General features: G+C 42.1%; 2 protein-coding genes across 8 annotated transcripts; one reads left to right on the forward strand and one right to left on the reverse strand.

The window, feature by feature from the left end:
• The first annotated feature begins 667 nt into the window (after positions 1-667).
• SP100 (SP100 nuclear antigen) lies at positions 668-77,737 on the forward strand. Of its 7 annotated transcripts, XM_081052127.1 has the most exons (29): positions 668-809; positions 21,378-21,540; positions 21,725-21,893; positions 24,720-24,803; positions 26,130-26,183; positions 28,861-29,010; positions 29,569-29,652; positions 32,129-32,275; positions 32,950-33,024; positions 34,650-34,733; positions 35,770-35,823; positions 36,480-36,572; positions 37,656-37,709; positions 38,332-38,415; positions 41,148-41,204; positions 42,194-42,247; positions 51,607-51,651; positions 55,449-55,508; positions 58,939-58,986; positions 60,262-60,366; positions 62,043-62,185; positions 64,416-64,454; positions 66,886-66,912; positions 67,310-67,351; positions 71,449-71,564; positions 73,304-73,424; positions 73,719-73,790; positions 74,344-74,487; positions 77,439-77,737. In XM_081052127.1, exons 1-29 carry the CDS (start codon positions 778-780, stop codon positions 77,541-77,543), a joined length of 2,505 nt encoding a protein of 834 aa, XP_080908253.1. In that variant the 5' UTR covers positions 668-777; the 3' UTR covers positions 77,544-77,737. The 7 variants fall into 7 exon arrangements, with proteins under 7 accessions (XP_080908253.1, XP_080908254.1, XP_080908255.1 ...); XM_081052128.1 differs by lacking the exon at positions 66,886-66,912; XM_081052129.1 differs by lacking the exons at positions 41,148-41,204; positions 66,886-66,912.
• On the reverse strand, positions 76,358-91,671 carry LOC308499175 (nuclear body protein SP140-like protein). Its single transcript, XM_081052139.1, has 6 exons — positions 91,494-91,671; positions 82,278-82,434; positions 81,189-81,357; positions 80,459-80,542; positions 78,884-79,033; positions 76,358-78,243 (listed from the first exon to the last, which is right to left on the reverse strand). The coding sequence occupies exons 2-6, from the start codon at positions 82,431-82,433 to the stop codon at positions 78,197-78,199; spliced, it is 606 nt and encodes a 201-aa protein (XP_080908265.1). The 5' UTR covers position 82,434; positions 91,494-91,671; the 3' UTR covers positions 76,358-78,196.
• Between the last annotated feature and the right edge of the window lie 52,508 nt (positions 91,672-144,179).

Below are 144,179 nucleotides of genomic sequence, written 5' to 3' on the forward strand. Positions count from 1 at the left end.
AATCTGGCAGCCTCCCCAGAAAAAAGGGAGGAAGCAGGGGGACCTGGTGGTGATTAATGGGCTAGCTCCTAGAAAGGGACATTGTGAGGACCTGAGTTTCCCAATGAGGTCCCAGGTGCCTGCTCCCTCTCCATTTCTGCATCCACAGAGGTGCTGAGGGTTTCCATCCTCTGGCCCAGTGGCCAGTATTGCTGCATTAAATGCTCAAGTCTGGGACTCTACTGCCTCATCTCAGGGACAAACCTCTGTCCCCGCAGGGTCTTCCAGGTTGGAGACTCGGCCCCACTACTGAGGTTTGAATGAGGCTGCTCCTGGTGGAGCTTTGGACACCGGTCCCCTTGGTGTGTCCTCCACCACATGTCCCTTCTCACTTGCTGCCTCTCCTGCTTCCCAGGTTTCCAGGCCCAGTAGCCCAGCTTGCTTCCCTGTTTGTGGTGCCTGCGCAAACAAGGGGACTCCTGGGAGCTGGCCCTGCTCCTCCTCTGGGTCTTCCTCCTCCGGCCTCCAGGCTCTGACTGTCACTCTTTGTCCTCCATTCCTGCTGCCACATCTCATAATGGCTGAGAACCACCCAGGGGCTGCAGGAGGAGGGAGACATGTCTGACAGCCCACGGAAAGTTACTTTCGCTTTTCTTTTCCTCATTTGGGTGGAGCCATTTCTGAGTTAGAGGGTTCAGACTTCCTGCTCAGGACTCGGGCCGCACTGGACCCAGGCAGGGGAGACTGGAGGGATCAGAGGCCCAGGCTCCAGGCCTGGGCAGGGCCCAGGGCGGGAAGATGGCCAGCGGGGGCAGCGACCTCAGCACCAGGTCAGTCTATCTCCCCTCCTTTAACTTTCTCTCTGGCCACTTTGCTCTTTTAGGGGCTGTTATTAGACACTCATGTGAACCTTAACCTTAGATGAGAACACTCACATGCAGTGTCATGAAATGCAGGAATATGTAATGAGAAATCTGGTTTTTAAACTGTCGCGGGACAGCTGCTGGTGTGAGTCGAGCTTTCCACACCCACTTGACTCTTGTTTTCCAACTACTGGTCAGCTGACAGCATCGTATAGAGTCTGCTGTCCAGCCTTATGCTTTGAGGCTTTTGAGGCAGCGATTGTCATTTTCTTGTGACCTCTGAACCTTCTCATTTCCTCTGGCCTCCTGCTCCTTCACCTAGGTTGTTTCAAAGAAGGTACTTTAGAAAATGTAAAATTCAGGGTAAACACATGACTTGTTTGCAAACACTGAGTGCTGTGGTCTCGTACGTGACCTGGGGATGGGTGAGCTCTGGGCCCAGTCCCATCTCTGGCCGTGGGTCGGGGTTCTTCCTCCACTGATCTTGATCAAAGGGAGTAAAAGAAAGTTTAAGGACCAAGACATGAAAGACTAATGCAAGCTGACTGTTTTTATTTTTACTTTGATTTTCTTTTCTGGGTTGTACCTCTGACAAGAGGAAAAGGGTAGAAATCCTTTTTCTCTAGTAAAATGACTCAGAAATAACATTGCTTAATATGCTTAATTTAAAAAGTATTTTTAATACAAAGAATTACATTTTACGTTCTTGTTCATGAAATTTCAAACAACATGAAGTATATAAAGGGAAAAAGTCCCACTCAGCACCCTTCCCTGTAGCTTCAAGTCCTGGTCCTGTAGAGGGTCGCAGGCATAGCCTTCCTTAACTTTTTCTATGCATTTACACATATAACTTATTTTCCTAAATACACAATTTGCATCTTCTTTTTTAAAAAAATGGGATTGTATTCTATATGTCATTTGTATTTTTACTTATTTTAATGGTAAAAATATTAGAGGTCTTTTCATTTTAATAAACATAGATCTTCTGCATTCTTTTTAACAGCTGCATGCTACTCCATGGAATCGATATACCATAATTTTCAAACCATTCTCTCTCATTGACAGACAGTTCATTTTCTATTGTTCACTTTTACCAAAAAGCTGTGATAACAACATTTATGTATTTCTCTCTCTTTAGCATATATACAAGTATTTGTCTATGTCACTAACCAAAAAAGCGAAATCGCTGAGGCAAAGAGTACTGATACTTGTTTGTAAATCCTGCCAAGCTGCCTTTCTGAGCAGCCGAACCAATATATTCTTCTAACAATGAGATGAACCATCTCCCAATACCCATTTTTGCAAAGGTGCGGGATAAAAGGATTCACTTAGTTAATTTAAATTGTCTGATTACATGGGAGGAGAACAGTTTTTTGTGTTTATTGGCCATTTAAATTGCCTCTTCTATGAATTGTTTGCTGGTTTATTTTTAGCCAGTGTTATCAGTTGAGGTGACTGTCCTTTCTAGAAGATAAGTGAGAGTTTGCTAAATATTCTGAAAGTTATAGATATACTTTCCTTGTCTCTTAACTTTGTTTGTGGTGACTTTTTTTTTATTAAAGCTTGAAACTTAGAGTATAGATTAATGATAGCATTGATTTTATAATACACGTACCCTTGTGTAATGACGAGCGGGCAAAAGAAGTAGAGACACACACTAGAATGGGGCTAATTAATTTATTTAGCAATATCTAATCAATTTATTTAGTAATAGGTGATAGCAAAAGACAAAGGCAATAGAATACGTTAATGTGAGAAAGTACAGGTGGTTAAGACTAAACTGCATACATTGATAACAATGTCATGTCAAAGGAGTACACATACATATAAGTTTAAGAGATCTCAACATATGTTTACTATTGATCAAGAATCACTTGGCCAAATACACAAATAACATCAGTAAGGAGTATCCAAGAGCAGTAATAAGCTCTAGAGGATAATAACTATTACAGTAGATGTCAAAAGCTCACCAAACTGGGGGAGAACAGCACTGAAAAAGTCATAAATCAAAACTTTGCCAGGTCTGTAGCTGAGAGAAACTCAGGCATTTTCCACACCACTGTTTGCTAGTTCCCAAGAATGTTGCTGCTGCTGCTGCTGTTGTTGTTGCTGTTGTTAGAAGTTAGGACGTCTTCTGATGTTTAAGCTGCAGGCTGCATACAAGTTTTCTAGATGCTAACAAGTTCTCAAGAAGGCTAAGCATGGGGAACAACACTGGAGAGGCCGGGAACCAGCCAGCCTTCACCAGGATGGAGGCTGGAAGTCAGAACATCCCCTGGTGTTGTAAGCTGCATGTTGCTGGAAGTCTTCAAAATGATGAAAAATCACCAATGGCAAATAACCAAATGACAAAATGATAATAATAATGACACTGCCAACTGAGGCCTGTCTTCTATAGTTTCTCAGATGTACCTTAGAGCCAAGTTTCTTGTTCCTGCCTCCCCCTCTCAAGGAATGGCCAGTTCCAGGAGGGTCCGGCAGTTACGGATATGAGTGTTGCCCATCTGGCCGATTCATCCAGATAAGCAACAAGGCCTGGCAAGTGTCTGTCCTCCTGACATAACTTAGCTACGTCTTCACTTCATCTGCTGATGTGGGCAAAACAGACAGAACATAGAGGGAATTCTCTCAACCCCTGATCAAGAATTGCTTTAACCCTAAGCTAACAGTCACCTCACAACACAGACAGAACAACAAACATCATCTCATATCTCCCCTGCTCGAGAGATGAGACCAAACAGAAAACCTCATCTCATGTCTCCCCTTGTTGGGAGAATGAGACCAAAGGGGGATAGAAAAGCAACCTCATACCATATCTCCCTTTCTTGGGAGAATGATACCTAGAAAGCAACATCATCTCATATCTCTCTGCTCGGGAGAATGAGACCAAAGGGGGAATTTACTCAACCCCTGATCACAGCACAGAAATTACCTCACATACAGAAACAAGTCAAAGCAAAGAGACAAAAGCTCACATCAACCAATGAAGGCAAATTTTCTTTAACACCATCCCTACACCTTGTTATTATGAATAATTAAAATAATGCTGCAAGTTACCTGTGAATTCCATGCACTGTCTTTAACCATAGTCCTGTGTTTTTAAGGTGGCAGATTCAATTCCATCTTCACTTCAGGGAAAGTTTCTTCTTCAATATCTTCAAAAACGCATTATTTTTTAATTTGGGGTCAAAACTATTTTTCCACTGGAGCAACTTTAGCCTTCACAGCTTTATCTGTACCTAATGCTTTCATCTCTTTAGCTTTTTGCTTTCTGTTCACAATAGTTGTCGCAAACCTTTCTTCTACGATAATTGTTTAATTTTTAGTAGTTTTTGGTATCTTCTTATTTCCAATTTTTTTTACGTTGATTGAATTTATTTTTGAGGGGAGGGCCTTAATTTGTTTCGACAGCTCTGCAAGCTCGACTTTAACCCACGTTTTGTTATTATATTAATCTTCTGCACACTGTCGCTTTATTTATTTAGGTTTTACTGCGATGTAAGTGCTTTGGGGATTTCTTCTTCTGGATTTAATCCTCTGGGTTATTCCTTTAGATTGATTCTCTCTGCAGTTTGGTTTCTGTGTTGCTTTACTTTTTCACATGGTTTTACTGCCCATTTTGCTCATGCTTGACCTGGGCAGCTCTCCCTTCACCTCTACTTTGCACAGTCTTCATCTGAGTGAATTATGTTTCACATTTTCTGTCTTATCTGACCCTGAATTGCTTCTCATCTACAGTTTGATCTATCTTTATTCTTATCAGTTTTTCTGAGGGCACCATTGTCTGGTTAACCATGATTTTCCCTACTGATTTGCAGTGCCACCCTTTTCATTATCCAAGTGGGCATATAGGCAAGGTCTGTTTCTGTGCTCTCTCTTCTCTGCCACTGACCTATGAGAGCCTCTCCTTGTGTCATACCACACTGTCATAGAGACAGTGGCTTCATATGAACTCTTGATATCAAGTAGAGTAAATCTTCCCATCCTCTTTTCTTTATCAAAGTGTCTTGGCCCTTTGCATCTCCACATCAGCTTGTCAAAATCTTGTTGGGATTTTGTTTGGGATTCCACTCAATCTATAGATAAATTTGAAGAAAACTGACATCTTTATAATATTGTGTCTTCTATCTCATTAATATGGTATGTGTATGTTATTAATTTAAAATATTTTCTAGTAAAATTTCTATTTTCCTCCTTAGAGGTTATATACTTCTGCTAGATTTTTTTCATGGATACTTGATATCTTTATGTAATTAAATCTACATAATTTGAAATCACTTTCTAGCTACTTGTTACTAAGATATAAACATAAATCAAAACTTTGCCAAATTAAAAAAAAATTCTAACGACTTATATGAAGATATACATGTATACATATATTAATTTACATCATGTATACATAACGAGAGTTTTGTTTCTTTACATCTAATCCTTACATTTATTATTTCTTTTTCTTGCCTTACTGCGTTGGCCAGGATTTCCTGTATTATGACGAATACAAATAGTGACGGTAATCGTCTGTGTCTTGAGCCCAATCCCACAGGGGAAGCTCCTCTCATTGTACAGTGTTAGATGATGTTTCCTGTAGGTTTCCTTTCTTAACAAAAACTTACACATATTAAAGAGGTTTTATAGTGATATTTTCAACGTAGGAGGTGTTCCTGATCCTGTTTTCTATTGTTTCTACTATTTTCACTATCAAAGTTTTTTTAAAATAAACTACTATTTTTGGAATAATTTTATATTTACAGAAAAGTTGCAAAGATAGTACAGAAGTTTCTATAACTACATACCCTGTGTCACTTCCTATAACGTTATCCTCTTACACAATTGTAGGACATTTATCAAACGTAAAAATCCAACATTGGTACATCACTGTTCACTAAACCACCCACACTTTGAACTTCACCAGTTCTTCCACTGAAGTCCTCACTCTATTCCAGGATTCAGTCAGAGTATCACATTGCCTTCAGTCATCCTGTCCCCTATTCTATCTGGTCTGTGACAGCTTCTCACTCTTTCCTTGTTTTCCATGACCTCGACAACATGAAGAGTACTGGTCAGGCATCTGACCAGTTGTAGAGCATCTTTCAATTTGGGTCCATCTTGATGTTTTTCTCCTAATTTGACTGGGGTTATGGGTTTTATGAAAGAATACCACAGAGGTGAAGAGCCTCTCTCATTCCATCACATCAGGGAGAGATGTCCACCTGACTTGTAACCATGTCCTGCAGCATTTGGTTAAAGTGGTGTTTGTAGGCTTCTCCACTGTAAAATCACTATGTTTCCCTTTCCACACTCTGTTTACAAAGGTTATTTTGCTGGGAGTATTTTTGTTTATTTCTTTGTTCTGTTTTTTTGGTTTTTTTACTGTGTACTCACTTGTATTTGAGAAACATTATTTAGAGGTGAAATTAGACCTGTGATGAAGGCACTAGCTTTTGGCAAGGATTTCTGGTTAAAAAGTCAAGGTGCTTGAGGGCACTACCCATCAGGGAACACTCTAAAACACGGTCAGGGTCTGAGGGAATCGGAGCCACTCAAGTGGTTTACTGGGAATGTGATTCCTGGCCAGCGAGGTCCCCTCTCCTTTACTCTCACTGTGAAGATATGGTGGTGATGGTCTGGAATCCCGTTAGAAACTCTACCGTGTGGACTCCAGACTTTGTTTCCAGCCCTCTCACACCTTGAGGTTGCCAAAACTGAGGATCAGCAAATGCCCTGAAGTTGAAAGTGATTTCCGTACTGTCAGAAATCCCCGGTTTCTCTTTCCCCTTTACTTTTTCACAATAAACCCTTTACAGTGTTTTCATCTCTTCAGTGATTGATAACACTTAAGTGTTTTTTCCCAACTTTTAAGTTTCTTCAACAGAAAGCAATATTGCATGTAGGGGTTGAAAGTATTGAGATTTTTTAAAAATTCTGCTTCACCACACCAGAAACTTAGGATGATTGATTTTTGATTAACTGTCATTTTTATCGAAGTTTATGCCTTGAGGTTTGGTTGCAGCTCTGACTGCTTCTAATATTTTTCTGTTAGCTGTTATGCTGTAATGAGTCCAGATTTTCGTTTGTTTTGCTGCTGGGATTTTCAGAGTTTTTTGAATTTGTAAGTTGATGTCTTTTATCCATTTTGTAAAATGCTTAGCCTTTATCTCCTCAAATATTTCTTCTGCCATCCCCCAAATAAGACCTTTTGGCTGTTTCTCACATTCCTTATATGCTTTTCTGGATTTTTCCATTTTTAAAATTTCTGTACTTGGATATTTTCTACAGATCTATGTGTCTTGTCGGTAGCCAATTCATGAATTTTGTCTCTTTTCTGTTTCCAATCTTCTGCTAAATCTTTTCACTGAGTTTAAATTAAGAAATTGTAATTTTCAGGTCTAAAAATGTCAATTTGATTATTTTTTGTGGTTTTCAATTCTCTTGTGGAGTTGCTCAACTTTCTATTGTTTTTTTTCCATCTTTTCATCCATTTTCTTGTGCATTATAATCATACTTTTTCTGTGGTCAGTCCAAGCTCTGGATCATCTGTGTATCTGCATGTATTATGTGTTTTTTTCCCTTGGTGTCATCCTACAGTCCAATCCTTTCACATTATTTTTGATTGAATGCCAGGAATTGTTTACACAAGACACAGAGCCTCCTGATGTTTTCATCTTCCACATGAGAGTATCCCCCTTTCCTCTGTTAGGCACATAAAGTAGTGAAGTGGATTACCTGAAGCAAATTGGGGCATAAAATGACTCACGATGTGTTTGCATTTTCTGATAAGATGTAATATACCTCTGGTTTGTCCTGATCCCAAATGAGGATATCCAGGGCTTTCAACTGAGAGACTGCATTCAAGTTTTCCCTGCTTTTCAAAAATTTTGTCACATTTTTAGCTTCTTGCTTCATGCAGCTTTAGAACTAAGAAAAGTTCTTGAGAAAACCAACCAAGTTTTTTTTATTTCCTTGAAGTGTCTAATTTTTGCCCTCCAACCACACATGACTGTCAAAAGTTCTGTTAGTTCCTTGTCCTCTAGTCATAGCCCTCTCCCTCTGCCAAGTCCAGATTCTCAGCCTCTAGTTGTGTCCAGAATTAAAAAGTGCTGTCAGGGGACAAAATGACTCCAGATTCTATAGCCGTAATTATCATTACCATTTCTGAATGGTGAGCCTACAGGTAATTCCGCTCTGCTTTCAGAGGCCTTTGACATGGTTTCTCTAGCTTCTTGGCCTGGCAAACTTCACCAAATATCTTGACGGGGAAAGTGACTGTGTGTTGGGGCCCCTCGTCTCCAGCCTGGCATGACCATCACAAGCTCTTCTGTCTTCCTCGATCCCAGCGGAATTCCTTGGCCTTGACAAAGCCCAGAGTCTCAGTTTCTGCTCCCAGAATCGGCAGATACCCCCAGAAAAAAGAACAACTATAGCTCCTCAGCTCCCAAAGTTCTCCTGTCTAAAGCATCTTAAGTCTTTGGAGTTTATGTTTCTTCTGTAACTCTAATCCCTTCTCAAGTAGTGTTTTTGGTATCCTGTCCAGCAAGTCTAATTGTTACAGACTGGACTTCTGGACTGCCTCAGACTATCCAGCCCAACCTCTGACGAATTGTGGATAGATGACTTCTATAGGTTCTAAGCATGGTTAATCTTCAGTCGTTTCACTTTTCCATTTTACTCAAAAATCACATTTTAAACAAATTTTATGTACTCCACTTTACTAATGCTATCCTCCTTGTGTCTTGTTTAAGAATGCCTTTCAGATGCTCAGAATTCTAACTATATTCTCCAATATATTATTCTCAAACTTTACTCAGTAATTCCCAAATATTTCCCGACATCATGTGCCCAGTCCTTGATTAGGGTCAGGAATATAATGTTAAGACAAGCAGACTAAGTCCCCTGTCCTAGTAGAGATGACGCTCTATGAGAAAAGCACACAATAAACAAATGGATAAATAAATACATAATTTAATGGCTGACCATGGTAAGCATATGAAGAAACAGAAAACTTATGGGGTCTATGGATAAGAGTGCAATGGGAGTGAGTACTGTTTTAGATAGGAGGTCCCAGCGGGGTTTTCTAAGAGTCTAATATTTAATGAGATTCCTGAAAATCAATGGAGAATGCAAATATCTGAAGACACATTCTAAGCAGAGGACACAGCCAATGAAAGGTCCGGAATAACAACCGGCCTGGAATGTCTGAAGACAGCTAGAAGATTAAGGTACCAAAGGGCAGTGGTCTACAACAAACTTTCTGTCTCTGTGCTTTCTTGGTAATCTTGCATATTTTTTTCTTTTGAATCTATTATCTATGGAATTTGCTCAGATCATTCATTTCTCCTAGCGATTTTTAAATTTCTGCCATCATAGTTTTAATTTCTAAAAACTCTTTTTAAAAGTTGCTTCTTTTTTATACCATCCTTATTTTTTTTAATGAATCCAATATTTTCTCTCTAGTGTGGAAGATGATAATTTTTTAAATTCCATGTGTTTCTTCCAATGTTCTTTTAAGAATTAGTTTCCCCCCAGCTCCTGCCCCAGTATTTGTTTAGTTCTCAAGGGTTCCATCCGGCAACCGCTTGGTGGCCAGACCCATTTAGGAATGAAACATGAGCATCAGATGAGGGCTCTGTGGAAGGGGTGCCGCTAGCTGACTGGCGAACTTCATTTTGCCAGTTTGTTTTTCACCTCCCAACCTGTCTCCTGAAAAGTACTAATGGTTTCTCTGATTCCTGAACCCTTTCACAATTCAGAAACCTAACTGGACTTGCCTCTTGCTAGTTTCCCCCCATGTAAGTAATTATATTTTTTAAGATTTATTGAGATATAATTGATATACAAAAAAATTGTACACATTTAAAGTGTACATCTTCCCAGGTTTGGGAATATCCATACAGCCACAATGCCATCACCACAACCACGGTACTAACCAGAACCATCACCTCCCAAAACTTTTTCATGTTTGTTAACTATAAGTGCTATGGTTTACAGATCTCTAGAACTTATTCATCTTTCATAACTGAAACTTTACACCCATTGAAAAGCAATTCCCCATTTCCCCGTCCCCAAGCCCCAGCAACCACCGTTCTTTTCTCTACTTCTATAAGTTTGACTATTTCTGATACTTCATGTAAGTGGAATCATGCGTTATTTATCCTTCTGTGGCTCATTTGTTTGACTTAGCAGTGTCCTCTAGATTCATCCATGTTGTTGCAAATGCCAAAATGTCTTTCTTTTTTTTAACACTGAATAATTTCATTGTAAGTATATTCTACATTTTCTTTATCCATTCATTTGTCAATGAACATTTGGGTTGTTTCCATATTTGGGCAATTGTTTTAATGCTGAACTGAACATGGAACTGCAGGCATTTCTTCCAGATTCTGATCTCAATTCTTATAATGAAATATCCTGAAGTGGGAATGTTGTATCATATAGTAGTTCTATCTTTAATATTTTCAGGAATCTTCATACTGTTTGTCATAGTACTGCACTTCTTTTTCCCTCTAAAACGGTACAAGGATTCCAATTTCTCCACATCCTTGCCAACACTTGTTATATAGAGAGATTTTTTTTTTTTATGAAAGCCTCCCTAACAAGTGTGAGGTGATACCTCATTGTCATTTTGATCTGCATTTTTCTCATGATTAGTGACGTTAAGCACCTTTTCATATACCTGGTAGCAATGTGTATGTCTTCTTTGAGAAATGTCTATTCAAGTCCTTTGCCCATTTTTTTAAATTAAGTTTTCGTATTCTTTTTCTTTCTTTTCTTCTTCTTTTTTTTCTGTTGAGTTGTAGGAGATTCCTATATATTTTGGACATTAACTCCTTATCAGATAGATGCTTTGCAAATATTTTCTCCCATTCCATAAGATGCCTTTTCAGTCTGTTGACAGTTTCCTTTGCTGTGCAGAAGAAGCTTTTTAATTTGATATAGTCTTACCCGTCTATTTTTGTTTTTGTTGTGCTTTTGGTGTCAAATCCAAGGAATGAATTATTACCAAGAACAATGTCAAGAAGTTTTACTGTGTCAGGTTGTTCCTTTTTTTTTTTTTAACATGTTTGAAATAAACTTTACATTTTAGAGCAGTTTAGGTTCACAGCAAACTTGGGTAGAAAGCAGACACTTCCCCTATATTTTCTCCCCCAAACATGCACAGCCCACTCCACTGTCAACAGCCCCCACCAGAATGGTGCATGTGTTACAATTATGAGCCTACACCGATACATCGTTATTGCCCACATTTCCCAGACTGCATTAGGGTTCAGTCTTGTACATTCTGTGGGTTTGGACAAATATTTAATGACATGTAGCAGTTATAGTATCATACAAAGTAGTTTTTCTGCTCTAAAAAATCCTCTGTGTTGCGCCTATTCATCCCTCCTCCTAACCCCTGGCAACCACCGGTCCTTTTCCTGTCTCCATAGTGTTGCTTTTCCTAGAATGTCGTTTGGTTGGAATCAAACAGTATGCAACCTTTTCAGATGGGCTTCTTTCACTTAGTCGTATGCACATAAGTTTCCTCCATGTATTTTCATGGCTTGGTAGCTCATTTCTTTTGGGCACTGAATAATGTTCCATTGTCTGAATGTACCGCAGTTTATTTATTCATTCACCTTTTAGAAGACGTCTTGGTTGTTTCCAAGTTTTGACTTGAATAAAGCTGCTATAAACACCCATGCCCAGGTGTTTGTGTGAACATAATTTTTCAGTTCCTTTTGGTAAATACCAAAGAGCACAATCCCTGGGTTGTATGGTAAGAGTATATTTAACTTTTTTTAATTTACAGATTTTTAAATTTAGATATAATTGACATGTAACATATCAGTTTCAGATGTACACCATCAAAATTTACATTATTGATGTAATGCAAAATGATCACCACAATGAATAGTTAACATCCATCACCATAATAATTATAAAAAAAATTTTTCCTGTGATGAAACCTTTTAAGATCTACTCTCATAGCTGCTTTCAAATACACAATATAATGTTATTTGCTCTAGTTTTCATGCCATACATAGCATTAAAGTTTCAGTAATTACATTTAGTCCTTACTCCATTTTGAGTTGATTTTTGTATACACTGTAAGACAGGGGGTCCAATCAGATTTCTTATTCCTGCAATCTGTGAAATTGGCTATCACTTAAAAATCCATATCTCATCTTTGGAAATGTTTGCTGAACATCTGGTGTTTGATGTCCTTTTCTTTTCTGTTCTCTCATCCTTGCTGGTTTTTGCAATAACTCTCTAATGGGATTTATTGAGGTCTCAGAGGGAACACTGACCACTGTGGATGTGTGTTCAACCTTCCTGGTTTAACCAAAAGCATAGATTTTCTAACATGACTTTTTGTGGAATTCTTGAGATGCTTGGTCATAAACATTACTTTTTCATCCATTCTTGGACTGGGCTCACTAATATTTTATTAGAGAATTTAACCTCATGTATTTATAAGTAACATTAGTGTACGGTTTTCATTACTCCTGTATCTATCTGGTTTTGATAGCAGAAATATAGTAGCCTTATGATGATTTGAGGTGATTTGAAAAATTTTTTAAATAAATTGGAATGCTTATTTAATACAAACATTTTCTGTTCCTTGAAGGATTGCTGGAAGTTGTCTATAAAACTGTTTGAAATTGGTATTTGTGGGTGTGGAGAGAGAGCAGGGTTAGAGTAGGGCTGGAAGTACATTACATATTTCTTCTATTACTTTTAGTTCTATTTAGTTCTTCTGTTGACTCTCAGTTTTGATCATACATATTTTCCTAAAAACCAGTCATTTTTCCTAGATTGTCATACTTATTGGTAGAAAATTATATTTTTCCTAAGAGGACATGCAAGGATTTCTCTTATAAAGTTTTAATCTTCTCCTTAACTGGAGACATATCCTTTTCCTTATCCCTAGTATTATTCATTTATGTCTTTTCTTCTGTTCTCTTGATCAAACTTTCCATTTTGTTGTTCTCTTCAAAGAACCATCTTTTGGTTGTACTGATTCATTACTCTTATTTTTTGTTTGAGATTTAATTATATCCTGCTTTTCTTCATTACGTTTGTGCTCGTTTGTTTTTTTTCTTTCCTAAATCTTGTCTTCATCTTCCTTAGAATGAGGGGATTACCTTGATTTCTTTTTTTGACAGCTTGATTTAAAACAATTTAATTTTCAAGGCTTCTTGTTTTCTAGTAAATGAATTTAGGCCATGAATGTTCACCTCTGTGCCACTTTGGGTATGTTTATTGTTTTTATATGCAATGTTTTATTGGGGTTTATTTCTTAATCATCTGTAATTTCTATTTTGATTTGCTCTTTAAACTAACGACTGTTTAGAAAAAGCTCTGAAAACTTCTCAGTAGATAGATTGGGGAGGTCTTCCTTTGTCCTGGTTCTTTGTTCTGATCTCATCACATATGGTTGGAAAATGTTTTCCTTAAGTCTTTTTATTTGAGGGTCTGTTGTTATTTATCGTATGGCCTAATGCATGTCATTTTTGAGGCTTCTTCATGTTTGAAAGGCAATATAATGTAGTGATTAATAGTGTGCTATCTAAAGCCAGTTGAGAGGGAGGGGAGGAGGTGAGGGAATAGGTGGAAAGGTTGGTGAGGGGGTTCTGAACCCCAGCTCTGCTACTGCATAGCTGTAAAATATTTCCCTTTAATATTTTAAAGATATTTTCGTATAGATCATGACTTCTGCCATGCAATCTGGTAGAGGATACATTTTATCGGTATGAAATAAACTTCTGAGGTCTTTGTAATACTGTTCAACCTAAATTCTATTTGTTTCTGATGTTAGTTTTGCTACAGGGCACTCTTTACTTTGCATTTGTTTAGTACGTCTTTTCCAGTCTCTTTATTTTCAGTCTTGTTGAGCTGTTTTATTTTTGATATGTCCCTTATAAGTAGAATACATATAGTGAAATTTTGTTTCCTAGCCAATATACATATTTCCATATTTTGTAAGCTTATTTCATTAAAATTTATTTTGATCACTAGTATATTTGTATTTATCCTTGTTATCTTAGTTCTTACTTAATATTTACAAGAATTTCTTGTTCTCCCACCGTCTTTCTTACCTGTTTTTGAATTGGGTGCCTTTCTTTTGCTCCATATTTTTTCATTCAATACAACTGGGAATAATACCTTGGTTTTTTTTTGTTTTTGTTTTTTTCAGTTGAAACTGAATTTTTTAATAAACATACCTAGGCTTGTATTGTTCTCTCAGTGTCTGGAGTCATTTGTTATCTTTCCCTAAGCTAAAACTGGTACTTGATTTTATTTCTTTCCTGCCTCTTTCTATTCCCTCCATAAACTATTTGAGTCCTTGTGGTCTAAAAATATTTTTATTTCGTTTTCATACATGAATGAATATGTGGGTGTGTTTACAATTAAGGTTCAAAATGATTTTGCACTTAAGGTTTTGAAAATTTTTTTCATTGTCTTCCTGCATGCATTGTCACATATAAAAATTCCAGTTTCCATCAGGTTTTCATTCCTTGTAGGTAGTGGCTTTTATTCTCTGGAAACTTTATACTTTGTTTGTAATCTTTGATGTTCTAGCCTTTCACAGTAATATATCTAGGTGTGGGTTTTAAATACTCACTCTTCACACATGATGGGCCTTTTTAATCAAAGGTACTAGTTTCCATTCTAAGAAATGTTTTTCCTCCTTTTATTTGATTTCTTTGTTCTCATTCTTTCTCTTCTCTCCTTCTGGAATTCCCTTTGGCAGAATATTGAAACATCAGATTATGCAGTATACCTTAATTTTTAAAAATGTTTTCCATATATTCTTTTTTCTTGCATTCCAGAAAGAAATGTGGCTATCTTTTCTTCAACTGAGTCTATTCAGCTATTAACATGTCTATCTTTATTGTTTAATGTTTTTAGTGCAGTGTAATTTGCACAAGCTCACCTGTTGTAGGTGTGCCATTCAATGACTTTGAATAAATTTATAGAGTGCTGCAACCATCACCATAATTCAAGTTTAGAACACTATCATCACCCCCAAAAATTCACTCATGGCTACTTGTAGTCAATCCCTATTTCTATCCCCCAGCCCCAGTTAACCACTAGCCTACTTTCTTTCTTTGTAGATTTCCTTTTATCTGGAAATTTCATATCAATGGAATCATACATTATGCTGTCTTTTGAACCTAGATCCTTTCAATGAGCATCATATGTTTGAGGTTCATTCATGTTGTAGCACGTATTAGTATTTCATTCCTTTTTAATTGCTAAGTACTACTACATTAGATGAATCTACCACATTTTACTTATTCATTTACTTGTTGATGGACTTTTGAATTGTTTCCGCTTTTTGGCTATTATGAAAAATGCTGCCATGAATATTTTCATACAGGTCTTTTGTGGACGTGTTTTTATTTCTCTGTGGATGCCTAGGAATGAAGTCATTGGGTCATGTGGTAACATTATGTTGAACGTTTTAAGAAACTATCTTACAGTGTTTCCAAAGGACCATTTTCTGTCCCCAGCAGCGTGTATAAAGGTTCCAGTTTTTCCTCAGTCTTGCTAAAACTTGTTATTTTATGTCTTTGATTTTAGCCAATGCACTGGGTATGCATTGGTATCTTGTTTTGGTTTTAATTTGTTTTTTTCCTAATGACTACTGATGTTCAGCATCTTTTCATGTGTTTATTACCTTCCATAAATCTCTTTGGAGAAATAGCTATTAAAATCAGCCCATCTTTTAATTGGATTATTTGTCTAATTACTGAGTTGTAAGAATTCTTTACATATCTGTATATAAGTCATTCGTTAGAAATATTAGTGGCTAATAGTCTCTCCCAGACTGGGACTAATCTTGTTTTGTTTTTTTTTTTAATTTATTGGGGTGACGATCGTTAATGAAATTACATCATTTCAGGAAAAAATTGTATTTTTTTAATGGTGACTTTTGAAGCAAAAAAGATTTCAATTTTGTTAAATTCCAATTTATCCTTTTACGGATCATGCTTTTGGGGTTGTGGCTACCTTTTTTGTCTAACCCCAGGTCACAACGATTTTCTGCTATATAGTCTTTGAAAAGTTTTATCGTTTTTCACTCTTACACAGGATGCTACATAATTTGTGGAAACCCATAAAAAATGAAAGTGGGGGAAGTCCTGTTCACAAATCATTAAGAATTTCAAAACCACAAAAGCAGCACAGTAAAGCAAGCACAGGGTCTCTGACTGCATGGGATAAGGATCCACAGTCCTGAAGCTGACCTGGCTCTTACATTTAGGTCTACGATCCCTTTTGAGTTGAGTTCGGTGTGTGGTGTGAGGTAAGGGTATAAATTAATATTTTTGCATGTGGCTATCCAAATATCCTTCTTGAAAGACTACCTTTTCCTCATTAAATTTCCTTGGCAATTTTGTTGAAAATCCATTGACCAATAACATCATGGTTTATGTCTTCCCCTCTCTAGTCTGTTTCATTGATCTGTATATCTATTTTTATGCCAGTATTATAACTGTCTTGATGAATGTAGTTTTACAGTAAATATTGAAATCAGGGAGTATAACTTGGTTCCTCAAGGTTGTTTTGGCTATTCTGTGTCCTTTGTATTTCCACATAAAATTTGAAGTCATCTCCTCAATTTCTGCAAAAAGGCCTGGGATTTCGATAAGAACTGCACTGAATCTATAGATCAATTAGGGGAGAATTGCCATCTTAAATATATTGTCTTCCAATCCACGAACATGGAATGTTTCTGTTTATTTAGAGCTTTAATTTTTCTTAGCAATATTTTATCATTTTGCTGAAAATTTGCATTCCATTTGTTAAATTTATTCCTAAATATTTTATTCTTTTGCCTACCTTTATTTTTTAATTTGAAAGCTCTGCTTTTAAATTTCTAAATTTCCCAGTTAATTGTTTTATAGAAACAATATTATCTCATAAGCTGTGGGGATATTAAATATATTTACTCTAAAGTCTTGTTCTGTTGGCTCTATTATTTCTATTTCTGATGTTATCAAAAATGATAAAAGAAAGATCTGAAGGGACCTACGTGAAACCCTAACACTCTTCACTAAGCCAGTGTTAACAGCCTGATATGTAGCATTCCATGCCCTTCCCAACATTTGTTCCAAATTTTACACACATAAAAAATATTGTTGTACTTTGATTTGTATAAAAATGGGATGATAACATATTAATCTGAGACTGCTGTTTTTATCAATCAATAAAACTATGTCCTACCATCCAAATTTCTAGAAATAAATAGCTATGTACTATGCCATCAGTATAGATTTGCCATAATTTACTCAACCATTCAGCCAAATGCACAATCAGATTGTTTTCAGGTTTGGAGGTCAGTGTTATTTATTACTGTTATATTTTTCTACAAAAAAAATGCTTATGGCCATATAGCCAACAAATATTTATTATTGCCTTGTGTGTATCAGATACTCAAGATAAATCAAGGGACAAAACAAAATCCCTTTGCTGTGGCATATATATTTTTGAGAAAAGAGAGACAATGAATAGGACAATAAACAAAATAGGACACTAAATAAAATACATAAACGATTAATTTGGTATGTTAGGGAGTAATAAGGGCATGGTAAAAAGTGAAAGGGCTAGATTAGGAGGTAGGGAGTACATGAACAGAGTGGGGGGCTGTGGCTTTGATTTCAAGTAGGTTGGTCAACTCATTGAGAAGGTGAAATGGAAGAAGGACCTTAATGGATGAGGGTGTTAGTTCACCACATGGATATCTGGACAAAGAACACACTACACAGAGGAGACAGCCAGCACCAAGTTTCTAGGGCTGAAGTGTGCTTGGTGTGGTCAAGAAACAACAAAGAGGCAGTTTGACCAATGAGAAGTGAGCTGGGGGAGAAGAGAGAAGGGCTGGATTATTTTGCGCCCTGAACACTGTAAGGACTGCGTTTTCCTCTGAGGGAATTGGAAAGGCGCTGAAAGTTCTGGAGCTCTAATTTCTATAAGATGCTTATTGTTGTTTTTATTTCCATAAGACAGGTTCTAAAAGTGGGCCTGACTGTTAGGCCAATAGTAGTGTATCTTAAAATTTAGTAGATATGACCAGATCTGTTGTATGAAAGCTACAGAAATTCATGTTCCCACTAGCAATGAATGACCGTTTCTCTGATCTGCCGCGATGCAGTGTCCCTTATGAAGTTGTTTGCCAATCTAATGTGTGAACAATGGTTTCTCATTGATGTTTTAGTTTGTGTATATTCATATGGTTATTGGACATTTCAATTTTCTCTAAGTGCCCAGTTAGTTCTGTTTTCTTTGCGGTTGTTTGTTATATTTTATTAATAGGCTATAGTTTTTCTATATCAGATAAATTAAGCCTTTGTTTTAAGGGCTGAAAATATTTTTCTACATTGTCTCTTAATACCGTATTGCTGTTTTTTTAACATTTAAATCTATTAAATCTTCCTCTACCTACTTAAAAAAATGTTTGAGTGGACTCAGATATTTATTCTGTCATATAAGTTTTTATATTACTTTATCCAGTCTCAGTGGGATTACAAGTAGCAAGTGGACCACGCTTTCAGAATAATTTCAGAAAGATTGTGTTTAAATTCTTATGCTTTTCTAATTGGGGGCACCTTATATATCTCCATTCATTTAGATTTTATTTAATTTCCTTCAGTAAGATTTTTATAGCTTTCTTCATATAGGTCCATACCTTTCAGATATTTATAAATATATGTGCATGTGTTTGCTATTGTGTCTGAAGTATTATTTTGTTTCTTTTCAATTTATATTGTTCCAAATAAAATCTGTAAGTTTTATATATTTGTTTTTTTATTTATGCATGTTGGCAAATTGTTTTTCTAGTTCTTATAGATTTTAGTTAGGTCTCTCTAGAGTTTCTATGTATATAATTGTAGGACATATAATGTATCTTATTTTAGTGTTTGTATCAATGACTTCATTTTCTCATCCTATTGCGTTAGCTAAAACTTCTAAAAACATATATAAAACAATGATGGTAATGATAGGCATCCCTGTCGTTTTTCTTTAAATGACTATCATTTCAAAGTTTAATATAATATTTGTCAAAGTTTAATACAAGACTATGTTGTATTAGCTTCTATGTATTTCATAGAGTTTTTTATTATTTCATAGAGTTTTTATAAAAATAGCTGCTAAGTCTCATCAAATTCCCTTTTAAAACCATTTAGTGATATATTTATACACTTTTTTCCTGCTTTTGTTTGTTAATGTGATAAATTATATAAAGAGATTTCCTAATATTGAACCATCTCTACTCTTTTTTATTTCATTATTTTTCTTTTTTGTCCCCTTTTCCTTCAAATAGCCTCTAACCACAAATCTCATTTTATCTTTGACCCAACACAATATTTTTTTTGTTTTGTTTTTAAAGTCTCTGGGTGATTTGTTCTCTTTAACGTGCAACCTATTTAGCTTCTATTGATTATAATTTACTGAAACTTTTTTGTGGCCAAGTTTATATCATATTGATATACATTTCAAGGACATTGAAAAAAATGCTATGTTCGTTTTTTTAGGTCATAAGATTAAATAATAAATAATTCTTGCTCATTTTTCCAGAGCCTGTATATTTTTTTTATGTGAAGGGTCAAAAACTAGAGGTGAATTGTTTTTCAAACTCTATAAAACATTTGTACCATTATTTGTTTCTTGAATTTTGCTTTGATATGGAAATGAATACCCTTATTTTTGGTTTTGTTTATTTGAATACCTTAACTTGCCTACTATTGATTTTTGAAAATTTTGTGTCACTTCATCTGTCTTGTATCTCCTCTTGAATTCCACTTTTGATCCCGTGCCTACCAATGTCATCATGTTTTAATTTTCATTTAGTGTTTTAAATAATATATTTTTCATACTGCTTTTTTGTCTGTCTTAATGTTTAGAACTCCTATTGTTTTCCTTACTTTTTTCTCTCTGAAAATGCAAGCTATGTTTTCTTTTCATTTTATTTTTTATTGTTTCATAGTTTCATAGTCTCATTTCACTCACCCATTGATTACTTCCAATTTTCCACGATTTTTAATCTATATTTCTGCATTTTTAGTACTGAATTTGAAATCATATTGTTCCATTTTTTTTGTTATTTAAAGAAATCATTTAACCCAAATGTTCTTTACCACTCAGCTCAACACTGTAAAAAGTCAGTTTCAGAAAACATGTGCATAACTTGTATATTGAAATCTTTAAACAGTTCTAGGCACAATTAAGGAAAACCAAAGAAACGGAGAGCTATACAATGTTAACAGACTAGAGCTCAATATTGTTAAGATGTCATTTCTCACCAAAGTTGTCTATAGGTTTAATGCTAAAGGCTACAAAAATCCAAAAGGCTTTTTTGTAGAAAGTCACAGATTGATTTTAAAAGATACATGGAAAACCACAAGACTTAGAAAAGTCAAGACACTCTTTTCCTAACTGACTTCAAGACTTTCTGTAATAGATAGTATTCAAGCCGATACGCTATTGGCATAAAGATAGACAAAGAGATCAGTGGTTCAGTATAGAAAATCCAGAAATATACTAATGCTTATACTATAAATGGTGTTTTGAATATTTTTTTTAACTTTTTAAAATTTATTTTTAAGTGTGTTTTTCCAGGACTCATCAGCTCCAAGTCAAGTAGTTGTTTCAATCTAGTTGTGGAGGGTTCATCTCACACTGACCCGTGTGGGGATCAAACCAGCAACCCTGGTGTTATGAGCATTGTGCTCTGACCAACTGAGCTAACCAGCCGCCCCAGTGTTTTGAATATTTCCATTACTAGGAAATATTTGCCTACTCAAAGATATTACCTTTGAGTAGGCAAAGATTTCCTAGTACACTAAAGTTATTAACTGAAAAAAAAATAGACTTAGTTTCATCAAAATTAAAAATTTTTATCAACAGAAAGGTTAAGAAAATGAAAGGCAAACCACAGACTGGGAGAAAATGTTTCTAATCATAGATCAAACAAAACACTTCTTTCCATAATATATAACAAACTCCTACACATCAATAAGTAGTAGAAGACAACTCAATAATCTAGTTGTTAATTTAGATGCATGTTCAAGGTTTGATTCTACTTTTAGTCCATGCTTTTTTATAGCTCTGTGATTGACCTATTTACTCCATCTCAATTTTGTACAAATTAAAAATTTTTAATTAAAATAAACTCCAGATATGTAAAGATATTTTTACAATGGCTTTAATTGGGCCATCTTTCCTAACTTCTACAATTTCTTCCATTAAATCTTTTTTTTTTTGGGGGGGGGGGGTTTGAATATCTGTAATTTATCAGAAATGTTTATTTTTTTTCTTCAGGTATTTTTTTTTTAATTTATTGGGGTGACAATTGTTAGTAAATTTACATAGATTTCAGGTCATTAAATCTTTGTTTATTGTTTCAATTCCATTTATTCCACTTTCTGCTCAGGAACCACTTATATTGTATATGTTGATTCTACACAGCCTATCCTTTATCTATAGAATCTTACAGCCTCCACAAAGATCTCAGAATCTTGATGACCATTTTCACATATCTTTCCTCCCTAGGATATCCATAGAAGAGCAGAACATAGACGACAGGCTAGTCTATGAGACTGTATTCAATCACTTCAAAAGACATAAGACGGAGATTTCACATACAATAAAAAAGGCATTTCCTTTCCTTGAGATTCTTCGTGACCGTGAACTCATCACCAATAAAATGTATGAAGTAAGTGAGGTTTATTATGTCACAATCACTTACTAGCCATACAAATATATAGACCTTCTAGAACTTTACATGAGAAGATACCTATGTAGGGAATTGTAATACATTGACAATAAAATCACTTTCTAGGGCTCTTGTGTAACTTGGAAGTCTGCATTTACAATTTCTCCGTTCAATATTTTTTAAGGATTGTCAAGAATCTTGTAGAAACCTGGTCCCCGTACAAAGAGTGGTATACAATGTTCTCTGTGAACTGGAGAAGACATTTGACCTGCCAGTTCTGGAAGCAATATTCAGCGAAGTCAACATGCAGGAATATCCTGACTTAAGTCACATTTATAAAAGCTTCGAAAATGGTAATTGGGTTTATTATCTACCACTGGGTGAACTGGGCCAATTTTTTTGACAAGTATGTATTTAGCTCCTTCCTATCATGTATCTGACATGGTACCAGGGAGTGGGGATACAGCAGTTAAGAAAACATACATATCCTGAGCCCTCTTGAAGCTTATGATACGATGGCTATTGGCACAACACCCACCCAGAGTTCTGCTTAACTAGGCATTTAGACTCACAGGACAACCAGACCCACAGTGGCATCACATTTACTTAGAAGGACAAATGACAGGACACACAGCCTCCCAGTAAGGCAGCATCAGTTGCTCCTCCTCTGTGGGCCCCCTTGCAGCGATCCACACAGCAGCCCACCAAGTTGACTGCCATCGTCCTTGAGTGACAGCTTAGCTGTGGGTGCAGGATCCACCCTGGCTCAGCAGCACCATGCCCATGGGAATCAAAGTCTCATGTAACAACTCTGTAGTCATAAGTTCCAGGAGCCCCACGAGGGACAGCCAAGTTACAAGCGTCCCCACACTGAAGGAAGACCGAAAGTGGCTGATAGTTCACACACAGTCCCTCCCAGGCCACATGCAAGTTATCTACCAACAGTCACAGGTCACTTTTCACCCTAAAGCCAGTGTTGGCCTAGAAACACCAAGGAGAGGCTGCCTTTATCAGGTTTCCAGAGTAATGGGCAAGAAAGTTAACCCCAGGTCAAATTTGCCCTTAAAGAAGGTAGTTGCATTGGCCCTTTCCCCACAAGGGGTGAAACAAAAATTAATCAAATAATCACAAAAGCTATTGCTCTGCCAGGGGCTATTTTTGATAAAACTAAAGGTGTGATGCTCTACTTTTTCCTGAAAACGCGTAATTTGTACTTTTTAATGGTGCCCAGTTAAGACAATGCTCTACTATATCTAATCTATATTTATATCTAATAGATAGATAGGTGATGGATAATTAGATAGATAGATAGATAGATAGATAGATAGATAGATAGATAGATAATTTACTTGCCTAAGCAAACTTTTTATTCCAATGGAATCTCAGAAGAATTCTCCAAATAAGGAATAGAGACATCACAAGAAAAATGGTCACATGTACTGATCACATGCTATGTGATCAGACCTAGAGTGTGAAAGGGACAAGTATATCTTCAAAACAAGGACAAATTTGGTATGGCCCAATCAGAGAGTAAGAAGAAGACTGTAGGAGCGGATTCAAGAGAAATACACTTGAAGATGATTTCAGACAGGCTAATATATAAGCTAAGCAATTTAAAGTTCATTGCTAGGCAATAAAGAGATAATAACAGGTTTACAAACAAGGAAAAAATTTAAAGCTGGTATAAAACGGTGGCTTATTGATTTGTGTCCATAGTAACCCTTTCGAATTAAGAACAAAATCATTTCCACAGCGAGTCATTCGGTCAGAAAAAGAATAAAGGAACTCAAATACTTAGTCACAACTATCAAGTGATTATATTTGTTACCAGGGGGTCCCAAAGCATATGTAAGAAGGGAAAGGCAATTACCTCTACTATCCTCATTTAAGGGCTCTGATCCTCTCCATGTACTGTGGGGACCCTCCTACCTGAGCCCCAGCACACGAATCACAGTTAAGTTTCTGGGGCTCCCTGTGCTGGGGTGAAGGACACCTACACCCTCTGCCACCAACCTGTCCCTGAGGAAGGTCGCAGTTGCTGCCTCTGGAACCCTGTTGTCCATGCGAGCTGTGTGGCAACAGCACAAACTCAAGCAGCTGAGGACTGTGGTCTGGGGCATGACACTCTCTCCTGCTGCCTGGAACCCACCTTCATCCTGTGTGCAGATCCCTCTGACCGCCAGAGGAACACCTGCACACAGTTCCACTTCACCTGTCTGGGCAGCAGGCCCTTTGTTCTTCTCGTAACTTTCACCTGATTTTGCTGGGATTTGTAGCCATGTCAAAGCATCCGTGGTTCCCAGACTCCTGTCCGTCTACCAACCGAAGGGCATTGTCCCAGGAGAAGCTCCCACCATCAGCCCTGGGACGGTGCCAGCCCACTTCTTGCCATGGTATCTCCTCCTCTTTGGACTCCCCACAGACACCCAGTCCCAGCTTTCTTTGATTCTTTCTCCTTACATTTTCTGGGTTATCTACATGCAGGCGCCCTGGGCTGGTGCCCTGCCTGCCCTCTCTGGCAGCCTCCTGGGTCCCTGGTCCAAGCATCTCTGGACGTCCCCCAACACCGCAATGTGCTCTCCTGCTTTCAGCTTCAGAGAGTGTCCTTCCTTTGTTCCTGGGATCAGGGCCTCCGGGAGGCCTGTCTAGTTCCTCTGGTTTGTCCTCTGATGTCCCTTTGGGAAGCGCTCACCCTCCGTGACCCAACTAAGTCCAACCTCCCTCTTGTCCAGCCCCATCTGTAAAGCTGTTGGGCTTCCTCTTTTATACACGCGAACTCTCTCTAGGATCCTAATCCTTCTACCAAGGAAATCCCTCTGTTTCTTCCTTACAGTTTGAACAGGTCAGGATACCCAGTATTTCACTTCCAGTATTTATTTTGATATGTACTTTCCCAGCCATCTGAATTTTTTTTACATGAGTAACAGGCTCATGGTGTTTCCATGACTCCTTTATCCTGACATTTGAGTGGCTCCCCTCTGTGTAGGGGACATAAAGGCTCCCTTGTCGGGGGTTCTCCTTTCTGTCTCAGGGATGAGGGGAGATCTTTACTATGAGGATTGGGACTCACTGAGCTCTGAGTGACCTGAGGGCTGGAAATTCCTAAATCTGTAGATTTGAGATGTTGTCCCTTGTCTCTGATGCAGATTTCTAATTGTTTTCTCTCTCCCTTTCTTCAGCGATCAAAGAGAAAATTTGTCCCCAAGACAGTGATGAAGGACCATGTGAGGACAGGACTAATATCCCACTCAGCATTGAACAAGGTGATTGTGACCAGATAAAAAGCAATTCTCATCTGATAAGAGGAAAGGAGAAAGGGAGGTGGGGTCCTGTCCTGAGTGGAGATTGGGGATCAGGGAAGAAACACTGAGGAGCATGGAGAAGGCAGGGAGGGGTGTTTGTATGAGCCTGTGACCAGAGGCTGATCCTGCAGGAGTGGCTATGACAAGCCACTGTTGACCCAATGACCAATTCAACTAAACAGAAACCCAGGGTGTGAGTCAGGAAACCAGATTTAAAGAGAATGATGACCTGGAAGCAATTGTGATTTACAAGGGCCCTTAGGAGAAGATCAGCACGAAACTGTGAAGGGCTAAGAACTATGGACCCAAGGTCAACTCAAAGAGGAGACCCTTGATGATCATAGAAGAAGAAACTGATTTAAATGTGGGGGATGATGTGCAAGAGCAGGAATATTTAAGGAGAAAGGCAGTCATCTAGAGAAAGATGACAGGAAGTTGTAGAGATGTGGAGAAGAGTATGTGGGTACTTTGAGAGAGAGAAAGGAGGGGAAAGAAAAGACAAGGAAAAGGGGTGAAAAAAAACACACAATAAAAACAACAATGTTATTAAGTGCTCACTTATTGAACATTTACTCTGGCAGTTGTGGTTTTAGTGCTCACAGCTGCCATTAGAGGTTAGTATTACTTATGAGCCCATTTTGCAGATAAGGAAACTGAAATCAGAAAGACCAGCTGTGTGGAGCAAATGAGCAGGGATGGACCCAGGCATTCTGAACCCAGAGCCTGTGTTCTTAACCCTGGACACACCCAGGTAATCTCATGCAAAAGACAGAAACATGAGACCAAATTAGGGAAACATGCAGAGAGAGAGAAATACAAAAAGAGTACCAGGAGCTGGAAGAAGTGGAAGAGAATCAGACACTGAAGCTCAGGGAAAGGCCAGCCAGAGAGAGTGAAGAGATGCAGAGGGAGGGTGTGGTGTGAAGGGGTGGGGAGAGAGGCACCAGGACTTCCTAGAAAGTAAGGTAAGGCCACTTACCTTATCAGCGGCAGCTCTGGGGACAAAGGCAGGTTTGCTATGGCCGTGGGCGACAAGAAAAGCCATTGCCAGTTATCTGGGTAGCTTTTGGAGGACACACAGTGAGATGGCCTGGCTGATGTCCTCTCAGCAAGGGGTGCAGGTGATGGCAAAAGTTATGTGGGTTCTTCCAGGTCCAGATGAGCTCTATATTGATACCTGGAGGGGGTTTTAAGTTCTACTTTATAAAAATTAAAAAGGGATTAGAGGAGAATGGCACGGCACATACTTCAATTTCTGAAAAAAAACTTCTAATTTCTGTCCCCTAGGAACTGTTGAAAACTCCCTCTCCTGGATGTACACAAACACCAGGCATGAAAATGGTCTGTTCCTGCTGACTGTTCTTTGATCCTTTGCTGTTTTTGTCCCATTTTGGGGCATGAGAGTGGGGGTGGGAAGGTGTTGCTCCTTTGTAGTACTGATTGCCCAGGATTGTCCATCCTCGCATACTCAATTTCTCCAAGGATTTAGGTAACAGAGTCCTTATTCTCTTGGTTGCCTGGGAGGTCCGCTCTGCCCATAGTCCTTAAACACACTTGCAGCCAGTTCCCCATGGCTCTGGGCCAGGATGATTTTGTCCATGCTCCAGGCTTCACAGTTTTCCACCTCCATCCTGCTGGAATCCAGCCAAGGCCTCTGTGCTTTGAGGTCACATCCAGCAGTGGGTGGGCAGCGCTGCAGTGAGAGTGGTGGGGGCGGGAGTGGCTTGTGTTCCTTCTGGGCCAGGGTCCCTCACCTGGTGGGTCCCTCACAGAGGACCTTGCACACCGTGTGTCTCCCGAGCAAACCCTCTCCCATCAACCCTGGGGCAGCAGGCCAGGAGCTGCCTGCCAAACACCAGACAGGCCTCTGAAAAAGCGCTGGCACTTTAACAACCAATAGCCACTGCTTATACCCTTGATTTTCCCTTAATCTATAACCCTCAATAATGTTATTAAATTAATTAAAATATTACAAATTTAAGGCATTAGGTATAATGATTTAATATTCTTATCATTCACAGTATCCCTTATAGTCATACAGGCAATATAATATTTAATCTTCTCAAATGCCTTAAAATGATGGTACATCATCCACATTATTCTGAGGACAAAGAATCAGCTTAGAGAGTTGGATATTTGTGTAAATTTACGCACTGAGACTAGGAATTGGACTCTACTGTTCTGCGGTGTCAGAGCAGGAGGACTGGTGACCAACCGCCTGGCTTCAGATTCTGCCCTGTGACCTTGGGGACGTGACCGCCCCTCTTTGACCCTCAGTTTCATCATCTGTAAAATGGATGTGATAATAGTACCCAGCTCAGAGGGGGATGGATTTTAAACAAGTTGTGTCGCGTCAAGCTTCACTCTCATGCCTGGTACTTCCTCAGTGTTTCATGCATTTATTAATATTGATGTATTTAATAATCATTATTATTTGTATCTGGTGCCACAGTCTAAGCCGTTAACCACTGCAGTAAACTGGGGATTTTCTCTGCTCACATATGTCCTTTGTGGATTCAATTATCCCCCCGGCCATGGAGCAGTGAGAAAAGCGATATGAGCCTCAATCCCAGGAAGATAAAGTGAGGACCCCGGGTCCCCATCCTTAGAGCACACTACAATGAACTCATATCTTTATTCCATGACTCTCGTTTGGAAATGAGTGACACGGAAGAGTCTCAGGGAACTTCGGGCACCATGGAAAGTCCCCACTATGTAGCTTCCAGTGGGATGTGTTGTTTAAGAAAGAATGTTCTAAATAAGTAATACATTTTTAAAAGAAATAACTTTCAGATTGATTTTTGAAAGCATAGTTATACTTTTGAAATCACAGTTGTTAAAAAATTTAACATTTAAAAATATATTTTAAAATGCATGAATCCATTTTAACTATTTACCTACTAGTGCAACTGGTGGGAAGAGGAGGGGGAGAGTGGAAGGAACTGTGATTAGTGATGAGCAGAGGAGAAGGATCCCAGGCGTGTGTGGAGGGCATGGGGGGAGGTTGTAGTGATATTATAATTCACTAAATGGCCTGGGGGCTGTCCTGCCTGGAAATAAAATCCCAAAGCATCTCAGTGAAGGGGAGCGAAGAATAGAAAGAGAGAAATGTCGACCTACAACCCAAAGGATGCTCAAAAAGACAACAATAACTGTGTCCAAGAGTCTGGCCCAGCAGGGACAGCTGACTGACATGCACAGGGAGGACAGGGCTGTGTCTCCTGCCCACCGCCCTAAGAGGAGGCTGCAGGAAACTAAATGTGACACAAAACATGCACCAGGGCTCACATTCTATATTAAAATTGGGGGAATTAATTTTTAAGTCATACTTTACATAAATGACTATGCTTAGAAAAAGGCACTAACTGAAAAAATCCAAATGCACTGAAAAAACATTTATCCATTCATACACTATTGAGGTTGGTGGGAATGAGTGGGATGGATTGTTGGAATCATAATGAGCAGAGGGGGTTGCCATAGGGAAGGGGGTATGCTGGCCCTGGATGATTTGCGCAGGGATTCATTCCTTATCGTTTCCTGCTCTGCTTTGCCTTCTCTCTCTGACCACTGGCCCCTGAAAACTTGTTTGCCAGCTCTCTTGCTTGCTGGCTTCCTGCTGGGTTCCAAACATGGGAGGCATTGCTAGCAAGACATTAGGAGCAAGGGAGAAGCTGGGCATTTCCCCGCCACTGCCTCAGCCTGCAATTCTGGCAGCAGCTGCATCTCACCCATGACACCACCTCCCACCATACAGGGCAGCCCTTGTCCAGCTCCTACCTACCTGGTGACCTTAGCACAGGAGCTCACCCTGTGTCCCTCCCATAGCTTCCTGTTGACTATTCTTCAAGTTGCCACATTCTTCTACTTGGGCTTCTCAGCACTTCAATCAACTGTGTAACCAATGCCGTGGACTAAATTCCTCTGTTTTAAAAGCTTAGAGCGATTTGTGTATTTTTCTGTTGGACCCTGATTGATGCAGGAATCACATAAAATATCTATGAATCAAAACATGGTTTAGGTACAACCCCACCTGAAAACAGACTCTCAGAGCACGTCTATGAAACAGAGCAGATACATGCAAGGAGAAAAGATACAACCAGTGACAACAGTCATGCACTAGAAAGCCAACAAGCAGGTGAACAACGTGCCCAAGAGTCTGAGCAAGCAGGTAAGGCTGAGTGACTGGGTTTTATAGTGTGCAGGGACCAAGGGGTACTTGCTGGTGGTAGAGAATGAAGTAATACATGAATTAAGAGGACACCTATTAACAAAGAAGGGGAAATCATAGACACACAGCTTGCAGGAATGGAGCCTGATATATTGAAAAGAGAGACCTGCAGAAAGAAAGAAAAAAAGAGAAAGGCGAGAGGAAGAGAGAGAGAGAGAGGGAGAGAGAGAGAGAGAAATGGAAGGAGGGAGGAAGGAAGGAAGGAAGGAAGGAAGGAAGGAAGGAAGGAAGGAAGGAAGGAAGGAAGAATTAAAAAATGAAGGATGAACAACAACAGAGCCTCATGGGGAAGAGAGACAGAAACAAAATTCCAAAGAAGTCGGGGAGACTGAACGTGGAATCAATAAAGCACACTTTCATGGGTGAAGGTGACAATATAAGCAGACAGGCTACAAGCAGGAGCACAAGAGGAAAAGAGAAGCTGGGTGAGGTGAAACAAAATGGTAACAGGGCAGAACGAGGCTCTGTTGAATCTCACCTGCTGTCTTTTATTTTCAGACTCCTGCGAACAAGTGTCCATCGAAGTGAATAGTGAGGGTGGAAGATCAGAGACACCCAGCCCGTTGCCCTGTGATGAAGAAAGTAATTATTACCTGTTTTGCCAATTTTCTAACTATATCTTTCTTTATCTATGAGAGCAAAAGCTTTCCTTTGTTCTCTCTTACTAACCATCTCCCCCACCCACCTTAACACCACCCAAAACACTTAACCTTGTGCACAACCTCTGACTGCTTTCAACAGGTATGAGATGGAATGGAGTGAAAGAGAGCTCATCTTTTCATGGAGGGATGTCCCTGGGGAGAGAATGCAAAGAGAAAGACCGTAGAATAGATGGATTGGGGAACACCAAATAAAGTATAAGAGTGAGATAGATTTCAGATAAATTGACATGGAATTTGAACAGTGGCATATCGTGCTGTTGGGGAAAAGAAATAAGTTGCCACTGGGTTTTTAGAAGCCAGAAACATGGAAGTCATGCATGATACTGCTGGTCAGCTTTGGAAGTAAGGAAGCCCAGGAGAAGGACCTTCAGAAATGAAGGGGCAGGTGGAGGGACTTGACGTGGTGAACAAAGGCACAAGGAAGAGCTTTGGGGATGATCTGAATGCTAGAGATGAGGGAAATTTTTGGAAAGACAAAATTAATACGGAAGAGGCATACACAGGTCACACTGATAATTAAGAAACGGATAGAATGGAAGAACGTAGGAAATGTAACAGAGATAGGATAAACTGAAAAATCCAGTAGGAGACAACAGGGCCAGGTCTAGAGTGAGGCATGGGAGACCCTAGGGCACAAATAAGGAGGCTCTCCCTCTTGGCACCTTCTTGTGTCTAGAGACCTCCTTTGCCTCACCCTAAACCTGCTGGGGCCTGAGGGACAGTGATTTAAAAAATTTAGAAGAAAATAGTATGAATAGAGAAAGACAAAGAGGAAAATGAATACCAATGAATACAAAAATGAGGGGAGACACAAAGAGAACTATGTAGATAATGAGCAAAGGACGATGAAGAATTGGTAGAGAGCAGACAAATCAAGACACTGTCTCATTTGAGGAGACAGTCTCAGTAAAGAAGACACAAGGGGCTGTTCATAATACATAGAGAAGGATAAGGTATTCACGGTGATCAAAATGGCCCCAGAACCCTCTCAGATAAAAATAGGCCTCTTTCCAGGCTCTCATTCTCTCCATAATTTCAGTTACCGTCTATAATCTAGTGATTTCTAAACAGACATCTCTAGCCCAGAACTGTCATATAGGCTCATTCCTTCAAGTGTCTGAAGATCTTTGTTGGAAGATCTGATGGACATCTGTATTTGGAGGCTATATCTGTTATCTACTGCTGAGTAACAAACAGTCCCTAAACTTAATGAATGGAAACAACCATGATTTTAGTAGCCACTCTTTCACTTCCAACATTAACATATCACTAACCTGTCCATTTTTCTCCATACTAAGCATACTCACTCTAATCAAGATCCCTATCACTTCTCACTTCAATAGAGGAACGGTCTCCTTCCTTTTATCTTGCTACGCTCAGATCCATTCTCTGCACTTCAGCTCAATGAATCTTTCAAAAGTTCAAAGCAGGTCATATGGCTTTCCTGTTGAAAACCCAATACCTTTTGTGGCCTCAGCATTTGGTCAACATTACATGGTGTGGAGTATTGAAAGACATCTACCACACAGCTGCATATTTCCCCATTCCTTTTCTCTCTCTCCCTCATGCCATGTTCCCACCAGCCAAACTCCTTTTAGTTACTTGAATTTACCAAGCTCTCTTAACTAAATCTCTGAGATTACATAGTTTTTGGAAAACAGTTTGATGTAATCTTCCAATGTTTTTATGTTTAATGGATAATTTCTATAATGGAATACTGTACAGCAGTGAAAATAAATATACAAAATGAACACAGATGCTTGTCACACATATAATGTTGAGAAAATAAGTCAAATTCCCACAAACAAATGATAGAGAGGCAGAGGGAGAGGGAAAGAGGGAGGAAGAGAGAGAGAAAGTGGGGGAATACATGATTCCATTTAAACAAATTCATACAAATTTCTGAACTAGATAAATTAATCATCTGTGATGTTAAATATCAAAGTGGTGGTTCACTTGAGCAAGATCAGTGGGGACAGTTAGTGGAAGGCATCACTAATACGCTTTCTGGGGTGTTAGTAATCATCTATTACTTGTCAAAGTAATAGTTACTCAGAAATGCCTCCTCTGTGATAATTCCAAATTTATAAGTTACCAATTTTATGTATGTTTCACTCCAACTGTAATTTTTATTTTTGAAAAAGCAAAAAAAAAAAAAATCATCAAAGAATGAGTGTGTGGTAAAAGTAAAGTAAAAACAAAAATGAAAACAATAAGCCTAAAGTTAAGAGTGGCACAAAGGAAGGGACAGAGTTGAGCAGCAGGAAAGGAAGGGGTGAGAGTAAGCTTTTCTCCTGTCGTGGAAAGAGAAAAAGGGTTTGCTCCTGGCAGTGAGAGGTGCTCAATCCTTTTGGGGGAGACAAATAAAATTCTTCACTTATTACAATTTGGTCCAGGAGCGGAGCTACCTAACCATGGAATCAAACTTAATTCCTGTTCTGTACTACTGGTGGATATAAAGAAGGAAAAGCCATTTTTTAATTCAGAAGTTGAAAGGCAATCACAAGCAAGGACTAAGTGTCACCAAGCATCTGAAATAATAGGTAAGGCTGATGGAAAGAACATGCAATGCGAATCCCAGGTACTGGGCAAGGGTCTGGGACATGTCATCATGCTCCACCGAGGAGATCCAGGTGACCTTGGACGGAGGCAGAAGGGGAAGCAAACCACTGCCTTATGCAGGGAATTTCGCAGAAGAGGGTTCCCAGAAATTGGAAATTTACCAAACGACAGAAATGGCAGATGTAAGTATTGATGTCTGAGAGACTCAAGAGAGGAAAGTATGGGGGTAGGAATTAAAGAGAAGGGGAAAACATTGGAGAGCCAATATACTAATGAGAGGAGATGGAGAAAGAGACATACAAAGACAGAGAGAGGTATAAAGAGAGACCATCCCCAGAAAGACAGGCATACTTAGGGGAAATGAGCCAAGCTAAGAGGAAAGTGAAGTAAAATGAGAATAAAAGAGAGAGGTAAAATGAGGGTGAGAGTAAGTAGGAAGAGGTGCGGGATGGGCAAAGGTGACCTCCGTGCATGACTTTCCTCACCTTTTGTATAAGACCTGGAGAAACCTGCAGGTCACACGCATTCAGGCACAGACTTGGGTGACCTAGTTGACAGTTTCTAGGTCTTTCTGATACTTTTGTTATGGGGTTTCCTGTCTGTGGGCTCGTTGGCGCCACCCTGAGCAACTAAGGGGTTTTGCTCCTCTGTGCAGTGATCAGCAGTGACGAATCCTCAGAATCCAGTGATGGAGAGGAGACCCCGAGAACCTTGGAACTAAGGAGGCCTGGTAAGGAGGTGGGGAGAGAAGCTTGGGCTGCAGGAACCTGAGTTAAGAGCTGCCGTTTACTGAGTCATCTCTTTCTGAGCCCCTTCTGTACCATGAATCCAGTTTATTCTGGAATCTCATTCTGTGCATTTATTTTACTGGATCTTTTTGGGAAATACAGAATAAGAAATCATGATATACTACATATAGTTTATTCTTGAGGGTGAGGCCTACTAATCGTTGGGTCCTATTAGTCAACATATTAGGTGGTGCAAAAGCCATTGCGGTTTTTGCAATTATTATTAACCTTGTAAACCGCAATGACTTTTGCACCAACCTAATATGTACCCTATATTGATTGTATAGTAGCAATAAGCTAGCAATGTAATTAGTTTGTTGCAAAACTAACTAGTTTCTCTGCCTATGAAGTGTTGGATTTCTACAGTGATTTCTATAAAGAAGAGGAAGCTAAATATTCCCTTATTGGAAGGTTATATTGTCATTTAATCGCAAACTTGAAATAGTGTCAAAAGACAACTCATCCATCTATCTATTTTTCTGTTAGTAGAAATGGCTAAGTTATTCTGAAACCCAAAGTGTTATTTTTGACAGAGTCCTTCAGGAAGTCATGACATACATAGTGGTTTTTCAAAGGACCTTTACAAATAATACCTTACTTTTTTCTTTACAACAACCCTGGGGGGCAAGCAGGATGGACATGTTACCCTTGTTTCTAGATGAGAAAACACAATCACATAAGTGTTTCAAGGTCTCTACAAAGTCTCATGGTGATAGAGGGAAAAACAAGACTAGCGTCCTGGGTTCTGCATTATTTCCTTTGTAAAATTAGAGCTCAAAAAGGTCATCAAACTGTTGTTTTCTCAATCCTATGTGCTGCATGGGTTGCCATAAGATCTGTCCCTCTTTCCTGCACAAACTGGTGATTTGTTTTCCCTTCCTACTTTCTCAGAGGACATTAGAAACAAAGCTATTTATGGAAACACTAGGAAAAGACTTATGAACAAATAAAATTTTGATCTTGATATTGACATTGACGTTACAAAAGACCAATACTTTAAATAATACATTCATTCTAATTGTCCCACTAGATCTCTGAAAGTAAAATGTAAATTTGCTTCAGTTTTTAGAGAGTGTGCATTCTAACTTGTGCCTTAGTGTAGGCAAACTACTCTAAATGTAGTTCCAAAATAGGTCTATGGAACAGACACAAGAGAAGAATATTTCTCAGCCTTGCAAACAGTTCAAGGGGTATCCAGGGGTGAAGGAGGCTCCCCATCTTCAACACAAGATTTCCAAGGCCTCTTGGCATGAGAAACAGCAGACGAAGGAAGTGTGAGATGACAACAGAGGGGGTAAGAGGCAGAAGAGAGACAAGTGTAGGAAGGTCAGGTTCAAATGGAGCAGAGGTGCTCCTGCCAGTGAATTGTGTCTCCTCTGGGGACAGGAAATGGAGCATCACTAACCTGCAAGGCTGGTGACTGAGAAGGGCAGACCATGTGGCCTGGGTACAGGCCATGCTTTGCATAGCGTTTCAGGATTCTTCCATGTTTTATTTGGCAATTTCCTGCTGAATCGGTTCCTGGGTCACACACTGAGACACCTAGAGCATCCTATTCCTTGTGCAGAGGTCAATGACCTTGACTCGTTAGGATCAAGTGAGAGAGGAGACACCCATGAAGTCACCCGCTCAGGACCCCAGACTGAACCAGGTAAGAATATTAAGATTGCGTTCCTGGATGACAAATATCCCATGTCTAAATTTAGAGCTCTGTTTTCCTGGTGAATCTTATCCTTATGTTCTCCATATACCTTGATTCTATTACTTCCAGGATATCATTTTCTTTTCTTTTTTTTTAATTTTTTGGGGTGATATTTGTTAGTAAAATTACATAGATTTCAGGTGTACAATTCTGTATTACATCATCTATAAATCCCATTGTGTGTTCACCACCCAGAGTCAGTTGTCCTTCCATCACCATATATTTGATCCCCCTTCCCTTCATCTTCCCAGTATATCATTTTCTGCAATAGCATTTCTACCCCATTGGGAAATGAAAAGAGTTAAGAAGGCATTATAAACTGTTGTTTAACTGGAGGAGCCCAATTGATTGATATATTGAAAATGTAGACAAAATATTCTAGTAACATGACTTTTTACTATGTACTATCATATCTATTAATGCTAAAGAGTTGAAATAATGTACTTATTTTCGAGCAATATACTTTATATCCTATAGAGCATAGTAAATACCGTATTCCTTTATTTCCTTGTAATTTTGTCATTAGTTGCCAACTTAGAAAGTCTTCAAAGAATAATATGTGCTGCTATTTAATTGTTGATGGAGAAATAGGTTCAGAACAACTGCTCTCAATCCCAAGTGATAGTTAAACCATTGGCTTACATTGTGATTTCTTAGGGCTTTTGTAAATAAAGGTTCATTTTGCTTTCACGGAAACCTTAACAGGGAGATAGGGTAACTAGGTCATCCCAGCTTTATAGATGAGGAAACTGAGGATAGTAAGTTTAGAGGTCAGTTACAAATTCACACAGAGGCTAAAAGGGAGAGGCAATAGGAACCCAGCATTATGATCTTGGGCACCAGAACTGGATTCATTTGCAGGAAAGAGAGGGAAATGATCATCTCAATATCCATATTATCACAAATCCTCTCTGCCATGTGAGTTGTCATAGAATTTGTAAGACTTTTATGTGTAAATAGCTGTTTCTTCCCTTTTATTTTACAGAGCACATGGATTTCACAAAATCACCTACACACAGTGAAGGACGTTGGAAAAGGGGTAAGAGATAAGAACTCTTCATAGTTATAAGTGAGCAGTGTTTTCTACAAAATATTTATTCTAACTCTTTTTTGTCTTTCAAAGTAAAATATGAATTTGTTTTCATTTTAGCAGGTGTAGAGTTTAACTTGTGTATTAGTTACTTAGGCTAATGGCTGTAACATATAAACACAAAGAAGTCAAAGACTCAAACCCAATAGAATTTTAAATATTTTTCAAGTAAACTTTCCTAGGATATTAGATGACAGAAGGGTGTGGCTCTATTTCACAAAGTCATTCTGGGATGCAGCCAAGTGGGAGATCTGCCTTCCTCAGGAGCAGACTTTTAACACTGCCCTAGGAGAGAAGCAGAGCTAAAAATAAATACAAATGCACATACAAAAACAACAACAAGTTTATAAAGTACAAGTAAAAGAAGAAAGAGAATCTGATGTAAGAAAACAGAGGGCCAGAACACAAAAGAGATGCCCATTAGGAGTGAAATATCTTAGCCTCCAGCTAAGGAGGGACAAAGTCACATGAATACAAAAAGCAGATCCTGTAGGTCTGAGAGAGGGACATTATTGCCCTGGGTTTTCATTGCTTCCCAAGTTTTTCCTCTGTTGATTCCTTTGTCATACACTGAGACCCTCAAGGGACATTTGCTTCTTCTGCAGTGAGAAGTGCTGAAGATTCTTCCGAGTTCAGTGAGGATGAGGAGACCCTCCCGGACTGTAGCTTTGTACTGAGAAGTGGTTCTGATGAGAAGGGTAAGGACGGCCATCACTGGGTCCAAAACATCAGGAGTCTGAGTTCAGAGCTCCTGTTTCTCTGAGCACACACCACACCTGGGAGCCCATTGTCGGCATTGATCTCGTGTGGCCAGTTTGAAAACTGCAAAGAAAGAAATCATTATGAATTCAGGCTTAATAAGATGGCCCTAGTTGAATGGCAGTGCCATCTTACTACATGTTTTCAGACATATTATCCGTGGAAATATTGGATTATAGAGTAATGTCCACACCTACTCACCACCTATTTTGTAGAGAGCAGAGTCTGCCTGCCATTGATTGATTTTGTCACAAACCTCAAAAGATTCTGGTCATATTCTTTATTAACAGAAGTGAAAGCTTCTGGTTGCTACCATCAAATTCATTTATAGCTTTCTACAGATGACTCCCAAATGACATTGGCCTATATAGTAATATCTGGAAATATCTTCACAAAAAGATACCCTTTTACTTTTACAACAGCCTGAAACATAGGCCAGATAACTGTTGTTCCCTCATTCCACAGATGGAGAAACTCCCATGATAAACAAATAAGGATCTTACGCACATCGCACATGGAAAGTTACCAGAAGAGGCAGACTTGACCCTTAGCAAACATTCATAATCCTTTATTCAAAACCTCTGAAGGCAGATGTAAAATAATAATGTTTTATTGTTTTAGAAAGACACTGTGGTTTACATCCAACAGGGTCTGGGTAAGAATTCCGGTCTTAAATATTTTGCATTAATGTTTCTGCAGCAAATTGCGGGTATTCACATGTGTGATGAATAGACATTTTACAGGGACTCATGGAAGCTCAAATGCAGGTTCACTGACAAATTAGTTAGCTGCAAACCAAGAAAAAATGTTGGTTTTCAAAACTGCTTTGATTTTTGTATATGGGCCAAAGCATTGTGGGTCTTTGCTGCATTTCTTAGTGATTTCTTTCCTTTTGATGGAAAGAGACAGAAATAATCATCATCTTGTCTTTATGTTCCAAATCCTTCTACAATGTGAGGAGACATAAGATTTACGATTCTTTTCGTTATAGATTACTGGTTGTGTTTCCCTTTATTTCCTAGATCCTGCAAATGTTGGACACCAATCTACCTGGACGATGAGCAACAAGAAAAGATGTAAGAGCAATGAACAACTCTTGATACAACAAATGGCTTTCTTTGCTACAAAGCTTCATTCAAATTTTTGATGATATACTTTAAAATAAAAAAAGTAATTTGTAGGGATTTTGCATGATACACCTTATACATTTTGCATTAGATGGGCTGGGCTAACTCATGTAAAAGTTCAATGGCACAAGTGCCATACAAGTTTATTGTTCACTCACATAACAGATGAAGTGGTTCCCGGGGTGGAGGGGTGTTCTGCAGCGCACAGTCACTGAGGGCCCAGCGATGGAGGCTCTGACATCTTCAAAATGTTGTTTGCATGGTTCCCCAATAAGAAGCAGAGCCGGAAGCAGAAGTATGTGCAGACCAGTGGAAAGGGTAAGAAGTGTAAGAAATTTTGACAAAAGGGAGTGCCTTCCACGGCAAAGTTAACCCCAGTCCTTGGGGATGGTTCCTGGAGCAACCTTACCAACAGGTCAGATTAGAGCCCCCAGGTGGCCTAGTGGTAGGAATATTTCTACTCCTTCCTACGTGAGTTTCCCTTTTCCATTTTCCTTTTAAAGAATTTCATGCTGGATTGGTTCCTATAACACAGATTGAGACTGTTATGGAATTTCATTTCTTTCTGCAGGGATCAGCAATGATGACTGTTCAGAATTGACTAATGCAGAAGAACCTCAGGAAACTTCTAGCTCAGCCCTAAGAAATGGGACAGGTAAAGAAGATTACGATGCCAAGCGTTGGCCTGCGAATGTCAGGAATTAAAAGCTATTGTTTCCAGATGCATTTTATTCTGAGCGCCATGACTACCTTGTATCCAGTTAATCCTAGGAACTACTTTCAACGTTCTATAAAATGGAAGGAGGCAGGAAATTATTATAAGCTTATGTTCACCAGGATAAAACATATTAACTAAATGCATGTAATTGTGTATCTCTGTTGTAGAAAAAAATAATTACCAAAATGATGAGTCGTTTTTAATTCTTACTGTCATGCTTGCTTCTGCTAAGATCTTAGATTTCTGTAGTGACGTATTGATTGACACTGATAATATTTGTAATTGTAAAAGCCTCAAAATATAACTGGCCCTGCTATGTAATTATAGACAGAAATAAAAGCTTCAGATCAATCACTCTGAAACTTTAGTATAGTTTTTGACAGATGTCCATCACATTGTAATTGGATTGTATCATGTTATTTTAAAGTACTTTGCCAAATAAGACCTTACTTTGTCATCACAAAATCCTTAAGACAGGTAGGCTAACTCGTGCTGTCGCCATTTGGGGATGAAGAAATTGATGTACAAATGGATAAGGGTCAAGAAAGGTGACTGTTGTATGTAACAGGCAGGAAGATAAGGGCTATGTCACATGAACAATTTCCAAGCAGGAGCTCCAAGGGACCTGGCATATTCACAGGGGAATGTATCAGTGCCTGATGCAAGAAAACGTATTTAACAACTGTATATGTATACGTATATGTATACATACACACATATATGTGTGTATACATATTGGGGGTAGATGTACAACCATCAATATTGGTGTGTATGTTGAAGTATGTATATATAGAGACAGACAGGGGAAAATGAAAATCATGAAGAAACAAAGAGGCAGGAATAGAGCCAACTATATGGTATACAAAACACCTAGAATAATAATAACACCAAGGCTAAAAGGGATGACGAGAGAAATAAAAATAACCAGACATTAACAGTATCGTTGATGATAAGAGAGAAGATAACACAGGAGAAAAGAGAAATCAGGAAGGGAAGCTCGCAGAATCAAAGTGATGGAGATAGAAATGCGTAAGGCAGGGCAACAAGCAGAAAACTGAGAAGTGGGAAGAGAATGAAGTATGGCTGGATAGGAAGTGACAGAGCAAATAGCTCTTGGAAATGAGCTGTAGTCATTGGAGTAAGTGTATTTTTTTCTCAGCTCACCTGAGCTGTGAACATAGTTCAACATGACCACACTGAAGTGTGTTCCCTGGTCACCATCTATTGTCTGTCATTTCCTTATTTCACTTCAGTGTCCTATGGATTCAAAGCTCTTCAAAGGAATAGAAGAGAGTGAGAAGAGATGCCAGCCTGTTAGCATGTGGCGGAGAAGACAATTCTGATGCTACTTATCAGTTATCTTTATTTCCCTGTAGGCGTAGAGGAAAAGCTCCTCCTTCTTCACCTTACCTCCCCCCAAAAGCATTGCTGTACATGTGCACACAAATGAACACACACTCACACAGAGACAGACTTGTGCACAGATTAGAGTTACCTCATCAGGCTTGAGGAAGCCAAAGAGAAAGAAGAGCTGGGCTCCTGAGTGGAGGGAGGTGACACTGAGTAGATAATGAAAGGAGAAAGAATGGAAAAGGTAGGCTGGGGGCTTAATGAAAAGGTATCTGAGTAAGTTTCGAGTTTTTCTAAGTGGATATGGAATCCAAATATCACCAGATGGGGCTTGGGTGGGGATGGGAGGAAGGATAATTCCCAAGATACAGAGGGTGCCAAAAAATGTATACACATTTTAAGAAAGGAAAAAAAGAACTATTAATACATACCAATAACAAAAGATGAACACAAGTCATGTTTGACTTCTGCAATTACAAGAGGTGCTCAGAGTGGTTACCATCAGCCTCCAGACACTTCTGATTACGGAGAACTACTGCTTGAGCAACATTAAGCAAAGTGGTAACAATCTCTGAAAACCTGTCATCTCAAACTTAGGGTCGTTCTTCCTGCCTTATGCTCCCCTAGAGTATCCTGTATAGTGTGTGTCCTAACACTCTTCATCTTTCAATATGCTCACTTCTTTATGTGTCAATTTCATGGTTCCTGTTAAGACTGACGAGCTTCAGTAGGCTTGTGTCCTGCGTCATTGCTGGTGTCCATTCAGCACCTGGCACATGAGAGAAGCTTAGCAAACTTGTTGAGTCGATGGAAAGAATTGTTCACTTTCTGTTTTTCAACATTTGGAAATATGTCTGGCAAAATTTAGCTTATTAGAGTAATTATATGGAATGTTTAGAAAAATTATTTTAATAATTGAATTATATATAAATATGTATAGACATAAATGTAACAAAATTTCTGGAAAACAATGACATCACATAGAGTAAATACAAATGTTTATAAAAAATGTCATTAAGGAATGGATGGGAGAAGCATACAAAGAAAAAATTTAAAAAAAACAACAGAGATACAGATTTAGGGCAGAGAAACGATAAGAGAAAAAACAGGTTGGAAAGAAGGGACAGGGACAACGAGGAGCAATAATAGATAAAGAGACTTCAGAGATAGAGCCATCCTTTGACGTAAGAGTGAGGGAAAGGAGGATGGTTGGAGGGCAGGGGGACAGAAATAAAATTTTTTTACAAATCATAATGTAGGAGCAGCTCTCTGAGGATTTAGAAATGAGAAGTGTTCCTGTGTCATGTGTTTTTCAAAAGGTGTGCCAAGAGGCAAAGAAACAAGGCCAGAAAGTAGCCAAGCATCTGATATGATGGGTAAGGCCACCAAGGGTTTCTGGGTGGAGGTGGTTCAGCAGGTACCACAGACCCCGGGCTTGTCAGTGATGCGTGATCAGGGTTTAAGGACAACATCAGATGGCTCAGCAGCAGGGAGGGGCTCAGTTATGAAGGTGAGAGTCACAGGCCCGGGCTGCAGGATGTCAAGAGTCTGAAATCAGAGCTCGTTTCCTGCTGCACTGGAGTCTGAGCACAGTTCAACTAGGAAGGAGTCTAGTCTATGTCAGAATCCCATTCTCTACATTTGTTTGATCTGACCCTTTGGGGGACAGCAGGGAGGCCAGAGATCACGGTTACAGTTGTGTTTAACAGAATGGGCCCTGCTGGTTGTACATGGAAGATGTAGTAGAAATACACTGGTTAAAAAAACAAACAAACAAAGGTAGTATCTCATTTACTCTTTAGCATATCAATACCAAAGTGTTGGACTTATGTAGTGACTTCCACCCTTGTTTATGGAGCAAAGAAATCCAAGTCTTCTTCTGGTGGTAGATAATAGTGTCATTTTGTCACAACCTTGGAAATGCCTCAAAAGGCAGATAAGTGGTCCTGCTACTTGTTAGGAAAAAGATCTATCTCAAATAACTATTCTTAAACTCAACATATAATTTTGAAGCATGCCCTCCAGCATGCGATTGATTTAATAGTGATTTCTCATTAACTTTTGCAAATGAGATCTTATTCTTCATTTAAAAAATCTAAAGTCTGAACATGATAACTTTTGCTATCCCTGTCTCATAAATGATGAAACCATTGCACGTAAGTTACGAAGGGTTCTTTTCAAAGTCTCAGAGAAATAAAGGCCTTAGACATCAACTTGTACCTGTCTGATTCCTTTAGAAGAAGACAGAGAACTAATACACAGAACATCCTTATAAACTCAAGCTTTCCACAGTATGAATTGTCATAAGATTTGTAACTTTTATTTATAAATTACAGTTCTCTGACCACTACCTATTACTTTCTAGATATCATGGATACTGGATGCAATTCTACTTTGGAAAAACACAGTGGGAAAAGAAGTAAGAGTGAATAAGAATTTACTTGATTTTTATGTTACAAATGAACTATTTTTCAATGCTAAAGTTTATTATCAGTTTTCTTCTATACCTTTTGTAAGACAAAAAGATAATGTCTTTTAAAGTAACTATTTTTTTCAACATGCTCATCTCTTCATGTTGCTTTTTATTCTGATTTTAAATTATATGTTGATTATAACTATGGGTGTATATCTTTCCGGAATTTTTCTATGCATATATTAATACCTTTTGGACTACAGTTTTATTTATCTAAATAGACTAATTCTATGCATACTTTTCCTTTTCTTGCTTTTTAAAATTAATATATCATACCTAGACAATAAATACATTTAATATTTTTAAGAGTTATTTAAAAAGTTGTATTTAAGGGTGCTTTAATATACAGTATTTCATTTTTAGTGTGACTGAGCATTTTTCATTTGTTATTAGTCATTTGTTTGTCTTCTTCATAGAACTCTTTGCCATAGCATGCTGTGTCAGTGTTTCCTATTGCGGTGTTTGTCTTTGTCTTACCATGCTGAATGAATATAGAAATCCTTTTTTTAAAAAAAAGAAAGTAACTATTTATAATTGCTCACTAGAAATTCTTATGTGAGATATACATATCTATTAAATCTTAGTCATGTATGTTGCTAGTATGCTGTCCTATTTGTTATTTTTGTTTTGATTTCTTAGTGGGATCTTTGGTCCTAGAGAAGTTATACATTTGTAGGTAGTCAAATTGGTCAACTTTTTCTCTCTAATTCTTGGGTTTCCTATCATATTTACAGCATCCATTTCTAGATGAAGATTTTGAAAATATTATTCTATATTTGATTTTAGGATGTTTGAAGCATCTGATCATTTTTACCGTTTACGTCTTATAACCCCTAGGTGTTGCTTCTTTGTGTATATGTAAGAGGGGAATTACTAAAATATTTCTTCCACAATTATATCGTGATCTGAATCACCACTTTGATCACACAGTGTCTTTACCTATTTATATACTACTTTTTGGTTTGCGATGAAAGGGACTACAGAAAACAAAGTAGAGCTCAAAGGTACTGCCATCCTGATGACTCACTGGGGGTGAATTCTAAAATCAACTCAAGATTTCCCCTACCTCCTTTTCAAGTTCATTGGGCCCTCTGCTCAGAAATGCACTGAATTTGCAGATTAATTTGGGGAAGACACAGATTTACACCCACTTATCCATGTATTATTGAGAACACATGAGTCTTCCACTAAGGATTTTCTTACACTTTTTCAAAAATTTTGTATATGTTGTACAGATTTCTTTGTTACTATGAATATCTTCTTTTCCCCATGGCAGTATAGCTGCAGTGGATTGAAGGTGTGCTTGATTCTTCCCTTTTCCTAATCCCCCCATATTCACTCATCATCAAGTTTCAAAACTATATATCTAATGTGTCCATTCCTTGTCTCCCCTGCCACTATCCCAGTTCAAGTCCCATTAGCTTGCATATGGAATACTGCAGAGTCCTCCTAACTGGTCATTCTGCTTCCATTCTTGCCCACCTATAATTCATTCTCCACTCAACAGTCTGTCACCCAACTACACAACCCTTCAATGGTTTCCAGTTGAACCCAGAAAAAAGTCTAAACTCTTTACCATGCCTACAAAGCATTATTTAAGCTGCTCTTGATTACCTCTAAAGTCTCATTTCTTACCATTCTTTCCCTCATTTACTACTCTGGCCTCCTTGAACAAACTCAGTTTCTGCATCAGGACCTTTGCACTTACTGTTGACAGTACATAAAATGCTTTCTCACTCAGTTCAAGTGTCTCCTCCTCAGAGATGTCTGCCCTAATCATTGTTTCTTAAATATCCCCTTTAGCCTCTATTACATCACCCTTTGACCTGTCTTTTCACCTGATTTATCATTATTATTGTACAAGAAATTTTATCTCTGTATAATCTAACTTTCCTATATTATCCTTTATGATTATGTTTTTTAATCTTGAGAAATCTTTGGGGCTGGCCCAGTGGCTCAGGTGGTTGGAGCGGCGTACTCCTAACTAACGCCAACGTCGCCATTCAATTCCCACATGAGCCAGTGAGCTGCGTCCTCTATAGCTAAGATTGTGAACAACAGCTCTTCCTGGAGCTGGGCTGCTGTGAGCAGCCGGGGGTTGGCATGAGCTGCTGTGTGCTGCTGTGAGCGACCAACTGGTGATCAACTGCCTCAGCAGGGGAGTGGGGTTGGGAGGGGGGAGCGCAATGCTCATAATACCAGCTTGGGCCAGGTAGCTGTGTCCTACACAACTAGACTGAGAAACAACGGCTTGAACCAGAGTGTGTGGTGGCGGTGGGGGGGAGAAAAAAAAATCTTCACCTAATCTGAGGCTACCTTTCAAGTTATATTTTCATACCTTTCTATTTTATTGGACATCTTAGCCAATAGAGGACAGAATCCAGTAAATAAATACTCTCTCCTCCATTTCTAAGATGAACAATTTGAGGATCATTCTTTATAGCTTTTCAAAGTATCCCCAGCCCAATCAGTTCCCAGTTGACAAAGTGGTAACCAACCCAATGGCTTTCTCTCCTACTCTTTTTCTTTTCCCAGATTCCCACTCCTGATCCTTGAGGTAGTTTCAAAATATACTGATTAAACACAAACCCTTATCTCAACATCTGCTTTTGGGAATACTAGGCTAAGACACCCTTATTTCACTTTCTCATTTAGATCTTTGATCCTTTGGAATTGAATTTGTGTGTGATATGATGTAGGGAGTCTAATTTTTTTTTCTCTGATAGATAACCGATTGTCTCAGCTTCACCAATGATGTGTGATGTCACATATGGCATGCATCAAAGCCATATATATATATATATATGCACTTACTGTTGACAGTACATAAAATGCTTTCTCACTCAGTTCAAGTGAGTGAGATATATATATATAACTATATATATATATATATATATATATAGTTATATATAAAGCCATATACCGTATTTGCCGGCGTATAAGACGATTGGGCATATAAGACGACCCCCTAACATTTCCACTCAAAATACAGAGTTTGTTATATACTCGCCATATAAGACTACCCCCTCTTCCGCACACCTTCCACACACCAAATAACTTTCAGTTTAAAATTTGCATCATACTTCTTTCTTTTGGCTGGTGCCATGATAGGGATGATAGGGGTTTGACTGGTCGACATTTTCTATGCTGTACTGTACAATGGTGCAGTATTGTGGTTGGCTGTTGGCTGTATACAAAGCCTGATTTGATTGGTCCCTGCTCCCTGTTTGCCCGCCCTGTCACTATAGCAGTCTGGTCCACCCTTGCATCAGCATCTCCCTGGGACCTCACTAGTGCGCAAGTGCGAGCTCTTCAACATTCTAACAGGCACCATGATAGCGCAAAATCGCGAATCTTCAATGCATATGTAAAGAAATATACGGTAACCCGAATTTACCACACTCGCAAAATCGCACACAGCCGACCATACACCCAGTATGGTATCGCGATTCGCGATTTTGCGCTATCATACTGGGTGTATGCTCGGCTGTGTGCGATTTTGCGAGTGTGGTAAAATCGCATAACAGCAAAATCGCATAACAGCCGAGCATACACCCAGCAGCGCTGCTGATGCCTGAACGGTATGTGGAATGAAGTGGGCGGGCATCGGGAGGCCACTATGGCACGGGGCAAGCACTATGGGCAGTCTATCTGAAGTGTACCTGGCGTATAAGACGACCCCCCCACTTGGAGGCATATTTTTCGGGGCCAAAAAATCGTCTTATACGCCGGCAAATACGGTATATACATAATATATATATTGTATATATATATTGTTATATATATATTTATATATATGTAATATATTATATATATAATATATATAGTTATATATAAAGCCATATATATACATAATATATATATAGTATATATATATAGTTATATATATTTATATATATGTAATATATTATATATATAATACATATATAGTTATATATAAAGCCATATATATACATAATATATATATTGTTTCTGGGTTTTCTAGTCTGAGCCATTGTTCTATCTATTCTGCATCAATACATAGTGTACTCTATTAAGTACTATAACTTTATAATATATTCATATATGGAAAAGCAAGTTTCTATCATTTTTTTTCTTTTTCAAAATTGTTTTATCTAGTATAGTCATTTGCTCTTTCATATAAATTTTGGTATCATCGTGTCAAGTTCCCTTGAAAATCCTGTTGAATTTTTGTTGAAATTACAGAAAATTGTTTTGGAAAAAATTAACATCTCTAAAATATTGCATTTTCCAATTTATGAATGTGCTATATCCCACTACTTATTTATTCTGGTTTTTTTAGAGTCATTTCAACAGATATGTATTGCTAAAGCTGATCAATAAGGACAAAGCCATGAACAAAATCTTACTGAGCTTACGTTCTAGTCGGGGGACATACACAAGACAAAAGTAAATATATATAATATTTTAGATGGTGACAACACTGTAAAGAAAAATGAAAAGTAATGATTGTATGGAGTGACAGAAACATGCTATCTTATATAGGGTGTTCAGAGAGAGCCTCATTGACAAATCGACACATAAGTGGATATTTGAGTGAGGTGAGGGACTACACGACAAAGCTGAATCTGAGAAGACCTTAGGGGAAAGACAGACAGGATGTGAATGGTCTTTTGGAGAATAAGAAGGAGACCACTGACTGGGGAAGTAATCAGAATGGAGCAGAAAGTGGTTTTTCAAGGTCATGTAGAATTCCTAAGTTATGGTAAAGCCTTTGGATTCTTGTCTTACTAAGAGGAGAAAGCATTTGAGAGTTTTGAACTAGGGAATGATATAATATGAATTATGTTTTTTAAAGATTGCTCTGGAACCCACATGGGAAATAGACTTTAGAAGGATAGGATGAGAGATCCATAAGGAGGCTATTGCAATGGTCTTGGCAAGGGTGATGGTGGATTGGACTAAGCTAATAGCAATGGAGATGTTCAAAAATGTGTGAGTTCTGAAAATACGTGTATTATCACACACACATACACACACAAAACACTCGAACATATATGTATACACATATATATACATATATACACATATGTATACACATATATACATATGTGTATATATGTATATATGTTGTATGTATATTTTTTATAAAATATAATTATACAGTATATAAATTTTCAACATAATATAGAAATACACTTAGTAGATAAGTATGAATAAATTACATATAAACATATATATAAAACTCCAACATATTGCTGACCATCCAGAAAGCCACACACATGTCTAGGAAAGTGGTGTGTATGCTCCTAAGGCTGTGTATACGCTCAGGAAAGACCTAGGAAAGCCCTGAGCTTTCGCCTCTGGCTAGCCTTGAGACTCTGGCAAGCAGGAAGTGAGAGCTAAGGTGGAGTTGTAAACTGCCTAGCTGTGTGTTGAAGGCATCCATCAACATATGCTTAGAGCCCCTTGGCAAAAAGTAGGAGACTTATTAGTTCTAGGTATTTAAAGAAATCTCTTTCCAATCGTTAGCTGACTGAGCAGAAACTTCAGTGTCCACATGGCAAAAAAATACAGACTTTGCAAAATTAATTCAGAAAAAAGGACTATAGCATACTTTGGTGATATTGTGGGTTTGGTTTCAGACAATAAATCAAATATCACAATAAAGTGAGTCACACAAATTTTTCGGTTTCCCAGTGCACATAAAAGTTATGTTTAGACTATACTGTAGTCTATTAAATGTACAATATCATTGTCTAAAAAAAGTACATATCCTAATTAAAGAATACTTTATTGATAAAAAAAAATGCTAACCATTACCTGAGCCTTCAGCAAGTCATAATCCTTATGCTGGTGAAGGGTCTTGCCTCAGTGTTGGTGGCTGCTGACTGATTAGGGTTGTGGTTGCTGAAGGGTGGGGTGGCTGTGGCAATTTTTTAAAATAAGACAACAATGAAGTTTACCACATTGATCAATCTCTTCCTTTCATAAATGATTTTTTTGTAGTATGTGATGCCATTTGATAGCATTTTACCAACAGGAGAACTTCTTTCAAATTTGGAATCACTTCTCTCAAACCTAGTCACTGCTTTATCAATTAAATTTATGTAATATTCTAAATCCTTTGTTGTCATTTCAACAATCTTCACAACATCTTCAGCAGGAATAGATTCCATCTCAAGAAGTCACTTTCTTTGCTCATCCATCAGAATCAAATCCTCATCTATTAAAAGTTTATCATGAGATTGCAGCAATTCAGTCACATCTTCAGGCTCCACTTCTAATTCCAGTTCTCTCACTATTTCCACCCACATCTGCAGTTACTTCCTCAACTGAAGTCTTGAACCCCTCAAAGTCATCCATGACACCTGGAACAAACTTATGCTGAACTCCTGTTAATGTTGATATGCTGACCTCTTCTCATGAACCAAGAATGTTCTTAATGGCATCTAGAGGGTAAATCCTTTCCAGCAGGTTTTCTATTGCCTTTACCTAGATCCATCAGAAGAATCACTATCTATGGCAGCTATAGCCTTACCAAATGTATTGCTTAAATAATAAGGCTTGAAAGTTGAAATTACTTCTTGAGCCATGGGCTGCAGGATGGAATTTGTGTTAGCAGGCATGAAAACAACCATTGTACGTCTCCATCAGAGCTCTTGGGTTACCAGGTGCATTGTTCATGAGCAGTAATATTTTGAAAGGAATCTTTTCTCCTGAACAGTCGGTCTGAACAGAGGGCTTAAAATATTCAGTAACCCATGTTATAAACAGATAAGATGCCATCAGGCTTTGTTATTCCATTGATAGAGCACAGGCAGAGTGCATTTAGCATAATTCTTAAGGGCCTGGAATTTTCAGAATGATTAGTGAGCACTGACTTTAACTTAAAGATCCAGCTGCATTAGCCCCTAACAAGAGAGTCAGCCTGTCCTTTGAAGATTTGAAACCAGGCATTAACTTCTCTTCAGTTATGAAAGTCCTAGGTGGCGTCTTCTTCCAATACAAGACAGTTTTGTCTACATTAAAAATCTACTATTTACTGTTGTCATCATCATTAATTATCTTAGCTAGATCTTCTGAATAACTTGTTGCTGTCCATCAGCACTTGTTGCTTCACCTTGCACTTTTATGTTATGAAGATGGCTTCTTCCCTTAAACCTCACATACCAACCTTTGCTGGCTTCAAACTTTTCTTCTATAGCTCCTTCACATCTCTCAGCCTTCAGAGAACTGAAGGGAGTTAGCGCCTTCTTCTAAATTAGGCTTTGGCTGAAGGGAATTTTGTGACTGGTTTGATCTGTTATCCAGACCACTAAAACTTTCTCCGTGTCAGCAATGAGGTTGTTTTGCTTTCTTATCATTTGTGTGTTCAGTAGAATGGGAGTAGCACTTTTAATTTTCTTCAAGAACAAAACCTTTGCATTAACAACTTGGCTAACTATTTGGTGCAATAGGCCTAATTTTTGGCCTATCTCAGCTTTTCACATGCTTTCCTTACTAAGCTTAATCATTTCTAGCTTTTGATGTGAAGTGAGAAATATGAGACTCTTCCTTTCACTTGAACACTCAAAGGCCATTGTAGGGTTATTAATTGGCTTAATTTCAATATTGTTGTGTCTCGGGGAATAGGGAAGCATGAGGAAAGGGAGAGAGATGGGGGAATGGCTGGTAGGGGGCACACACACACTTATCAATCAAGTACAATCTTATCTGACAGCATGATTCATGGCACCTGAAAACAATTACTATAGTAACATCAAAGAGCATTGATCACATATCACCATAGCAAATATAATAATAGTTTAAAAGTTTGAAGTATTGCAAGAATTACCAAAATGTGACACAGAGACATAAAGTGAGCAAATGCTCACTTGGGAAAATGAGCGCTGATAGATTCGTTGCTTGACACAGGATTGCCACAAGCCTTCAATTTGAAAACAAACAAAAACACAGTATCTGTGAAGCACAATAAAAAAAAGTTCAATAAAATAGGGTATGCCTATACTCCTTGTTTGTCCAAATATCACCAGGTGACTTCAAGCTATAAAACAGACAACGACTTTGCTCTACCACCCCTATTTCTTCCTTCCCCCCACTTTTTTTATTGTTGTTATTATACTATTTTCATATTGCCAGGGCATGTATGCTTAATATTCTAGTTTGTCATTTCATGCCCACTTTCATTGTGATCCTTTTGTCAAAATTTTTCCAGTCCTGTTTGGTTTGCTGAAGTGGATCCTCTAGTAGTTTTCTCAATAAGAACTCACAGGGACAATATTTCCAGTATTTTCCTATTCAAAAGTATTTGTTTTTGCTATTTATACTGAGAAATAATTTGCTCACTCATTATTTCTAGAAGTATCTTGTAGGTTTTTTCCCACTTTCCTGTGGCATTAAATATTGCTGTGGAAAATTCTATAGCCAATAAGAGCCCCTCCCTTGAAAATATGACTAGGTCTTTTTGCTGAGGCTTCCCATTCAATTTTTTTCTTTATCTTTAAAGTCTAGTGAATTTGCTGGAATATATCTAAGGGTTGGCTGTTTGGAGTCAATTTTTTCTGCTACAGGGTGAAAATATGCATACCTATGACATGTATATTCAATTTTTATTATAATTTCAAGAATTTTCCCTTAAATTTATCTACAAGTATTTCTTCAATTATTTTTATTTTCCCCCTTGAAAACTCCAATGATTTGGCCACTATCATTTATTGATTATTTTCTCTCTGATCTTTCTTAATTATTTTTAAATTTTCTTGTTTCCCTTTCAACTTTCTATAGTCTATATCCTTCACTTTAATGTCTGAAACATCTAATCTCTTTTATTCTCCTTCTACATTTATCTTTGTTTCTCCGATGGCTTTCTTTTTCTTCCACATGTTTCTTAAGCTCTCATTATTAAAACCATGGATTATAGCTTTAGTTTTCCCACGCAAGCCTCTGAATTCATGATGTATACTTTTCTGGTCATCTTTGGGATCTGCTATTCCTTGATCTCCTTGACATTCCCCCTCTTTTGCTGTCAGCTTCTGCCTGATTTCAGCTGCTTTTTACATTTTGCTTATTGTGAATGAGAAAACTTCACGTGAATATGTAAAAGCAATCTGTAAATGATTGGTACTGTGTAAATGTAGGTTGTTTTATTGCTGTTATTGTCTTCAGTATGATGACAAAACGAAGATTTGTATTGGTAGATGGGGATTTAGCCCCACAAAAGTTGAAGGAGGACTTAAAAATAAAATAACTGAGGGTTAATAACATATAAAGCTTGTAAATCTGTTTATAATTCTAAACTCTATTTATTGTTTATAAATGATTATTATCTTTTCTGTTTGAAGGAGAAAAGAGAAGACACATATGTAAAATAAATGGTCTCCAAAACAGTAAGTATAAATGTGAGCTTCTGTGAGCCTACTGCAGACCTGATCTTCCTACAAGACTCTCTCTGTGCAGCAGCCCCAAAATCTCCTATGGGCTTCATAATTACTGGTTTATTTATGGTATAGGTTGAATTGTTGTAACAAAGAGACCCCAATATATATGTGATTTAAATCACATAATTTGTTTCTCTTTCATCAAACAGTCCAGAAGTGGTAGGAAGTACCTGCCTTTCTCAACATATGGTTTCCCTCTGCGGCCAAGAAAGCTGATCTGGTTACCACTGTCTCCTAACAGTGGGGATGGAATAAATGGAGAGGGAGATCACCCACATATTTCTTTTAATGGAAAGACCCAGAGTCTTCTGCTCATATCCTATTGGCCAAAATGTAATCACATGGCCAGAGCTAGCTGCAAGTGAGGCTGAAAAATATAATCTCTAGTCAGGCAGCCATTGGTCCAGCTACAACTCTATTCCTATGGAACAGAGAATGATTATGGGTAACAAATAGCAATCTGCCTACTTGCCCTGCATGTTTTCATTCAAAGTCACTGATTTCCTCAAGTAAGGAGGAAAATTCAGACTCTCCATTGGTCTTCTTGTCAACCTGATACCCTTTGGCAAGAAAAGAAGCTGGAACCTGGATACAGCACAGAGATATGTGGCCAGAGACAAGCTAGCGCTAAGTGGTAAATGAAGGACCTAAAGAAAGTGTTAGAAAGGTTTGTTGTAACTAATGAACATAGCCCTTGACAGAAAAAGGAGAAGCAGACAGAGCAAATTTGAGTCAATTAAGCAGAAGACAGAGTCCTAGTATCACATCAGTTCTAAGTCTGAGAAACACAGTTACTTAAACCAAACTCAATCAGAGCGTATACCACACTTGAGTTTGTGCAGTAAAGGATGGAAATATTGAGTGACTCACCATTCTCTATATGGGGTTCTGCAACTTTTCATTTCTATTACATTCTCCCTTTACTTCCTCCTCTTTGCTTCTAGTCTCTTTCCCTTCCTCTCCAATTCTATTTATGTTTCTTTTTTATGTTTTACTTCTTCTGTTCATTCTTTAACATCATATTATATAAAATATTGCTACTAAATTCACATGGCATTGTAGAGGTGACAGGATTTTCCCTCTGGAGTTAAAATGTATTTGGATATATTTTGTTTCCTTTCCATTTCTTCTAAGCATTCCTCTTTCTCTCTCTCTCTCTCTCTCTCTCTCTCTCTCTCTCTCTGTATATATATACAGGGTTTCCCCAAAAATAAGACTTAATTGGAAAATAAGCCCCAGCATGATTTTTCAGGATGACATCCCCTGAACATAAGCCTAATGCATCTTTTGGAGCAAAAACTAACATAAGACTCGATCTTATTTTCGGGGAAACACAGTATATACATATATATATATATATATATATATATATATATATATATATATATATTATTTGAACACATTTATTTGAATACATATGTATGTATTGAATACATATATATGTATTCAAATAAATGTGTTCAAATAAATATATTTAAATGTAGCATAAATAAATATATACATATGTTTCTAGCATATCTATCACTTTAGCTCCATTTTTATCTTTATCATCTTGGTTATTTCCCAGGTTATACTTACTCAGGTCTAAGATGTTTTACCTCTAAAACCTCTTTGTCTTACGTGCTTTATTAAAATAGATGGAATTGGTAGTGTACGCCCAAACACATTTGCTTTTTTTCCTGCTTCCTTTTCAAACCTATTCTCTCAAATCGTTCTTTTCCTTCCCCATGGTTAAGTCTTAGATAAACCCCAGAGCTATGTTAGTCCCTTTCAGCAGCAGTGATATATTCTCATTCAATATTTAAAAGCCTGAGCTTATATATTAAAACTGGAAAATATGTAGTGAGGAAGTTGGGTGAGGCCAACCTCTTCTCTCATCCGTACTTCTCTAATTCCAATCAGCACATATTGCTTTTAACTAATTCCAGTTTGTGGAGGAAGGAGAGACGGAGGTAAGGAGTAGATGTAGTCTTCTTATTTCCCAGATATGGTGGTTGCATGAGTCACATTTGTGGGTTTTCTAGAGACACCCCTCTTCAGAGAGAATCTCTCAAATGAAGTTCCCCTAATGCAAGAACTCCAACTGACTGCTTACCAGTTCCCTCTTAGTCTCTCAGTTTCAAGGAGGTCCACACCTCATCCATCTAAATGGTCCTCCTGAAAAGAGAATCTCTTAAGAAGAACTGAGCTCCTCTTTTCCTCAGAAAGGCCCATGAGAACCATGCCTCTTCATGGTCCCACTGTCAGAGCATGTAGCTGGCTCCCAACAGAGTCATCTTCTCTAGACTTTCCAGGCTTGAGTTTTTAAATTTCTCTGCCTCCTGCAAATTTCTGGAGACACAGATCAATTACCTTGAGGCCGAATCCTTCTCACTTGCCTTGAGGGGTGAGGGAGCACCTTACTCAACTTCTATAGAAAGGAACCCAAGAGGAGCTCCTCTACTTCCTGTGGGGTATTTGAGCAAGCAAACTCACAAAGAACAATTTTAAAGAGAGGTCCAGTCGCTCTATATTGTCAGTAGGTTGTAAGCCCAGAATCTCCCAGGAAGGAGAGCTTTATAAATCTGAGCTAGGCTACATATATAACTTTAATTCATATGGCCTCAACAAATTTAAGGAAAGGTGAATCCAACTGTACCAGAGAAAGACACAGAGGACCACAAAGAGAGAATGTGTTTGTCTAAGATGTCTATTGCTCAACAAGCCCAAATTGTAGTCCTACCATAGAACTGGAGAGAGAGAGAGAGAGAGAGAGAGAGAGAGAGAGAGAGAGAGAGAGAGAGAGAGAGAGAGAGAGAGAGAGAGGGATCAGAATGGAAGGGTGAGCATTTCATGGTCCTGTCTTGGAGAGCAACATATAAGAACATGGCAGTCAGGAGATCTACCTGCATATGCCTCACCATCTTCCCACCCACACCTCATCATCTGCTGAATCTGAGAGCATATTTACCCGAGATAGGGTTCCAACGCACTCTTCTTTGATATCTCTAACCCTGAGGCTTTCTAAGACTTGAAAAAAGATTTTTTTCACCTGAGGAATATTTCCCTTATTTGTGTTTTCTTTTTTTTTTAACCCTTTGAACTTTTATTTCTACACATTCCCTTTGGGTAATATTCTCTTGGCTAGTTTCTTCGATTCTAATGTTTTGTCCAAACCCATGTAGTCACTTTCACTTAATTTTCAGCCCAAAAACCTGAAAATAATGGTGAGTGTTTCATCTGTGTAGCTCACCATCGTACCTCTCTAGACAATCCAAATTCTGGCAATCCTGCCATTGATTTCTGTCTCTCAACCAAAAGAAATCTGCATTGCTACACATAACTTTTTAAATTTCTGGATGTTTATTTTTTTCATTGGTAATGAGGATAGTAAAAGTTTCTATCTCATAAACAGATTAGTAGATATAAGGGTTTTGTATTTGTGCCTAGTACATAAGCATTTAACAACTATTAGCTCTCATTGTTATTATTCTCACAGTGTTCCTTGAGGTACAAATGAAACTCTGTCTTAAATTCTTTTTTTTATTGGTGGGTATAAATGAATTAGGATTAATGTGAGGGTAAAGAAAATGAAATCTAGGATGAAACCAGGTTAAACATCTAAGGCTTGGTAAGTACATGGCTATGAGATATATATTTTTCTTTATGCAATAGGCTCTTGAAAAGTTACAGTAAAATGGAATTTTTAAAAAGAACTATTATATACAATGCAACTTTTCACAGCATTTGTTTTTATGTTTTATCAGCGAGAAAGAGAATCCAAGCTCTGAGTAAGAGAGCCCCATGGAAAAAATACATACCAAAAGGTAAAATTTTAAAAGATTGATCCATTTTCAATAACTGAACGTCTAAATTCCCATGCTTTATTCTTTGCTTTTAGTAACAAACCTATTTCCCTAATTGCTTTATGTAACTATACTAACCATTGAGAAATATATCAGATTTAGTACATTTCCAAAACACAGCAAGGATTGAAAGATGAATATACTGTAAACAAATAACTTGGTGATGCGTCTGCAGCCAGAACCCAGGGCCCAGGGGATACGCAGTGCGGTCTCTGCTGAACTGATAACTTTCGAGACTGCGAATACAGTTGTCCTTTGAACAACAAAGGTTTGAACTGCGTGTATGTACTTGTAAGCAGATTTTTTTCAATAAATACAGTCGGCCCTTCGTATCCACAGGTTGTGTATCTGGCGATTCCACCAACCATGGATGGAAAACAGTATTTTCGCATTTCCAACCACAGATTCCCAACTGCAGCTTGAAAATATTGTTTGTTGTTTGTGCTGGTTGAATCTGTGTGTGTGCAAGGCCAACTGTAGAGTCAAAAGTTATATCCAGATTTTCAACTACATGGGGGTAGAGGCTCCTAATCTCCCTCCCCATTATTCAAGGGTCAATTGTCGTAGCTATAAAACACTGTGTAACTCACAAGTGGTGTAGCTGTCCTTTCTCGTGTCCTACCACCTTGAGGTAATCGTGTGGACTTGGGTCTGTTTCTTCACCTCTTCTGCCTCACTTTACTCGTTTGTAAAGTGAAATAAAGTGAGATAAATAATAATAAGTAGTAATAATAATAAATAGACTGACTGCTCTCCAAGGCACATCCAAGGTTCATACACGGCTTCATATCCTGTGGATCTCCCACTGAACCATGGACCGCTTCCTCTTCTTCATTCTGAAAAGGGAGCCCAAGGAGTGTCTTTAATGGATTCCCCAAAGCTTTAATACATTCCCAATGTCTCTGGCTGGAATGGCAGGAACAGCATCTCATCATCCTGAAGTAAATTTTAAGATGTTTACATCCGTTTCTATGATGTCAGATTCTCATTTCCTCACCCTACCCCCTACACCACAGAAGTTATAAGATGCAAAGCCTCCTCCCTGTGCAATTTACAGATGACTCTAGAACTCCACTGAGCTTCCCTTGCAGCCAGGAGAAAGCTGCTGTTATCCCTTGTTGAGCTGCCCCATGGTGATCCTGCTTCCCATTCAGCCAGTTCCTGGCTCAAATTCAGACAAATTTGTCAAATTATAAACAAATTACAGTCCAAAACTCTTCCTCTGACCACAAAACTGGGGGGAGGGGAAGATTTGGCTAGAAATTTCTTACTAGTATAGCAGAAGCAATATATTTTACCATCTCTTAGTAGTTGAATGGTGGCCAACTTGCTGGGGAATTAAGACATTGGATGGTCCTTCTGGAAGATCTGCACCTTTCTGCAGTTACCTCATCACACCAGGTGGTTCTCTTGGGCAGAATATCTCTCAAGAACCCTCAGTTCAGGTCCCATTCACAGGGCCCCCAGCAGGCCATGGAAATCTAGCTTCTTTATTGATTCCCTTGCTGGCTTGCAGCTCAGCCTTCCTCCCAATACAGAATGCTCTAGCCATGACCTTCACCTTTACATTTCCTAGGGATGAGTCTAATAGTCTCTCCTTCTTTGACATCCTCAAGGGCAGAGGTCCATCTCTTGTGTAGCTCTTTTAACACATTCTCTCTTGGCTTAAAGGGAGGTGTCTGACAATTCTCAGAAAGGAATGTAGCCTCTCTCTTTAGGCCTGGAGGTAGGGAAAAGCTATACTGGAGAACCAGACTCACTTTCTCCTATCACATTCTGTGCAACAGGGCTAGACTAGTATTTTTCTCTAAGATTTAGGCGTATGGGGCTCCCGTTGCATTGTTCTTGGATACTGACATCTCTGCTGATATTCTGAGGCAACCTGACATCCTGATATAATTTTTTGCCCATAATCATTACTCCCAACTCTTAAGAAAATTATTTTTAAACTGCTTTCAATTTTTCTGACCACATTATTATTTATAAGGCCTAATGTGTGGTTTTCGTGTTATTAGGTAATTATTAAGATAGAAGACACAAGAATAGTTAGATCATACTTTGTCCAGGCATTTTACTACCTGTTTGTAAAATAACAAGGTGCTGGTACATGCTAACATACATGGTACCATTTTAAAGCAAAGCTCATCAGCACTTTGATACATATGATTTGCTCTTTTGCCCAAATTTCTTTATGCTGAGATCTGGACTGGAATATACGGAGCTTCTGTTTGTTTGCCTGAAGTTGTTTGTCTGAAAACCTCAAGGTTTTGATGAAAGTTCACTCACTAGTCCCAGAAGGATTTAAATAGAGAAAAACGAAGAGCAAGAGAATGTGTGTTTGCCAATAACGGCTACTGATGAACAGACTCAAGTTCTAGCCAGGGGTATACTGCAATCTTCTGGCACATGTTTGTGTCAATCCTTTGCGTTATCTTTAACTCTACAACTTGTAGAACTTGGGCATCATTTTCTGTAAGTTCTTCTTTATTGGGTTGGTGTGAATAGTGGCATGATTTTGCCACAATTTTCAGTACAAAAATCTTTCAAATTTAGGTTTGTAGCAACTATCTGATCAGTAGAGCCCACCATTAGGTCTCCCTTGAGGCCGTACATTGCTGCCTTTTATCTCTGTTGCTTCATCCAAGGAAATCTTCAATACTTTATTTATCTTGTATTTTTATCGGTGCATATTTATTTCCTCATCTACTAGATGAGGATAGTATTAGTCCCTATCTTATAAATTTGTTCTAAGGATGAAGTATTGAACCATTCTTGGGTCTTCTATCTTAATAATTACCTAATAATATTAAAACCCCACCTTAGTCCTTATAAATAATAATGTGGTCAGAAGTTAATAGAGGTAAGGTCTAAGGAGAGTTTCTGGTACAACCCATGTCTGAGTTCATTATTCTGCTCACCCTGTTGCTTGGGAAATATGAAAAAAACACTCTTTCAAATTTATTTGGAGTGATTTGGAGATATTAGTAAAAGAAATGTAGAATAAATCTTAGTTAAGTATCATCTTTACAACTATGTTTTAGCCAGGGTTCAGAAAACTATGGCCCACGGGGCAAATCCAGCCCACTGTTTTGTAAATAAAGATTTATTGGAACACAGCCAACTCTTTTCATTTACATGTTACCTAGGAATGCTTTTGCAACACAACAGCAGAGTTGAGTAATCACAGCAGAGGTCATGAACCTTAAATATTTACTATCTCCTTTACAGAAAAAAAGTTTCTAATTCCTGATCTAAGCATTTGATAGTTTTAGTGAAGTACTAAACAGACTCCTGAAAACCTTTTCTTTCAATGGTGCTTTTGTAAAACACTGTTATTTGCAATACAATGTTATAAACAAGAGATATTTATGTTATGTTTTTTTCCCCTTAGAGAGAAAAATGATCAACAGCAGGCCTTTAAAAAGAGGCAGAAAAAGAGGTAAAAAAAAAAAAAAAAAAAGTGGTTAATACACTTTAAATAATTAAGCATCTACATTTTATTTTCTACTCTGTGTTTTGAGTGATCAGTTTCCTTAATTGGCTTATAAGGCCATAAAAACATTAGGATATTCATCAGCCTTGGTCAGTTTCAACAGCATGACAGGATGGTGATAACACCCACTTTATTGATTTTAGCCAGTTGATCTGTGAGAGCACGGGTTTCCCTGGGCCTGTGCAGGTCTCCCTGCACTGCACTGATAACTTTTAAGGAAGTTGTGTGTGACTCACATGCTATTATTTAGCTGACCCTTCTCTTGCCCACATAGAGAGCCACTGATTGCCCCACCAAGGGGGATGCTGGGTGGTACTATAGGACTTGTGTCCTAATTCCTAAACTTCCTTTGATTTTGTGATTTGGGCTTGTCATTTATTATTTTTTGCCTCAATTTCCTGCTCTGAAAATGGGTGGGTGGCAGGCAAATTAGACGGAACGGACTTCCAGGCTCACCTTAGCTCTAAAAGAACTGATTCTAAAAGGCCCAGGGACACTACACCCACCCATCCCGGAGAGAAGCCCCAGCATGTGTCTTTAATGATCTCCCTCAGTGTTGGCCAGAAGGGCAGGGGAAGGTGCTCCTGCTCCTGAAGTTCATTTTAAGACTTTCAACACCTGCTTCAGCAGAATCACAGCCCAGTGCCCCCACCCCGGCAAAGGACATGCAATTCCTTCCAGAAAACCCCACCCGGAACTTCACAGAGTGAAAGCCACAGAGAAAGCTCATGTGAAGGAGAAGTGAATCAAAGCAGAGAGCAAGGAGGGAAGACAGAGACTGTCCCTGCTATGGCACCATTGCCACCCTGCTCTCTGTTCCCCCAGGGGGGGCGCCTCAAATGGGGAAACAAAGCTAAAAAGTGAGGGTTGCTCCTCCATCTGCAGAACTTCAAAACAATGATATGACTAAAAACCATCCTCAAAAACAGCAGGAGGACATCACTGTGCAATAGGAAATCACTAGCCAACAAGGTTGGGAATTCAGATCCTTCCACATGAGGACTTTATGTAGGATTTCAGAGGGTGGGAGTGGAGATGACGTTATCTTTATGTAGGTAATCTGCCATAAAAGAAAGATCTAGAAATGTAACTAATTCGTGGGGAAATTCCCTCCAATACATTTTAAGGTATAAAAGAAGAATCTCAAGATGGATGAGGAGAAAGAGGGCACCATTGAAGAGGAAGATGATGAAAAATAATAATAATAATGCTTCCTTGCAGTTCCAAGAATTCCCAGAGATAAAAATATGGATTTTCGACCTCTTACACTTCCTGTGACCTGTGGTCAGGCGAAGGGGATTTTGCATAAGGAGAAAATGAAACAAGGTGGATTTCCTGCTCTTCTACACTTTCAACGGGAAACTATCCATGTGGATAATATATTGTTTAGAGGGTAGACACTTGTGTCGGGGTCTCCAAGACCATCCCCAGGTTTGGTGATTCACTAAGAGGTCACAGAACTCAACATATAGTTGAACTCATGGCTATGCTTTATTACATTGATACAAAGCAAAATCAGCAAAGGAAAAAGGCCCATGGGACAAAATCCAAAGGAAACCAGTTGCCAGTTTCAAAGAGTTCCCTCCCAGTAGAGTCACACAGGACACACTTATTTCTCCAGAAACGAATTATGACACCATGTGTAAAATGTCATCTATCAAAGAAGTTGCCCTGAGCCTCATAGTCCAGGGTTCTCGTCAGAAGTTAGTTACGTAGGTCCCCTCTGCCTACCACATGCTACAATTCCAGACTCCCAGAAGGGAAGCAGGTAGCCAGCATAAACCATATTAGAATGGTAGGACCCCTCTCAAAATCCAGGTCCTCGAATGCCAACCTTGAAAGCAGACATTTCTAAAGATAGCAGTCTCGGGTCTGCTCTATTAGCTCTTTTCTGCACAGCATCCCAGACAGACTGGAGTAAAGATGGAATTTCCAGACTTTTAAAATTCATAAACATTAGTCTACAAGGCCGCTTCCTCTTTCCCTCATGGAAAAGGTCCATATGATGCCATCCAGCATCTAATACAAGAGCAAGTGCTTCAATATAAGGGTGGAAAATGTACACATCTGAGAAATCCAGCAGTAACTTCAGAGCCCCATTCTCTGTAGCAATTGGACAGCCTGTGCTAACCGGAGGAGCACAGGATTTAGAATCGGGATTTTTTTGTTTATTTCAAATTTCAGTTATACCAAGAGTGTCTGGGCCAAGCTACTCAGTCTCTCTCAATCCTAAACTTTCTCCTCTACAAAATGGAAGTAATAATAAAACTGGCCTTGCTATATTATTATGAGAAAAAAAATGGAATGACAGATATAAAATAATTTGCAAATTATAATTGTTAAAGTACAGCGCAAATGTTCATCTGATATGCTTGATTGCCCCCTTCCAGAATATAGTTCTTTAGGTACCAAGTATAAATGTTTGCCCTATGACTACATTGCATATGAGTAACTTAACTTTTCCCACTACATTCCCATAATTACTTTAAACGTAAAATAGCCATGAGTCCAAACTATGAGAAATAATCGATTGCCATTAACTGAATGATCAATATTGTGCAAAACAAGGCAGATGTGGGTATGCTGGCAGCTGCCACACGGCCACCTGTGTGCCCTCATCTGTCACCTCTGAAATTCAGCCTCTCTATCCTGGGTCTCAGAGAAGGGAAGGGAAAGAATACTGCTCATTCTTCTTAAGAGCCATTCATTCTTTTTTCTCTTTTGAATATGGAAAAATGCTTTTTAAAAATAAATGTTGATAATAATTATTGTCCTTCTCAAAGGTCAAGGAAATGTGTACCGATGGCAGGAAATCCCCTTCTACCCTCGCCTTTCAGGTTGCTGTGGGGCCCCTGAAAGGGAACCCAGCTCCCCTGTGTTGCTGATTCTGAGCCCAAAATGGGTGGCCCAGAACCTCATGGTGGGAGGCTCAGTTCTGGGATTTTCACAGTGGGGAGCACTTCCTAGGAACAAAGGGAGCTCATCTTGTCTTTGTCTCACAGGAGTGTTGAAGAAGTGTATAGAGACAGAGGACGGGAAGCAGTTCACCCTCAGGGAATTTGAAATTGAAGGAAACCATGGAAAATGCAAGAACTGGAAGCTGAGCCTGCGCTGTGGTGGCTGGCCCCTGAAAGACCTGATTCAGGTATTCCAATGACAAAGGGCTTCAATCAAGGTAATGGTGTCACAGTTCACCAACTCCAAGCTACAGCAGAATTTCCCAGTTTCAGAATATCATCATAACCTCCCTTGCCCTGGTCACAATGCACATATTATAACTAACATCCCACTCAGGCATATCTTAGCTCGGTTTTATTACAACTTAATCTGTTAGTGCATGGACTCTTATCCTTTTGAAGGTAGGACAGTTAACTGTGACCTTGACTCTGCCACCAGTAGTTGCCACTATGTAATTTGGTCAAAAGAAAGTAATTTAAACTAGGGAGAGGGTTTTAGGCTTTGGGGGCCAATGTTTAAAGTAGCATAGTTGAACTATGAAATAATACACCAGTATGGATGTTTCCTGGATTACAGAATATTTCAACATAATTTCTTTTGATAGCCATCTGACATTCATCCTCGAAAGAGAATATAAATAAATTGCATGTTTAAATATCTCTCCTCAGATCAGCCCCCTGATGTGGACAAAACAGGCCAGAACTCTAACTGCAGATAAACCTGTGCCTTCTGACTCTATCACACACCCCTTCTTTGCACCACTCTAATAATACAGAAAAGCTCTTTGCTCAGGAAATATCTATTGAGATACGTCTAAAGTGACAGGGTCTGTAAGGTCAGTCCCTAACCAGGAGGAAGATTGCACATCCATAACCACAGGACTGCACGTGGAGAGGCGCCTGCAGGAAGACAGGCAGGGTCTTGGGGGAGGGGAGGTCATTTCTGACTTTGAGGTCGAGGATAGTTTCATGGAAAAGTTTCCACTGAGCTGTATGTTAAAACAAGAATAGTCTTGACAAGGTTGGCAATAGTTCCTACAAAAATGTAGGAACAACACGTTCTACATAAAAAGGGTGGCCTGAAAATCCTCCCCACAATATCAAGAAGTTGTGGGTGATGAGGTTTGATACATGGGCTGGGCTGATTGTACAGGTCTTGAGGCCAGAGGAAGGAGAGTAAACCCTTCCTTTAATCATGGGAGGTTTGTGTTAGGGACTGACATAGTTGAAATAGTGCTTCAGAAGTGTTAATCACATCAGAGAACGTTGGAGGGTGGAAAGAAGCCATGGGAACCTCAAATGAACTTCACCACCTTTCTGACTGATACCTCCCCACTCAACCTGCCAAGCTCAAACAGTACATTCTCTGAAGTCCTTTAAACTCACTGTATTTGTTTCCTATTGCTGCTGTAACAACTTTCCATAAACTTAAGGCTCAGAACAATACAAATCTATTATCTCACAGTTCTGGAGGCCAGAAGTCTGAAATCAGTTTCACTGCTCTCAAGTCAAGGTGTCAGCAGGGAGCATTCCAGGGATGCAATCTGTACCTTGCCTTTTTCAGTTTCTAGGAGCCGCCTGCCCTCCTTGGCTCATGGCCCCTTCACTACAACCTCGTGTTCTGTCACCACATCTCCTACTATTCACTCTGATCCTTCCCCCTTATAAGGACCCTTGTGATTACATTGGCCCCAGAATAATCTTCCCATTTCAAGTCTTTAATTATATCTGTAAAGTCCCTTTTACCATGAAAATTAACATATTCACAAGTCTGAGGCTTAGGACAGAAACACCTTTGGGGGCCATTGTTCAGCCTACCCTACTCACCCACCTTTGGAATCCAAAACACTCTGAGAGCACAGTTTGTACTTTATTGTCCTTACCCATTACATGCCAGCTTTTCCCACTTGTCTTCCCAATGGCCTGGACACCATTGTGTGTCCAATGTCACTGGTGGGGCCTGACATCTTTCACTCACTCACCAAATATGTGCCCCCAGAGTAGCTAAAGTATATGAAATATAAGACACAAGCTAGAGGGGTCCTAGGGGAAATGGAAAGGAAGTGTGGGTGTAGAAGAGATTGTAGAGGAACACTTGGCAAGACTTTATAAGGAGAACAGAGAGAGGGTGCAATTGTTTTTGGTTTGGTTTGGTTTGGTTTAGTTTGGTTACATACAATTTATATGTTTGAGAGGGTACAGTTTTTAAAGCTGACTTTAAAATTGAGTCTGGATAACAGAGAGCAATTTGTTACAGATTTGGATAGGGAAGTTATTGTCCATGAAGACACCTTGAGTGTGCGGTTAACAATGGGACATCTGGAAGGCAGTTAGAAATACCAAGTTCAAAAAAGTAAAAAAGGGGCAAAAGTACAAAGTAGAAGAACCATCATAATATTAATCTCACTTCTCTTTCAGAAAGGATTACTACCAAACCCACCAAGAATAAGAAAAAAGGTAATTATCACATGACCAACCCTCATCTTTCATACTGTTGATTTTTCATCTCTCTGGCCTTATTTGATAGTTTCTAAATTAACCAATTTAAATAAAACTTGATTTTATAATATGGTACTTTTAAAGTTGCTGCTTTCAAACATCACAGTATGGAAGGCCAGGACTTCTTTGAGCATGAAAATATTTGAGATAGAGGTGAGAATAATCCTTTAAATAGATAATAAGACAGAACTGACACTGTATGTTTATTTTAGAAAAAGATAAGACGAAGCGGCTGGTTGGCTCAGTAGGTTAGAGCACAGTGCTCATAACACCAAGGTTGCTGGTTCGATTCCCACATGGGCCAGTGAGCTGTGCCCTCAACCACTAGATTGAAAACAATGTCTTCACTTGGAGCTGATGGGTCCTGGAAAAACACACTGTTCCCTAATATTCCCCAATAAAAATTAAAATGTATCTGTGTGTGTGTGTGTGTGTGTGTGTGTGTGTGTATTTGAGATTTTTTTAAAAATAGAATGCCATAATGTCTTAAAATTGAACATAAAAGATGGGGCTTGAGTTGGAATTGCATGATTTTGAAAGGCACAAAACACTGCACTTAATGACTATTATCTTTGCAACACTATTTTTTCCTTGGTTTTTCTGGGTTTGAGCTTTAATGAAATAAGAATAAAGCAAAAGTTTCCCCAGAAATGTCCCATGGTCACTCTAGCTGACTGAATGTAGGAGAGAACTCCCCATTGGAATGGATATATAGCCATATGTCACCTGCTGCAGCAAAAAACCAAAATCACATTCTCTCCCCTTCTTTTGTATATTTCCTCTCCCTCACATGCACACATTCACATGAAGTCCTTCTCCAAGAGATCTGTCTTCAAGGGAAATTTTATTTCCTTTATGGAGATGACACTTAGAGAATAGAGTGATTGGGAGGCAGGTGCATCCTGAGAGGGAGGCTGCGGACCTGGAAAATCTTTTCCTTTGTCGAGAGGCCCTTTGTCTCCACCCAAGGGGCTTTGCAGACTTCAGTTCCATCTATGAAAATGAATTCTCTTTCCTTTGAAGTAGTGCATGGAGTTCATCGACCACTGGTTGTCATGCTGTGTGAATTCTAAAGAAAGCAGTGAGAGTTGATGCCTTCCATAGTTTCTCCAAGACTGGGTGTGAGAGAGAACCCGTGAGGTGAAGAAAGGAGAGGGAAGAGCTGCCATTTTCCTTACCTTTGACAGAGATGACCTGGACTATCTCTGCCACACCAGAAAGTTGCAGTCTTCACAAAGTTGGTTTCTGGGGCTACATGCTCCACTGAATTTATGCGAGAAATTCAGTATAGGTTATGTATTCACTGGGTTTTCTGGAGAAAGAGACATTATTTGATCTATTAAGACCAAACATCTCTACCCAGTCCTAGGAAGTCAAGAGTAACTCAATCTGGTTAATCAATTGAGTTGGCCGTTTCTCATCCCTAATCACAGGTATCCTCTTTTGGTTCCCTCTGGGCTTACAGCTCTTAAGGTCTGACCACCTCACTTCTCGGAGGGTTTTCCCAGAGGCTCTCTGCCTTCTCCAGTCCCTTGGCTTCTGTCACTTATGTCACTCTTTTTGTTTTCCCCCCTTCTACCACCTCCCCCCCATTGTTTCTCAGTCTAGTTGTGTAGGACACAGTTCCCTGGCCCATGGTGGTATTATGAGCCTGTGCTCCCCCCAGCTGAGGTGGTCGGCTGCTCACAGCAGCTCACAGAAGCTCTCAGCTGCCAGCCGCTTGCAATGGCTGCCAGCCACTCACGCTGGCCGCCGGCCACTCATGGCAGCACTTGTGTCACTCTTAGCACCAAATGGCAGGTGGTGCTGTTGGCAGCTTCCTTGCTCATAAATTTCCTATTAAACCCACTAGTAATGACTGAAGTGTTCCAACATAGTAAGAGATAAAACTCCACGCTGATCATTTACTGGCTGATGAGAAACCTCCACTTGTTGTTCCAAGTGACAACAGTATTCATTTGTTCATGCACTTATATATCCATTAAGCATATAATTGGAGCAACTACTCAGAGCCCAGTGATATGTTTGGCCAATGGCAAGAAGGCCAAAACAACAAACCTAAATGATTATTTCAACTTTATTGTATAACATGGGAGAATAATGAATGGAGTGAGGTAGGGGTCCTAAGCCCCTCAGAGAGGCAAGCAATGACATGGCCATCTCCCAATCATTATGTCTTGGATCACACAGGGTTGTTTGTCTGTGGCGTCTCCGCTTGGTCTAGAGGTAAAAGCTGAGGCAATCATTGTTCCAGACTAGAAGGAGGCCAGATCACTCATAGATACCCAAGGTCAATGCAAGTACTTGGGATTCAGGAGAAAGTGGAGAGGTGCTTACCTTCAGGAAGAAGAGATGCAGCACTGTAACATTTTACCCATTTTATCTTTAGGGCTGTGCCCCAGGAGAGCTGCAGAAGGTGACGAAGTTCACAGGGACACTTGCATGGCATCCAGAAATCTGGGCCCTGTGGTCACTAGGGACTGTGGGTGATGAGTCCTCAGCCTGGTTCTCGCATTGCAGCTCCAACTCCATCTGCAGAAACCAACGCCATACTCCCTCCCTACATGACATCACAAAAGCCTGCCCTGGGTCTGAGAGCCAGAGAACAGAACTTGCTTTGGGCCAAACTATCACCGACACGTAGTTTAATGGTTTTTAAAATTCTCCGGTTAGATATCTAGACCCATAAAAGCAGATGTGAAACACAGGGAGAACTGTGGCATCGATTCTTTACATAAAGAATTCTGCTCCACTGTGTGGTTAATGAAAACTCATATTAATGTTGTCACTCAATCTTTCTCTCTTTTCTATAGACAATACCAGAGTTTTACAGTGATGACTTTATTGATCCTTATGTAAGTATTAACTCCTACCTGTAACCCCAGAACAATCCCGGCCTTTTCCCTCAGTACATTATCTGTGTCATTGTCGCATTTCCCTGAAGCACGCTCACACTCAGTCAGAGCATGTGTCTGTGTGTGATGAGCAGGAAACAGCAGACATATCACTCATACCAGGTAGATGGTTCTAGAGTTGGGTGCCTCAGTGTGAAAGCATCCTTTCCATTTGTTCAGTGGAAATCTTCCCATTGCTGCATTTCCCCTCAACAGTGAGCACAGAAGCAGAGGTCTGGAGTGCTGAGGTCTCTAGAGCTGAGACTTGAGGTGGTAATGGGCAGGGCCAGCCTGCAGATTAGGAGCAAGGAGCAAACCTGATAGGATAGCCGTATTTTAAATGAGGCGGCAGGGAAGGAAAGGAAAAGCCCAAACATCCATTCCAAGGTGCAGGCAGAGCTAAGATGGTTTTATGTGCCAGCCGGAAGAAACAGACCCGCAAAGCTGGCGAGTTCTCAGTGTGGACTCTGTCATGAGTCCTGCAGAGAAATGCGCTCAGGGCAAGTGGGTCCTTTATAGCACCCCTGTAGCCCACTCTGACTTCATTGTTTAAGATAGGAGCATAACTAATGAGGTGGGTGGGGCGTCCTAGGCCACTCAGAGAGGCAGGCAGTGACATGGCCACCTCTCAGGTCATCATGCCTTGGATCAAACTGGGTGGTCTGTCTATGGCCTCTCTGCCCTGGGCTGGAGGTAAAAGCTGAGGCAGTCACTGTTCTTACTAGACGGAGGCCAAGTCATTCCACAGATGCCCAAGGTTCAGGAACCTTGACCTAGCAGCCTAAAAAGAGTGGTCAGCATCCATGAATCTCATCTGTTATGACAAAAAGGAAAAATAGTTACATGGCCCCATGCCAGGACAACCCAGGTCCATGTGGGGATGTGCCCACGAATGTCCCGAACAGGCCATTGCACAAGTTTTCCTACTGAAAGGGAGCACGTGGGCAAGAGACATCTTGCAGCTTAGAATTTCCTCATATATGTGACTTTGGGGTCTCTTCTTATATTGAATTTATAAATGAAGAAAATGTACTAATTGCATATATCCCAATTCACCTGGGCTCATTGGGCCCAGGGATGATATTCTGACTGTTACGATTTGTAACACAGACGGCAGGCCATTTTTCTTTGGCTAATAAGATAGTGTTATGTTAGGTGCTCAATATCCTTGTAGCAGCAGACCTCACAGAAGCACTGAGAGTGAGTCGACATATTTAAAAATTGAGATCAGCAAGACTGGTGATGGATTTGGATATCTGAATGGGGATATTCACTTCTAGGCTCCTGGGTGAATGGTGGGGTGCTTGGTGAGAAGGAGAGCACTAAAGGGGGAGCAGATTTGAGACAGGAAGATAAGGAATGGGGTTGGGACAGGATGGGTTTTAGACACCATGAAAGACATCTAAGTGGAGATGATGGAAAGTAGGTTGTGGATGTTTGGAGGCTCGAAAAGAAACCAGAGACACAGGTCTTAAAGTCTGGGGATAAATGTGATGGGCGTGGTCATGAGAGTAGTCGTGGTCAACCAGGAGAGTGAAAGGAGCAGGGGAGGTAGGACAGGGCCCCAAGGAATTCCAACGTTCTAAGTGAGGAACCTGAACAGAATAAGGCCAATGTTAGGAAGAAATTCCAAAAGAGTAGAGTGTCACAAAACAAAGCATAGTATTTCTAGAAGGAAGAGGGTGCGCTCCCTGTCACCTCCCACTTGCTCACCACCCACCACCATCCCAACTATCTGTCACTGGGTAGACCAGTCCCCAATTTTGTACCTAGATTGTCACGTGAGCATGTGAATTCCTCTTTTTTCTTTTTGCTTGAATAACCTTACCTCTTTATTTCATGACTTTGTGAGAATATTACTGTTATAACACTTTTAAAGGCATTGTTTAAATATTTTTAATATCAAATTCATCAAAAGTCAGAAGCGGTATCTTTACAGTATAATAACTGCACTGACTAAGCACTAAATATATGCCAGCCATTGTACTAGGACTTTGCATGTGTTATCTTGTTTAATACTTGCAACAACACTATGAGAAAATTCATGCCAATACTCCCATTTTAAACATGAAGGAGCTGATGTGAGAAGACATTAAGGAACAACAAGGCTGAGAGTGGAAAAATCAGTATTTAAACCAAAGCCATCTGTTTTCACAGTCTATTGTACTGGCTTAGAGCTACCCTCTATTCCAGGATGGAAGGTTCCCGGAAGCTGCCAAATAACACCCATTTTCCATCACTGACTAGGAATTAATACTACTTGTGAGGAGACAGGGAAATGAACTCTTTTGTGGAAACTCATGTACCCCACTAAATAGCTCATGCTATGAAAGAGGAGAAAGAAATCAGATTTAGAAACAACTAGAAGTCTCTGCTCCTGGATAATAGAATAAATATTTGTTGTATCTCCTGTATATAACATTATTTTCATCTTGCCTTCCTAGTAGAGCATCTATGTTGAACTTGTCTCGTATAGAACTTGGTATAAATCACCTCCTTCTAACCCATGGTATGAACAGAATATTTTCATCTGGGTGTAGAGCAGTCACCCATTGGATGAAAATTTTCCCCACCACACAGTTCTCCTCAAATTGCTCTCTTTCTGCTCAGGTGGTCCCAGGAGAGGAGCCAAATCTTTCTGGGCAATTCTCCATCACAGACACACAACTCTCATGCATAGAAATGTTAGTATGTAGGGATTCACATGTTATTGCCATATAAATTGTCATAAAAAGAAAAAATGTGATTTCCCTTGCCCACCAATGGGCTCATTCCTTGACCAATTCTTATTTTGGTTTATAAATTCTATCTTTAAATATATATATATATATATTTTATTGGGACTTTATTGGGGAACAGTGTGTACTTCCGGGACTCTTCCAAGTCAAGTTGTTGTCCTTTCAATCTTACTTGTGGAGGGCACAGCTCAGCTCCAGGTCCAGTCGCCGTTGTTAGTTGCAGGGGGCGCAGCCCACCATCCCTTGCGAGCCCGTGCTCCAACCACTTGAGCCATCTGGCCACCCGGGAGCTGAGCGGCAGCTCATTGACTTCATTCTAGTTGCAGAGGGCAGCTCGCTGGCCCATGTTGGAATCGAACCTGCAGCCCCGTTGCCCAGAGCTCGCGCTCTAACCAACTGAGCCACCCGTCTGCCCCTATAAATTCTATCATTTTTAATATGTGTTTTTTCATTCCACAATACTCAGATGCAAAAACACTGTCAAATTTTTAACTTCACTAAATGAAATTAATCTGGCTGAAAGACCCACATATTAAGATTGGTGGAAAATCCAACCTCAATCAATTTTGTGGGCTCCTCCATTGTCCTCATATGGAACAAAGCGCCAAGTCATCCGTGGGCCCAGTGGTTGCCATTACCACACTCCCTGGCTATTCAGAGATGGCACCTCCACATTTACATACCAAGCTGAGTCATGGGGCATCTTCCCCAGGCTAACAGAGCCAAAGAGCTCCATCCTCCCTAGCACCCACCTGGTCATCTGTGCCCAGAATCTTTCCAACCTAGGGGTACTGTCACAGGCCCAAGGGTCCTCCAGGCACAGAATCCATAGTGCAGGAATTCCTTCCAAGGCCTTTCAACTCATGGGGAACTTATGGCTGAGAAAATGGGGTGCAGTGACATCTCAGAAGTTTATTCCATCATACTAAATTCTCAATAAATCAATCTTTGATGAGTCCATTTTAATGATGCAACGTAGACAACCAGATAAGACTGTATTCCTAAACCAGATTTCGCCAACAGAATAATAAATTGCTCAGATTATCTTTAATTCATCCTTCTTTTATTGTTGTTGCTCACCTTTCTGTGTCAGAATCTCTGTATTCATAAGGAAAACTTTCCTGATCTAACACACAGCCACTTCCTCCTGAATTTCATTGCAGACCAGAATGCCTTCTGAAATCTCTGTTCAATGTTATTCCTTAATATTTTGAGGGCAGAAATTTAGTGTCACCTTGGTACAAGCAAAGTCTGTGTGTTCTCGAGTCCCTTCCAGGGTCTCACTAATCCCAGTGATGTCTACCTTATCTCCCCTTCTAGCCACAAAACTCAAATGAATGTGAGGTGTGCCATGGACGAGGAAAGCTGTTCTGCTGTGACAATTGCCCGAGGTCCTTTCATGAGAAATGCCACATCCAGCCTATAGATGCTGACAGGTTAGTGAGACCCAGCCCCCTCTTGCCCTTCCTTCTTGTGGTACAGCTCCTCCCACCATACACTCAGTCTGCAAAAGTTTGTCTCTGGTTTTATGTGTCTTGATAAAGAGGGAGCAGGGTCCTTCAGTATCAGGATCCAGAAGTATGATCCAGAACTACTTATCGGCGCCAGCAGCAGTAGATTAATGGGAAACGAAACCCTTCATGTGGTTATTAGGTGTAATAGGAAGCAATGTCACCACCACTTCCCCCACTTGGTTCCCAGACCCAGGTACTTTGACGGGGTGATGACATCATACATTAGCGGCCGCTTTATAGCATAGACGACCTGCCATGGAAACATCACAAAGCTGGCAAATCTGGGACTGTGATGAGCCTTCAGAAAGCCATTCCAGCAGGCTCTCAAGTCAGCTGACCCTGGCTCACAGGGTCATGATAAGACCCATAAATTCTGAGGATGTGAGCCCACTGCTGCATTTCCTTTGCTATATAATGTATCGTTGGTCAGAGGAGGTGGTATGCAGGCTAACGTGGAGATTGATGAGGCAATTTTGTAACAAGTGAGTGCTGTAGGCAGTGGATGATGTCTACTAGGAATGTGTGTATCCCTAGGAGGACAGAGCATTGCCCTCCATAATGGAAAGAATCTAATGCAACCCACCTGCTCTCAGGTACCTCCCAGGGGCTGGTGCCACCCTGGGGATTCAATGTAAACCTCTACAGTCGGGCAATTTACAGAGGCAGAAGATGGATCTGCTTTTTGGTTGAGTCCACATGCATATAGTCCCCATTCCTGCACCATGCGTACTTTGTAATGGGCCTCTTTCTTTTTCAATTACAGTTGGCATACAATATTATATTAGTTTCAGGTGTACAACAGTGATTAGACATTCACATAACTTGGCAAGTGATCACCCTGATAAGTCTAGTACTCATCTGACACCATACATAGTTATCGCAATATTATTGACTATATTCTCCATGCTGTACTTCACATCCCTGTGACTGTTTTTATAACTGGCAAGCTGAACATCTTAATCTGTAATGGGCCTCTTGAGCAAGCACTACGGTGGCCCAGGAGAGAGGCTAAATGGCATCCCTAAGATGAACCATGGTATCAACCAGCTTATTGAGAGCCTCCCAGCTCGAGAGCCTGCCAGATAGGGGTGAAGAATGACTCTAGGGACAAATGGAAGATATCTGACACTCTGTTGGTAGATTTCTTTCTAAGAAGTCTCCGCAGCACAGATTCTGGGTATAGATATGGCAATTCCAGAGAAGAGGATGCCTATGGCTTGTGCTGTGTGCTTATTCAGCAAAGTTGAGAGACAGGAGCTGGTTTCCTGACTTTTCCTGTGGCCTGATGGCTCATCAAGGCCTAAGGCCCCAGTGCTTACGGCACTGATTTCCCATTCTTGACTTTGGCAGACAGGGCTCATTACCACGCTCACAGTGGCTTCCACCCAGGGGAACCCTAAGTTTTGAGGTGACTGAGAGTCCATCACCCACCATGGCACCTCACTCAACAGACTGTCAACCCTGAAACCACTACTAATGGGAGCGGTGCCTTTGTTAATTGAGCCCAAATGGGGCTCTAGTGCAGAAGCGCCTCGAAGAGAGAAGTTGGATACAAGGTGGAAATCATTAGTCATTCTTGAACAGAGGACTTCAGCAGCTGTAACAACAGTGGCTGGTTCACAGAGAACCTGCCCTTGCTCACTTTACGTCTTTCCTCTCAGAAACCCATGGAATTGCATCTTCTGCTGTATAAAGACCATTCAGAAAAGTTATCCAAAAAGTCATCCATGTCACCAGGAGTCTGAGGTGCTGGAGAGGCCAATGACGTCTGAGGAGCAGTTGGTGAGTTGAAGTATGAACCCTGAAGCCTCCTCCTTTCTATTTAGTTGAGAGAAGAAGCACAGTCTTGCTGGGGGCTGGAGGAATGGTACCCAAGGCGAGCTGCTGTCTCTTGCTGTGTTTTGATCACATGACCTAACACAAAAAAATTGCATTCCAAAGGAAATGCCCACTCTGTGTTTGTTTCAGAGTCCACAGGTTTGGGACTTGTGGGAGTTGTATGTTTTGTCTGAGAGTGCTTAAGCGCTCGCTCTCTCCAAGTTGCTTTTCACTTAAGATCTCCTCTACCTGTTTCAGAAATGTGAGTTCCTCCTCTTGAAGGTCTACTGCTGTTCACAAAGCCCCTTTTTTGCTTCGGAACCATATTATGTAAGTAACAGCAACACAACCGCAAACTGGCATTTATCCAATTTGTGATATGAATCCAATGGGTACAAGTGGCCATTATCTTTGCCCTGTTGAAGGATGTCTTTGTCAATTTCATCAGTCCTTAGCAGCTTAAGCTGCTATGACAAAGTACCACAGACTGTGTGGCTTCAACAACAGAGATTTATTTCTCACAGTTCTGGAGGCTGGAAGTCTGAGATCTGGGTGTCAGGATGGTCAGATTCTGGTGACAGCCCTCTGCCAGGTTGCAGACTGCCAACTTTGTTCTCACAAGGATGGAAACAGAGGGAGAGAGCTCTCTGGGGTCCCCTTAAGAAGGTCACTAATTCCACCATGAGCACTCCACCCTCATGACCTAATCACTTCCCAAAGGCCCCACCTCCTAACATGGTCACATTGGAGGTTAGAGTTTCAACATACACATGAGTTGGGGGACGGGGGTGGACACAAACACTCAGACCACAGCAGGGAGCATCTACAGAAGGTCGACTTGGAACCATGTTAACAGCCTGCTCTTTGGCACTTTTGTCAACAGAGTAAAGAGCCATCTTGGAGACTGAAAAAGTCCATGTGGTTGAACAAAATCAAGGAAAAGCTGATTATGAAGTTGTACCCCCAAGTGAAGGAGTTCATAAGGGACATGCGCCTCATCTTTCAGAACCACAAGGCATTTTACCAGGTAACTGGCTCTCCCCGCACCTCTTTTTCTTTCAATTAAGTCACTCTGCCTTTCATCTTCTTGTATCAGGAAAATGTAACAACTTCGCCTCATCACGCAGCAAGGCCACACAAGTAAAAATTCTGGAAGGGTTCTAAAAGCCTTGTGGTCTCCAGAGAGGAAAATAACAACACAACAGGGGTGTCACTGCAAATAGTATCCTAGGACCTCAGAGTGACTCACTTCTAGATAACCGATTTTCTCCCACAGAGAACAGTAGACTGCAGACGTAGTCCCTTCCACAGGAAACAGAAGTGTGTTTTAAAGGCAAACAGTGATACTCTTCTCTAAAGAAGAATACCAAATCAAATTTCTCAAATTTTAAATTTTTGGATTTCTTTACATCGGCCTTCTCTAGTGCTATATCAGAAAGTTAACAAGTATTGCCTCCATTCAGTAGGATCCCTTTTTGTTTTATTGATGGTTTCCTTTGCTGTGAAAAAACTTTTTAGTTTGATGTAATCCCACATGTTTATTTTTTCTCTTACTTCCCTCGCGAGAGGGGATATATCAGTGAAAATCTTACTCCGGGTAATGTCCATGAAGTTTCTTCCTATATTTTCTTCTAGATATTTTATGGTTTCAGATCTTACATTTAAGTCTTTAAGCCATTTTGAATTTATTTTTGTATATGGTGTGAGGAGGTGGTCCAGCTTCATTTTCTTGCATTTGTCTCTCCAGGTTTCCCAACAGCACTTATTGAACAGACTGTCTTTACCCCATCGTACATTCTTGCTTCCATTGTCGTAGATTAGATGGGCATATAGGCATGGATTTACTTCTGGACTCTCTATTCTGTTCCATTGATCTATGTGTCTATTTTTATGCCAGTACCATGCTGTTTTGATTACTGTAGCCTTGTAGTATAGTTTGAAATCAGGTATCGTTATACCTCCCACTTTGTTCTTATTTCTCAAGATTGCTGAGGCTATCCGGGGTCTTTTATGGTCCCATATAAATTTCAGGATTATATGTTCTATTTCTGTGAAAAACGTCATTGGTAGTTTGATAGGAATTGCATTGAATATGTATATTGCCTTAGGCAGTATGGACATTTTAACTATATTAATTCTTCCTATCCATGAACATGGAATGTGTTTCCATCTATTTATGTCTTCTTTCATTTCTTTCTTCAGTGTCGTATAATTTTCTGAGTACAAATCTTTTACATATTTGGTTAGATTTATTCCCAGATATTTTATAGTCTTTGGAGCAATTGTAAATGGAATTGTTTTTTTAATTTCTCCTTCTGATCTTTTATCATTGGTATATACAAATGCAACTGATTTCCGAATATTAATTTTATATCCTGCTACTTTACTAAATTCATCTATTAGTTCTAATAGTTTCTTGGTGGAGTCTTTAGGGTTCTCTATAAAAGATATTTGCCAATGATGTATCTGATAAGGGATTAATATCACAAATCTATAAAAAACTTACTCAACTCAACTCCAAAAAAACAAACAACCCAATTAAAAAATGGGCAGAGGACTTGAGGAGATATTTTTCTAAAAAGGACATACAGAAGGCAAGAAGACATATGAAGAAATGCTCAACCTCACTAACCATCAGAGAAATGCAAATAAAAACCACAATGAGATACCACCTCACCCCAGTCAAAATGGCTATCATCAATAAATCAACAAACAACAAATGCTGGCGGGGATGTGGAGAAAAGGGAACGCTAGTGCACTGTTGGTGGGATTGCAGATTAGTGCAGCCACTATGGAAAACAGTATGGAGGTATCTCAGGAATCTGAAGATAGAACTACCCTATGATCCAGTAATTCCACTCCTAGGCATCTACCCGGAGAAATCCAAAACTCCAATTCAAAAATCTGTATGCACTCCTATGTTTATTGCAGCACTTTACACAATAGCCAAGATATGGAAACAACCGAAATGCCCATCGGTCGATGACTGGATTAAGAAGCTGTGGTACATTTATACAATGGAGTATTACGCAGCCATAAAGAAAAAAGAAATCTTATCATTTGCAACAACATGGATGGATCTAGAGAACATTATGTTAAGTGAAATAAGTCAGAAAGAGAAAGACAAGTACCATATGATCTCACTTATATGCGGAATCTAAAGAAAAGAATATGTGTATGAACTAATCAGAAACAGTTTTGGGGACACAAAAAACCGAGAGTTGTTAGATGGGCGGGGGGGAGGGGGTTGGGGATGGGAGGAAGGGTGAAGGGATTGGGGGGCCGCTGGTGACCACAGGATGGCCTCAGGGTTTTTTGAGAATTACTTTGGGGAACTTATTCAATAGTGTTTGGGGATTTTGTTGGGTGTCCGATGGACATGTGTCCTGTTTGGGAGACCACCTCAGGGATGCTGTGGATGCCTGGTCATGGCATTGTACACCAGAGACTGGACATTAATGAATGCCAACTATAATTTTATGTGTATAATGTGATGGCTTGGTGTGAGGTCGGGGTGGTGGTGGATGGGGGGAGGGGGGTTCACGGTGTGAGGGATGTAAAAATAAAATAAAATAAAATAAAACTATAAAAAAAAAAAACAAGTATTGCCTCCAGGGGTGAGAATGAAGGGAAAAGGAAGGCACTGTGAATTTATCGCAGACATTTCCATACTGTCCTGTTGTTACAAGTCCTATGTGCTGTGTTCAAAACTCAAATACCTAGAATTCTTTCTAATTAAATCAATCAGTCCATTTCCGATGAAGAATTAGACTACAGTATAGTACTCTTTTTGCTTCTCTGTCTGCCAGATAAAGAGAAATGATCAAGCTCTCGGAGAACATGAGCTATTCTTAACTGGATCAATTCTCACTTCACATTCGGGGTAACCTAAAATGAAGGTCCGGATTATTTGAAACTTTGGGCGCCTAAGCTCAATAATAGCAACGGCTATTACTCTTTTTGAATTTACTTTTTCAGAACAAGAAATTCATCAGTCTGGGACTTCAACTAGAGGACAAATTTGAGAAAAATTTCCAAGACATTTTTGCAATTCAGGCGACCAGCAAGAGCAGTTCTGTGTGAGCTCAGTGCTGTGTAAAATGTTGTCCGTTTCCATTTCACCCTTCAGAGCCTCCGAGAGCACAGGAGAACGTGCCGTGTCCTACTGACTCTTCTGTCTGTGCAAACATCCTTGTATCGTACTTCTTTTTCAAATGTTTTTTGGTTGCCATATCTGCTCATTTATTTTTCTAAATAAAATTTAAAATTGCCATGTCAAGTTCCCTTATTGAATAATTTGGAGTGGAATTTACAATAGAAGATATTAAGTCTTTCTACAAAGGATCATATTATATGCTTCCATTCATTTGAATCATGTAGGTTCTTAAGTAAAGGTTTCTTTCCTCCCCCCTCCACCCCACATAGAACGAATTCATTTCTTTCCTTTTGTTTTACTCTCGGTATTTTATACTTTTCCTTATCATTGTAAAAGTGACCTTTTGTATATGAGCACACGTATTCAATGGATAGGGCCTTGCCTCCCGCACGTCCCAAAGTGCCACATGATGTAAATGCAGAGGAGGGGTTCCCAGGGTTAAGTGGACCATTGGCTGTGAAGTGCACTCAAGGTAAAATGCGTGGAAAAACAGGAGCTCTGCATCCAGAAGCCTGATGCTCTGCAGCCCCAGGCTGGCCATTTTCACCCTCCTCACCCAGCCTTCATCTTGGCGCTGGCTCTAGGCTTCCAAAGGTACTCCCTCCACACTGGATTCACTGCTGATCACTGCACAAAAGAACAAAACCCTTAGGGGTCTCAGGATGGGGCTGAGGAGCTGGCAGGAAACCCCGTAACAAAGGGACACCTGGAAAGACCAGACAGGTTGCAGAACTTCTAGGCAGGAACATCCCTGCTCCAGACAAGCCAAGTCTTCCCATGAGATCCTGTGGCCTTCAGGTTACTGGTGCTTTGGTCACTCTCCCTGGACACTGAGGTAAGGACCCATGACCACAGTGGCCAGCTCTGCTTGTCTTGCTCTCCGTTTTCTGGCTGCTCACTCTCTTCCTCCCCTCCCAGCTGTCTCTCCCCATTGCTCTGCCTCTGTTTCTTTCTTCTGGTGCCTACCTCTTTGTTCTTCTCCCAGTCTCTGCATGTTTCTTTCTCTGGCACTTTCTGATGTGTCTTCTGTCTCCTGATCTACTCTTGCTACCTTGCTCTACACATCTCAAATATTTCTCGCATTCCTAGGTCTCCCAGCACTTTTCCATTTACCCTTCACTTTGCTCTGATAGGAAGAAGCTCCCTTCGCCAAGCACCAGGGTCTCCCTCCCCTGCATCCATCCAATACTCCCTGGGTCACCTCCTGTCACCTCTGCTGTGACACACGCTGTGTCACTGCACCACAGACTCCCTCAGCCAGCCTTACCAATCATTTCAGGAGCTTGGTCACATGCTGGCCTTGCTTGCTGGACTTCTTGGTCCATTCTGGGGAGACAAGGTGAATTTGTCTCCTGCACATCTACCAGAATCGCAGCACCAGATTGTTCTCGATTTTCGTGTTTGGACAGCTCTTCCCCTAAAATAAATAATGATTCATGAAGAATCTTCTTTTGTCCCCCATAAAGAGCCTGCTGGTGCCCTTTCCTTTCTCTCTGCCCATTCACTTGAGAGGTTGCTCTTGTGCTGAATTGTGCCTTGTCCACTGCCCGGCTGTTTTTGTCTTTCTCTCTTCATTTCTCAAGTGCTTTTCTTTTGACCTTGAATTCTACTTTTTGGTTTTTCTCTTTTCCCCTACCTGCTATTCTCATTAACTAACTGATAATTATCTTGGCTGAATTTTGTGTTTATTCTTAAGTTACGTTATTGTTCCACAAAGGTAGCTTATTACATGTACACACAAATGCAATTTTTAGAACTGTTTTTGTTCAACTTTCCATATAACTACATCAATAATGTAATGTTTGGCAAAATATGTGTTCATATTTTAGAGTACAGAAATACAAGCACTTTCATTTCCTGGCAAATATTAATTGAGCTCTTATTATGTGCCAGACATTGTGCTTGGGTCAGTACAGTACAGTACAATACAATACAATACAATATAATACAATATAATATAATACCAGGTCTTATATTCATTTTTGCTCCAAAAGACGCATTAGAGCTGATTGTCCAGCTAGGTCTTATTTTCGGGTAAACATGGCAAATAGAGGCTATAATTGTATAACATTGCTTGTTGTACAACACTTTTAAAGGGTTAATTTTACATTATGTGAATTTTACCTCCATTAAAACAAAAAAGAATAACAGGCTCTGGGTTCAGAATACCTGGATTCGTCCCTGCTCATTTAACCCCAGACCAACCACATACATGGTCTCTCTGATTTCAATTTCCTTGACTGCAAAATGGGCACATAAGTAATACTACCCTTTAATGGCTGCTATTAGCACTAAACCCACAGCTGCCAGAATAAACATTCAAAGAAGTAACCTGTTAATAATGTGGTTGTTTTTACTCTGTCCTTTACCCCATTCTTCTCTCTTTTCATTTCTCCCACTTCTTCCTCTCTTCCCCATGTCTCTACCACTTCCTTTCTCCTTAAATATTCCTGCTCTTAAATAAAATTCCCCACATTTAAATCAGTCCCTTTACCATCAGCCATTATCAAGGGTCTCCTCTCTGACGTTGACCTTGGGCCCATAATTCTTAGCCCTCACAGCTTCACACTGAAGGTCTCCCATGGAAACTCATACTTCACAGTTAGATTCTTTTTCCACCTTCCAGGTTATGGAGCAGAAAGTCTCTCTTTGCCCCCTCTTGCTAATACTCTTGGGTTCCACATGGAGTTGGGTCATTTTGGAATCGATTCAAAGTAGCACTCATCTACCTGCCCACATTCTTCTGGTATTCCTTTCCCGGTATCATAGTCTCCTTTTGGTTCCTTTGCCTACTTCTCCTCTTTATCACCAGAAAGCAAAGTTGGTATCTTGTCATAATTACCTCGTTCACAGCTTGGCTGAGTGTTGGGCAGTATTTGTGTCTCTTCTGTATCACTTTCCTGGGAGAAATATTTCTCTTGGATCACTGAGCAGAGGAAAAAAATAATTAGAGGTTGCAGCCAGGTAATCAGAGATACCACCTCATAATTACACATCTGGACCACCCATGAATCCAGGGAAGACTTCTGGCCCTTGTGCTACTCTGAATCTCAGTGGCTCCTGACTTGGTGGTGCTTGTCCCTTTCCCCAGGACACTGAAGAGAAAAAATAATAACCACTGAAATCTTATAGGAGATGAGTCTCTGGAATTTTAAGGATGGTGGAACAAGTGGGAAAGTTATAAAAGTAATTAATCACCCAACAAGATGATCAGAGAGGAGTGAAAGCTTATCTCAATATAAATTCCATAAGTGGAAAGTCTCTGTAAACTGTACAAACTTTAGGGAAGAACAGAGGGATTTTCTCAGCAGAATATCCATCTTCTGGATATTCCCAGAAAAAGGACATAATTAAACCCAAATTAAGCCATAGCAGAGTAATTGGCTCATCATTTTAACGATGAGATGAGAGAACATGTCAGTTTTGTTCACTGTTACTTACATTCACACTACCTAGCATAAGGCCTGGGACACAGTAAGCATTTCATGCATACTTGTTAAATAAATGATTGAATGAGTGAATGACTGAAAATGACACATGGACCCCAAAAGGGAGGGGAGGGAATTGATTACCATTTTCAAAGCTTCTATGAACCTGAATTAAATTAGGATACTCCTTCAGATGAGTCCTGCTGAATATGGCTTGTAGAAGTGATCTATCAAACGTCTTCTCAAGGTGGCAGAGAATACGATACACCACCCTCTCTACAGGGACCAAGTTTCTACAGGCTTCTTGAGAATCCTTTTTAAAAAGTACAATGGAAAAAAATAGAAAATAATAGTTTCAAAGTTAAACAGATATCGAGGAAGTAATTGCATAGAATACTCATTCTATTTTCTCAGTATAGACTACCATTTTTTACACAATATTTTAGAACTTCTTAAGTGTTTGATCAACACAAATAAACCCTTCCTCTTGACTTTTCCACTTTCATCCTGCCTAGGTTTGTTTGAAGAATGGATCTTATAGCAATTCTGTTGACTGCACAGCAACCCTAGGTGTGAGAAGTCCTGGTAGGGCTCCAGGAAGTCCTGCCCTTGCTGTGACGAGCACAAAGGGAACTGCACAATCGCATGATAGAGAGATGGCTTCTTCCTCTATTTCTCCAGGAGGGCTCACTAATCAAATTTACTTGAATTCCAGGACTCCAGAACCCCCTAACAAAATGTATACAATTTGGAGGAGACAGCAACAAGGCAGAAATTTGATTTATAATAGCACAAATTCCCTGAAGATAAGCAGATATCAGAATGGAATACTGCCCCAATTCTTAATTCTTTTAATTTTGTTTCATTTTATTATATTGTATAAATTGCTATGCATTTGCAAAGCATATCAGTTTCAATCCAACCATATCACCGTTACCTTCTACTCCTACACACACACACACACACACACACACACACACACACACACACTCTTTAACATGTCCCACAGAAAAGAAGGGCTTCAATTAGAACAGAAGTGTCTTTAGTGATGTCTGCTTGCCTTGTCACCCTTAAAATTATAGGATGATTAACTAACTTAAAAGAGTCTTCCCATGAAAAGCATAAAAGAGCTATCAGTCAGTTAATGATACACTACATTTTGAATCCAGAATGCCAAATATAAATTAATGTGGGGCTGAATTACCATGGGAAAATATAATAAACTTCACTTACATTATACAATTTTTCTGTGATGAAAGAGCGGTCTCTGAGGCTCTCAAGGAAAGGAAATGGCTTTGTTATTGCACTTGCTATCTCCACCTTATTTTCCTTGAAGTGATTCAAACAGGTTTCATGGAAAATTGTCTCGTTCTTCACTATTGAAAGCATTCTAAGGAAAAAATACAATGAGAAAATAAACATTAAGATTCAAGATGCCGTTCCCCCCAAAACAACAACACCAACAGCAACAACAACAATAAAAAAACCTAGGCCCAGATAACTTCACTTGTGAATTTTTCAAAACATACATGAAAGGAAGTATATTACCAATCTCACACAAAGTCTTTCAGTAAATAAAGAAACAAGGAACACATACACCCCAACTTGCTATAGGAGAACATCATAATCCTGACACAAACCTGACAAAGACATTATGAAAATGAAAAGTACAGGTCAACATCTCTCATTAACATAGATGAAAACACTCCTCCAGAACATTAGCAACTCAAATCCAGAAATAGATGAGAAGAATAATACATCATGACTAACTGGGACTTATTTTAAGAGTGCAAGAATTCTTTAACATTTAAAAATAAAGGAACGTATAGCCCACATTGACAAAATAAAGGAAGAAACCCTATAATAATTTCCATAGACCCCCAAGAAAGCACTCGATAAAATTCAAAATCTGTTCACTTATTTTAACTCTCAGAAAACTAAATATAGAAAGTAACTATATTTACTGTCTAAATATAGAAAGTAAAGGTGAAATATTAAGTACGTTCAGTAGTACTTAAGTACAATATTAGGTACAATTTAAGAACAAGACAAAGATATACACTGTCACCATTTCTATTCAACATTTACTAGAAATTTTAGCCAATGCAAATAAGCTATGAAAATGAATTTTAACAATAAACCTAAAAAGGAAAAAATATAACTGCCATTATTTGCAGAGGATTGTGTATTTATGAAAGTATTTATAGACAAACTATTGTTATTAATTAGTAACTTAGCAAGGTAACTGGATTCAAGATCAATATGCAAAAAATCAATTGTATTTCTATATTCTTGCAATAAACAAGTTGAAATAAAAATGAAAAATAATGCCATTTCCAAAAGCTTCAAAACCATCACTAATAAAAATAAATCTAACGAATGATGTGCAATAACACTGCACTGAAAATCACAAAACATTTGCAGAGAATTTTTTTAAGCTAAAATAAATGGAAAAGTATACCATGTTAATGGATTGAAGACTAAATATTAAGATGTAAATTCTCTTGACTTGATCTATAGATTTAATATAATTTCAGTAAAATTCAGGTAGAGGCAGGCAATATGCCTCCTGGCTCAAGTGCTCCAGACACAGTCACAATTGCCACCACCACCACCACCGTGAGAGAAGAAATGTCTCATACAGGACCCCTCTCCAGGGACCTCTTTTTGGACACCTTCCTTTATGAGCATATTCAGGCACCTGAGGAGGTTCTCAGCATGATTGATCTCTTAGAGTACTTCAATCGCGAGTTCTTCCCAGACAGTGACAACCTCGAGGATGGCCCTGCATCTAGTTTTCACTGGGACTAGATGGATGAGCTGAATGCTGCCCCGTTACCAAGCTGCCCAGCATGGCCAGGCACAGCTTAGCTTTCATCTACAACCTGCCAGGTGTGAAAGGTGTTTTAGAAGTTTCATGGATGGTTTCACTAACCTCAGAGAAAACATAATGTTCTGGAGCTTCCCAACCATCAGGAACAGTGTGTTCCCCAAAGGGAGGCGGGAGCTGTCTGTGGTGCTTCGCTGGTGCTACTGTTCATCTGGAGCTCCACCTCCTCCAGTGACCCTGCTTAGAGCCAGCACCAGAGAGGGGCTGGTACCCTCCTGCTCCACCACCACCACCCTGGAGGTGGCCCTGCTGATTTTGTTGCCTTTTGAACTGTTTTCTAATCCCTCTTTTATATTTAAACTCTGAATGTTGGGACACTACTGAGGTGCCACACTAGTGTGGTTTTTTTTTTGCTTTCTGTAAGAGAAATAAATTCATATTGCCTCTGGGGTCATTAATGGTTAACTGCTCCATATCTGGGCCTGCTCTCCTCCTGGTGTGGCCTGTCCTCTCATGGGCTGGTTATATGGTAGGTACTGGGAGAGTGCTGGTCTCATCTCCCTGTCTGTGATGTCCGCAGCAAAGAGAAAATCTGCTGGAATAGATTTCTGAGGGGGTGGAGAGAGCTCAATGAAATGTTGGTTGCTAGAGCAGAGAGTAACAGACTGGAACAGAGCAGAGCACGTAGAGCAGAACAAACCAGACCTGAACAGAGCAGAGCGGTCTAGCTGGAGAGGGGCCTCCCCCCAGGGCCACCTGGCCCCAGGGCCACCTCACAGCCATGCTGTTCTCACAACCATGCTGTGTCACAACTGAGTTGTTCACTGCACACCAAACTGGGGATTTCTGTTGGCATTTTATAAGCCAATTCACCAAAATGTGGGCATGAGACGAGGTATAAATAAATAAATATGAAAGCCCACATTGACAAAGATGATAAAGGTAGTACCTCTACCTGCTGGCCTCCTGTTGTCACCACTTTTTATTCCACAGAACCTGGCAGGGGTGACCTTCCACAGCAAGAAATCTGTGCTCAACTAGGCCTAGACTGGGATTCCCCAGATGACTTTCAGGAAGTCTAAACTGATTCAAAAAAAATAAGTGCAGGTATTTCTCAACACTGAAAACAAGGCCACAAATGATTTTAGTCTCCTTTCTCAAACTCCAAGAAGTTTTCCAGAATTCAGGGGAATGTGATGGCAGGGGATTGAGGAGGACTTACAGAGTCAAGGCCTGGAGAACTAGGGGAAGGAGCAGTGCAGGGAGGAGGAACGGACCAGCTCCAAGGAGTCCACAGAAGACAAGGGACCCTATATCAAAGCAAAGAGGATGAAAAATTCCATTTGACCAAATCAACCAGAGTTATCTTTAAGTCCAATGACATAGTTTATATTAGAGGGAAGTAACCTCCATGTTTGCCTCTCCCCTTGCAGAGATTTCTGTAGGAAGGAAAAGAGAAAAACAAAAACTTTCAATGTCTCAGGCCCATGAGTTAGTCAGGCATATTAGTGACTTTGACTGGACAAGTTAGATAGACCTCAAGCATTTGGATACAAAGCTGGAAGGAGCTGAAGTGCTCTGAATAATAAAGTGGGGAGAATGTTCTTAGAGTTGCTGAAAGCACAATGGAGGAAAAAGAGAAACCTCAAGGCCATTGGGGTCAGAAGCAGAGACAAGCTGGTAAAAACAGCCAATCTTTTAAGGGTAGTGTGACACTTTAAACCATGCCCGCAGAATTACTTGACACTCCTCCCATTGAGATGTGGGGGTTTATGTCCACTTTCCTTGAAACTAATGGAATATGGCAGTAGTGATGCTATGCTGGTTTCCAGGCCAAGGCCTTAGGACACAGGCCAGCACCAGGCAGCCAGCCACGTGGTACGCCATGATGGAAGGAGATTTGGAGTCATAGTAGAAGTAGAATCCTCCAGGGCCAGTCAAGTCACCCCAGCGATGCCACACAGAACAGTGACAAGCCATGCTCGCTGAGCTCTGTCAGAATGAGCAAAATAAATGATTTTTTTTATTTTAAGTAACTACATTTTGGGTGATTTTTTCACAGATTTTGAAATGAGATGCTGTTGTAACAAAAATATGAAACACGTGACATTTGCCCACAAGCAGTGGGCAAAAGCCTCAAGTTCCCCCAGGGAATTGTCAGTGAGGCTTACAGGAAAGTGAGGAAAGTATCAGTGGAAGCAAGCTGGAGGAAAGGAGACCCTTGTTATATAGTACAGGAAAGTTTCAGGAAACTCTCGCCAGTACTAATGTGGAAAATAGAAAATATACCTAATGAACTCAGTGATCTAGTTAAGATTTCTAGGCAAAGTGTCAGGGAGATCAAGAAGGGTTATGAAGGGGTCGACCAAAGGCATAAAAATCAAAATCATCTGGATCTTAAGAAGCAAGATGAACACAGCTAACACCCAGCTACATCTATGTTTCCAGACAACTATTTCTTTAATTCATACTCTGTCATCATTCAACAAAGGATTTAAAGTGAGTTTTTTTAAAATACTTAAAATATATAAGCAAAAGTTAAATATAAATTGGAACAAAAAGAAAACGGGAGCAGGACATGAAATAAAACCAGAACGGAGAGAGCTAGGTGGGACTAGGTTTTGGTCTAGTGATCAAGGCATAAAGAGTGGGGAAGAAAAAAGGATGTCTGATCCCTTCAGACCCACATGTAGAAGACAACAGCAGAACTAACCTAAGAAGCAGGCTGACCTGAAAAATCCTGCTGGGACAACGTGAAGGAAATATGTAATAATAAGGCCTTTCCACAGCTACAGGGAAGGAACTGCCATGTGATATTTCTGCCCCCGCAGGGACAGTGTAGATTATTCAAGAAACACTTAGAAGCAGAGGAAGGTGTGAAGCTGGGGAAAAACACGGGCCAGCAGACATGCTGGTCCTTACTGGACCACTGAGGTAACTGTCTTCATAAGTTTCACCAAAAACAGTTTCAGTTCAGGATTCTGTGTTGAGGCATGAGTCTGAGCTGAGACCAGGGGTTTAGAACTCAGAGAAGTAGGTGCGCTGGCCTGTGGAATTGAAAGGCAGGAGGCAGAAGCAGCAGGGGGCCCTATGACTCAATGATAAAGAGCCCGAGCTTTCTCCTGTGGATGAGAACTGGAAGAAAAGAGCAGGAGCCTGAGAACTTTAGGTGAGAACATTTATTCCCAGCTCCTGATGTCTCCTTCCAGGAGGGAGGACATCCATCAACCTGACACTTCTAGTCCCTCCCCACACCCTCCGCCTGCCCATGAGAGAGAAGTTCTTAGATGTTTCTGGAGAAGGCACACAGGCTATGAGGTGTGGTCTCTTCCTGCCTATTTCTCTGGAGCCAGCCACAGGGCAGAGAGGAGGCCTGTAGACTGATGCTTCAGGTATAGCCATTGCCAAGAGCAGGCCTTACCTGGCTAGGGCAGGTTTCCTCATCATGGTGCCCAGTGTGCGGAAACCCCTTGTTGTGGCATATCTAAGACATACACCCCAATCCAGTTTTGATTAGTAATAAGACAGGTGTTATGATCTCCAACTACCAGACTTCTTATCTATCCCCTTAAGAAACTCTGATGTCAAGCACATAAAAGGAGTTATGTGCTTGTGGGGCCCCCTTGAATCCCCACAAAAAATCAAGTGAATACATAACTATAGTCTTTGCTTGGAGAGGTGCCTGTTGTAAATGAAGCTACCTCTCTAGACAGGTCCAGGCTGATTCACCATTGGTGTGGCAGAACACAGGGATCAAAGGGCAAATGGAAATCAAGCAGTTTTAAATATTCAAGGCTTAGTAATGGGAGGGGATGTGACAAAAGATGGCAAAGTAGGAAGCACCAGGAATCTCTCTCCACTTAGACAACAATTGTACTAGCAGACATTGTCTGAAGTCACAATTTTGGAAGACTGGAGTCTACTTGAATGCTTGCATCTTCCAGGAGAAAGCTGGACTGGTAAACTGTGGCTCATTTTGGCTAATTTCTGCCTTTAATGCTGCAGTAGTTACCTATCCCCTACCCTCGAACCCAGTGGCAGGCAGCTGTGCCCACATTCCTGGCGTGGCTTGCTAAAGCCACGGTGGGCGATAATATTCTTCAAATATCAGGATTCTGTTCTGATTGCTGATCGCTGCTTTTCATCTCGGAGGCTCAGGCACAGAGGCAGGCAGCCTTGTTGCAACCCGTACTGGCTGAGGTGGTTTCCTGGGTATTTAAAGGAGCTGCATCTGGTTTTTTTTTTGGTTGGGTTATTGTTTTTTTTGTTTGTTTGTTTGTTTTGTTTTTTTTCCTTTTTTCCCTTTCTCTCCTTTTGGAAGCCAGACATTTAAGATTAGGATATTCAAAAACAATCACATACACAGGGGAATTTAGAAAGTCACTGCACATGCCCAGAGACAGATGCAGGTTCAGCTAGGACCTGAAACCAACTTAAGCTTTCTCTTCCAGCTGATGCCCAGCACAGACATATTCTTCAAAAAAATTTTTTTGAATAAAAATTAAGAAAGCAACTCCATTATAATAGCATCTAAAACAAGAAAATACTTAGGAGTAAATCTAACCAAAGAAGTGAAAGAAAGACTTTTTGCTGAAAACTACAAAACATTGCTGAAAGAAATTAAAGAAGGCCTAAGTAAATGGAAAGACAGCTCATGTTCATGGATTAGAAGCCTTACATTGTTAGATGTCAATACTATCCAAAGCACTCTACATAATCATCACAATCCCTATCGAAATTCCAACTGCCTGTTTCACAGAAATGGAGAAGGTGATCCGCAAATTTATGTTAAATTGCAAGGGACCCTGAATAGCCAATCTTGAAAAAGAAGAAGAAAGCTGGAAGACTTACACTTCCCAAATTTGAAATGTAATGCAAAGCTAGTATGGTACAGGCATAAGGGCAGACATACAGATTGATGAAACAGAAAGACCAGAAATAAATCTTCATACAGTCAATTGATTTTCAACAAGGATGTCAAGACCATTCAATGAAAAAAAAGGATAGTCTTTTCACCAAATGATGCTGAGGAAACTGTATATTCACATGCAAAAAAAAAAAAAACAAATTTAGACCCCCATATACAAAAATTAACTCAAACTAGATCACAGACCTAACATTAAGAAGCACCATTGTAAAACTCTTAGAAGAACTATTGGGGAAAATCTTCATGACACTAGAGTTGGCAATGATTTCACAGATAATAACACCAAAAGCACAGGCAGCAAAAGAAAAATGAGATAACTTGAAATTCATTAAAATTAAGAACTTTTGGGCTGGCCCGGTGGCTCAGGCGGTTAGAGCTCCATGCTCCTAACTCCGAAGGCTGCCGGTCAGATTCCCACATGGGCCAGTGGGCTCTCAACCACAAGGTTGCCAGTTGGATTCCTCGAGTCCCGCAAGGGATGGTGGGCTGTGCACCCTGCAACTAAGATTGAACACGGCACCTTGAGCTGAGCTGCCGCTGAGCTCCCAGATAGCTCAGTTGGTTGGAGCACGGGCTCTCAACCACAAAGATTGCCAGTTCGATTCCTCAAGTCCCACAAGGGATGGTGGGCTGCACCCCCTGCAACTAGCAATGGCAACTGGACCTGGAGCTGAGCTGCGCCCTCCACAACTAAGACTGAAAGGACAATAACTTGAAGCTGAACGGCACCCTCCGCAAGTAAGATTGAAAGGACAACAACTTGACTTGGAAAAAAGTTCTGGAAGTACACACTGTTCCCCAATAAAGTCCCCAATAAAGTCCTGTTCCCCTTCCGCAATAAAATCTTTAAAAAAAAATTAAGAACTTTTCTGCATCAAAAGACGGTATCAAGAAAGTGAAAAGACAACCTACAGAATGGGAGAAAACATTTGCAATTCATATATCTGATAGGGGATTTATATTCAGAATACATGAAGAGCTTCCAAAGTTCAATAACAACAAAAAACACAAATAACTTGATTCAAAAATGGGCAAAGGACTTGAGCAGACATTTTTCCAAAGAAGACATACAAATGGTCAGTAAGCACACGAAAAGACGCTCAACATCATTAGTCATTATGGAAATGCAAATCAAAACCACAGTGAGATATCACTTCATTCCTACTAGCATGGTTATAAAAATTTATTTTTAATTTTAAAAACTACACACAGAAAGTAACAAATATTGGTGATGATGTGAAGAAATTGGAATCCTCACACGTTGCCAGTGGGAGTGTAAAGTGATACAGCCACTGTGAAAAACAGCTTGGTAGCTCCTCAAAAAATTAAAGATAGAACTACCATGGGAAAGAGCGATGCCATTCCTAGGTATATATCCAGAGATTCAAACAGATATTTGTACAACAATATTTATAGCAGCGTTATTCACAGTAGCCAAAAAGTGGAAACAACCCAAGTGTCCATCAACAGATGAATAGATGAAATATGGTATATCCATACAATGGAGCATGCTTCAGCCATAAAAAGGATTAAAAATTTTAATATATGTAGACCTTGAAAACATCATGCTAAGTGAAACAAGCCAGACACAAGACAAATGTATGATTCCATTTATATGAGGTACCTAGAGTAGGAAAATTCATAGAAACAGAAAGTAGAATATAAATTACCAGCGGCTGGGGGGCGGGGGTATGGGGAGTTACTGTTTAATGGGTACAGGGTTTATGTCGGAGAAAAAGTTTTAATAGATAGTGTGATAGTTGCACAACATTGTGAATGTATTTAATACAACTGAATTGTCCACTTACAAATGATTAAAACTATACATATATATATACATTACATATATATTACATATATATAATGCATATATATATATATATATCCATAATTTTAAAAATAATAACCAAGGTCGGGGTTCCTGTGATTTGAATCTGGAGCTTTGTGTTAATTATCCCTAACTAAGCCCTCCGGTGGTGTTCTGGAAAGCCAGGACACTAGAGCTGAGCATAATTGAAGAAGAGTAGCTGGGGCCGGGTGGGGGCAAATTTTCGGAGCCAGAATCTTGTAGATGACTAATGTAAAAACTTTTCAGAGCCGCATCTGAGCTTCTTTGCTGGTTTCGACTACCTGCAAAGAAGCGGCAGCAGCAAGGGACTGTGCTCCTCTCCTGCCTACATGAGGCCACACGCCGGTGTGAATTCGTTTGGGCTGTTAAATGTAATGGTTAAACAGAAAACAGAAGTGAAGAAATTCAGGATGAGGAGGCCCTCCCGTGCCTTGCTCCTCGCTCTCCCCCAGAGTTGGGAATCCCGGCCTGGTGCAGATCCTTCCCCGGACCCTGGCTGAGCCCTGGGAGCCGCGCCCCAGCAGCGCTTGGGTGACACAGAAGGTCAGGCACCGGGGTGCACATCGGAAGGGAAACCGGGCGGTCCGTCTCCGTCTTGCACAAGTGCTCTCACTGGAAGTCAGATACTGGCACCAGTTCGGCCGGCGGAGGCCCAGTCACTTTCCCAAAGCACCCTCCTCTTGGTGGGGCTTCCGTCAGCCAGGGCGCTCCGCTGAAGCCATCCACATTATAAAGGCATAAACCTGTGTTTGACCCAGTTGGCAAAGAGCCGCTGCCCCGGCCCCTTCCAGGGCCTCCCTCTCCTCCCTCACCCCCACCCCACAAACCACCCCCATCAGAGACCTGATGTGGGCTCCTCCGGGAACAGGCTCCAGCCTTCAGCAGGCCTCAGGTCTTCTCAGGAGCACACAGAATGGAATAAAAGGAAAGATTCTACGACCGGGGTTATTTTTTGTTCTAATTTTAGCGAGTGAAACCTCATTTTAAATTTGCATTCTACCGTCCCGGTCCCTCGGTGGGCGTGGCCTCTCTCCAGTTTCTCCAGAAAGTCTACCCTGCTCTCCGGTGGCAGAGTGCTGCTACTGCACGGTCCCCTTTAAAACTGCACCCTGTCCCCTCCGAATTCACCGTCTGTCTTGATCAAAAACAGAACTCTCTTCTCAACCCTCTAACGAAGTACTTCAAAATCAAGGTTCGAAGGGCGATTATTTCCTTTTAAATAAGGGTGAAATATATAAGGAATTGGTGCAAGAAGAGATGGTTTTCCTATTTGGCAGTTCCTATGCCCAGAATTGGATGTATGACCTAGACAGAGAAGTTTTAGTTCACATTGTGTGTCTTTGACTCTTTCCACTCCCTTTCTGAGCTGTCCATCTTCCTAGGTCCCTGAGTCTTCCACTAGGCCTAGGTGTCCCCTGCCCTGTGAATTTCCTCACAGGCTGGAATGCTCTGAGGGGAGCGCCCCTCAGCTGACTGCCACAGTGAGCCAGCGGGTATCTGAGTTTGCAGAGCAGTGAGATGGCACCTGGATACCCATCTGGGCAGCCTCCCCCAGAGCACAGAGCCTGCTGGCTTCCAATGGCTTGTCCTAGAGGTTCTCTACTCTGTAAATGCTTCCTGCAGGTGGAGACTCAATGGTGCCTTGACCAGGGAAGAAAAAGCCGGGTTTGAGGTGAGCATAACTACAGCAGACAGCTGTCTTTTAGAGGGAGACTTGAAGTGGGTTGTTATAAGTGGAAACACTTTGTGTGCTCATGAGGGTCCCTGTACAGAGAACAGGGTGGGTCTTTTCAGACTCACAGAGAGCACAGAGATGGCGTCATGGCTGTGGTCCCAGGAAATAACATCTACATAGAGCATCTGCCAGGGGCAACCAAATGTTCAGAGCTGGTACAACAGTACCCGTGCCCCCTGCCTCGTGAAGAGGAAAGCAGCCCCACAAACAAAAGAACTTCATGTCACAAATCCTGAAAGTTGAAAATCCCAAGAAACAACGAAATCCTTAATATGTTTCTCCCCTGCACGAATATGGAGAATGCTTTATAAATCCTAAATGTTTTACTGGTCAAATGTTTTACTGGACAAACTATGACCTCTTTCAAATGTTCATTTCCATGTGGTCTTTGTGAAGAGTGTTAACTGTGGACCACAGTGTTCTGTTGTGCCACCCATAAGTGTCACTAGATCTTATCTTCCTTACCTGCATGTCATGAGGCCCTCTCTGCCCAGCTGACCCCATAGAGCAATCCATAGAGGGGTGAATCAGTGGTGTTCATGTTATGCTTTTCAAAAAAAAGGAATAAACAGGGGCATGATAAGGGGGGAAAATCAATTCAAAATTTATAAATAACAGGCAACAGGTCTTTGCAAACAGCCCTGGAACAAAACACTCTTTATCTCCATGCCTGTTTGGAGCAGCTGTAGGTCCAGAGATTGAATGTTCTCACCATTGAGTAATAGAGTCCCCAGTACAAGGAAACAGCCACAGAGGACAGAACATGGCAGGACAATATCCACATAGGACACATGAACAGAACTGGCTGAACCAGTATCAGACTGAAGAGAAATCCAGGTGGGATCAGAGAAGTGACAATTTCCAGAGCCCTGCTCAGGGAAGTTTTCACTCAAAAATAGGAATCAGAAGTTCATCTTCAGCCTCTCCATATCCATTCATTATTCGGTTGTCTTTCTGATGTCTTGAGTTAGAGAACCCTCTGGGTAATATCTAAGACAATCATGTTGACCAGAGACCCTTGCAATCAGAACTATAGAATGATTTCAATGTGGTCCTCAGGGACGACTTTTGCAATTGTCTTTCTCTACCCATTTACACTCTTCTTTCCTCTAAAAAAAGACTTTTATAATCAGCAAATGCTACAAATCAGGCTTTTGTTTTCTCGGTTTTCAGGCTGTTTACAGAGTGTTGGTTTACCAGTATAATATTGACCAGCCACCATTTTTTGTAAACAACAGTGAATGAAACAATCAAGGTCATACATAACCCTGCAGAGTATATGTTTCAGGAGGCGGAAATCAAAGAACTGATCAATTGATTGATTGATTGATTGACTAGCAAGGGAAAACGTCAACTTATCCAGAAAACAGACATACAGGAACACTGATAACCCAAACTAAGTGGCAGTTGAATGCATTCCAGCTTAAATGCACTACAGGGGATGAAGGAATGCAAAAACCAAAAGTGGGGTTTCCCAGGGAGCAGGAAAGAGGCAAGTGTCTTGGGTTTCCCATTTAATTTACAGCCATTTGTTTACCCATACAGTGTATCCTAGAAGTTTACCATCACTCCAAATAAGCCTAAGTAGCTTAAATTTTTTCTTTTATGAGGAGAGAAAAGAAATCTTTTAAGGTGTTCCAGGGGCTTTTTGGAATACCTCAAAGTTATTTCCAGGTCAAGAAAAGACTATTTATTTTTTGAATTTGGGGGAAGATGGTCAAAATGCACCAAAAGGTTTAGATATTTGACTAAATATGATTATAAGTCATTATGAAACAATACTTAATTATCCATTTAACCAAAGTAACAATAAGAGATTTCAAAGACAAATACAGAAGGCTACATAATTGTTAGCAAAACTTAGTTCTTACTGTTGAGGAGATTATATTTTCTTAAGTAATCAAGGACCTGATTAAGACAACATAAAACACACAAAAATTAATTTGCTGAAACACAGAATCTTTGCTTTCTCAGCAGATTGCTAGAAAAGAAAAGCCTTTTCGCAAATAAAAGAAAATTAAGTTTTAGCTTTTCACAAGCACACTGTTGATATTAAAGATTAGTTTTTAAAACCTTTATAATAACAATTTAATTTCAGTCAGCTTGCTTACACAAGGTAAAATTTTCTCTTCAGCTTTTTGTGTACCCTTCGTTTTTCCTTTGTAAACAGAAGTTCTAAGTTTAGACAAACTTATTCTCATTTCCCTCAGCAAAAATCCATCTTCATTCCTCATACTTTTTCTTAGCTAAACATACCCTACTGTCCTTACATATCGTCACCTTTTATTATTTCCAGTAGCATATATTAGAAATTTTAACCTTTAAAAAATCTTAATTTCTAATAAAAACTAAGAAGTAAATAATTATGAACTGTCTTTTACATTAGCATACTGTGGCTTGGCAAGTTTATAAGTACTATTTATAATTTCTAGAAACATGCTTTTTTATAGAAAATTTCTCAACATGGCATAAAACATGTTTACTAATAGACCCAAATTTGTCTGTTTAGTTTTTCTGCAACCGGAAACCAAAAGTAGAAAAACTTACACTCAATAATTAATGTTTCATTTTTTTCTTATTATGAATCGATCTACATATTTAATAAATTCCTATAATTTAATTTAACTTAGCAAAACTCTAAAGATTTGGGAAACTATTTTTTAAGTACAAATATCATAAAACATAATATGCTAAAGAATCCACATAAAAAACTCTTACCCCACTTGCATCTATTTAATTCATTAGTTCTTACCAATTATGTTTAGATTACTTATGAGAATTTCATGAGACATCAAAGTCAATTATTATTCTAAGGTATTTTTCTCGCTGACAAATTTTGCCACACAGATTACAAGAATTTATTTAACTAATAAAGCCAGATAGGGGCCTGCCCAGTGGCTCAGGTGGTTGGAGCGCGGTGGTCCTAACGCTGAGGTTGCAGGTTGGATTCCCACATGGGCCAGTGAGCTGCGCCCTCTACAGCTAAGATTGTGAACAACAGCTCTCCCTGGAGCTGGGCTGCCGTTAGCAGCAGGAGGCTAGCGAGAGCTGCCAGGAGCTGCTGTGTGCTGCCGTGGGCTACCATGCTGCTGTGTGCTCCCCCCGGGGAGCGCAAGGCTCATATAACACCAGCATGGGCCAGGGAGCTGTGTCCTACACAACTAGACTGAAAAACATCGGTTTGAACTGGAGTTGGGGGGAGGCAGAAGAAAGGGGGAAAATTAAAAAATAAAAGTAACAAATAAATAAATAAATAAATAAATAAATAAATAAATAAAGCCAGATAGAATAAAAGTATTGTATTTAATTTTCATAACTCTAAAGACATGTCTATTTAACCAAACCAAACTCAAACCAACTTTAATATCAAATATTTTCCCAGATCACATGATCCGAAAAGTATCTAGGTTAGTTTCTGTCATATTGTTGAGGATTTTTAAATATATGAGCTTGTTTGTTTAAGCCAATTCAATAGAGCTTTTTTACAAATTAGCACTACCATCCAGAGATAGGAAATACCACACAACACACGAACATGCAAACAGAGACCTACTAGTCTTCATTTAAAAATTGCTGCCATGAAATGAGTAGTAAGTTTATCCACACAGTGGTTAAGGCTTTTTCATTTTAATATTTGTGGAGAAGACAATTAAGATTTTTATTTGTCTTGGCAAGGGAGCCTTGGAGCCAGAGAAGCAGCAGCTCATGCTTTGAAAATAACCTTCATCTCCTTTTTTTTTTTTTTAAATTTCTTCAGTCTTAGGAATTGGAAATGATAACGATCAGAGGCTCGAACTGCTTCCAGAGCTGTATTTCTCGTTTTGCAAAGATTTACAAGATATGGACAATTGCTTTCAAAATTGGGTTGTAACTGAAATGACATCACAGGTTGACCTACCTGTCTAACTACATAATCCCTAATTTGCTTCTTTCCCTCTGGGTATACAGTTGTATTTCCGCTTTGGGGAGGCCTGGGTTTAAGAAATTCTCTAATTATGGCCCTTAGGTTGGCCTTAGACCAAGAAGTGAAAGATATCCAAAGATAGTCACCTGGAAGGGGTAACGTCAGTTTTATAGTCTTTTGTATTAGGTACCTTTTTTTCCTTTATTTTTTTCATTAGCCTATCACAACAAATCTTTCAATGAAGCTATTTAATTTTTTTATTTAGCATATCTAATTAACATTGCTTGAAGGGTTGATTTATATTTTCTGTTTTACAATATTAGTCAAGGGACTGTTCCCCAGTGAGACACAATGTCTGTTCCACGATACAATCAGGTAAAAGAGATGCAATCACTTCATATAAGGCCTGTTCAAAATATACCAGTTCACCTATAAACTTTTTCCTTCATTCCATCAACTCTTACATTCTTAACTACAGCCTCCATTAGTTTTGGTTTTACAATACTGGGTAGAAGTGTTCCTGGACTGATACAATATCCATTCTCATAAAACATACAGCTAAAATTGACATAACTTCTGAATATAAAACCTATTTAAACATTCCAATTTTTATAATCTTATTAATCCTTACATGTCTGTATTCTTTTAATGTAATTGTAGCCTGAGTCAGGGCTTCACCAATGGGGTTTTTTTATACCACCATTCAAGTAATTCCCATATCAATTAGTCCTACATATTTCTCTTGTCTTCCCCTGTGTTAGGCCATATTTAGGCCAGGAACAGGAACCTTCTTATCTTAAAAGCCATCTTGTCTTGCTTTGTACCTTGTACCTGCTGGCTTGTGTTTGCCTTAGGCCTGGAGAATCCGCCTGGAGTGTACAAACCATCTCATCCTGTCTTACTTTGTACTTTGTTTGTCTCCTAGGGGCTTGTGAAGGGTGGGCCTGGGCGTGCCTGGGTGGTCCTGCTGGAGGCCTAGGGACCAGGGTATAGACCCAGAGGGCTTGGTAATGCCCCAAAACCCTTTGTTGCTAGAGACAATGCAACGAAAACCCCCTGACGCATTGAAGGGGGAATAACCTCGTTTACCCCCTCCTATAAAACTCCATACCCCTTTTTGCTCAGAAGGTTATGGTCTTTTCTAGCCTGATCTCCCGCAGCTCAAACACGCCAAATAAATTCTAATAGACCAATTTTGGTCTCCCATGACTCATTCCTCCGGCTTTGGGTCCCCAGGAACCCAGGAAGGGGTAAAGCCAGGGGCCCCTGGCCCTGTTATCAAACTTTAACTTGATTTAACCAGTCTAATTGCTGCTCCAAGTGATAGATAGCTGGTCAAGTTTTTCTCATTGTACTGGCTGGCTTCCAACTTTTTAAATTTCTCCAAACTGGGGTAAATAAAGCAGACTTGTTTGGGACTCTTTAAAGTTGGGAAACTTACAGGGGATCACTTTGGCCCATTCAGCCAGTTGGTAGATTTTTTTTTTTTTAAACAACCATCTAAAGATTTTCACCTTGTTGCAAAGAGTCTCTTCACGGTTCCCTCAACCTCTCCCATTCTTTTGTTAATTAACCTAAAGTTTTTATTAGCATCTGTAAGCCCTGTGTGGGGAGGCTAAGACAGCAAATTCAATAAGGCTTCCCAAATTGTTTTTTGTTCATATGGCTTTACTTTTCATTATACTTCTTTGTATTCACTCTCTAAACGTGGTTTTTCTACAGGTACCGATAAAACAGCTAGCTATTTATGATGAGAGCTTACTAAAATTTCCAATTTAAAAGATTTTCCAATTAAAAGGATCCATTGTCTGGTTATTGATGGCAAGATCTACAGCAACTCAAACCAATAAGCTTTGCATGGCTTACTTAACCAAAGGAGCAAGAATGCAGTTAAAGAAAGCAAAGATCATTGCACAGGTGGTAAGTATGGAGTCGCTCTAGTCTCCCATAAAATGTGAGATGCCTTCAGCCACTAACCCACTAATCCATGGCACCAGGCAGTTGCTACTGGAATGGGATTTTTCTAGCACTAACAAACAATGATGGTTGAGATCACAAAGGCCTTTTACTGTCTGGGGCCCCCGTCTGACAAACTCCCCTGAGAGTTGACATGGCTGAACAATAAAACTGCTTGGCACCCCAGTCTGTTCAGCTGGCCACCAGATGTACCCCATTAAGTGCGTCTTGTATATGGTGGAGACAAGAAAATATTGTCACTGGTCATAAAGGCCAAGCTCTCAGGACATATAACAAGGCAAAAGGAGAGATACCAGATAAAGACAGAGAAAAACAAAATTAATAAAACCCATGAGTACTCATACAGCATAACCAAGAGTCACTGAGCCCAAGAAACTAGTTTCACAAATATTTTTTCCTGCTAATTATAGACAAAAAAGGAGGGGGGCGGTTCTGGAATAAAGCCGACAAGTCCAGTGATGGAAAGTCACCTCACAGGGTAAGCTGATCATAAGTTCCTAACTGTCAGATCATGGCGGGCAGTCACGCCCCAGGCCTTTAACTTCTCTAGTAAAAGGTTATCTCTGCCTTAAGCAATCCCTGTCCATTGTTCCTGTGCCTCTAGGTTAACATACCTTTGAAATGCCAGAGCAATCCTTTTTCAGACCTCTGGAGCATAACCACCCTCAAGAGAGCACACAATCTGGTTAACTCTCCTGTAAACCAATCCCCACCTTGCTTTCTCCCACCTTCATTTAATCTTCCTTACCTTCCCTCCTTAATTCCAAATGCACAAAAGAAATTGCAAATTGTCTTTCTTGGGAGCATTTGCAATCTTGCTTCCCGGCATTGTTGTCATTTTGGCTCCAATAAAATCTTATAAAAATTCCTTACAAGCTTGGATATTTCTTACATCAACATATACTTGGCATAGTCAGCAGGATTCTGAAGAAGCCCACCCAGGACCATCCTGTGAACCTGGGTCCTATGCTAGGTACCAGCAGCAGGGGCCCATGTGCCCCACCAGTGCCCTGTTTTGCATCAGGTGAACTTGGGTCAGTTTTCTCTCGGAATCTTGGGTCTCCCTGCTTTAGGTAGCAGGTCCTGTCTTTACTTGAGCTGTTCTCAGAAAATTCTCAAGGTGAATAAGGATTGAGATAACCCAGGGGGAGGACAAGAAAAATGCATGTTTGTTTGGAGACGTTCACAGAAAGGCTGGTTTTCCCTAGAAGTTTGTTTGATGGGGAAATTGACCTTAAAATGGTTCCCTGCCATGTGGAACTGAGCTAAAATGGTGGCCCGAGTGGAGAGAGAAGTTCCCAGCATAAGTCCCAGCCCATTTCTGCATAACCCCCTCCAAGCCACACCTTGAGCCAATCACCAGATGACACCTACCCCTTCCCCGACTCAAGGAAGTCCCCAACTCATAAAACTGCTCAAAACCTTGCTAGGGGCTCAGTCTTTTGGGAAGGATCCCTCTGAGCCTGCTTGTGTAATAAAGCTGACTCTCCTAACTCTCTGAGTGCCGCTTGGATTCTTTCTGGTCTTGGATTCTGCAACATGTTCAGACTCCACAGATCTCAAAAGAAAAACTAAAACTTGACATGGGAAATCATGTCTCTGAGGCCAAAAATCCCCAGGACAGGCAGCATCCTATTAAGACCAAGACGGCCAAGATGAGGATCATTTGGCATTTCTGAATTAATCTTTTGCACACACAATTAGAAAAGAAGCCAGCTATAAAATTAGGCAGAATGAATAGAGACCATATTTAATTGTTCTCTCGAAGTTTCAAAAAGAGGATTTCTCTGGCATTTCAAAGGTGTGTTAACCTAGATGCACAGAAACAGTGGACAGACCTTCCTTAAGGCAAAGATAACCTTTTACTAAGAAGTTATATGTTTGGGCCTGATGACCCATCATGACCTGCCCAGTTAGGAATTTATGATCAGATCATCCTGTGCGGTGACTTTCCATCACTGAACTTGTCAGCTTTATTACAGAACGCCTTTTTCATCCACATAATCTAAATTTAGAAAATAAATTAAAAAGTCTCTCACCACTCTGCTTCTACCAAACTCTCCAGGTAAAGATCCAGGAGTCTGACTTGACAAGAATTCTTACCTTTGCCAGCTCACGTTAGACATCCCAGGATGTTTCTACTGTGGCAGCTTCTGGGTGAGCAGAACCCAGCCTGTGAAGTGTCCTGCTCACAGCACTGACTATGGGGTAGGAAGAAACTTTCCTCTACCATCCCAAATTCTTTCAGCTGGTCTAATAATTAAATCCACAGGAGACAAATGAACAAGCGAAAATAACCAATTTTAATTACATATGCATGCATGGGAACCTCACATACATGAGGGAGTCAGAGACCCCACATACATTCAAGGTTCTGAGACAGAAAGAGAAAATGAGTGTCAATGGAAGAACGTTCAAACTTGTAGAGAAGTTTTATAAAATTTATTTGAACCAAAGAGATACACCTAGAAGCAAGATCTCAACAGACTGAGATAAATGCTTCCAAGAATAACAGTTTGCATTTTCTTTTATGCATTTGAAATTAAGGAGGGGATGTGAGGAAGATTGCATGGAGGTGGTAAAAAAAAACAAGGCAGAGATTGGATTACTTGATGGTTAACAAGATTATGTGTTCGCTTGAGGGTGGTTCTGGCTTATTTCAAAGGTGTGTTAACCTAGATGCTCAGAAACAATGGACAGGGCTTGGTTAAAGTGAAGATAAACCTTTTACTAAACAAATTATATGCCTAGGGCATGACTACCTACCATGACCTGCCCAGTTAGGAATTTATGATCAGACCACCCTGTGGGGTAACTTTCCATAGAACCCCTTCTTTCATCTACGTGAGTTATATATGATGTTCTGAGTTAAGGATGAGGTAAGGTGCCTTGGGACTTCAGAGGGGAAGTTCATTGCAGGACGATAAGAAGAGCAAATGTTTAGTAATTAGTAGTTTCCCTCCCTATAAATAGGTCATAAAAAGTTATTTCTGATAATAACTATTATTATGGGCAGGGCCCCTAATTTAAATTTTTCTAGGTAGTTGGGGGTAGGGGAGGGTTAGTTCTTGAGCCTGCAGTGTCTCAGCTGCCTTTAACTCAAAAGTATCCACATACCACAGAGGCACATCGTGGTGACTCGTTCTGAACCCTTATACCTCTTTGACATAAACATTATTTTTGAGCTGAAGGTAATTAAGAAGCAGCAAACACAGGAAAGTTTCTCTCTACCCCCACTTGTATGCGTAAAGGTAGGATATAAATTCTCCTTGTACTGGAGACAGACTCTTATCAGCCCAGACTCTTATCTCCACCAGAGGTATCTGCAAACAAACCTTACTCCCTCAGTTTCCTCCCATATATTTACCTTCCCACAGTGAGCCATCCTCGAAGGTTGAAAACTGCTTTCCTTTGTCCTGTCATTGCTCTGCAGATTTTTGTTCTTTGTTGAAGATGCTAATAAACCAGGGTTCTAAGCCACCTGCTTGAGTTACTTTTCACAGAGGTTTCTCCCACATGATGTGCACTGCACGAGTTCATAAACCGTTTTTTTTCCCTTATTAATCTCTTGCTAATCTTTTGTTAAAGAGCCCAGCTGAAAACCTAAGATAAGTAGAGGTAAGGTTTCGCATCCCCTTCTCAGCACTGAAGCAAGGACTTGGGGACAGGGTGTTTATATGAAAGGTGGACTAGGACACACATGTGATGGAGAAGGTAGGCTGGGGGGTGGAGGAGGAGAGAAATGTCCTGTTCCTGAGGGAGTGGACCTCTGGGGTTCCATGCTGTTGCGACCTCTGCGAGAAACTGGAGGGATGTGGCGGTGCCATGTGCTCATCCCGTCCTCCATTGCTTGGGTTGTCCCTGGGGGAGAGTAACTGCTGAGAAGTTCCAAGTCCTCCTGCTTGCAGCCCAGCCAGCTCCCATGGTGACAGAGAACTCTCTGAGGCAGAGAAGGCAACAGACCAGGCAGGAGGAAATGAGGCCAATTCCCATTTTTTCTTTCGTGCTCTCTCCTTACCACTGACTCTCCTTTCCCAGGATCACCCACTCCGCCCCAGCTTTTCCTCGCCTCCCTTTAATCTTAGCCTCTCTCTCGCTCCCACTGAACTTTCTTCTGCTACATGCCCTGTAACCCATCTGTGTTCCTCTTCCACTGTCATTGTTTCTCTGCCTTCTCCCTTGGGTCTGATGCCCCGTCCTCACCCAGTCATCACTGCTATTCACCTGTCATCGCCCACCATTTACAGGCTGTGAACCATACCCTCAACAGCTTACACAGTAGGAAGCTTTTGGAAATATGCTTCTGTCTCTACATTTTGAGTTAAAAAAAATGTATCGTACCATAAAAAAACGTCAGATATAAACTCTGTATGCCAAGGGCATTAAGTGTCTTGTCCACTTTGCAGGTTTGAGCCATGTTGTTAGCATGATCATGGGGAATCCCAACACAGGGAAAAGGCAATGGCCCCCGCAAGAGTCCGCAAGCAGCCAGTTCTCTGCTGCCCTCTCACCGAGCCTGCCAGGGCCCTGAACCAGGAAGAAGCCTGCTTCCTGCAGAAACTGCTCCAGGCAGAGGAAGGACCAGAGACTACAATCCTTGATCCTTCCAAGTTAGAAAAACTGTCCATTGAAAGCTATACACAGGTTTCTGTCTCCCAAGAGGGAAAGTCTGAACATACTTTTGGACCAGGCCAATCCTTTGGTCTAGAACAACCTATTCCATGGTCCCTGTGTGTGGGAACAGAGCCCCAGAAAGCAGTTTCCAGGCTCTCGGCCTCATGTGGAGAGGTGCTGGCTCAGATAGTGGATGGCCGTCACCTGTGGCTGGTTGGCCATCAGCTGTAGCCATTAAGCCATTGGTCACTGATATAACTGCCGCAGCTACGGAGGGGAGCCGAGGAGAGTGAAGGAGGAGACCGAAGGAGAGTAAGGAGAGTCGAGGAGAGTTGGTCGGTTGGCAGCAAAGCGGACAGCAGATCGCACGTCGTGTAAACCCAGCCTCCAGTGAGACCATAGTGGTATGACTTCCCTACCTATGGCTCCGTGGGTGTTCCTTTTTGGCCTCACCATGTCCTGCGTTCTCATGTGGGGAGCGGGAGCAGAGACCCCGCAGGCCGCCCCGCCGGACACCCCGCACGACACTGTGGCAGGCAGAATTTTGACCCCAAGACGTTTACCTTCTCGTGTCATACTTGTAGTTATGTTTCCTTACATGGCAAAAGGAATTTTGCAGATCTGATTGAGGTTACTAATTAGCTAACTTTACAATAAGGAGGTTATCCTCGATTATCCAGGTGGACCCAATGTAATCACACAAGCCTTTTAAAGCAGAAGAGGAAGGCCGAGAGATTCAGAGCATGAGAAAGACTCAATAGGGGGTGGTGGGTTAGTTCAGTTGGTTAGAGCGTGGTGCTAATAACACCAAGGTTGCCAGTTCGATCCCCGCATGGGCCACTGTGAGAAGACTCAACAAGCCATTGTTGGCTTTGAAGATGGAGGAAGGAGACCACGAGTCAAGGAATGCAGGCAGCTGCCAGAGGCTGAAACCAGCCCCAGCTGACAACCATCGAGGACACGGACCTCAGCCCTACAAGCACAAGGAATGGTATTCTGGCCACAGTCTGAATGGGCTTGGAAGCAGATTCTCCCCAGAGTCTCCCAGTAAGAACGCAGCTGGCAGAGACCGCGTCAATCTTCATTCTTGGGAAAACCTAAGGAGAGGACCCAGGCTAGCCCAGATGGAACTTTTGACCAACAGAACTGTGAGATAATAAATGGGTGTTGTTTTAAGGTGCTAAATGTGTGGTGATTTGTTACAGCAGCAATAGGAGATTAACACAGTCCCTCTAACTAGACAACTATAAAAAAGGAGATATTTGTAAAACTGGGGCCGTATGGTGCTAACTGTGATCATGTAAAGTGTCATTGAAAGTGTGGCAGGAGCCTCACCTCTCCTAGAGAGACGTTTCTGTGCCAACTGTAGATGTGTAACCCCTGCATTAAAGTGCCATTGGGTCAACAGAAAAGTCCTCTCCCACCCCTGCTACTCTTGGAGATTTGAGCAAGATCTCCTTCTCTTTTCCCTTTCCTCTTGGTGGAGAAGAAGCCCTTCCTTAGAATATGATATGTGGGGAAATATAATGCAAACTTTCTTCTAATTCTTTGTGCTTCCAAGGCCTGAGATCTGATGTATTAGTCAAGGGCTCTCCAGAAAATAGAACCAATATAATGTATGTGTGTGTGTGTGTGTGTGTATTACAAATAATAATTATATAAATAATATATTACATATGTATATTACATATTATGTATATATAAATTCTTCTTGTCTGGGGGAAGTCAGTCTTTTGTTCTATTCAGGACTTCAACTGATTAGGTGAGGCCCACCCACATTATGGAGGAGGACCGTCTGCTTTACTTAAAGTCTACTGATTTAAATGTTAATCTCATCCAAAGTCACCTTCATCCAGAATAATGTTTGACCAAATATCTGGTCACTGTAGCCTAGCCAAGTTGACACATAAAATTAACCATTACACCTGGGTAGGTAGTTAAATGGTTGGTTTGTTTAGGAATGTGCATGTTCCTAAAAAAAAAAGAAAGAAAGAGAAAAGAAAACCACATTTAAACCTGAATAACAATACTGCATATAATTATAGGGATACATGTAGAGAGAGGTTAAAAGTATTAAAAATTTTATGGAATGCTAAACACTAGACACAGAACAATTGTTACCACTGGAAGAGAGGAAGGGAGCTGTGGTCCAGGGAGCTTCAGATGTATTAGCAATGTTTAATTTTTTTAACTGGATACTTATTATGTTTTTCTTTATGCATTTTTATATATTTGAGTCATTATGTAATTATGTTTTTAAAATAAATATATAAATTACCCAGAAAATTTTTTCAAAAAAGAGTAATGAAGGATTAGACTTACTGTATCTAAAAACATGTTATGAAGCATCAGTAACTAAAACAGTTTGGCATCAGCAGGAATACACCGATCCATGAAACAACAAAAAGTCCAGATACAGCCCCTAAATGTATATAGAATAGAGACTATGGTGGAGGGTGCATTTCATACTAGTGGAATGAGATAGACTCCATAAATAGTTTCAGGATGACTGGCAACCTTTTGTCCTTATCCCTAAAATAAATGAAGATAGTCTCTTTTTTTAATGTAATATAAAAATTAAACCATAAGAGAAGAAAACATGTAGTTATATTCTTGTCACCGAGAAGGCCATAATAGCATTACATATCCAAACACAATAAACAGAAAAAAAAGTCTTCATTTTTTGTCTAAATAAAAAACTTAAACTTCTGCAAGAGAAAAGACAAGTCAGGAGAAAGTATTCATAGGTATATATGACTACTTTCTTTAAAACCAATAATGTTATAATAGTCAACAACATGAAAGGTAACACAATAGGAAAATAATAAAGGAGATGAACATTTGATGGAAAGAAAAAAACAGTTATTAAGCACAGAAAACGTACAACTTTACTAACAGTTAAACACAAATAGAAACAACTAGAAACCATTATTTGATTAAATCAAATTTGCCAAATTTAAATGTGTTATTGGTGAGGCTATGGGAAGAGAGGCAATGGGAGAGATAAATGAGGCAAATTCTTTGGAGAGTAATTTTGCAATAGCTACCAACAATCTCAGTGCATATCCTGTGATTCACCAATTCCAATTCTTTGGAGTACACTTCTACGAGTCTACTGAGAAGTGGTGTGGAAATATCCATGCATTACTGATTGTGACACCAAAAAAAATGGAGAGAGCCAAGTCTCCATTAATTAGGTAATAGGTAATGTTATGCACCTGGACAGGACTAGGTGAGTCTGTATAAGTCAACATGGATATTGTCTTAAGATATATTATTATTATTATTAAGTAATGAAAGCAAAGCATACGACAGTGTTATTGCGTAATCGAATCTGTGATGTTTTGAGAATAAATATACATAACAACTGTGAAAGAACATTATTTTTACTTTGCACACTTTTGCAGTTCTTCTTTTTAATCACGTGAATATAACACTTTTGTTTTTAAAAAGCTCATTTTTTACTGAGAAAAATGATGTGACAGGTATAAAATTAGTCACATGGAGCTCTATTATTCAGTGAAAAAAGTCAGGTTACAAAGCAACCTATGTAGGACAATCACATTTCTTTCTTTATACATCTGTAATTATTTCCATGTATATTTTTGTGCATAAAAATGCCATCTGGAAGAATTTCGCTAAAATATTAATTGTGGAAATCCCTAGTGGTGATTACTTTTTCATTTGCTTCTTTGAATTTTCTACTGTTCTACAGCAGCGTTCCTCAGCCTTAACACTGTTGACATTTGGGACTAGGTAATTTTTTAGTGTGGGGGCCGTCCTCTGCCTTGTTTAGCAGCATCATCAGACTTTGCCAAATGTCTCCTTGGGGGCACAATCGTGCCCTTCACCCCCACCCACTGATCTACAGTAAACATGATTTGTTTACGTAATTAAAAAGTTAAATATGTATAGATAGAAATATTGACGATTGGTAGATAATACAGAGGGTGCCAAAAAAATGTAAACACATTTTAAGAAAGGAAAACTATTAAAATTGTAATACACAATATATACCAATAACAAAAGACGAATACAAGTCACGTTTGACTTCTGCAATTACAAGAGGTGCTCAAAGTGGTTACCATCAGTGTCCAGACACTTCTGATTACGGCAAACTACTGCTTGAGCAATGCTGACCAAAGTGTCCACTTGTATACAATTTTTTGGTACCCTCATAGATAAATAATAGGTAGGTAGATAGACAGACAGATAGATGGATAATAGGAGAGAGACAGAGTGGAATATATACAAGACATACAGAATAACCATTGAGAGGCAGATCAGTTGAGAAGTACCTGGGATATGAGCAGCTGAAGCGATCACTCCACTGAGATTTTCCTCTAACCTTTTTCTAGGTTCTTCTAAGAGGGGGATAATGAGAGTGACTGTTCCCCAAACTCAGCAGAAGGTGTTCATCCAAATGAGGGAGTGCCCATAACACTGTCTGTCAGAGGTTTCACCTGTACTCTAACAGTGCTGCCAAGATAAAAATATTTTTTATATTCTTCTTTGGAATTTATCTTCAGCATATATAACATATACTTTTGAAAACTTCAGAGAGGGTCAATATTTCTCTGGGGTTTTTTTTCCTTTTAAATGACACTGTTTATAAGAAACAAATTTGATTTTGGATTCAAGTGTGATGAATAAGTTATATAATCAAATTAAACAATTTTGTGCAAAAATAAGCTATGGGGATAGTTTTAAGTAGATGTTCATTGTTATGGGTTGAGTTGTGTCCCCCAAAAAGGTATGTTGAAATCCTAGTCTCCACTATCTCAGAATGTGGCCTTATTTAGAAAGAGGGTCATTGCACTTTAATTAAAATGAAGTCATGCTCTAGTCGGGTGAGCCCTTACTCCAATATGACTGGTGTATTTGTAAGAGATGAGAATATCTTGTAAACACAGACATGTGCAGAGAGAAAACAATGTGAAGACACACCGGGAGAAGATGGCCACGTGACTGGAATGATACTTGGACAAGCTAAGGAACTCCAAGATGGCCAGTAAACATCAGAAGCTAGAAGAGGCAAGGCAGAATTTTCCTCTAGAGCTTTCAAAGAAAGCATGGCCATGCCCACATCTTGATTTTGGACTTCTAGTTTTCAAAACTATAAGACAGTAAATTTCTGTTGTTTTAAGTCATCCAGTTTGGGGTACTTTGTTATGGCCCTAGAAAAATAATACAGTTGTCTACTTTACATCCATTTCCATCTTTCTAACAATATCCAGATTTTCATTTGTGTATGTAACCCTTCTGTAACACTAACCATATCTAGGGAGGAAGTGACCTGCCTCCAAAACCAGGTTGGAGCCTGACTGGCTTAGCCAATTAACGTCTCCCATTCCCTCACCCATGGTTCAGGGATAGACATGTATCTAAAACTGGGCCAATCAGGGTGACTCGCAGGCCTCTCACTTAGAATGGTGGAACAGAGGGGTCTCCAGAGAAGGATGTAAACCACTGGATGTGAACCAGAAAACATAAATCCTGGATCGCATCTGGTAACCACCATCTTCAGATGCAGCCAACCGGATGAGCAAAAAAGCAGAGAAACGCAAAGACTCCAGATCCTTGGAGATACCTTTAAACCATTAGATCAGTCTGCCCTGACACACACCAATCTTCAGTTAGGTTTATAGTGTAAACAAGTTGGACTTGGGTTTTGCACTCCTTGCAACCCAAAGCTTCCTGGCTGACGAGCTGGCATCACAAGGCAGTGTGCACCACCTCAAGCCAGTTACAGAGGCATTAGGAGAACCCCTGGAGACTAGACATGCCGGACACGAGGCTGGTACCACACTCACAGAGCCGAAAGGCTGGAGGCTGTGTCTGGAACTACCCTGCGAGTTGCAGGACGCTGAGAGCTGTAGGAAGAGACACTGCTATCGAGGGAATGGACTGCACTTCAGGAGCCTGATGGGACAAGGACGTTGTGCATCTCACATGAGTCTGAAGTGGGCCTGCCGCAGGGAGTGGACCAGGTCCTCTTAAGGGAGACCAGACAAGAGAATCCCAGAGAAGTACAGCAGGGGAACGAATCAGAAAGCAGAAGGGGGAAGATTTGTGCTGGTAATCAGTTGGCCAGCAGGAGGAGTCACTGCCCACTTCAAGGGAGCTTGTGGGTAGAAGATACTCAGGATGGTAGAATCCCTGAAGAGCCCCCAAAAATGTTCCCAGAAAAAATAATCCAGCAACTGGCCCTTGCCTTGGGCAGAGAACACCATGGCCCAATTACAACGGAATCAGTCAAGCAAGCCGCCCCTGCTCCTTACCTCTCCTCACCTGCCCACTCCAGCCATGCAGAGAGCAAAGAGAGGCTCTCTGGAGGGAAGGGCTAAGTAAAGGAGGGAAAACACTGAGTCCGAAAGAAAAGCAATCGGACTATTTTTCCTGCGGGTCCCCAGTCTAAGGCAGGCCCCAGCTGAAGTAGGGGAGAGGATTTAAGTCCAATAACATTGTTAAAAGGAGTCTTTCTTTGTAACTAAAAGGGCCTGGGAAACAATGAACACTCCCCAGATTCTAACCAGTTTTAGAGGACGCTGTTGCTTGCCCACATGCCTTGGCATTGGTGCTATGAGGAAGGCTGTGTTTTGCGGAGACCTATGACTCCGGTTGAGGGATCTTATCTGGTGGGAGAGGGTATCCAACCCTCGAGCAAGGCAAACCAAAAGTGCTGCAGAGCTCAGGTGTGGGGAAGCAGTCTTCCACCAATAAGGGATGGGTGGTTTTAGGTTAAGTGCTATAGCTTCCTGGTTCCCAGTGGGAACAGCTCTGTGATGCCTGAAAACTCACTTGTCACGGGCTCCTTCCCTTCCCTCTCTCACTCCCTTAGTTCCCCTACCCGTGGGTCCTGGGCTTGCCTCCATATAAACTGCTTGCACTCAAATTCATGTCTCAGGGTCTGTTTCTGAGGAGACCCAACCCAAGACACCAGTCAAAGAGAAGCTGATTTCAAAGAGCAGGTTGGAGTCGGCATTAAGAGAAAAAGAGGTTTCTTGGGGCTTGTCCATTCAATACATGAATCACACTGGTGTTCTGGTTTTACTCATGACAAAGTTTCCTGCCTAAATCCTGGGGACCGGAAGCAGTGGGGCTTTTCATTCTCTTCTGCATGCTCTTCACATCTTGAAACTGAATCTAAATAGAGTCAGATACTCATCACACAACTCTTCTGACTTCTTCCTGCCTACTGAACTTTCCATTTCCTCCCATGATGCCCTGGGGATGGGATGAACGGTAGATGGCGGGCAGAGGTCACATAAGGCACACTTCCGAGTGTTGGGGTCGCTGGCTGATCTGTGTCAGGACAGCTAGCTCCCAACAGCCCAAGAGCCTTGCTTACTTCGTTTTCATATTTTCTTATCAAAGCATGATTTACATATAGTAAAATTCAATCATTTGCATGTATAGTTCATACACTTTTGTTTTGTTTTTTAAATAAATTTTATTATGAAGTATAATTCATAGTTTAAGAGAGCATAAAACATAAATGTATAGCTGGATGAACTGTCACACAGCAGCCAAACTGTTCACAAGTTCATATAGCCATATAACCACCAGTAGGGTCAAGGTATTCCATCATACTTGTACTAACTTCCACATTTAGGATGAACATCCATCTCAAACTAATTATTTTATACTGTGTAAAGGAGGGGTCAAGATTAATCTTTCCATATGAATGTTCAATTGACCCACATCATTTCCTGAAAAAAACATTCATCCCTTACAGACTTACCATGAAGCTTATGTCATAAATCCAGATACCATATACATGAGGACAGTTTCTGGACTCTCCTTTCTGTTCCATCTGTATATTTGTCTATTCTTGCCCCACTACCAGACTGTCTTAATTACTACAGCTTTTTAGTAAATCTTCAAATCAGGTAGTGTAAGTCCTCCAAATTTGCTCTTTTCAGAATTGCCTTGACTATTCTAAAGCATTTGAATTTCCATGCAAATTTCAGAATCATCTTCTCAATTACCACAAACTAACCAGCTAGGATTTTTACTGGGATTGCCCTGAATTTATAGGTTAATTTAGGGAGAACTGACATATTTATTTCTTAACAATAGTTAGTCTTCCAATCCCAAACCGTGTTCTCGCTTTCTTTAAATTTCTTCGCTTATTCTGGCTTTCTTTAAATTCTCTCAGTAATGTTCAATGTTTTCACTGTGGAAACCTTCACATCTTTTATTAGATGTATTCCTTGCTATTTGATATTTTCTTATAGTTTCTTAAGGCCAGAGCAAGGGTGAGGTGAGAGAGGAGGAGAGTGAATTGCTCCTTAAATTTTGCACCCTGGACTCTCCTCTTGCCTCTTCCTAGAACCAGCCCTGACTCCACATATAGATATGACTTTAAAATTTTCATTTCTAGTATGTAAAAATTCATGCGATTCTCATGTACAGACTTTGTATCCAGCAACCCTTGTAGCCCAACTCTCAACTCCCAGAAAGGAGAGGGGCATCCATAGCTTCACTTGTGTCCATTAAAGCTCAGTGACAGGCAGATTCAGAAGGTGCTGCCCCACAGGTTTAAAAAAAAAAAAAATGGAGTGTCTGTGTTTTTAAGGCTCTGCATGCTCTCTATGGCGCCCCTTCACTTCTGCGTCCCTCAGCAGCCTCCAGTGTATTATGGGAATCCAGCTGGGAATCCAGGAAGTGGAACCAGAAAGCAGAGCCAGATAGCTGGGAAAGAGCAAGCACCGAGAGAAAGAACATGCTCCATGAGTCCTTGGATGCCAGGAGTCTGTTTGCTTGTCTCCATATCTACCATCTCTTTATTTTCCCATGTTTTGTGCTTATTACAAACGGGATGTGAGATGATTCATAACACTGTCTACAATTTGTCAAGATAAAATGAAGACATCGGGAAAATGGGACATGGACATAAACTGAACAAGGCAGGAGTGAGCAAAACTGTAGGCAGCAAAACAGGTCAGACCAGGGAGAGCCAGAGCAATGCCAAGGCCAAAACCAGACGGAGATTTTAGAGCAGACCGTAGGCTCTACCTTATACCTTAGAGAGTCTGAATTTATTTTGACCACCATCATCTCTTGTCTGGATGACTGTGTTAGCTTCCCATCTGTTCTCCCAGTTCCAGCTCTCCCCCTTCCCCACAATCTACTCTCAAAATAGTAACCAGAGTGGTCTTTGGAAAACACAATTCAACTCCCTAATGGGAGAAAATATCTGTGAATCATACCTATGATCAGGGTCTAGGACCCAGAACATTTAAAAAATGCATACAACTCACTAATAAAAAACGCAACCCAAATTAAAAATGGGGAAAGAATTTAAATAGACTCTTCTCCAAAGATCTTCAAATGGCCGATAAGCACATGAAATGATACTTGACCACATGAGCCACCAGGGAAAAGCAAATCAAAACTATAATGAGATAGCACTTCACACCCACCAGGATGACTGTGACCCAAAAGACAGAATAACAAGTGTTGGTGTGGATGTAGAGAAATTGGAATCCTCATACTTTGCTGGTGGGAACTTAAAAACGTGCAATCACTTTGAAAAACAGTCTGTCAGTTCCTCAAAAAGTTAACATAGAGTTACCATGTGGCCCAGCAATTCTACTCATGGGTATATACTCAAGTTCACAGGAATACTACAGGCAGTGAAAGAAAAGGCTACTGCTGTCTGCAACACAGAAGAATCTAACATATTGTTGCATCAAAGAAACCTGGACAAATGAAAACGAATTGTATGAGTCCATTTATATGAGGGTCCAAAAGAAGCAAAACTAATTTTTTGGCCCAAGTATAGGAAAGGACTGGAAGCCTTTGGCCTTGGGGATGACAAGAATCAGGCCTCAGGTGCCACTTGGGCTTTCTTTGCATCTTATCTCAGCTTCTAGTTAGAAGTCAGCTTCAGTCTCTCCAAAGGTCTTGCTCTGCTGTGCGGAAACCATGGCCCTGGCCAACTCTGGACACACGCACGTTTCCAAATCCCTCACCTGGAACAGGATCTCGCTTCCCTTACTTCCCATTCAGAAAATGCTGGGGAAGGCTTCTGATCAGCTGGAGTTTATATTTGCTGATCCTCGCCTAGGCTGGCAATAGTAGCACAGGCAGCTCCTACTAGAATCCAATAGCGAAAGAGTTGGGGGGTTGGAAGAGGTCTCTCCCAAAGGGAAGTGCTGTTTCCAAAAGACGGATGGAGGCTAGACAGACAATTGCACAAATGTTCATGTCATTCAGGCTCCACCTTTCCTGGAATTCACTCAGCTGATGACGTCTGTTCTTTCCAGATCTGTAGTTTATGCCTCTGTCCTCTGCTGGGTTACTCCCCACATGCAAAGATGTCTCAAGTCTGACGGCAGTTAGGGACACACTCTCTTGGGTGTACCCAAGATGAACAGCCACTTCTTGTGCCCGGTGACGTGTTCAACCTTCAAGAAATCCACAAACTGAGCCATAACAAGGCTTTCCGCATCAATTTGGCAATGCCTAGTAAATTTGAAGTGTTTATACCTTTGACCCAACGTTTTTGCTTCTAGAAACCATATCTTAGACTCATAGAAACCCTCACAAGTATACAAAAACATGTGTGTAAGGATATCCATTGCAGTATTGTTTATATACAGGAAAAATAATGTTAGAAGAGGTTGAATTCCAGGTATCTACCAATAGGAAATTCATTACATAAATAATTATTCATAGACACAACAAACACTGAACAATCATGTAAAAAATGAGATCCTAATACTGAAAGATGTTCAAGGTATGTTAAGTCAAAAAGTAAGTTGCAAAACAGAATTTATGGTAACACTGATGTTACAATATTTATGGTAACAAAGGGTGACGATGATGATAATGCTATTTATGTTATTAGGTGCAGAAAAAAATCTGAGTTATATACACCAAAGTACTGTATTAACAATAGTTTTCTGGCATTGGGGGAGGGGAGAAATGTGATGCAGATTTATGAGGGACATTTGTCTTCCAAGTCCATATTTCTGTATTATATTTGAGTTTTTAAAAGAAAACGTATTTCTTTAGGTTCTAAAACATAAAATAATGATTTGTTTTTTAAGAAAGGGTCTTGAAAGTTGGGGACAGTGGGACAGATGTTGTCGGATTGCCCTCCAGACAGATGTGTTGCGTTCACAAGGTTGTTTAAGAATTCAGACATCTCCTAGCTCACTGACCCATAACATGACAGACTAAATGTTTGACATGGGAAAATTCTCAGGGACAAAAGAGCTTATTCAAGCCGACCTAACAGCCAGGAGCTATCTCCTAATCAGCAGAGAGACAGGCGTTTTTGTGCCTGCGCTGGGGGTGGGAGATGGTGGGAGAGGCTGGGTAGGGACAGCCGTGGGCTGAGAAGGTGACCAACTCTTCTTGCCTAATACCAGCTCCAGTGTCCTTCGCTTTGCTGAAAAATGCAGCAGTGGTGGCTGGCAGCGGGGGTGCCTGTGCTCGGTCTGAATGTCGGGGAGCCTGGGTAGGACGCCCCAAGGAGAGTCAGGAAGCTGTTGCATGGAGGAAGGAAGCCGTGCACTTCAGAGGGCTTCAAAGGAGCATTCATCAGTCAAGAAAATGCAGATGGTGAGATGCGTTTTGGAGGAGGGAGGTTGAAAACTTGCATGCCATTTAAAAGTAGGCCTATTTTAGGGAGACCAGCGTACAACCTGTACCCTGAGCTTTTTTTCTGGCATGAGGCAGATTATATCTGAATTAGATGATGGTAATAATAACGACTGACTTACAAGTTGTATTCTACTTTTCCAAATCTCATTTGATCAACACAGCCTTTGAGAGAGTCAAGGCAACTATCACCCTTGTATGAACAAGGAAACCAAGGGCCACGTGTCTGGGGTCCAGCTCCCTCCCAAGACCCATCTGACCCATACTGGTCGCCGTGAACCCATATCATCTGTCTGAGTCCCAGTTTAGACTCAAGTGGACCCTCTACCACATATTGTATTGTTGTTTTAGGGTGTGTGTGTGTGTGTGTGTGTGTGTGTGTGTGTGTGTGTGTGTGTGTTATAGCCTCTGTTTATGGAAGGAGCAGGGAAGAGCTCCTTCCCATGGCTTCCTCAATATACACAGGGGCTTGTCTTCCGCTCCTTCCTTTTACAAGGCAGCTGAGTAGTCTTGGTACTGGCTTCCTGCTAGTCTTAATTCCATTAAAGCTCATTAGAAATATGCTTATACATTTCATCAAGAAGGCTGATTTCTTCCCATAGGAAATTGTTAATGGCATCACACACAAAAAGTCCTGTCCCAGACTAGTTTGGAGACAATTTTCCTTTTACAGATGGTTGGCATACCTAGAAATCACCCAAGGTACTGATTAAAGAATCAAATGTGTTCACAAGGAGAGTGGGATGTGGACCCCTCCGTACCCCAGGTTTGTCTATGCGACCCCACTCTTCAAGGATGACTCCTTGTTACTAGTCCAAAGTCTGTGTGCTTCAAAAAGCCAAAACTCAAAAAAAAAAACCCATCAGAGTTTGGAGTAAAGAGAGGTTTATTGATTGAGAAGGAGCCAACCGAGAAGATGGAGCCATAGTGGTTCCTCAAATCCATCTTAAGAAAGTGCAGAGTTCAGGCTTCTTTTATGTCAAGGGAAGAGGAAATGGGAGGGGCTATTTTTGGAAAACTCAAGCTGCAAGCAGAATCCCTCTGCTAATCAGCAGGTCTGTATGCCAGACAAAGCAGGAGATATCAGCCTGGAGGCCATAGGGACAGAACAGGCTTAACCAAGATGGAGTCAGAGAGAATGAGCATTTCACTCTTACCCCCTCTCCCAGAACTTTCTGCTCCACTGGGGTCACTGATCACTTTGCCACTGGCCACACCAGGACAATAGACTCAGGGTAAGTGTGGCTACCTCCCTCAGGGCCTCCCCAGGGGCAAAGGGGTGGGAGTTTGAATTTGGGAAAGAAAGAACCTCCCTTCTGTTTCCAGGGTGAACATTCCAATATGGATACAGCCGACTTTATGGAAAGTTTGGGAAGATCCACAGGGCCTGCCCCTCTGCAGTAATGAAGTGAGCATCCCTATTCTCACAAAGTTTCTTGGCCTTTTGGTCAGCAGTCATTCTAGACTCCCCCATCACCCCCTTTGTTGATGCCCTGACCCACCCCCAACTCCAAAAATATTTCTCCCCAGTTTATTATGCAGAGCAACTCCATACTTTTTACTTCCTACCACCAATCTGGGCCCCAGAGGGCTTTCTGCATATTCAAAGATTCATTACTGTGCTCTTCCACATAATGGGTGTCTTCTTCTGGCCCCACCCCACTTTTGAGGAAGGAGGTAGGAGGTGGGTAGATCCTCACCTCTTCTCTTCTGAGGCCCTGTTTCTCTAGGTAGGATCTTAAGATTTGCCATTTGCAAGGGGGAAGTGGCTCTTTGATATGAATGAAGCCACCAGCCCCACATTCAGTGGCTGCCCCCTTTTACCTCTTGCGACATGCTGAGAATGCATGTCTGCAAAGGCCGGGGGGACTGTTGTTGACTGCAAGACAGAAGACAGAATGGATGCCATCAAGGCTTAACAATGTCTCCCAAGGAGCCACCTCTTCCCCTCATGTCTGGACCTTTCAGAGAGGCACTCCAACTTGGGTCCTTTTACAAAAATAAGGAGAAGGAAAAGGGAATAAATAGAGCATAAACGGACAGTGGGGGGAGGTCTATATCTTTGAAATAGAATTTGCTGCTATACAAAGTAAACATATCTTCATCTTTATTAAGCGCCTAATATAATTCAGGAACTGCTGAGCACTGAGGATAAAACACTAAAAAACTGACAGACATGAACAGACAATTACATGCTCACTCTGCGTGCCCCTCCAAGGTGCCAGGAAGCCCACGTGAAGGGCACCCACGGGGAGTCACGGAAGGCATGCCGAGGCTGTGACCCTGCACAGCAAATACAATAGACACTTCCTCTTATAAAACAGAAAGAGGGCCGGCCCGGTGCTCAGGCGGTTAGAGCTCCGTGCTCCTAACTCCGAAGGCTGCCGGTTCAATTCCCACATGGGCCGGTGGGCTCTCAACCACAAGGTTGCCGGTTCAACTCCTCGAGTCCCGCAAGGGATGGTGGGGGTGGGCTGCGCCCCTGCAACTAGCAACAGCAACTGGAGCTGAGCTGCGCCCTCCACAACTAAGACTGAAAGCACAACAACTTGAAGCTGAACAGCACCCTACACAACAAAAACAAAGATTGAAGGGACAACTTGACTTGGAAAAAAGAAAGTCCTGGAAGTACACACTTTTTACCAATAAAGTCCTGTTCCCCCTCCCCTAATAAAATCTAAAAAAAAAAAAAAAAAAAGAAAAGGAATCTGGAAGTAAGTAGTAACATAAACATTGAAAAACTTCAGGCTGAGTAGGAATTGGGGGTTGGGGGGAAGGTTTGAGATGGGAGGGTGTTCCAGACAGAGGGAACAGGTACAAAAATATAAGGATTCCAAGAAAGCAAGGTCCAGGGCTCTGAGGTAGAAACTTCCAAGGGCCTGGACCCTGAGGTCCAAGAGGTGGACAGGTGGGAATAAGAGTGAACAAGCTGAGCTCAGGGAGGAAGGCCTTGTTTGCTAAGGAATTTGGAATGCTCTCCAAAGGGCCTTGGGATGCCTTTGGAGTAACCAAAAGGATACACAGGATCTTCCCCAGGGGAGTGAAGGCATCTCTCCAGAAGCCTGGGCAGCCCCCAAGTTTTGAGGGAACTTGTCCTCCCCTACCAGTCTCCTGGTTTCTCCTCCCGTGGAAACACTCAGACCAACTGAAAAGACATCTTAATCCACTATGGGGTGGGGACAACACGGTGACATTCATGGAGCAGAGAGTACAAGGCAGGGGGACTGCCTCACCATCACACGGAGTCCCAGCTCTGAACACGGCTGTAGAGGACTGGGTCCACCAAGCTCCAGTCCTGCGCATGAGGACAGGGAAGGGGCTGAAGGACAGAAAGGGTGCAAAAGGCCATGTAATTTGGTTCCAAAATAGGCTGACACTCAAAACTCAAGGCTCCTTCCACAGCGTATTGGAGGCCCCCTCTGAGAGTGATAACAGTTCCCGCGTACTAAGCACTGGCTCTGTGCCAGGTGGGAGCCAACACTTTCAGGCATCTCATTTCATGCCCATGGTGACTGGAGGTCCCTTTACTGATCCCTAATTACTATTAGCTGTTGTCATTTTCATTGTATCTCCTCAGGCCACTCCTGTTTCCCTCCACACACACCTCCGTGATCCTTGTCCCCGATCCCCTTGTCACTGTCCCATACAGCCCTCACGGCCTAGTTCACAGCCACTTGCTCCCTGACTCCAAAACCCACACACTGTCTTTGCTTCTTTGGGTGGAAGAGCTTTTCTGCTTCTTACTGGGGTGAAAACAGGGCTCTGTTTTCTTATACACCTTTCTCTCCTGTACATGTCAGGCTCTTCATGGGCCTCTGGAAGGAACCGCTTCACGAAGGGAAGAAACCAGCCTTTCCACTGGGTAGAGGTTCCCAAAAGAGAGCAGTGTGGGAGTGATAGCCTCTGCTCCCCAAACTGGGGTAACTGTCCCCTCAGTGGCCATTGTGTACAAACCACAGTTCTCTGCCACAGCCCTGTGGTAACCAGAATACCGGACAGTCTGGTCATCTCTCCCAGGGCTACCAGCCCCCTCTGGGTGTAGCACCCATCACAGCCTCAGGCCCCTGCAGCTGCAATGCCCTCTTCAGGTTCTTCCAAAAGAAAATGCTTTGTCCTCCAGTCCCTGACCTCAGCCTGACCTGCACACCTGCTGGGCAGATAGAGGCTCCTGCCACCTGCTTCCTCCCAGGCCTCCAGTGATTCCTCAGCAATCTTGGTGTGGAGCAAACAGCACCTGCACTGAGCAGGCCATCACAGGCCATCACAGGTAAGCTCCTGGGAGCCTTGGCCAAGGTCCTGGTGACCCCAGCCCAGCCTTGGAAACCTGCCCCACTCTTCAGCTCCCACTGAGATCGGCTCTGCCTGGTCTGGGGTGTCCCCAGCATCTTTAGCCAGACCTCTGCTGCCATCCCTGGATGTCTCCCCCCCACCCGTCCCTGGTTTCCCCCTACCCCCAGCCAGAAATACACCCCAGCGCTCCCCAGACTTCCCCCCTGGGCCACCTGCCCACCCCGCTTTCTCAAAGCACACACAGTTGTCTCAGCAAGTCTAGTTCAGTCCTGGGTCCTCTCATTGTGTCCCCTTCAGCTCTAAGTAGCCAGAGATGTCCCATGGAGTCACGAGGTCTGTGTCACCCACTTCCCAGGGGCAACAAAAAGCACCTTCTCAGCGCACAGCAGGTTCTAATTTCTAGAAATGCAGAGTCACGCAGAAAATGAGAAACAGGGTGTTAAGTGTCCGATAAATGAAGATAGGGGTTTAGAGGAGTTGCAGGTTATGAGTTGCAGGGGTGAGGGGAGGTCAGAAGAGAAGGCAGTCACACTAAGTTTTCCTCAGAAGAGCCCGGAACCCAGTCCATGAAGTAGGATAAGTGTGGTTGCAAGATAAGAGCTTTGCAAGAGAGTCCTACCAGGACACATAGGAGCACCCTCTCCACTGTGGGCCTCTGCCACCAGCCAGCCCCAAGCCCTGCCCCCCCAGGGAGGCCCCAGCCCCATAGGCCCCAGAAGTGCAGCCAGGGCCTTTGCCTACTTGTGGTTGGCAAGCATGTGGACCTGGGGCTCTGCCACTTCCTCAGACTCTGACAAGTGGGTGTGGACTTGGGCAGCTTCGTCATGCCCTCTGGCTTCCCAGCAAGGCCATCAGCCCACCTGCCTCTGTGTCCCAACCTGTTGACATCACTGCCCTTTTCCTATGCCAACCACCTTCCTAACGGCCATCTGGGGGCTGTGACAAGAAGCAGGGTGGATAACAGACATGGGCCGTGCTCCTGGGCACGTGCACCCTCCCTCCCCAGCCCTTCCCTACAGAGGACTCGTCAGACATGGGCGGCCTGCCATCCCTGCCTGGACTGGCCACACTCACACCAGGGAGAGGTGGCTGGGTGACATGCCGCTGTCCTCTGGCACTGGGGAGGCAGTTGAGTAGGGCCTGCTGGCTCACCTTCACCCAGATTCTGATCTGCAGAGTGTCTTGGGGCTGTGAAGCCAGCAGAGGAAGGAAGAGGCTTCCAGCCAGACTCCCACAGCCTGGTGGATGGTCAGAAGGCCCGTCCTCGGGGCTTTTTTAGCACAGAAGGGAAACGGTCCCACACGATCCTAATGAGAAAAGGAAGAGGGCTCTGCTGGCCAGAGGGAAGTGGTCCCAGAGCAGAGCTCAGGCACTTCACCACCCAGTACCCACAGACCATGCTTCAGACTATCTCCAGGCTGTCCTTGTTCCTCCTCCAGAAAGGGCCTGGACACTTCCAGCGCCTGGGAAATTTCCTTCCCTTCCTCTGCTCTGGATTGACCAGGGTGTTTCCTAACCAGCTACCGATGACAGAGCCAGAGACAAAGGGTACTTCCTCCCCTCCGTGAACCTGGCTGAGATGAGCATGGAGTGGCCTTGAAGGGCGAGGCTCAGGCAGAAGGGACAATCTCGGCTCCAGGTAGAGGCGGTTGGTGGGGGAGGGAGGACAGGCAGGGGAGGTTACTGATCTTTGTCACGCTGGTTGGCAGTTTCCGTCCTCTTCCCCATGAGCTTCCTTCCTAATTCTCTGCCCAGCACAAGGGGTGTGGGGAACATGCCTGACCAGCTGCAGCTTAAGGGAGCCCAAGACAGGGTGTACAGTCAGTGTCTGTTACTGGTGAAGAGAACCAGCACTGGAGTCAGACCCACCATTCACCAGCTGAGCGGCCAGGTCACTTGAGCTTTCTAAGCCTCAATTTCCTCATCTGTAAAATGGTGATAATATCAGTGACCAGTTCCCAGGGCTGCTCAGAGGAGAGACTTTCTATAATGCAGGTAGCACAAGGCTTGGCACCTTGTGCCACTTGTGGCACAGATTAGCCACTTCTGTTGTCCTGACTAGAAATGATAGCTGAAGAGCCAATGGGCGCCTCACACCTCGTCTTGGAGAATCTGCCTCTCTGGGCAGACCCCTCACTCAGTGCATGGGGACTGACTGCTTTGAGGGACACTGAAGAAATCGTTCCTGCCCATAGCTGTCTTATTTCTCCTTCCTCCATTGGCATCGGTGCCTGAAATTGCATCAAAGAGACGTGTTCCTTTGGGTCACTCCAGGCAGCATCTCAGATCACCGGCTCTACACAAAGCTGCTAGTGTAGCAGACTGGGGGTACAAGGAGTCCAGCGTAGGGCCATTTATGGGTGGGGTTGGGAGTGGAGAAGGTGGGGGACAGGCCTGACTGCCCATGGAACTCCAGATAAGAAGGTTGCCCTGGTGGGTCAGCAGCTGACTCCCTTCCCCCAGCCACAGGAGGCCTAGCACCCCAAGACATAGCCTTCTCCGGGCCCCTCATCATCACTTCCTGGGCCTCCGTTTCTGCATCTGAGAAGAGAATGCTTATCTCTTAGGGTTGCGGTTAAGATCAAGTAAGACAACCCTTCAAACAAAGCCAGGCACAGTTACCGCATTCATTTGCTGGGGCGGCCGTAACAAAGGACCACAGACTAGTGGCGTAAACTACAGAAATTCATTTTCTCATGATTCTGGAAGCTGGACGGCTGAGGCCCAGGCTTTGGCAGAATGGATGTCTTCTGGGGCCTGTCTGCTTGCTTTGTAGTTGGCCACATATCCTCACAGGGTTTTTCCTCAGTGTGTGTCTGTGTCCCAATCTCTCCTTATAAAAACACCAGTCATTGGATTAGGGCCACCCCATGACCTCATTTTAATGTAATTCCCTCTTTAGTGACCATATCTCCAAGTACAGTACCGAGAGGAACTGGGTCTTAGGACTCCAACATAGGAGTTTGGGAAGGGAACTATTATCCCACAACAGTTGGTACTCAGAAAAATCCCTATTTAATCCAACAAATACCTGCTTTATGCCAGCATTATTGTAGGCTCTTAGAATGCATTAAAGAACAAAGCAGACCAAGACCCTGTACGGGCGGCGTTTACTCCTGGTGGTCAGGGGAGGGGTGATAGATACCATACGGTGAATAATAAAAGTAAATTATACAGTATGCTAGAAGGTGAGCAGTTCTACGAGAGAAAAAATAGAGCAAGGTAAGGGAAATTGTGAGATAGGGGTGGAAATTTTAAATTGGGTGGTCAGGGTAAGCCTCATTGACACAACGTTTGATAAAGCATTCAACGAGTTGATCTACTTATTATTATTATTATTATTATTAATTATGATTCCTAGAGAATCTCATCAGATTCCTTGGGCTATGAACCCCCACATCTCTGCCAACCCCTCTCTTCTCTAGTATCAGAGGAGAAACGGTGTCCCTGAGATAGGAGATCTGACTTTGACACTTCCCTCTGCCCTTTACTAGCTGTGTGATGAGGGGCAAGTCACTTAACCTCTCTGAGCCTGTACTCCCACACCCTGCACTCCTCTGCGCCATCCCCTCTGAGTGCTGGAGTCTGGGCAGAAACATGCCATCCACAGGCAGGGCTGCTCTAGGGCTAGTTGGAGTAGGTGCTGAGATTTCAGAAGGAGCTACCAGAGTTTGTATCAGATGGGCTGTGTACCAGTTAGGACTACGAAGTAGCGTAATGGGGGCTTAAACAAAGAAAGGATTTTTTTTTTTTAATCTCATACAGAAAAATAAGTTCAGAATAGGCAGTCAAGGGTTGGTGCCTCTGCTTAAGGATGTCAACCAGAATCCAGACTCCTATCATCCTCCTTCAGCGCACCTAGTATCTGGCTTTTATCCTCGTGGTTGAAAAATGGCTGCTGCACCTCCAGGCATCCAGGAAAATAGAAAGGGGAAAGAGTGAGGTCAGCGATTAGAAACAAATGGCTGACAAACATGCCACTTGAGTCAGTTCCTTTTTCAATATCTACCCACTGACTTCCCCTCTTATTTCATTGGGCAGAACTGGATCAGCATGGCCACAACTAGCTACCAACAATCCTAGGAAGCATCCTAGCTGGGCACGCAGCTACCCCACCAAAATCAGGGCCCTGATAATAGGCAAAAGGGGAAATTAGACATTGGGCCTAGCACACTGCTCTTAGCAGAGCTCAATATAACAAGGACGGGCATTAGATCCTTGGTGAGGCCAGTGCTGGGGCCAGGGCCTGGCCCAGGACCACCCCCCACCAGCAGCAAGGACCCCAGGACTGGCAGGAGAGTCCACAGCTGAGAGGGGCAGAGCCTGGGCTGCAGGTCTGGAGGGAATGCATGTGGGCAAGCCGTTGGTGGGTAGATTTTTTTCCTACTCTAGAATGTACTCCCCCATCTCACTCACACACATGGGGCTTCTATGCAGAAGCACTGTGTAGCCTCCATTTTCACAGAGACTGTGGTGCTCTCATCTCTCTCTCACTCATTTGCCCTCGAGTCTCTCTGACCCTATGAGCATGGTTCCATGGGAGCAGGGGATGAAAACTGTCCTTCATTGCTGCTTCTCAGAGGTTAACCCCCACCCCAACACACACACTCTGCCAAAGAAGGGATGTGAAGGTGGGCAGTGGGATTGTGTGCTAAGGACGACTATCCTTCCGGTGCTCCCTTCCCCTAACCCTACCTCAGGGCTGACAGGGTGGGGGCTAGGGAGCATCCTAAGAGTCCCCAAATCCAGAGCCTGTGGGCTACAGCAAGTACATGTGAAGATTAAAGCAAAAAGAACGGGAGGACAAAAAGCCTGCCCTCCCTGTCACAGCAACATTACGGGATGAGCCCAAAGATGGAAAGAGGAGTCCTGGCAGTGGGGCAGAGTCCTCTCTCCCCTCATTGAAGCTTCCACATGCATGCCTAATAGACATCTCGAATTAGCATATCCCAAAGCAAACTCTTGACTCCACCCAAGGGAGACCTGCGCCCCTACCCCACCCCCAGCCTGCCCCACCTCAGTCAGCCACACCCACATTCTGCAAGTTACTCAAACCACAGTGGGGAGTTCTCCTCCACACTTCTTTGTCTCCCACTTCCCCCTCACGTCCAGTCTGTCATCCATCTTTAGACAGCCATCTTTACTAAACAGAGACTAACGGCTCCTCCCACCTACACAACTACCACTGACTCCTATGAGCCTCAGGACCATGCCAGCACCTCAGGGACTGGGCTCCCGGCTTGGGCTCTTTGTCTATGAAACCTTCCCCAGAGCACTGGGTGCTCGCCCCTTCAGGTTATAACACCGACCTGAGAGGCTTTCTATGAACTCCTGTGTTGATAGACACTGCTCCCCTGCCTGCTTTCTTTTCTCCACAGTAGGGGTCACCACCAGACACAGAGTTACTCCTTGAGGGAAGGACCATTTCATTCACTGCTTTAGCCCCCCACACTTAGAACCTTGCCTCAATTATTCAACCAGTATGTGCTGAATGAATGAATGAATGAATGAATGAATAGAAAATGAGACCTCAGGAGCGAGCATTGGGATCTTGGTTTCACTGAACTCTGCATTAGAGGACTTGGCACATTCCTCAGACTTTCTTTCTTGAAATCACCCTGGGAAACATGGAGAGAATTAGAATGAAAGTTCCAAACTGAAGCACAAGCTGTGAATGAAGAGGGTGGAGACAGGGACGGTGATCACTGACAGGACCCCGGTAGGGATCACAGGGGCCATGGTTGGGTGACCCCATTGATAGCTGCTCCACTGGCCAGGCTATTGGGATTTGGCTCTGCTACTTCCTAAAGGTATGAGCTTGAGAGACTGAACTGCTCTAAGCCTCACTTTCCTTATCTGTATAATGGGGATAAATAACACATTCTTTATTGCCCTTAAATCAACTGAATGCTGAGGCTGACCCTGTTTTGAAGGGGACTGGCTTAGATTTCCACTTCCATCCACACTGAGATCTCTTCTTCCCACTGAAACCCAGGAGGCTTTGAGACTCCTGTGGCTTTTGTACATCAAGGTCACCCCTGACTTCTTTGCTGTCCAAACTCACAGGGTGTGCCCCGCTCCCCAATTCCCAGTACTCCTGCAGAGTGGGGGAACTTTGGCAAGCCTGGGTACCTGATGCCAGCCCGGGTGCCCCACCTAGGGCCCCCCACACCAGGTTTGGCTCTTCCTCGGGTTGCTGTAGGGTACTGGGGTCCTTGCTGCTTGGGGGCCCCTGACACTATCTCCCCTGAGGGCTGGGGGTCTATGCTGATCTCCAGGCTAATGTCCATCCTGACCTCCCAGGACACTTAGAATGACCTCATCATCATCTGGCTTAAATGCTGGAGGGTCTGCATGTGAAAACTCAAGGGCTTCCTGGGGCCTGGTAGGCCAGCTGAAAGTGTGAGCCATTAAACCACAGACAATGCTAGGGTCTGTGTGAGTTCGCTGGGGCGGCCATAACAAAGCACCGCAACAGAAACCTATTGTCTTCAAGTTCTGGAGTCCAGAAGTCCACATTCAAGGTGTTGGCAGAGCCAGGCTCCCTCTGAAGGTACAGGAAAGGACCTGTCCTGGCCTCCGTCCTGGCGTCTGCTGTTTGCTGGCAATCCTTGGCCTTCCTTGGCTTGTAGCAACATCGCCCAGATCTCTACCTCCATCTCCGTGTGGCCTCCCTGCAATGCATCTCTCTGTGTCCAAGTTCCTCCTTTTTATACGAATACAGTCATGCTGGATTGGGGCCCGCCCTTCTCTAGGGTGACCTCATCTGAACTAATTACATCGGTAATGACCCTATTTCCAAATAATGTCATATTCTGAGGTACTGGGCATTAGGATTTCAACATCTGGATGGTGGGAGAGAGACACAAGTCAACCAATGAGACCTGGTGGGGCCAATGAGACCTGGAGAGAGAGTGAGAGTGAGCTTATAGACGCTCATAGCCTGGCCAGGATTTCCTGGGATGTGGGACTTTTGGTGCTAAAACAGAATGGCAGGGAAACCGGGATGGCTAGTCAAGCTAAATGGAGAGCCCATCTTCTAATATTCCAAGAGAGGTCAGAAAATGATTGTCGCGCAGGGGACCCTGCTCACTGCGCCATTTGTCGTGCAGGGCGGCAGGCGGGGTCTCAGCTCCCGCTCCCCAAATAAGAACACAGGACACGGTAAGGCCAAAAAGGAACACCCACAGAGCCATAGATAGGGGAGTCAAACCAATATATTCTCGCTGGCGGCATCCGCCTCTCTGCAATCCGCTCTTGCTAGCCCCCATTTTTTTTGCTAGCGTAGCCACAGCAGTTATATTAGTGGCCAATGGCTTACGGATTACAGCTGACGGCCAACTAGCCACAGCTGATGGCCATCTGATCACAGTTAATGGCCATTTACTACCGGAGCCAGCACCTTTCTATGTGAGGCCGAGAGCCTGGAAACTGCTTTCTGGAGCTTTGTCCCCACAATGATTTTGTGTAAAAACCTCCCAATTTTAAACGTTGGCCACTAATTCAACAAATTTAAAAATCTTGCATGGCCCCGAGGGAGCGTGTCTGTAGCCTGTAGACGGCCAGTTTGCACCCCCGCTGGAGTCTGGGTCAACAGGCCACGCTGGGCTCCACCCATGCCCAAGGCCAAGTCCCACAAAGGGTGGTGCTGTGCTGGAAAGGGGGTGGGGGCAGGTGTGTAAGGAGATGAACCCCAAATTACTATTTCAAGAAATCATGCTGCCAGGCACGTGGGTTGCCTTGCAGGGTACAGGGAACTGTGGTGATGTTCTGAAAACTCTGTGAAGAATGGCCAGTGTTAGCTTCCGCGGAGGGATCGGGGCATGGCAGTAGAGGCTTGATCTCATCACACCTGCTTAGGAAGCCTTCCTGGGCCTTCCTCACTCAGGAGAGCTTCCACACTTCATTCTCCAGAAGCTTCCAGCACAGTTGCAGGTAAGGAGCCTTCATGATCAGAGCTGGCATTTGCAAATTGTCTTAGAGCTTTGGGAAAGCTGGAGTTGGTCACTCAGCAGAAATGCCCTCCAGTTTGGAGGAGGATGAGAAGACAGAGGGCACCAAGCAGGGAATTCTGGGGAAAGGGACTGTGTTCGTTGGCTACCATAACGAGAACCAGACTGGCTCACTTACACAAGTGGAACTTGTTTCCTTGCAGTCCTGGAGGCTGGAAGGCTGAGGTCAAGTCAGCAGGTGTGGTTTCTCCTGAGGCCTCTGTCCGTGGCTTGCAGATGGTTGCTTCTCCCTGTATCCTCACATGGTCTTCCCTCTGTGTGTGTCTGTGTCCTAATCTCCCGTTCTTAGAAGGACCACAGTCATTGGATCAGGACCCACCCTCATTTTTAACGTAATTACCTTTGTAAAAGACCCTGTCTCCAAATACAGTCACATTCTGAGGTACTGGGGATTAGCACTTCAACAAATGAATTTGGGCGGACGAGATTCAGCCCATAACAGGAAGCACGTTGTGGATGGGCTCTGTGGATGGGCACTGCATGGGAAGGGCGTGAGGGACACTGAAAAGGTGGCCCAGCTACGCAGCCCCCACTGCTTGTCAACTTGCCACTCACACCATGCCACACACTGCTCTTTACACTGGTCAGCTCTGACGCCTTCTAAGGTAAGATTCACCTCTCAAACAATTTCTAAGGCTTGAAACAGGACTCACCTTTTGCTGGCAGTGACTAATGGAGGGAACGTCAGGCAAGGTCAGAAAGGAGGTTGGCACAGGGTACAGTGAGGCAGGATGAGGTGTTCTGACTGCTCCCCCGGGGCCCCAGGCCCCTGCCTGTCCAGGCCTCTGCCCCCTGACCGGGCTTGCCCTGTGCAGTCTCTGTTTTGCTGGCACAGGCAGCACCCTGCCCTGCTCCTGGACACACAGCCAGGGCCTGCAGATTGGGAAGGGGAAAGAGGAAGTGAAAGAGGATGCGGCGTCAAAAAGGAGAGGGAAAGGGCAGGGGCTCCCCCTTCCCTCTTGCCAGGCCCTGCAGGACTGGGGAGACTCCCATGGGAGGCCATGTTCCAGCTGGGAGCTGCACCCCTGCTTGGCTTGCCCCAGGTGTCCTGTTCTGCCGGCCGTGACCCGCGCAAAGCACACTGTTCCTGCACACACTCGTGCTTTCTGAAACCCGAGGAGGCCAGGGGTGTAAGGAGTCCCACACAGCCCAGGCCCAGCTGGTCAGGCTAATTTTAGGTTTTCCCCAGCCTGACTGAGGCCCACTAATCTCCATCCACCCGGAGAATGCACACTGATCAGATGGCGCTTTCATTCATGGTGTCCTCCACACCACCCCGAAGAAAGCACCTCCCTCTGTCTAATTTCAACCCCTCTGTTGCCTGCCCCAGTCCCACCCCTCTGAGGAAACCTGCCCTGACCATTGCCTCTCAAAGAGAGCTTTCCTCTCCCAACGCCTGGGGCATCTGTCATCGGAAGGCACAGTGGAGTCCTATGTCCCCACTGCTGTCAAAGTGCTGGGCCCAAAATAAGCACTCGGTCAGTATGGGTGGATGAATGAATGAATGAGCACTTTATTACATAATGCCATCACATGCTACATGGAGGTTAGGTCTAAAGTTAGCAAATAAAGTCAAAAGAGTGGAGTCTAATTCACTCTTAAAACTCCATCAACAGTAAGTCCAGTGCAACCATATTTCCTCCACAAGACCTGGTTCCTCAACCCTTCACCCCCACCCCAGACTAAGGAGAGGGACCTGGTACTCTGACCCAGCTCCCCAGCTCTCTGCCCAGCACTTGGGACTGATAGGTTGATAGGTCCTGCCTCAGGAATTCTAGAGGTTTATGCAACAGGTCCCTAAAAGAACCCACATCTGGAAATCTTAAAGGTAAGAAGTTCTCCGTCCTCTCTCAGCCTCCTCTGTTGCCATGGCAGTCAGAGCAGGGCCTAGCGGTCCTCAGAAAGTCCAGCAGGCTGAGGATGAAGCCAGACAGGCAGAGAAATGGCCCCAAGGCAGAGAACAGTGGAATGCCCAGTTCTGAAGAACTCTGAAGTGTGGCAAAGAAAACTCTCCAGCTCTGGGCATGAAAATGAAAGTGTCCCAGGCTAGAGCCAAGACCAACTGGCCAGGAAGGAGGGCTGCTCCTCTTACCTCACTTTTTCTCCTATAGTTAATGGATTTTCTCCACCTTTTCATTTGACAATTTCCAAACGTAGAGAAAAATGGAAAGAATGGGACAATAGCCAATCACAAACCCTCTACCTAGATTCAACGATTGTTCGTATTTTGCTTTATTCTCTCTTTCCCTGTGTTTGAAACATTTGAGAGTGAGTTTAGGCACCACACATCAGCCCTAAAGGTTTCAGCTGCATCTCCTAATAATTATCTATTCTACATAACCAGAAAACCAAGTTTAATGGGTATTTGAATTTAAAAAACAACAAGTTGTACCTAATGTTTTTTCTAAGTAGAGAAGCTTTGCAAGACTAGAAAAATAAGGGAGGGTCAGGGATTACAGAGTACAACTTACCAAACCAAGCTTAGATTTATTCTGAAAAACTTCTAAATTGGGTTTTCATCACAGAAAAACAAGTGAGCTTCTCAGCTCTGCCAAACACCTACCCAGGAAGCCTCTAGGTATATATTTAACAGCAAGTCTTGAGGTCATATATTTATACTTCTCAAAATGATGTTTTGTGAAGCTGGAGCTGTTTGATAAATGTGTGCTTACCACATAGTAGGTACTTAATCCATCTAAGAGCAAACTGCCTTGGGGCTGTAGAAAGTGTTCAGAGCCCACTGTCTGGGCCTACAAGGTGCTCATCCTGAATTGGTCAGAGCTCAGCCTCCGGAGAATGGCCTTTACTTAAACCAAAGACGGTCCCTCTGGTCCCATCAGAGCTCTGGCTATTGAGACCAGACCTCCTTTGCCACCCAAGTCCTCCCAGCTTGTCTTCTTAATATAAATCCCCAATATATTTGTAGCCAGTATCCCAGTTCGGCTCTTACTTTGTCCTGTTTTCTCCCTGTGGGTTTGTCTTATTCCCAAGCCAGAGTCTAAAGACCTCCATCTCTTTACCCTGCAGCTCAGAGCTCACAGCCAGAGTTTGTTAGACTTCAGGCGGTGAGTATCAGTCCTCTCTCAGGACTGATACTCACAGAATCCCTGACTCGTGGAATGTCAGGGATGGAGCTAAGCCTATCCAAACACAACCTCATCTAATTGTCACAAAACCCTATGGTGTGAGTACTAGTATACTCTCCAATTTATAGATGACAAAATTGAGGCTCAGAAAGATTAACAAAGTCACAGAACTAGTAAGTAGCAGAGGCAGGATCCGAACTGGTCACTCAGCACACAAGCCCCAGATTTTAACCACTAGGTGCCAAAGATGAGATGTCGGGCAAAGGGGGCTGCGTGGGTTCCCGTGCAGGGCAGGGAGGGTGAGGATGGAGCCACCGTGTCAGCATTGCTGTGGTGTGTTCCATGTGCGAGCTTTGCGTCCTACACAGGGCATCCCACAGAGCCAGGGACTCAGTTGTCTCTTTTAGTCTTCTCCTTGGACGACACACAACAGGTGCACCATAAATACTCAGTAAATACAGCAGGTATGAAGAAATGCGACTTATTTCCCCTTTGTCATCTGCCAGCAAATGCCCAAATGGCAGAGTTCAGGGGACTATCGAGACTCACCCATTTGTGTCCCCTTGACAACTGCAGGGAGCGTGCTGTGCTCTCCACTGTCCAGGTTGCTTCTGAGATCCTGGCATCATCTCCCAGGGGAATGGTTTTTCCACAGCAGATGACCAGGGGTAGATACCCCACATTCTTCTGTAATATGTAGGACAGCTGTGTGGGTTACAAGGGAGGCCAGAAATGGAGCAGGATGATAGAACTTGAGACGAGAGAATAAAGGGCTGCCTCCAACAGATTCCTTCATTGTTTGACTCATTCATTATCCAGAAATACGAAGAGAGAAACAAAGAGGAGAGCTCAGTTCTTTCCTCAAACAGCCAAACAAACCTTTTTTTTTTCTTTAGAGAAGAACTTTCTACATAAGGAATAAATGAGTAGAAAAGTGTGCCATTTGTTTAAGAAATATTAACGAGAACTTGAATTTCCACCTTAGTCTGTGCTCCATTTATCTACCTTGGGAATTTTTAGGATCTGTTATAGAAGTTATAATTAAGGGGGGAAAAACTAAGGGTTATTCAACTTCTATAGAAAAGAAAAAATAGCCTTGCAAGTCAGACTATTGCCTTGAAAAAGATGTTCTAAATTACTACCCACCCGCCCCCCCAAGCCAAGTTAGCTTTGAAACAAATGTGCTTTCCTCATCCTTTGCAGAAGCAAAGGAAGAGCTGGCTCCTCCAGCCAAGGAAATACTGAGCATCGAGGAAGAGAGGGGCCTGGGAACGCAAAGTGGGAGGTGGTGGGATGTAAACGAGAGCAGGCAGAGGGTGGAGGAAAGCCTTCTCCTGCTCTCCCCACCCTACCCCAGCCCTACTCCCTACGCAGGCCTCTGGGGAGAGGCTATCTGTACCTGCCTGGGATGTAGCCACATCTGCACCAACTTGAGGGGTATCTTGGTTAAGCGAGGCGCACCCCACATCTGAGCTCTGCCAGAGACACCCTTACCTCTTGGGAGCATGGGCTGGACTTAGGAAGAGCTGCTAGTCTAGACAGGAAACTTCCCAGAGGAGCTCCTCTGACATAGCAGGGCGGTCGGGGCGTAAGCGAACAGCTAACGTGGAGCCGAGTGCAAGGCCAACCAGGCCGACCTCCATGGGCCTTCTGCCCCAGTAGGAGCTGGATGGAGTGAGTTGGTGGTGTGACGCTGCTGGGGGCATTGTGGGGCCACAGCGTAGTTTCTGAGTATGCAGCAACCACCCTGTTCAAGGACACTGTGACCCTGTCCCCTTGCTCTGCTGAGATGGCCTGGGGACAGGTGGGAGGATTTGCATAGGAGTCAAGGAACCTAACAGGACAAAAGCAACCCAGACCCTGGCCCCCTTCCTTTGACCTTCAGTATAGCGAGAGCATCTCTGATGGACTGAGATTGTCCTATGAGGCCTGGTGGCAGAAGGGGCCTCAGTGGGAACTCATTGTGAAGATAGGCAGAGACAGGATCAGAGCCCAGGTGCAGCAGGAAGGCTTAGGTGTGGGGTGCAGCATGCGGACCAACTCGGCTTCCCTCAGAGTGGCCTTCAGAGACCAGGCTGAGCAGGAGACTAAACTCAGCATCGGAACCTCAGGAGGCATGGGTGGGGCCCTGTGCAAAAGCAGAGCAGGGCACCATCCCAGGGGAGGACAAGGAAGCCTTCTTCCGTACAGGGCCCTTTCCCAGCGGCGACAGCAGCCAAAACAAGGAGTCTGATTAACATCTCCATCCAGTCACTGGCCCCCCCTGCCATCTCAGGTGTCTGTCGCCAGGTCCTAGGCCCTGCTGTCCCTCTGCTAACCAAGATCCTAACCTCTCTGTTACAGACTGGATTCCGAAGTTTCCCTGGCTCTGTGGTCCAGGGGGATTGACTGCAGAGGGGCTTGGTTTTCCAGTTCCTGGGAGAGGCCGCCACACACTCCCCGTGGTCCTGCACGGAGTCCCAGCACAGGGTGAGAGCCCTTACCGCCCCCCCCCCAAAGAGGGACACCTGTAGCTTCAGTTCTGCTCTCACCTCATCAGTACCACTCCCACGGCCATGCAGCTGCGCCCACATCCAGAAGCCTTTTCGCGCTGAGGACAGCCAGTCCCAGCATACAGCAGGCTTTTCCTTCCTTTTGAGTCTTTGCTTGTGGTGCCTTTTTTCCTCTTCCTACCCAGGTTCACCTGGCTGATGCTGAGAGATGCTTAGGCACGCTGGGTGGGGGAAGCTTAGGCACGCTGGGTGCAGAAAGCCATCTCTGAGTCCCTAGTGTGGACTGGATTTGTCCAGCACCCTGCACAGACCTGGCTCCTAGTAATTCATCCATTCCTTCAGCAAATACTTAGGAACCTACTAGGCACCTGTCCTAAGTCCTAGGGGAGCATCAGTGAACAAAAGAAACAAAAAAAGTTCCTGCCCTTATGGGATCTACATTCTAGAGTGTGTGGAAGGAAGACAACAAATAAATAAAATGAACTATATGGCCTGTCAGATTCAAAGTTCGATGAAGATAAACAAATCAGCAGAGGTGGTGAGGGATGGGGAGATCATTTATGTGTGCGTCTCTCACTGCATAGTCCTGGAAGAACGGCATTCTGGGCCCCAGGTCCAGCTGGGCACCCTACAGAGTCGTCCTTTCCACAGTGCTGCCACATGCCCCTTGAGAGCCCAGGGATCCCTTGGGTGTCTGAACCTATGCCTCCCCCAATCCAGGTCACCCAACCAGTCTCCAAGGAGTGAGGGCCCAAGAAAGTCAAGGCAGGGCTTCTACAGGATCCCAGACCACGCAAGTGACCCCTGCCAGCTCGGGCCTTCTTGAAACCAGTCTGCGGAGTGAGCCAATATCATTTCTGTGAGCCCTTAAAGAAGAGGACTTCGGACAAAGAATCAATGACCACAAAATTCTGATTTTTGACAAACACATGAATCCTGATGCAGCATTAAGGGCCAGATGTACTAGAAGAAAAGCCTGCCCAGATAACTTCATAAGAACCATAATCCATGGGGAGGGGGTTATCACTTTGTGAGCGGTGTAAATGTCTAACTATTACATTGTTTTGTACACCTGAAACTAATTTCAAAAAATAAAAATTAAAAGTTAGAAAAAAAGAAGCATAATCCACTCAGAGAATCTGGCTCTGGGGATGGGGAAGAGGAGCCAGATTTAATGCTGTTTTCTAGAAACTACTATTTTTTTCTAATCAGTTATACTTGAGGGGAGTTCATTTCCTTCAGGCCACAGCTCAGGTAGGCAACCTGTGTTCCAGGAGATTCCTCTCTACCCCCAACCTCAGTTTGCCCATGAGTCATCCTTGATCCAGGTGGGCCAGTTACTTCCTCCTGGGGACATAGATATGAGTCCTAGAGCCCCCAAGGTGCTGCTGCTGCTTGGAAGCTGGCCCAGGGCACTGCAGCCTGGGGATGCGGTAGAGCTGGAGTCGGGCCACATGCAGGGCCAAGCTTCCCCAGCTGTTAAGGGGAGACTGGAGAAAGTGTGCAGAGGGCAGAGGGGTGGAGGCTGCCGAGATACAGAGGTGGAGAGGTGGGGAGAGACAGAGAAAGGAGAGAGGGTGGGTGGGAGAGGGAGAGGGAGAGAGAGGCTGGGTCTGGCCATTTGAGATAATGTGGAGGCGTGAGAGACAGACTGGAGATGTGGGGAGGGACAGAGAAGGGAGGGATGGGGGCGGAGAGAGAGGCTGGGTCTGGCCGTTTGAGATACTGTGCTGAGATACAGTGCGGTGGCAGAGGCATGCCCAGGGAGGGGGCACGTGGTTCTGCCTGAGGACACCAGACAGGTAAAGCTTCCTGGCAGAGAGAGGTGATACCTAAGGTGAGCACCAAGGATGAGTCAGAATGAAGCAGAGGAGACAGGAGCGGAAGGGAGTTCCGGGCTGCACGTGTCTCAAGGCAGAGGTATGAGGCATCACGGCGCGCCCTGCGAAGTCTTGTCAGTCTGGAACGACTAGACAGAGTGAGGCTGAAGAAAGAGCAGGAGCCGAGCCCCGAAGGCACATATGTCATCGGGAGGAACGTGGGCTTGGTGGTCAGCCATGTGGCCACGTTCATGGAGCAGCAGGATATGCAATCCATAGATAAAAGAAAAGCGTTTTAAACCTTAGCTGCCGTGTCAGGGCTGAAGATAGACATCAGAGCACTGGCAGCATAGGGGGGCTGGAAATCCTAACGTGGATGAGGAGTGTGAGAGAGAAGAGCACTGCACTCAGCATGGAACCCCAAGGAGCGAGACTCAGATCCCAAGACCGCGCGCCTGCATCCAAGGGCCTCAGAAGAATTCGTTGATGAGTAGAAGGAACACCAGGCAACAGGCTGTCTCGGAAGCCAAGGAAGTGGGAAGTCTCAAGAATAAGAGTCAGAGTAATAAAGCAGTACAGAAAGATAAGAACTGAAACGTATTCAGTTTGCCTGATAATCGGGAAGTCTCCGGAGACTTCTGTAAATAGTCACGGGTCTGGTAAGAGCAAAACGAGAGATGTGGAGTGGGAAGCGATTCAGTGGTGAGGAATAGAATTACCCAAGGAAGACGGCTCTTCAAACAAGCTCAGGGCCAAAGGAAAGAGAAGAAAGAGTGCAAGGGGGGAATACAGCTTCAAAGGAAGGTGCTTTGGGGGTGGGGGAAGCTTGAGCAGGTTTCTAGGTGGAGAGGAAGGGGGCAGCGGGTGAGGACATCAGGGAGATAGGAAGAAGTGGAGCAAGTCCTTGAGGCACCAGAGGGAACATAACCAAGTGCACTTGGGAGGGGCTGACTTGAGCTTGCGGAGGGATGCCTCTTCCTGGAGACAAGGGAAGGTGGGCAGGGCCGTGTGCAACACAAGGCAAAACAGGAGCATAGGAACTGCAGCAGGGCGCAACCTAAGACGAACGTTGGAAAGAAATATTATCAAGAATTAACATGCGGATCCTGACCCTTTCCAAAGAGAGACAGCATAACTTTCTAAATTAATAGCACTCTTTTATAGTCACTCCAGGAATAAGGAAGGATCAGAGTTTGGGTCAGAAAAATGGCGGTTCGTATCAGTTATTTCAGGCACGGAATAGTTCAAGGTGACAAGGTCTAGGATTTGGACGTGGTGTGGTGTTGAAATGGAGCAGAGTTAAGAGTCACCAGAATTGAGGAAAGCTAAGAAATCTGAGGCTGGGCTCCTGGATAAGTGTATCAGGTAAGATGACAGTCAGCTGCAAGCACCAAAAAATGACGATAGTGGCTTACAAAAGTAAAGGGTATACATAATAAGAAGTGCAGAAGTAGACAGATGTTGGCTATTCAATAGCCCTTTGGTGACAGGGTGGTCACTGTCATCCATTTCCGTATGGTTCAAACATAGCTGCCCCTGCTCCAGCCATCACTTCTACAGTCAAGGAAGGAAGAACGGTAGTACCAACCATGTATGTCCTCTGTTATCAGGAAAGCAAAAGCTTTTCCAGAAAACACTCCCTCACCCCTAGCAGATTCCCACTTAAGTCTCTTTGTGAAAATGAAGACGTGTGGCCTTTCCTGACCGCAAGAGAACTGAGACAAGGCTACCGTGGTAGAGTTAAACCCTGAGCCTGGGCTCACTGCTTCAGGAACTAAATTCAAAGAAGAAGGAGGGACTGGATATTAGTTAAGCAAGGATGAGATCTACTGCAGTGGGTCCTTTGTGTGGGGAAAGCCATCTTGTCCTGTCCCCAGAGGGTTGACAAACCCTCAGAGAACTCAGAGGGTTGAGACTCAGGCCAGAGAAAGATGGGACAGTTGTTAGGTGTAGCTCAGGGCAGGACCGGGAAGGGGAGCAATGGGAAGGTGGTCAGAGGCTGGAGCTTAGCGGTCCTTGGCTCCAGTCCTACGTTTCCTTTGTGCTCAAAGGAGAGCGTTTAGCGGGGTTTGGATCAGGTGTGTGATAGGTAGAGCTGCACCTGGGAGATGAGGGCGACAACCTTGGTCAGATGGAGGTGAAACAAGGGAGGACGATAACACAAGTTTGGGTGGGAACAGGGGCTTCCTGGCCTCTCACATCCCCTTTAGGCCTCTTGGCACCCCAGAAACATGAACTGGACAATCCAGCATGCTGCATTACACTGCCTTATTCACAAGAGGGACGCACCACCTGAGAGCCGGCCCCAGGTCAGTTTGGCCTCCACAGGCCTCAGTGCCTCCCACTCCCACGCCCTGTGATCCTCACCATGGTCCTCTCATTTAATGTTGACCCTCAGACTCCTTTCACAGCATCTGGTTCCACCCTCCAGCAATGATGGGTAAGAGCTTTCCAGGACCCCTGCCTCCATCCCTCCCTAGGCCCCTGTAGTCCTATTAGCAGAATAGATAGGGCCATACAGAGGAGTAGACCATGAGCAAGACACTGCCCAGGTGGCTACTAGCTGGCTGTGAGGGGCCAAGGAGGTGGGACGGCAAAGCTGAGCCCATTTCAAGCCTTGGTGACCTATCCTGCAGCCCGTGGCAGTCCAGAGAACTTGGGTGGCAGTGGTCTTAATGGGTGGCCTGGATGTCAGGCTTTGGATGTCAGGCCTGGATGTCAGGCCTGGAGATCAGCCAGATAGTGAGTGGAGGAGCTCCTCCTACTGAGCTCTCCTGTCCCTCTACCCTTTGCCCGTCCCCATGCCCATCCCCTCTAACCACAGGACATTTGCATAAGCTGTCAGTCTGTCTGAAAACTCCTCCCCACATTGTTCTACAAGTTAACTCCCACTCTTCCTTTGGACCTTGGTCTAAATATCACTTTCCTAAGGATGCTTTTCCTGGCCTCGCCTGATCAGTTCTTTCCCCATTTTCCTTCATAGGAACATGTAATTTGTATTAGTTAAGGTAATTACCACCAGCTGCCAAGTCAAACCTGAGGTCTCAGTGAGCAAGCACAACAGAGGTTTCTTTCCCCGAAATGTGAAGTTCCATGTGGGTTGTGTAGCCCTCCCTGATTTCATAGTTACACCATCTACATGGTACCTAAGCTCATCAGAGCAGAGCAAAGAGGATTGAAAGAGCCACACCAGCTCTTAGAGTCTTTCCCTTCCCCTAGAGGTGACCCACATCACGTCCACCCAAGGTCCTTGGCCAGAATTAATTACATTAATTTGGGCCCAACCCAAACTGTAAAGGGAAATGTAAGGGAGCACACAGAATATTTGGGTAGTCTGCCTGTCTCTGCCATAGCTCTTGCTGAGAACCTTTTATCACAGTTGTGATTTTGCACTTATTTACAAGGTTCATTGATGACATCTGTCTCTCTCGCTAGGCTGTGAACCCCATGAGGGCAGGAACTGTGTGTGTTGGTTTGTCAACCATCTTCAGAATACCTGTGTATAATGGGTGTTCACTAAATATTGATCGAATCACCAATTGAATGAACCGAGTAAGTGGGCAGTGGGCTCAGCAATTGGGAGTTCACCTCTGGAGATACAGAACATCCATTCAGAGAGGGCAAAACTCCAAAGTCTAAGGAGTGAAGCTGAGTTAGAGATCAGAGGGCAGCTCGTTTGACAGAGAAGAGCAAGAGATGACAAGAAGGTGTGGGTAGATTTTCCCAGCAGCCTCTATCTCTCAGCTTTTATTAATCCACTTGCAAGCCCTGCAGCCCTCCCTGGCTGCCTTGGGGCAAGAAGTAGAGAAGCGAGGTGCTGGGGGGGAGAAGGGAAGCTTGCATAGCCATCACCAACACCCACTCCTCCCCCTCCTACCCTACCACTGCCAAAAATAAATACGCAACAGCAGAATGGACAGCCTCTATAATTAGGCATGGTGAAGAAGGGAAGCTCTCAAAAGGCAGTATGTTTTAGTTCCGTTAGCTAGCTGTCCAGTAACTTAAAGGGGAGGACCTAGTTTCCAGGACAGTTTAGAAACTGCTTCCTGAGAAGAGGCGGGCAAGGAAAAAGAAACTGCTCAAGAAAAAAGAAAGAGAGAGAGAGAGAGAGAGAGAGAGAGAGAGAGAGAGAGAGAGAGAGAGAGAGAGAGAGAGCAAAGAAACAAAGAAAGAAAGGAAGGAGGGAGGGAGCGAGGGAGGGAGGGAGGGAGGGAGGGAGGGAGGGAGGGAGGGAGGAAGAAAGAAAAAGAAAGAAAGAGAGAGAGAGAAAGAGAGAGAGAAGGAAAGAAAGAAAGAAAGAAAGAAACAAACAAACAAACAAATAAAGAAACAAAGAAAGAAAGAAATGGCTTCAAACCTCCGGAGAGACAGAGGACTCTGGAAGGATCTAAGACGCAGCTCTGCCTCTCATTAGTGCTGTGGTTCTGGCCACAGTACCCAGCTTCTCTGAGCTTCAACTTTCTTGTCTATAAAATTAATTCCTTGCCATCAATTCTAAGAGGCACTTTTTTTTTTAACCTCTCTGAAGTGAGAATGCAATTTGCAATCAATGGCAGGTTACAATATAGTTAATAGGGTTATTCTTCTTAACATTACAATAAGTAATAATGAGTCTTACAACCAAGGTGTCTTATACTCGATGAAATACATGTATTTCCCTTTTGTTTTAGGATCAGCTATGGATGTAGGCAATGCCTCTGACACAGCCGCATCAAAAACATTGCTATTTCAACCTTATTACTTCATGATACAATAACGTCTTCGAAATCTTTGTGAATTCTTTGATTTCTACCCTCAGATTCTGTACAACGTGTCATTCTGGGCTTTAGGATGTGAGGTGCCCTTGCAAGAGGTAATGGGTGAAGTGTGCTCATTTTGCAGGTGGGGCTAGAATAAAGGCTAGAAGATGGGGGTGGGGTGCGGTGGGAAGAGGAGAGGGAGAGAACCCAGAAAGATTAGCAGGAGAAAAAATGACAGGTACAATATTAATCGATGACCTCATTGGAACCGTACAATGGCAATTGAAATGTAAGAGATGCTGGCTCCCAGCCTGGGGAAGGCAGAGGGCCCGAGAGACGTGATCAAGCCTCCCAAATGACTCATCAAAGAGCAAAGAACATCCAGAAGAACAAATAATCCTGAGCCTCAGAGAACCAGAGACCTGAAAGAGTTGAGAAGCTATGAACTTTGATTATTATAAAGGTGAAAGTATAAAACCTTTTCTTCTCTTTTTTCTTTTTAATTGGAAAGATAGAGACCGTTGTGTGGTACAAAGCTCTCTATTGTTTTTAAAGAAGTGAAGGAACCCTGTTAGGCCCAGGGAGTAGATCTGGAAACAATGCTAAAATTTACCCCTGCTTTAGAATCCTGCTCCTGCCCCACTTACTGGGTGTCACCCCCACCTCCCCCCACCACAAATGATTTGTTCCACTTGAATTGCTATCACTTTTGTTAGAAGTCTGTTAGTGTGTGAATGATCTCGGTATTTGTACTTGAATTGAACATTTGAAAGTATACTTTGGTTTTGGAAATGCTTTTGTAAAAGGATCTCCCTTAATGGAGTAGGGTAATATTTAAATTAAAAATCAGGGTTTGATCTGTATTGATCTGGAGAAGTTCTGCAGCATGTCAACCGTTGATGGTTTTGCAGGTGGCAATGATAAGAATCAGGGAAGGATATTAAAAAATAAGCTTACGGGGCAGCCAGTTGGCTCAGTGGTTAGAGCACAGTGCTCATAACACCAACGTCGCTAGTTCGATTCCCACATGGGCCAGTGAGCTGCACCCTCCACAACTAGATTGAAAACAATGACTTGACCTGGAGCTGATGGATCCTGGAAAAACACACTGTTCCCCAGTATTCCCCACCAAAAAAAAAATGCTTACGAAGAAACTTGGGTAAACAGTCACTCAGAACATTCATTGTTTTCAGGGAAGAGAATTATTAATGAATTGCTGTAGGCGTAGAATTGACAATTGTTATGTTACCTTTATGGTAGCAGAGAGCAAATGTGAAAAGGCTGTTTTGTGTATAATTCAGTGCACAATTGTACAAATGTAGCCAATTCTGCTAAGGGAAAGTATAGAGTTGTCTAGCAGATTTATATTCAGAAAATACAGACCATACAAAAAATGAAGAATTGAGTTTTTGATCACAAGATAGTTTGGCAAATAACGACATGTTTATAAATATTTTCCATGACATCATTTTTCCTTTAATTTAATCAAGATGACTTTTCTTTAGAGACAATTTTTGTTAAAGCAGTCAGTGATGGAATTTACATTTGAAATGCTGAGAAATCGGGCTGGTTTTAAGGTAATTTTAATTAAAAGCATTTCATAGAGTTCGGGTTAATTTGCTTATTAATTTAATGAGGGGTATGCAATGATTATTGGTGAACAGAATGGGGTTTTATGTTTTTGGAGATATCTCATCTACCGATAACCTGGCCTGTGCTCTAGGTGGTTTGTGGCATAAGCACTATAAAATAGACTTGGGTTGGGGGTAACCGGTTAGCTCAGTTGGTTAGAGCACAGAGCTCTTAGCAACAAGGTTGCCGGTTCGATCCCCACATGGCCCATTGTGAGCTGCACCCTCCACAACTAGATTGAAACAACTACTTGACTTGGAGCTGATGGGTCCTGGAAAAACACACTTAAAAATAAATAAAATAAAAGAGGCTTGGGCCACTGAACACCTGTGATCAACTCAGATCTATAGACTACAGACACTTACAATGTTACATTGTTTGTACTTTATACCTTTTGAAAGTAATTTTTGTTTTCTAATTTGAAACTTTGTTTACAGCATAGTCAGTCCCTATCCCTTGGCTGGTTCCAGAAGTGGCTGGAAATTTATTGGAATGGTCCTGGAGGCAGCTAACAGAGTATGCTGTGGATGTGCATACTCCTGGGCTTGCGGAAGCTGCACTGAGATGGTGATGATAGACGTGGATCTCCAGCCTAGAAGAAGTCAAGTTTCGGCTTGATGGACTCGATCTGGGCCATATCCAGCACACTTTGTGTTCCTCACGTACTGTTCCTCAGACTCTCTGGCAATGCAAATAATATCTTCTGCATCGATCCTGAGATAGCCAGAGATAGTGCAGCTCCTATTCAGGGGCCCTGCTGGCAAGGGTAGACCAGATGCCAAGTCCATCAGCTACATCCTAACTACACCAGTCCGGGCATGTGCCATGGAATACTGTCACCTGGACCACGCCCAGACTAGAGAGAGCCCATTTCCTGCATCATTCTAGGTCTGAACAATCCTTTCTGGAAGCAGTGAGACTAATCTACAGTGGCTGGCAGCTTCCCAGAGCTCTCTTCTACAGTAGCAGAATCGTGAGAAGGCTGGATTCCAGCCAAGGCCACTGCTTGAGTGTGGATCTAGTGCCTCATTTCATTCCCTGCATGGTCCTGACCCTTAAATCCTTCTCCTTCTTCTAGAAGGTAAGTCAGGGCCAATGCCCCCTCTCCCAAACATGTAATTCAAATACTTGAGGTTGACTTGACCAGGTTTTTGCAGTCAAATGACATACCCATATATCACCAGGGACAATCTGGGTACCATAGGTATTCAAACACTCACTTTCCCATCACCACCATGTCAATGGACTTCCTCAAAACACAAGGAATATCCTTTGGACCCCCAAGTGAGCAAAATCTCTCCAGGAAACCACGGACCTGCTCTCTTCTTCCCTCATCCAGCCTATCCTAACTCAGCCCACCATGTCTGCTTGGCTCGGAGCCTCCAACCATGTATGTGGGGCCACCACATCGCTACCTTGTTTCCCCAAAAATAAGACCTAGCCAAACCATCAGCTCTAATGCGTCTTTTGGAGCAAAAATTAATATAAGACCTGGTCTTACATAAGACCCGGTATTATATTATGCTATATTATATTATACTATATTATATTACATAAGACTGGGTCTTATATTAATTTTTGCTCCAAAAGATGCATTAGAGCTGATAATCCAGCTAGGTCTTATTTTGGGGGAAACGCGGTAGCAGACTTTTGCTCTTATGCTTATGTTTTGAAGAATCTAATTCTGTTCAAAGCCAACTCCCAAGGTCATGAATGACATTAAAAAGGCTTGAAGGTTTGGAGAGATGAACTCAATGGAAACTGGCCTCAGTGGGCCTTAAGGGGTGACCACTGCAGCTCGAAACAATTCCAAGAGATAGGAAAATGGCCCTGGCCATTTAGACCGGGCACTTGACTTTGAATGATTGGCATTTTCAAACGAGTCTGGGCAACCACTCAGCTAAAACCTTAATGTACAAGCCCAAATAACAGGAGCCAGCCAAGGCCATTCTAACTTGAGGAATATCCTCTGTTCTGAAAAAGTCATAGCTAAGCACTCTTAGAACCACCTTCATGAGCAGACACCAGCAAATGGCTAGTGGCTGCGTTCAGCTGCCCCTACCACTCCGTAGGGACTTCCAGAGTGCAGAGGACAGATAAGGCTTGCTCTGCCGTTAGGACCAGCACGTTCCTTGGGGAGAAGCCAGAACAAAGGTGTATTCTGCTACCACGACGTCCATCCAGAAGGACTAAATGTCAGGTCTTCTGGCAGGACATTCTCAGGTCAAGATTAGGCCCAGAAAGTCTCTGAAGCCTGCTCGTCCATCTCTGACGATGAGGATTCTGAAAAATTAGACTCTGTGATGGTCTTGGCTCCTTGTATTCTGGTGTTAGGGATGATGTCATCAGGACAATGCACATGATCTCCGGGGGCAGAGCCCCATTTCCAGCCATTATAGCCCTACTTGGCTGGCTAGTTAGCTCAGTTGGTTAGAGCCCAGTGCTGTTAACAACAAAGTTGCCGGTGCGATCCCCACCGGGGCCACTGTGAGCTGCGCCCTCCACAACTAGATTGAAACAACTACTTGACTTAGAGATGATGGGTCCTGGAAAACCACACTTCAGTAAAAGTTTATAGCCCTACTTGTCAAAATAAAGTTCTAATCTACTAGTGGCCTCAGTTTGCACCTCAAATTCTGGAGGCATAGTTCAAAGCCTAATGTGTGCCAATCCATCTCTCTGTTCCCAATTTTTGTGAAAAGAATAAGTGAGCCAGACCCCAAAGAGGTCTTACCATTGCTATAAACAGAGCTGATTTTCAGCCAGAACCCACTCTGTTTAGTAAGCGCCTGTGTAGTTCTAGTTATTAAATAGTTTTAATATCACTCCTGGCTTCATATCATATAGTCAGCCTGACCCATTCCCTTACCCTGCCTCTGACGAGTTTTCTGGCTTTGTCAGTCTTTTTATGACCCAGAACACACTTTGCACAGTAACTACAGATTCTTCAGCACAACAAAATGCCTTCTCAGTCCCAGGCACTGTGCTAGGCCTGGGGACAGCACAGAGACTGTCCAAGAGCCCTGCGAATTCTCAGGAGCTCCCTGATTATTGCTGATCCCTGGGATCTCACCCCAGACATGCTTGCTTCAATGAGGGGAATCAGATATCTGACACATCAGAGAAAAGCCTATCATGATGTCTAGAGCCCTGAGGCTACAAGAGAGCCTATTCCAGGACAGAGACACCACCTGGACTCCTCACTCTTCTCCGCAACATGCCCTTGCTAAAACTGGGAAGGCCATGTTCTGGTTCCTGTAAAGCTGCAGAGGTGGCAAAATCCAGCCACATGTGCCTTCAAATACCCTGACTGTTTCTATCCCATGGAGCCTCCCCTGCTTGCCGCTGCTCTCCCACCCGGAAGAGGAATGAGACAGGGTTACGGTTGGTCAAAGGCTTGCACAACTTTTACTTTTTCGCCAGTCTTATCACCTGGACTTTCTTTGTTTACGGCCTCCCCTCACCCCAGCTTTTGGGGGTGCCCTTGGGCATTTCTGACTTCCAGGCTCCCCTTGGACTTCACACCAGTCACTCTGCTAGCTCCCCAGACCTGAATGGCATCTGCTCTGGTCCAGCTCCAGCTTTGCCTGTGCTCTGCCCAGCACCTATCCA

Source organism: Rhinolophus hipposideros (assembly GCF_964194185.1).
Source record: "Rhinolophus hipposideros genome assembly, chromosome: 6".
Taxonomy (NCBI): domain Eukaryota; kingdom Metazoa; phylum Chordata; class Mammalia; order Chiroptera; family Rhinolophidae; genus Rhinolophus; species Rhinolophus hipposideros.

Coding starts and splice junctions, on each gene's coding strand:
- SP100 (XM_081052127.1), top strand. CDS start 778: ATGGCCAGCGGGGGCAGCGACCTCAGCACCAG. Junction 55,509..58,938: donor GAAAAAATACATACCAAAAG/GTAAAATTTTAA, acceptor TTTTCCCCTTAG/AGAGAAAAATGATCAACAGC. Junction 67,352..71,448: donor ATGACTTTATTGATCCTTAT/GTAAGTATTAAC, acceptor CTCCCCTTCTAG/CCACAAAACTCAAATGAATG.
- LOC308499175 (XM_081052139.1), bottom strand. CDS start 82,433: ATGCTTTCAATAGTGAAGAACGAGACAATTTTCCATGAAACCTGTTTG. Junction 81,358..82,277: donor TCACAGAAAAATTGTATAAT/GTAAGTGAAGTT, acceptor CTTTTTAAAAAG/GATTCTCAAGAAGCCTGTAG. Junction 80,543..81,188: donor TCATAGAAGCTTTGAAAATG/GTAATCAATTCC, acceptor TCCTCTGCTCAG/TGATCCAAGAGAAATATTTC.